At 42.5% G+C, this 105,572-nt stretch overlaps 2 protein-coding genes and 1 long non-coding RNA gene across 3 annotated transcripts; all 3 read left to right on the top strand.

The window, feature by feature from the left end:
• The first annotated feature begins 17,656 nt into the window (after positions 1-17,656).
• On the top strand, positions 17,657-21,874 carry prdm12b (PR domain containing 12b). Its single transcript, XM_084176504.1, has 5 exons — positions 17,657-18,253; positions 19,575-19,765; positions 19,957-20,112; positions 20,527-20,641; positions 20,806-21,874. Exons 1-5 carry the CDS (start codon positions 18,037-18,039, stop codon positions 21,237-21,239), a joined length of 1,113 nt encoding a protein of 370 aa, XP_084032630.1. The 5' UTR covers positions 17,657-18,036; the 3' UTR covers positions 21,240-21,874.
• A 1,867-nt stretch (positions 21,875-23,741) lies between these two features.
• c5 (complement component 5) lies at positions 23,742-80,569 on the top strand. Its single transcript, XM_084177071.1, has 40 exons — positions 23,742-23,846; positions 24,092-24,287; positions 24,706-24,862; positions 24,993-25,063; positions 35,439-35,533; positions 35,650-35,732; positions 35,871-35,961; positions 36,120-36,222; positions 36,510-36,642; positions 36,871-36,986; positions 46,209-46,412; positions 46,735-46,938; positions 47,215-47,424; positions 47,592-47,741; positions 48,121-48,250; positions 48,446-48,511; positions 48,634-48,837; positions 55,249-55,333; positions 55,652-55,734; positions 56,323-56,471; positions 56,819-57,055; positions 57,483-57,543; positions 57,953-58,042; positions 58,431-58,643; positions 58,961-59,039; positions 59,424-59,676; positions 59,831-60,002; positions 60,132-60,337; positions 74,344-74,499; positions 74,847-74,909; positions 75,187-75,280; positions 76,946-76,985; positions 77,138-77,240; positions 78,479-78,553; positions 78,756-78,861; positions 78,943-79,029; positions 79,218-79,307; positions 79,486-79,569; positions 79,676-79,814; positions 79,945-80,569. Exons 1-40 carry the CDS (start codon positions 23,782-23,784, stop codon positions 80,075-80,077), a joined length of 5,076 nt encoding a protein of 1,691 aa, XP_084033197.1. The 5' UTR covers positions 23,742-23,781; the 3' UTR covers positions 80,078-80,569.
• Positions 80,570-94,558: 13,989 nt separating this feature from the next.
• Positions 94,559-99,355, top strand: LOC311141459. Its single transcript, XR_014614223.1, has 2 exons — positions 94,559-95,491; positions 98,233-99,355. It is a non-coding gene; the product is annotated as an uncharacterized lncRNA (long non-coding RNA).
• The last annotated feature ends 6,217 nt before the right edge of the window (positions 99,356-105,572 follow it).

Here is a 105,572-nt window from a genome sequence, read left to right as displayed (position 1 = left end):
TATATACATATGAGATGAGTAATGCAAAATATGTAAACATTATTAAAGTGACGTGTTCCATTATTAAAGTGGCCAGTGATTTCAAATCTATGTATATAGGGAAGCAGCCTCTAAGGTGCTAGTGATAGCTATTTAACAGTCTTATGGCCTTGGGATAGAAGCTGTTTTTCAGTCTCTCTGTCCCAGCTTTGATGCACCTGTACTGACCTCGCCTTCTGGATGATAGCGGGGTGAACAGGCAGTGGCTCGGGCGGTTGTTGTCCTTCTTTTTGTCCTTCCTGTGACATTGGGTGCTGTAGGTGTCCTGGAGGCCAGGTAGTTTTCCCCTGGTGATGCAATGGGCAGACAGCACCACCCTCTGGAAGCCCTGCGGTTGCGGGCGGTGCAGTTGCCGTACCAGGCAGTGCTACAGCCCGACAGGATGCTCTCAATTGTGCATCTGTAAAAGCTTATGAGGGTTTTAGGTGCCAAGCCAAATTTCTTCAGCCTCCTGAGGTTGAAGAGGCGCTGTTGCGCCCTCTTCACCACACTGTCTGTGTGGGTGGACCATTTCAGTTTGTTAGTGATGTGTACGCCGAGGAACTTGAAGCTTTCCACCTTCTCCACTGCGGTCCCGTCGATGTGGATAGGTGGGTGCTCCCTCTGCTGTTTCCTGAAGATCAGCTCCTTTGTTTTGTTGACGTTGAGATAGAGGTTATTTTCCTGGCACCATACTCCAGAGCCCTCACCACATCCCTGTAGGCTGTCTCGTCATTGTTGGTAATCAGGCCTACTACTGTTGTGTCGTTTGCAAACTTGATGATTGAGTTGGAGGCGTGCATGGCCACGCAGTCATGGGTGAACAGGGAGTAGAGGGGGCTGAGCACACACCCTTGTGGGGCCCCTGTGTTGAGGATCAGCGAAGTGGAGTTGTTGTTTCCTACCTTCACCACCTGGGGGTGGCCCATCAGGAAGTCCAGGACCTAGTTACACAGGGCGGGATTCAGATCCAGGGCCTGAGCTTAATGATGAGCTTGGAGGGTCCTATGGTGAGCTATAGTCAATGAACAGCATTCTTACATAGGTATTCCTCTTGTCCAGATGGGATAGGGCAGTGTGCAGTGCGATGGCGATTGCATCGTCTGTGGCTCTATTGGGGCGGTAAGCAAATTGAAGTGGGTCAAGTGTGTCAGGTAAGGTAGAGGTGATATGATCCTTGACTAGTCTCTCAAAGCACTTCATGATGACAGAAGTTAGTGCTACGGGGCGATAGGCATTTAGTTCAGTTACCTTTGCTTTCTTGGGTACAGGAACAATGGTGGACATCTTGAAGTATGTGGGGACATCAGACTGGGATAAGGAGAGATTGAATATGTCTGTAAACAGCCAGCTGGTCTGTGCATGCTTTGAGGACGCGGCTAGGGATGCCGTCTGGGCCGGCAGCCTTGTGAGGGTTAACACGCTTAAATGTCTTACTCACGTCGGCCACGGAGAAGGAGAGCCCACAATCCTTGGTAGCTGGCCGCTACCAAGTACAGTACTAGTCAAAGATTTGGACACACCTACTCATTCAAGGTTTTTCATTATTTTTACTATTATCTACATTGTAGAATAATAGTGAAGACATCAAAACTATGAAATAACACATGGAATCATGTAGTAACCAAAAAAGTGTTAAACAAATCAAAATATTGTTGAGATTTTAGATTCTTCAAAGTAGCCACCGTTTGCCTTGATGACAGCTTTGCACACTCTTGGATGGAGAGTGTCGCTGCACAGCTTTTTTCAGGTCTATTCAGAGATGTTAGATCGGGTTCAAGTCTGGGCTCTGGCTAGTTCACTCAAGGACATTCAGAGACTTGTCCCGAAGCCACTCCTGCGTTGTCTTGGCTGTGTGCTTATGGTTGTTGTCCTGTTGGAAGGTGAACCTTCGCCCCAGTCTGAGGTCCTGAGCGCTCTGGAGCAGCTTTTCATCAATAAACTCTCTGTACTTTGCTCCTTTCATCTTTGCCTCAATCCTGACTAGTCTCCCAGTCCCTGCCGATGAAAAACATCCCTACATCATGATGCTGCCACCACCATGCTTCATCGTAGGGAATGTGCCAATTTTCCTCCAGACGTGACGCTTGGCATTCAGGCCAAAGAGTTCAATCTAGGTTTCATCAAACCAGAGAATCTTGTTTCTCATGCTCTGAGAGCCTTCTGGCAAACTCCAAGCGGGCTGTCATGTCCCTTTTACTGAGGAGTGGCTTCCGTCTACCATAAAGGCCTGATTGGTGGAGTGCTGCAGAGATGGTTGTCCTGGATGGTACTCCCATCTCCAGAGAGGAACTCTGGAGCTCTGTCAGAGTGACCATCGGATTCTTGGACACCTCCCTGACCAAGGCCCTTCTCCCCCGATTGCTCAGTTTGCCCGGGCGACCAGCTCTAGGAAGAGTCTTGGTGGATCCAAACTTCTTCCATTTAAGAATGGAGACCAATGTTCTTGGGGACCTTCAATGCTGCAGACATTTTTTAGTACCCTTCCCCAGATCTGTGCCTCGACACAATCCTGTCTCGGAGCTCTACAGACAATTTGTTCGACCTCATGGCTTGGTTTTTGCTCTGACATGCACTGTCAACTGTGGGACCTTATATAGACAGGTGTGTGCCTTTCCATATCATGTCCAATCAATTGGATTTGCCACAGGTGGACTCCAATCGAGTTGTAGAAACATCTCAAGGATGATCAATGGAAACAGGATGCACCTGAGCTCAATTTCGAGTCTCATAGCAAAGGGTCTGAATACTTATGTAAATAAGGTATTTCTGTTTTTTATTTTTAAAACATTTGTGACAGACCGGCTCGATTCGCCCCTATATAGCAAAGTTAGAAATTGTGTTTTTTACATTGGATAAAAGTAGAGACTCAGAGCTAGTTCACACCCTCTTAAAGATTTCAAGACTAAAGGCTGGTTTATACTACGGGTGGGTTTGTAAATTCAATCTGGAGTGCCAGAGTGCGCTCTGGGCGTTTGTGAACTCAGAGCGTTGTCAGATTGTCCGTTCTTAAATTCAGAGCGCACACTGGACTCTCTGGCCGAGGAGTAGGGTTGATCCGAGCGTTCTGACCTAACAACAGCAGTTAAGCACCCAAGCTAACTGTCTAACGTTGGCTAGCTTTCTAGCTACTTCCAGACACAAATGAGAGAACAGCTCACTCTGACCATTTTACTCACCCTAGCAGAGCTGGTTAGACTGTTTCTATGTTATCCAGAGCGTTGGTGACTAACTGTGCTGCTGGCAACAATTTAATTACGCTTTTTTGCCAAAGTTTACTGACACCGGCCATATTCAACGGGTGTTGAGCGTTTGTAAATTCGTCAGTTATTCTTCGCTCTGGCACAGAGACAAGAGTGCTCTGAAATCAGAGTAGATAACCAGACCAAATTTACCAGCTATGTCTATTGACAGTTGTCACAGTGACATCATGAACATTCTATTGAAATGGTTACTTGCATAGTGGAGTCTTTTGTTTAGACATGTAGCTAGCTAAACAATGAACCATAATCCCAACTCATAACGTTACTACCCTGCATGAATCTGCAGGTAGCTAACCAACCAGGTTCAATGTTAGCTAGCTAGCTAACATTAGGCTTTAACTAGCAATGCAAATGACTCTGAGATACGAATAATATTACTACATAGATCATACACGTAACGTTAGCTAGACAGCCAGCCAGCTAACAGTATGCTTTAACTTGAATTGAAAACGACTTTCTGACTAAATTAGAGACGTGTGAAATCTTAAAATATAGCTAGCTAGACTATCTTACCCGTATACATGGATGGACGCTACTCCCTCTCTGTCACGGATGCCATGGTTACCCTTAGTTTGAAGATGTAATCCGGAGACAGGTGTTTTATACAATAGCCTTCTGTGTGTTCTCTTTTCGACTCCCTCTGCATATTTGCAACAAACGGCAGAACATTTCTCCATCTCCTTAGCAATCATACTCTAATTCCACTGGGCAAACTTGGTCCTCCAGAAAGTGGAGAGCAACACTTTTGCAGTTCTACTATGTGATATCTTTCAAAAAAGCTGCGTTAGAAAGGATTACCTACACATATTGACCAGCTCATGACAGAAGCGTGCTACATGGCAGACCAATCCGAACTCATCTCTCGGCATGTACAGCCCACACATTATCTCAGCCAATCATGGCTAGCGGGAAGGTTCCTGTCTTTTTCTGTGGCTAAACCAACAAGGCTCGTAATTTAACAATTTCCTTAATGTATACAGATGGCATACAAGTTTGTTATTAAGGCACATGCAAGTTCACATGTTCCAGAAGGCATTTTGATACAACAACAACAAAGTTTACGTTCAAATGGCTCTCTTGTGAAGTAGTGACGCGCGACATACGCCTAGTGTCCTGAAACGAGTCACATTGCAAAAATGTCTAAAAACCTGTTTTTATGGAGTGTTGTGTGTAGATTGATGAGGAAAACAATTTATTTACTCAATTTTAGAATAAGGCTGTAACATAACAAAATATGGAAAAGGGGAAGGGGTGTGAATACTTTCCTAATGCACTGTATATTCCATAGAAGGATTTTGGAACCTCTTACCCTGGCAATTTGAGTGTTAAACTCATAGGTACACTAGCAATGGCTGCCAGTTCAGACTTGAATGGGAACTGCTATCAATGGATTATATTTCTATGGTTAGTTGCGGCTGTCTGTTTGCCTTTTGCACATTTTTAAATACAATCACGGGAAAAACGTACAGTTTGGAAAGCAAATGCCTACCGCAGAATAGAGAAGGCTATAAATAAAACTGCCCCGGCTCCTATAATTTCTTGATCCGGCCCTGTGTACTGGCAGTAGGTAACCCAGCGGGCTAAGGTGTTGGACCCAGGGCCGGTGATATCGGCGGGCCTTAAGGGGCCTGGCCTGCCCTACTGTACCTCCTTGCCCTTCCAAATAAAATATTGAAATATTTATCATTTATTTGACCGAGATGCACACCGACAGAAAGACGTATCGGTCTCAGTTAAAGCATCCGTGCGAGCGAAACAGCGCCCCGCTGTCTCAATATGTGTAGACCATGTATCTGATGCTGTCTGGACCAAAAGAGAATGGCATGTCATACTATTTCTGGCCAGACAGCATCAGATACATGGGCTACATATAGAGGGGCGCTATTTCGCTCGCTCTGATGCTTTCTCCGGTGATATAGTTTCAGCCGCGAGGAAGATGTGAAGCGAGAAGGCTCACTCTCGCCAATATCTGTCCAGAATAAACTCAGTGCGTTTCTATGGGAATAATATGCAGATCTAAGCTTGTCGCCTCCCTTCCTGCCTTTGGGACAAAGACTCGCATTGTTTGCGCGGAGACATGAGCATCTCGTCATTATATACAGATCAGTGGCAGTCGTTGATGTTTAACATCTACGGGATCGGTGTCTCGTATACGGGACGGTTGAGCTAACATGCGCTAATGTGATTAGCATGACTGTTGTAAGTAACAGCAAACATTCCAGGACATAGACATGTCTTATATGGGCAGAAAGCTTAAAGTCTTGTTAATCTAACTGCACTGTCCAATTTACAGTAGCTATTACAGTGAACAAATACCATGCTATTCTTTGAGGAGAGTGCACAATGGCAACAAAAAACTTATCACGGCAACTGGTTTGATACATTCACCTCTGAAGGTAAATAATGTACTTACATTCAGTAATCTTGCTCTGATTTGTCATCCTAAGGGTCCCAGAGATAAAATGTAGCATAGTTTTGTTTGATAAAATTCATTTTTATATTCAAATGTAGGAACTGGGTTCTACAGTTTGAACCCCTGCTGTCTCTGGCTCCAGACATAGCCCGCCCGGCCATCTAGACATGTGAAAGTTAGTGTATAAGCTAATGATCCATCATGTATGACTTTCCTGGGAATGTGTAAACTTACATTTTGTATTACCATATCATTTTTGTATATTCTCTATAGTTATGTTCTTGAAAATTTATCAATTGACCGATTCGGCACATTTGGGCAGACAAAATAGTCCAGTATTGCAATGCTTCACTGGATCAATCTGAAACTTTGCACACACACCGCTGCCGTCTAGTGGACAAAATCTAAATTGTGCCTAAACTGCAATATTATATTGTGGCCTTTCTCTTGCATTTCAAAGATGATGGAACAAAAAAATAAATAGAAACCGCTTGTTTTTTTGTTTGTATTATCTTTTACCAGATCTAATGTGTTATATTCTCCTACATTAATTTCACATTTCCACAAACTTCAAAGTGTTCCCTTTCAAATGGCGTCAAGAATATACATATCCTTGCTTCAGGTCCTGAGCTACAGGCAGTTAGATTTGGGTATGTCATTTTAGGCGAAAATTGAAAAAAAAGTGTCCAATCCGGTCTACGGCACTGCATCGCAGTGCTTGAGGCGTCACTACAGACCCGGGTTCGATCCCAGGCTGTGTCACAACCGGCCGTGACCGGGAGACCACACCGTGACTGGGTTAGGGGAGGGTTTGGCCGGCCGGGATGTCCTTGTCCCATCGCGCTCTAGCGACTCTTTGTGGCAGGCCGGGGCGCCTGCAAGCTGATTACGGTCGCCAGTTGTACAGTGTTTCCTCCGACACATTGGTGTGGCTGGCTTCCGGGTTAAGCGAGCAGTGTGTGAAGAAGCAGTGCGGCTTGGCAGGGTCATGTTTCGGAAGACGCATGGCTCTCGACCTTTGCCTCTCCCGAGTCCGTACAGGAGTTGTAGCGATGGGACAAGACTGTAACTACCAATTGGATATCACGAAATTGGGGAGAAAAAGGGGTAAAAGTAAAAAATAAATAAAAAATAAAGATGAGGGAGGACGATAATTATTTTCATGAGCATGCCGTGATTTCAATTACAGCATATTGGATGACTGTCATTCATATTCTATTCACCCGGCTCAATGTAAAATCGATAGGTTTAGGCTACTACATGATACTCAAATTTTCCCTATACCCATCATGAGTTTGCTACAACCTAGCCTTTTGAATGAAAGTTTACAACGTAGGTGCACCGGTCGAGAGAAGAATGTGAGTAATCAAGGTCACAGACAGTGACACATTCAATACCGCCTTGCACACTCTTGCCTGCATCTAGCTGATCGAAGGTATAGTCATTAGTCCAGCAGTTGCAAACGAGAGTTTCTATTGGACAAATTCAGGTACGTTTATACCTGTTTTCTTCCGTTTATAAAGCGTTTTTCAACAGAATCGGCGGAATGAATACACCCCTGGTCACACGCAAACACAGTTCCCTTTCATAGCAGCCACATACAAAGAGCATGATATTTTCCTCATTGTATAATTCATTCTCACATCGAAATGGTCTCCTTCTTGCACCTTTTCACTTCGCTTATGGACTTCGGTGCACAACACATCAGCTGTCTGTGACCAGGCAAAAAAACATTTACAAGCCAAACCTTTATATCATAACTGCTAGCCGCTACATACAGCCTACATTTTTGTCACCATATTAGCTAATGTCATAGTCAACTTACAGTGCATTCGGAAAGTATTCAGACCCCTTCCCTTTTTCCAAATGTTGTTACGTCATCAATCTACACACAATACCCCATAATGACAGAGCGAAAACAGGTTTTTAGAAATATTTACAATGTATTAATAATAACAAACAGATACCTTATTTGCATAAGTATTCAGACCCTTTGCTGTCAGACTCGAAATTGAGCTCAGACCTGCACCAGACTGGGAAGACTGAATCTGCAATAGGTAAGCGGCTTGGTTTGAAGAAATCAACTGTGGGAGCAATTATTAGGAAATGGAAGACATACAAGACCACTGATAATCTCCCTCGATCTGGGGCTCCACGCAAGATCTCACCCCGTGGGGTCAAAATGATCACAAGAACGGTGAGCATAAATCCCAGAATCACACGGGGGACCTAGTGAATGACCTGCAGAGAGCTGGGACCAAAGTAACAAAGCCTACCATCAGTAACACACTACGCCGCCAGGGACTCAAATCCTGCAGTGCCAGACGTGTCCCCCTGCTTAAGCCAGTACATGTCCAGGCCCGTCTGAAGTTTGCTAGAATGCAATTGGATGATCCAGAAGAGGATTGGGAGAATGTCATATGGTCAGATGAAACCAAAATAGAACTTTTTGGTAAAAACTCAACTCGTCGTGTTTGGAGGACAAAGTTGCATCCAAAGAACACCATACCTACTGTGAAGCATGGGGGTGGAAACAGCATGCTTTGGGGCTGTTTTTCTGCAAAGGGACCAGGACGACTGATCCGTGTAAAGGAAAGAATGAATGGGGCCATGTATCGTGAGATTTTGAGTGAAACCCTCCTTCCATCAGCAAGGGCATTGAAGATGAAACGTGGCTGGGTCTTTCAGCATGACAATGATCCCAAACACACCGCCCGGAAAACGAAGGAGTGGCTTTGTAAGAAGCATTTCAAGGTCCTGGAGTGGCCTAGCCAGTCTCCAGATCTCAACCCCATAGAAAATCTTTGGAGGGAGTTGAAAGTCCGTGTTGCCCAGCGACAGCCCCAAAACATCACTGCTCTAGAGGAGATCTGCATGGAGGAATGGGCCAAAATACCAGCAACAGTGTGTGAAAACCTTGTGAAGACTTACAGAAAACGTTTGACCTGTGTCATTGCCAACAAAGGGTATATAACAAAGTATTGAGAAACTTTTGTTATTGACCAAATACTTATTTTCCACCATAATTTGCGAATAAATGCATTAAAAATCCTACAATGTGATTTTCTGGATTTTTTTTTCTCATTTTGTCTGTCATAGTTGACGTGTACCTATGATGAAAATTACAGGCCCCTCTCATCTTTTTAAGTGGGAGAACTTGCACAATTGGTGGCTGACTAAATACTTTTTTTCCCCACTGTAACTTAAAATGTTGCATTAAGAAGAAGGGGAGGGGTGTTAGGCGAAGATATGGTGCGTCTCTCTCCAGAATGCATGCATATGTATGAAAGTGCCCATTTGGCAATGTCTGTTTTCTGATTGTATTAACTCACCACCTACACCACTAATAAGCTGAGCTTCTCAATCATTTTTTCTTCCCCTCACACAAGTCAACAAAGTCTGTTTTTTTAACATCCGTTACTATTGATAGTTTCTCAGTATTTTAAAAAATGTTCCTACACTCACGGCCTCGATATTCACCATGCCTCGGTATGAAAGAGCAAAATATAATGATCTGATGATCCCATATATCCAGTGGAAACATCATTTACAAAATAACAGCTGTCCCGAGCTCACTGGCGCATAGGCTAGTTGATACAATGTTCCAAGTTCACTAGGTACGTCTTCTGGATGATACAATGTTGCACTTTACTAGCAATAGCTCAAGCTAAGACAGATAGAAAGGGAGGCAGAGAGGGTGAGTAGAGAGATTAATATGATTGAAATAACCTGAATTTTCATCAGGATATGTTGTACTGTTTATATTTGTCGGCTTTAGGCCTATGTATTTTACTTAGTTGACGATGGAAGTTATAGGCCTACTGCTGCATTGGCCTATAGGCTATCTCTGAGTTCTATGCTCTCATTTCTTTAGCCGCCAATGGATCACAGTGTGTCAATGTGTCCATATGGCAGAGGCTGGTGCTCTCCCCATAGTTGAATTTTTGATTTTTATAATTTTACTTCTGATTTTTATGATGAACCACGTGACAATGATTTTGAATAAAAGAAAACGTTACTATTGAAATTAAACTGTTCAATGAAAACGTGCATATAAAAATAATCATAACTGGCATGCAGCTCGGTAGAAGTAGTAGGAGAACTTGTAAGCTTCCCCAAACTTGAAACTCATGAGCTGCCTATGTATGGTCTCTTAACTATTCCACGCATTAAAAATACATGTGAACGCGCAAGCCCATGCACACATAGGAGGTCCCGTGAAAAAAACGTGTCCGCCTATGGAAATCAAAGGCCCGTCCAATTTATTCGTTCTGGCCCTGGTTGGAAATGTGGCCGGTCCGGGCGCTGGAAAAAAACGGGTGGAATTGATCTGACAACTGGAGGGCTGCAGGGTTCACATCCTCAAATCATTCCCCTACCGTTGGGTCCTTGAGCATGGCCCTTAAACCCCACAACATGCTCTCCATACAGGGGCGCTGCACTGCAGGTTGAACCTGTGCTCATCTCAACTGGTTGAGAACGGAGCAGAAGACCCATTTTTGTTATTCGCTGTAACTCGTGGACAAAGTTGTATTGTAAAGAAGTCAGCCAGAGTTAACATGAGCCATCATTCAAACAAAGATATGCCTCCCTGGCAGGGACGGCTTGTTCAATAGGGCGATATGGGCGACGCACTGCCAAACGGGAAAAGGAAGGGATTTTTTTTCTAATCAATTATATCACGGCAACAGCAGTTATCAGTGTTCACGTCTGATCTGCCAGCCACTAAATGTCAAATCAGGCTAAAGTCGTGCTTCAAATGGCCCCGCCCGTTTTTTGGGCGATTTCAGTCAGGTTGAAAATCGCCCAGAAGTCTCTCATAGCCTGTCATGTAAAATCTATTTTTTTCACATTTCAAAGCTTTCAATACATTCTCTATGGGTGTCTGTGGGCTTGCACTTACGCGCTTTCGTCATACGTGACGTAACGTTGAACGTAACTAAGACAATGGCGGCTAGCAGCGTCTCTATTGCGACCTGCAGTGTGGCGTTATTTTATGTTTTTAATTTGTAGACTTAGTTTACAAACATTCTGCAAACATTCTGCTTTGGACTGATCTTCGGTTTTGGACTGATCTTGTTGATCGTGTACATACCCGCTACGAACGGACTAAATAATGAAAACGCTGCTGGCAGCTGAATCCCAATACAGCTGGGAGACTTGGCTGGATGACAGAGTCCCGGACAGAGAAGTGGAGCCGGCCACCTTCACCCTGGTCAGAGCGGACCGCGATCCTGGTAAGAGAGCGACTCTGTACCCCGACATTGAACTGCTTTCTGTGTCATTGAACCTTACTATTGTTGATAAAACAAGTTTACTGGAGAACGGAGACCAAGTAGAGACTTTTGGACAAGGTGGATAATTGTATAATATAAGGCAGTTTATTCAGAGGTAAAGATATCTGGAATCGCGTGCACGGACCCGTTCGTCAAACTCGTAGGGAGTTTATCAGAAGAGCCCCTAAACATTGTGTGCTGACATTTTATACAATAAAATGAAGTAGGTTGAATCTAGTAGTTCTGATCTTCTGATTGGTCCTGATGAGTTGGGCGAGGTCACCTCCAGGCTAGTGTCACTGTTGCATTGGCTCTGAGTCGGGTTCTCTGTCTTCAGATGTTCAGCCTAAGAGAAGAGGATTTGTGTGTGTGTGTGTGTGTGTGTGTTTGTTATCAGTGTGTGTGTGTGTGTGTGTGTGTGTGTGTGTGTGTGTGTGTTTGTTATCAGTGATGATGTGTGTGTGTGTGTGTGTGTTTATCAGTGATGATGTGTGTGTGTGTGTGTGTGTGTGTGTGTGTGTGTGTGTGTGGGTGTGTGTGTGTGTGTCCTCAGGGCAAGAACTCGTGAGTTGGAAGAACTGAGAGACCTATGGCGTGGGTGTTATCCTTAGCCACCTGCTGACAAGGCTGACAAGATAGGACTCTTGTTCATTGTATTGAATACAAAGGCCCAACAGAAAATGGGTCATGCACAAGATTTTAGTCAGACCAAGCTATAACATTATATATTTACTACGACAGTACATTCAAACAAAAGCTAATATAACAAAGGCATCAGAGATTATTTATAATCTGTCACAGAAACTGGAATCCATCTCCCCAGATCAGTCAATAAATGCTTCTGGTATTGACTTATATGCTGCCCCTGTCTTCATGTTGTTGCTGGACATATCTTTTTTAAAATGTGTGTAGGTCACCTAAATCATCAGAAAAATTGCCCCTCCTGAGAATTTTTTCAGGAGCCGCCACTGCTCCCTGGCCACCAGTGCATATTTCCAAACTATGTTTGCATATGACAAATTCTAAAAACTATGCTGATATTCGTTTGTCCATTATTTAATTGTTTATTAAATTATATTCTTAGCTACAAATATTACTATTTTATAGTAGTAGCCATAATTCATAAATGGCACCATGCAGGGTTCTATATGGAACCATTTTTGTTCAGTGAAGAAGAAACTCTAGGGTTCTGATCAAAGAAACCTATAAAAGGGTTCTAATTAGAACTAGGGTGGAAGCAAGCGATAGAACCCTTTTTGGTTCTATACTGAACAAAAATATAACATAAACATGTAAAGTGTTGGTCCAATGTTTCATGAGCTGAAATAAAATATCCCAAACATTTTCCATATGCACAAAACGCCTATTTCTGTCAAATTTGGTGCACAAATTTGTTTACATCCCTGTTAGTGAGCATTTCTCCTTTGCCAAGACAATCCATCCACCTGACAGGTGTGGCATATCAAGAAGCTGATTAAACAGCATGATCAGTACACAGGTGCACCTTGTGCTGGGGGCAATAAAAGGCCACTCAGATGTGCAGTTTTGTCACACAACACAATGCCAGAGATGTCTCAAGTTTTGAGGGACGGCAGGAATGTCCACCAGAGCTGTTGCCAGATAATTTAATGTTAATTTCTCTACCATAAGCCGCCTCCAACTTCATTTTAGAGAATTTGGCAGTATGTCCAACCACAGACCACGTGTCACCACGCCAGCCCAGGACCTCAACATCCAGCTTCTTCACCTGTGGGATTGTCTGAGACCAGCCACCCCAACACCTGATGAAACTGTGGGTTTGCACAACCGAATAAGTTCTGCACAAACCGTCGTTCTCACCAGGGTCTTGACCTGACTGTAGTTCGGAGTCTTAACTGACTTCAGTGGGCAAATTCTGGAGAAGTGTGCTCTTCAAGGATGAATCCCGGTTTCAACTATACCGGGCAGATGGCAGACAGCGTGTATGGAGTCGTGTGTGCAAGCGGTTTGCTGATGTCAACGTTGTGAACAGAGTGCCCCATGGTGGCGGTGGGGTAATTGTATGGGCAGGCAAAGCTACGGACAACAATCACAATTGCATTTTATCGATGGCAATTTGAATGCACAGAGATACCGTAAAGAGATCCTGAGGCCCATGGTCATGCCATTCATCCGCCACAATCACCTCATGTTTCAGCATGATAATGCACGACCCCATGTCGCAAGGATCTGTACACAATTACTGGAAGCTGAAAATGTCCCCGTTTTTCCATGGCCAAAAGTGTATTCCCAGTCGAGTGAAATCCATAGATTAGTGTCTAATGAATTTATTTCAATTGACTGATTTCCTTATATGAACTGTAACTCAGTAAAATCTTTGAAATTGTTGCATGTTGCGTTTTATATTTTTGTTCAGTGGAACCTTTTTTTCTAGAGTGTAGCGCTAATTTAAGAAAGTTTATTTGGTCAGGTTATGATAGTTGTGTGTAACTAAATTTGACCACTTTGCTGTAGCTATACCCTATATGGTATTTTAATACCAGGGATTATTGGCCTTAATTTGATTGATTTCATGTGTTGTTAGTGTGGTTATGTTTCCCTAACATGACCACGTAGCAATGCATAGGCTTTTGTTGATCACGCTTATTTAATAAATATGAGAACAGACATTTACATTTGCTCTGTTTTGTGGTAGCCAAAACGTTTCTACTTCTGTCGTTAATTAATCTACCAATAGTTTCGTAATTTGTGGTGCGCATAATCTGTTGAATGATTGTCAATTGTCAATCATCCAACTAATTAGTGTTGCAAAATAGACTACTGCATATCAAATTACCAATTGTCTGTTTGGTATTTTTAAATTGTATTTTTTATTTCCTAAAGGCTGAAAATTCACTCATTCAAACTCTTAGCAGGCAATTTCAACCCTAATTACGCTATTAAAAACCTACTTCTGATAAATACATCTCGAGCTGTGTGCCTTGCACTCCCGTCTTCAACCTCGTTATTTGTGTTACTCTATAGTGAGATTAAGAAGCTACTAACTCAGCCACCTGTGATCACACATAGGCCTATCCTTGCCTCGTGGAGATGCGCATCGATTTGTTTCATGTTGTAAAATGCTCTTTAGTAAAATGCTCTTTAAACCTTTCCTTGATGCTCTTAATAATTACATTTTAACTCTTCACTAATTTGAGCACATGTGATTGGTCTCTAAACACTATTGTTTCTGTCGTATTCAGGGGTGTGCCACAAAATCTGGGTGTATAATTTAATTGAACAAGGAGCTTATTGTGCACTCATTTCTCGTGTGTAGCAGACACCGTCCTTTATTCAGATGGCAACCTAAAGTGCATTTGATATGATAAACTCCAAAGCGATTAGAACCAGCATGCATTATCCATTCACATTATCACCATAATGAAGCGAAACGCGAGACTGGACAAGATGCTTTCTTTTTGGATTATTAAAACTGTGCATATGTCCTCGCTTGGCTATGGGTTAGTGTTGGATGAATTAGTGTTTAGCATTATTGTATGCATTCGGTAAATGAATACGTATAAATTATTGGTGAAATTGTGTTGGTTGGATTGTGTTGTATATTAGGCGGGTCGTTGGAACACAATTTTAGTGTGCCATTTGGGTACATTCCCATAACCACTTATGTGATGTTGCAACCTTTGACGAAACGGCTTTTAATGCTTTCTGTTTGCTTTAGAGCCCTCCTCTATTCCGTTCATTCTTTTCAAATTCTCGCCTTCAGCTGGTTTGTGGGGCAAAATCTGAAGAAACCTAAATGTTTGTCTCCTATTATTTCTCTCTCCAATAATCAGCCGTGTGCCAAAAGTGTCCCTCTTGTTTTTACGCGTGCCAGTCACCTGCTGTCTCCCTTAGTCCTCTTCATTCTCTACCCCGTTTAAAGAAGGTTGCCTTTCTCTTACCAATTCTTTTGACTTTCAGCAGTCTGTTTCCCTAAATAGATTCAGATTGGGTACATATTGAGTTCCCATTGTCTCTCAAGGGCTGTACTAAGCTAATTAAATTTTATCCTACCAAATAAAAAAGCATCTCCCGGCCTCGCTCCTATTAAATTCGCCCATGGCTTTCCAGCCAAACTCCCCCATTTTTACCCCCTGAAAAAAATCCACTGTTCATCGAGTCAAATCAATTGAAAAACATTTGCAAATCTCCATTATTCGTGGATTTTTGTCTTTCTCTTTTCACAAAAGCCACAGAAGCAGCTTGCTGCTTTGTGCAACTGAGCCGCTCAGGGAAGCTATGAATTCTAAATAAATTACGCATTGGGGTACCTCTCTTTATCTTTCTTTGTAGCCTGCAGCTTTTTTTTATTTTCACCTTATTGTTTGCAATAAACTTTTACGCAATACTAGTAAGAAATCGTTTTAAATAAGTTTCTGCCTGAGTTTAGTTGCCGCTAAATATGGACTAATTCGCTGCTGTTTGATATGCGTGCTATCACTTATTCTATAGCATATCCAGGTTATTTTCTATTCACAATCAAATACATTTTTTATTAATAGTTTTATATAGCATAATGTTTTTTGTTTCAGTAGGTTACAACTCGCTCGTGATACTGCCGCTCGCGTAATCTGTGTCCATGGGAGTTTTACAAAAACACTTGTTGAAATTCAAGCGTACAAATTAGCAATATCAACTGGAAATGGGCTGTTGTTGCCTAAGGGAATTTGATAAATCATTATTAATTACTCCAATGGACTCTGATAACGTTTTGCATATGATTTATGTGCGTCTTAATCTCTCTCGGTGTGTGTGTGTGTGGCTGGCTATAGTTCTCCAAAACATGCCAAACTCGACACTCCATAACATGTTTAGGTTAGTTTCCTACTGTAGGCTAACTCAAATTCGCCAAGACAGTGTCATTTAAAAAATAATGTATGAAAATGATTTGCCAACATATTTTTCCCTATATCTATTAATGGATTTCATGAATTTATCTTAACTGCATATCCTTTTACTTCACATCGATGATATTTTAGACCAATAATAATTGTATGAGCTAGGCTACTGTTTACTGGATATATCAAATGTAATTCTTACTGCCTATTCATAAGGTATATTTCTATATTTCTGCAATAGCATAGACATTGTCCATCCCTCCCGGCGCATTTCTTGTTCAACTGTCTAAAATCAAATGTCTTCGAGTGCAATAAATGTTAAACTGCAATAAATATAAATGAATCTCAATGTGTGCAAATCCTATTCAAAAGCGGAGAAAAAAAATCCCGAGAAGAAAAATCGAGGAGGGGGGGGTGCCCCCTAAAAAGCAGGTGTTGAGCAGTAATCTCTTTTCGTGCCCTGTCACTCACCTTCATTTTCCCTTGTCACTTTGTCGCATGCAGCCTTCTCACTTCGAGCGCCTTTCTTCATTTTCATCACATTTTCTTCTCGTCTTGCACTTGTAAGACCCCAACCATGTCCAGATTTCCCAACCTTCCCCTTGTAGTAATCCAAATAAAAGATGAGTGCATCGATGTCAAATTGCTCTCAAAACACCATGAAAGATTGATTTGCAGCACTTTCCTTTCAGCTGACATTATTGCGAAGAGAGCAGAATAGGGAACCCGCGAGCTTGGATGGAATAAAGATGTTCTCTCTGCTGGAAAAGGGGGAAAACTACCCATTTACTGCCAGTCCATCAACCCAGAAAAACTGGAAAATAAAGAGCCCTGTCTATTAAAAGAGAGGCCGGTACACATCTAAACACTGTCACAATTCTTAAGGCTTTATATTAACATTCATAAATATTTAAGGAAGGGATGCGATAGCTGAATCGCCCATCGCATAAATTGCCACTGCATTTTTTTGCCTCTCAAATTCAGTAATGTTATTAATTGGCTGTATGGCAGGTCTGTGAAGGGAACGGTTGTGTTAAGCCTATGTCTATTGGTGTAGACTTTGTAAAGTTCTACTTCCATGAGTGTAAAAATTACTGCAATATTCCCATTTTCTCTGTGATGCATAAACCTATTGGCTATAGGCCTACATCACTTTACATAATCTCTAAATCATGTAGGCCTATAGCCTAGCCTACTCATTTAGCAATTAAACCATTTGTGACCCAATTGGAGTCGCTGTAAATTATGTGGTTTGATTTGCACTTTAATCCTACATTTAGATGATGTATAGATTATTTAACTTCTTAAATTTTCCGTTTATATTTGAAAGAAACACAGGCTAATTAGCGTAATTACATAATGTCGCATGTACGTTATGAATGGTATGTGATTGTGCGTCTGCGATGCAGGTTACATTTTCTATAGGCTATCAATTCGGCTATTAAAGGCTAATAACGACGTGCCATGCTGAGAAGGTATTTCGTGTTGTATAACCTACTATGTAATGATTCTGAACAAAGTTATGGCCCTTTACAAAAAGTAAATGTTGCATAAGTGTAATTGGTCATATTCACAGCCAATGAGGCAAAACGTTTAATATCTCAACTCTGAATTATTCCAGCTATTAGCTTGTTTTTCATGCTAAACTAAGTTTGTCTTTATTTTGCTGCCTTGTTGGGCTTTTCCCCTGCCCGGAGCATTTTGGGGCACGCTACTGCTGCTGCTGCAGCGCAAGACGCCGGAGAACTGAGCTTGTTATTCCTCGGGCAAGGTGGTTGTATTTCGCACCAGTAGACACCCCGGTTAACAGCCCCCCTCCCCTAACACACATCTCCCTCCCTCCCCTGCCCCCCTGAGGATTGGCCACTCAATAAAGAGCTTGGCTTTTTCTGGTAGAACAAGGCTCCAGAACATAAGGGAGGGTCATTAATAACTAATTAGAGGGGTCACACCAGCAGCATATAAAGACTACCCGGACTTTGAAAAGGCGAAACATTTTTAAACTTCAGCCAGCAAAGGAGGACGTGTATTTGGCAAATAGCCTAGTCTGAAATTCTTGTGCATCTAAGTATTCGTTTATTTTTATTTGTGTGTGTGTTCCCTTTATTCTCAATATATTTAAAAAGGCAGGTGGACATCTGAACTTGCGCACAGACTAGCCTACTTAAATTTCGGCATTTGTTAGATAAACCTCACAGATTTGTGGCACCATGGGTTCCGTGTTGCCCGCTGAAGCATTGGTGCTGAAGTCTGGATTTAAACAACAGAGTTTGTCTCTATCTGAAATTATCACCTCCGACATCCTGCATAGTTTTCTCTATGGTAGATGGAGGAACGTGCTTGGGGAACACCTTTTGGAGGAGAAGATAAACGTCAGTCCCAAAACAGCTTTCACCGCAGAGGTCCTTGCGCAATCATTCTCAGGGGGTGAGTCAATTGGATGTTGATGTTTTCATTTCGAATTATGCAGGCCTTTATTATTTGTATCCTTTCAACTGTTTCCATGTCTTTATCCATGTATAGCCTGTTTATATATTAGTATTAAGTAAAACAAAGTTACGTATATTTTATACATATTATTGAGTTTCATTATTTTGAATTTAATAGGTCACTAAAGTGTGTTGATAATTTTGAACTTAATTCAAGTGTTGAAATGCCGTCTGTCTAGAAGCCGCACATAGCCTAACTGTGAACAATAAGTGATCAAATTCACATAGCCTATAGGCTTACAGAATTTTCCAGAAAACCCTTTCTAAAGTTTTGTTCTGGTCCCCATGCACTTTTTCATTTAATTTAATTTATTTCCATCCCATTAAGCGTATTAACCGTTTCACGACATGATCCCACGTAGCCTATTTAGAGGCTCGTTTAGGATCGCGTGTAACTAACTGATAGTGACTTAAATAGGGGTATTCAATTCATTTGGTTAACGTTGTGCTTGACCTAAGAAAGTTTCCACACAGACCACGGACTATAGAGGGAAAGAAAACCCCTTTCTTTTAAATGTCCCGGGTTTTATCTTGCATTCATCAATCTCAGAAAAGCCCCTCTCCCCGGCTTTGGCAGCTATTGCACACCAGGCACTTTTCTCTTTCAGTCGCCTTTATTAAAGATTGGTGTTCCTCCGTTAATATGCCGTGAAGGCTAATTCTATTGCTATTCACACCATGTCAGCCTTCTAAATCGCCTTTCCATTTTTTTTCTCAGAAATTCCAGGCCTTTTTAAACAAGTCCTCATTTCATTGGCCCTAAATGTATTGCTACAAAGTTTTTATAGGGATCATCAATGTGAAATTATATATTTCTTTCTACTTGCATTTAGCATTTAATTAGTGTAGAGGCCCATCACATCCAAAGCATAACAAATTGCTGCATTCAGGTTGGAAAAGGAGCATTTAACCCTTTTCTGCTTAGGCTGAAATTACATTTAACTGGTTTTCACACCCCTATATGATTAGGCAACCAATGAACAATGCTTGTATAAAATTGAGTTCATAAAAAGACATGAAGACATTCTGTAATATTTGTAACAATACTAACAACATTTGTTGTCAACTGGGCAAATTGATGGCTCATGATATTCAATAACCCTTTTGTGAAAGCACTGATTTCTGCTGCGAAGTGCAATTTCATGGGAAAGCATTGAGACCAGCGATGGCAATTGCAGCCTAGACAACAGAAATGTTACATGAAATTGCTACAATATAGGTATAGGTTACCATGCTAAATGTCCCTCTCTGTTCCCCAGAGGTTCACAAGCTCTCCAGTCTGGTGTTGCCAAGTGAAGTGATAATAGCCCAGAGCTCCATCCCTGGCGAGGGCCTAGGAATCTTCTCCAAGACCTGGATCAAAGCTGGGACAGAGATGGGGCCTTTTACTGGCCGAGTCATCTCACCTGAGCACGTGGATCTCTTCAAGAACAACAACCTCATGTGGGAGGTAAGCAAAGGTGGAGTGTGCATGCATGTAGCAGAAAAGACACTGGTAGGTCATGTACAGGCTTACACCCCAATGCTAGTCATGTAACAATTGTTTGTCACATACAACCACATACACATGAAAATGATATATAGGATAGGATCAGTTTATCGCTTATATTGACACTCCATTGTTTTTGTGTGTTCCCTTAGGTGTTCAATGAGGATGGTACTGTGCGTTACTTCATTGATGCTAGTCAGGAGGATCACCGCAGCTGGATGACCTATATCAAATGTGCCCGCAACGAGCAGGAGCAGAACCTGGAGGTGGTTCAGATTGGCAGCAGTATCTTCTACAAAGCTATGGAGGTGAGATTGACCCACATAACTAGAATGAGTAGAACGGGGATCCTCATTCAAGTCAATGATCCCATTCTATGAGATTCAATTTCTATGGTTAGACCCCTAGAACAGTGTTATTTCATTACATTGTTGTTATTATCACGACTATTCACATTATTATTTCTATATGCACTACATTCTACCTCTACATGATATTCTACTAATAATAATACAAACTCTATACTAATACTAAATTCACAAGAAGTTGTCTTACAGACCCAAGTGAGCTGGGCATTTTGTGTGTTTGTGTGTTCTTAGTAAATTAGTCAGTGAGTAAATCAATCAATCAGGCAGTCATTGGTTATGATGTATTGTTGTGTCGTTTCTGCTGTTCTCTTTATTCCATAAAAGTCATGTATTTTGTATGTCAATCCTCCGCAGACCATTCCCCCCGACCAGGAGCTGCTAGTGTGGTACGGAAACTCCCATAACACATTCCTGGGGATTCCCGGAGTTCCAGGAATGGAGGATGACCAGCAGAAAAAGAGCAAAACCGGTGAGTCTTTAGTCGGAAATGACTTGGGCCAAGCGATGCAGATGGGCTTTTCACTATCGCTTTCTGAAATAGGCTGCCAAAGTTTAGATGTATTTATTTCATGTACAAAATTGAGAGTGTTTGTCGAGATGAGTCTGACTCTGTTCTCTCTCTCTCTCTCCTAGATGAGTTTCATATTTGCGACGGCTCCACCTCCTCGTCCTCTGCCCTGCCCACCACCGCTAGCCGGATGCGCTGCGTCATCTGCCACCGGGGCTTCAACTCACGCAGCAACCTGCGTTCCCACATGCGCATCCACACCCTGGACAAGCCCTTCGTGTGTCGCTTTTGCAATCGGCGCTTCAGCCAGTCGTCCACCCTGCGCAACCACGTGCGCCTGCACACTGGCGAGCGGCCATACAAGTGCCACGTGTGCCAGAGTGCCTACTCTCAGTTGGCAGGACTGCGGGCGCACCAGAAGAGCGCCAGACACCGGCCCGGTGGTGCAGGGGGAGTGGTGGTAGGCCTCCACCAGGCACACTCCCCCCCACCCCCCCAGATGACAACAGTGCCCCACCCAGCCTCTCTGGTGCACCACATCTCCACCATGGTGCTGTGAGGGAAAGCCTTGTACATTCACTGTACATTCATTCCAATAGGCACATCCCCTAGACAGTGATGATCGTACTGCAAAATGTGATGCTTTTCTACAAGTCTGCACTTCCTTGCACATATTTGATGTAAATGAACTGGCTGTGGTGGTGTCAATGTTAGAGCTACCGGCAAATTGACTTTCTGATCACTTATATAATAGTTTGGCCCTCACAATGTCTCTGGTGCAATGCACTATGTAGGAGGAAGGTGATCTAGGTACTGGCATTCTGTTAACTTATTGTCAAATATGCAACTAGACCTGATGTTTTCACTGTGACCGTTCTTGTGAGATGAAGTTTTTTTTATATATATATTTGGGTCCATAATATACAGTACTGTATGTAGTGTATTGATTGGTCATGCCAGGTACCGTCATACTGATAACATATAGAAATCCATTGATTTTATATATATAATTTTTTTCTTTTTTAACCTTTATTTAACTAGGCAAGTCAGTTAAGAACAAATTCTTATTTACAATGACGGCCTACACCGGCCAAACCCGGACGACACTGGGCCAATTGTGCGCCGCCCTATGGGACTCCCAATCACGGCTGGTTGTGATACAGCCTGGAATCGAACCAGGGGGTCTGTAGTGATGCCTCATGCAGTGCCTTAGACCACTGCGCCACTCGGGAGCCCATATATATATATATATATATATATATATATATCTGTATAGGTCAAGTTCTGAATGGTTTAACATTTTGAAATAATTGGAAGTTATTTTTCTCTCTTACCAGTGCATGGGGCAATATTTGTCTACTCAGTGACCACAAGTCTTGGGATATTCTTGTAAATCTTCAGAGGTACTGTATCTGGGAGGCAAATGTAGTTCACTTTGTTTGCATGCCTTTTTTGTGTGTGTGTGTGTGTGTGTGTGTGAAAACAATGCTATTTGTTTGTTTCTACCTGTATGAGGTAGCCCAGGCTGACAGTCTAATTTATTTGTACAAACAAGATCTGGGTTTGGGAGGACATTCACGCGTTCTTAACACTGATTCATTAATAGTCTATTGTAACAAGAATTGTATATTTTGCAACCATAATGGATGAAGGATCATTTGAACTGGTCACTTAACATGATTTTCCAGACTCTCCCAGTAACCGTTAGCTTTGTTGTGTCCCAGTCAGGGAATAGAATGATTCATGACATGTAAATACACTATATAAGATGTAAATATAATCCTAAAATGTACTCTATTTCCAGAATTATTGAACAGTCACTTTATCTCTACATGTACAGTATGTATAACGTAAATGACAAAACGGGGTGCAGTGTATTGCGTATACTATGTTTGCATATATAAATTACTTTGTATTTTCACCTAGTACTCCAAATAAATCATTATGTAACCTTCCTTGTCTTTTGTTAATTGTCCCATGATTATAACTGTTTATATCACACAGAGAATCTCTCCATATAGAATTGAACTGTACCATCTACTCTATGTCTAAATTCAGTTTGCCTTAGTGAGTTATTCCATTGATAAGCCAAATTGTCTTCAGTAAACGTTGTTTCCAGTAATAACCTTATCGACATGCATCACAGAGCCAACAGCATCCCTCTTGTGAAATAATGCTGTGCAAACAGCGCTTAAGCAAACTCACCTTTGTGACTAGAAATGGTTGGAAATTCTGAGCTTGGATGACCACACTTTTCCGAAATTGGGGATTGTAGCATGTAATATAATGTAGTCGATCATGAGACTGATCCCAGTGTTAACGAATCCCCCACACAAACAAACACACTCTCCTACCTGCACTCCTAAACCAAACCAAGGTCAACTTAATTTCTCCCTCTTTTGGCTCAGATGTACACTACCATTCAAAAGTTTGGGGTCACTTAGAAATGTCCTTGTTTTCGTAAGAAAAGCAATTTTCTTGTCCATTAAAATAACATCAAGTTGATCAGAAATACAGTGTAGACATTCTTAATGTTATAAATGGCTATTGTAGCTAGAAACGGCTGATCTTTAAGGGAATATCTACATAGGCGTACAGAGGCCCATTATCAGCAACCATCAGTCCTGTGTTCCAATGGCACGTTGTGTTTGCTAATCCAAGTTTATAATTTTAAAAGGCTAATTGATCATTAGAAAACGATTTTGCAATTATGTTAGCACAGCTGAAAACTGTTGTGCTGATTAAAGATGCAATAAAACTGGCCTTGAGACTAGTTGAGTATCTGGAGCATCAGCAATTGTGGGTTCGATTACAGGGTCAAAATGGCCAGAAACAAATAACTTTCTTCTGAAACTCGTCAGTCTATTCTTGTTCTGAGAAATAAAGGCTATTCCATGCGAGAAATGGGAGTGGAAGGCCCCGGTGCACAACTGAGCAAGAGGACAAATATATTAGAACTTTTGAACGGTAATGTTTGTATATTAGGAGACATGAGTTGATGATTAACTAAAAACAAGCAGACTGCATAACTCCTTAGTGGGCTGGATAAAAACATCTGCGTTTGGGTTTGCAGAGTCAGTCAGTCTCATCGGCAGTGGAAGATGAAACTCTTACTGTTTCTTTGTGTTTTTTATCTCTGTTGTTTGGCAGGTGCTCAGGAAAAGACGTAAGTGGCTGCATTTATGACAATCCTGGCAATTGTCAACAATGTTACGTTTTGACTTGTTTGGATTAGTAAGTATAGTAAGTAGCTTTGTCTGAGCCAGAATGGCCCATAGGGCAGGAGCCTATCTCCTGTTTCTGTAGCATGAGGCAGCTTGATGTACAAGTACATCCCCTGAACAGGACACTAGTGTATCACAGTGACTTGTTTGGATTGCATATTTTCTATAACCCTGTTTTTCTCCTAAGGTACCTGATCACTGCTCCCAAACTCCTCCGACTGGATGCATCTGAGAAAGTGGTGATTCAGCTGTTTGGCTACACCCAAGAAGCCAATGCCCATGTGTACTTGAAAAGCTCTATGGACGCAGGCCATATTAAATATGCTGATCAGTTTGTGACCCTCAACTCCCGGAATGGCTTCCAGGAGGCTGTCACATTGAGGGTCAGACAAAGCTCCAACCAGTGAAACAGGCAGTCATGTTTCCTTCTGAAGGACAGGGCCGTACTCCCAAAGTGTCTCAGAGTAGGAGTGCTGATCTAGGATCAGTTTAGCCATCTAATAAAAAAATAAGACTGGAGGGACCTGGTCCTGGATCACCACTCCTCTGAGACATTTTATGAATACAGGCCCAGGTGTCTATGTCTGTGTAAAACAGGAAATAAGTAGTAATACAAAAGACCATGGAGATTTGAAATGTTTATGTTATGTAGGTTATGAAATGTATGTGGTTAGGATTGAGCATTTTGCATGAGTTTTCTGTCTCATATCTTTCTTTGCGCATACCAGGTTTGTATGTATTTTTATTTGAGATATTTGTTCTTAGTAAGGATTTTTTAATCAATATACTAACTCTCCACAGATTTTCCCTAGTAAGTTCCCTACGGATGCCACTCATGCATACCTTGAAGTTATACTGCCAGAACAGTTTGCGCAGCACGTGAAGATACCAGTCTCTCGTAAAAATGGCTTCCTCTTCATCCAGACTGACAAACCCATTTATACCCCAGAACAATCAGGTGAGGATGATAACAGCATTGTGTGTGTGCGTGCGTACGCATGTGTGTTTGAGTGTATCAGTTGCTAGGTGTATTCCATTGTGAGAAGTGGATACACACACCCCTTCTAATGCTAAGCATGATCCAACAGTGAAAGTGCGAGTATTCTCTCTCAATGAAGATCTGCAGCCAGCCCTTCGACCTGTGACTCTAACTTTCAGGGTGAGTGTATCACAAATGGACCTTCCACTGGGCACACCACATCATTTCAACGTAGATAATTGGGGAATGTTTTGTTGAGAGACGTTGATCAATGAGATTATAACCTATATTTACCCATATAAAAAGACAGCCAAAAGTTAGTTTTCACTATTATTTCAACCATCTAAAAGCACAACCAAATTCCAATGGAAAAACAATGTTTGATGTTTGGTTTAGTTGTCACCCAAATGTCTATCACTGCGCTTTCAACCATTTTAAAAGCGCAGTAAAGTTCAAATGGGAATACAATGTCAGATATTTAGTTTATTTACACAACAGATTGTGTTATCACTGTGCTTTATCTAATAGCCGAACCAAATTACCTGGATTGCAGTTGAGATCACATTAAAAGTATATGGTGTAATTGATCAATGTCGTTCGACAATCTGCACAGATTATTACAGCAATTGTGAAGATCTCCACGGAACTGCGACAACCTATGCCTGCTATCTTGAACATGCATGCTTTAAATCAGTGGTTCTCAACTGGTTTTGCCTCGGGACCCAAATTGAACCAGGTTGTCTCAATCCCGACACAATATTCGCATCGCGAAAAAGAATACAATACAATCTGGAAAACTATTTTTAATGCTATATTGATAGTGAATGTTGCATTTATATGACCAGAGGACAACATTTCCACCTCTTTCATTGTCAATAATTACATTTTGCCCATATTCTTGATGAAGAATGTTAATAAACTCACTAGCTTGAGACCACAAAATCAACCCAAATAGTGCTGCTAATAGCTCTATATTGAAAATACTGTGATTGAAGAAAAACATTTTGGAGATTAAATTATTTCAAAATGTAAGTGCATTATCATTTCTACACACTCTCTACCTGGATTAAGTCATCTAAATTCAGACTGGAGTATTTTTCATTTAAAAAATGTTTTTTCTTTTTTATTATTATTTTTACTCAGACACGCGTGACCCACTCAAAACCTCCTGCGACCCAAATATGGGCCGCGACCCACCAGTTCAGAATCGCTACATTATATTATTACATAAGAAGAAATGTATAGTTACAGTAATCTCAAAATGTGGCCATGGATGTGTTACTCATTATAAGGTTTGTAAGATAGCCTAAAGTTAAGGCTATTTACTGTAATACAAAAGTGATATTGAATTGTTGTCCATGCAACCAAACATCAACATTTGAAGGAGATGCATCTTCTGCTTGGATAGTGCCATCTGTGCCACTGATTTAGTCTGGCTTTAATTACAGTTTGTCTACAAATAAAATGTTGCTATACCATGGCATTGTTGAATACTGTCACGCCCTGGCCTTGAGAGAGGCCGGTCGTCTTTAGTTGGTTTGGTCAGGGCGTGAGAATCTATGCTGGAGATTCTATGTTTGTGTTCTAGGTATTGTGTTTCTATGTTTGGCCGGGTGTGATTCCCAATCAGAGACAGCTGTCGCTCGTTGTCTCTGATTGGGGATCATACTTTAGTAGCCTGTTTGCCTACCTTAGTTGTGGGATCTTGTTCCGTGTGTAGGCTTGTATTTGTATCGCCTGAGGACTTCACATTACCTTGTTTTGTATGTTTATTCTATAAAGTAAACATGTTCGCATACCACGCTGCACCTTGGTCTGACCCGTCTCTCAACGATCGTGACAAATACTAAGTTTTGATTGGCTTGTAGGGCATTCTAGAGGTTGCATTATTTCCCTATTTTTTTTTATTTAAAATTTAAAAAAAATATTTAACCTTTATTTAACCAGGTAAGCCAGTTGAGAACAAGTTCTCATTTCAACTGCGACCTGGCCAAGATAAAGCAAAGCAGTGCGATAAAAACATCAACACAGAGTTACATATGCGGTAAAACAAAACAAAGTCAAAAATACAACAGAAAATATATATACAGTGTGTGCAAATGTAGCAAGTTATGGAGGTAAGGCAATAAATAGGCCATAGTGCAAAATAATTACAATTAGTATTAACACTGGAATGATAGATGTGCAAGAGATGATGTGCAAATAGAGATACTGGGGTGCAAATTAGCAAAATAAATAAGAATATGGGGATGAGGTAGTTGGGTGGGCTAATTACAGATGGGCTGTCTACAGGTGCAGTGATCGGTAAACTGCACTGACAACTGATGCTTAAAGTTAGTGAGGGAGATAAGTGTCTTCAGCTTCAGAGATTTTTGCAGTTCGTTCCAATCATTGCCAGCAGAGAACTGGAAGGGATGGCGGCCAAAGGAGGTGTTGGCTTTGGGGATGACCAGTGAGACATACCTGCTGGAACGCATACTACGGGTGGGTGTTGCTATGGTGACCAATGATCTAAGATAAGGCGGGGATTTGTCTAGAAGTGATTTATAGATGACCTGGAGCCAGTGGGTTTGGCGATGAATATGTAGTGAAGATGCTGGAGGAAACAGGTACAAAAGTATCTATATCCACAGTAAAACGAGTTCTATATCGACATAACCTGAAAGGCCGCTCAGCAAGCAAGAAGTCACTGCTCCAAAACCGCCACTGAAAAGCCAGACTACAGTTTGCATATACAGTGGGGAGAACAAGTATTTGATACACTGCCGATTTTGCAGGTTTTCCTACTTACAAAGCATGTAGAGGTCTATAATTTTTATCATAGGTACACTAGACGGAATCTAAAACAAAAATCCAGAAAATCACATTGTATGATTTTTAAGTAATTAATTTGCATTTTATTGCATGACATAAGTATTTGATCACCTACCAATCAGTAAGAATTCCGGCTCTCGCAGACCTGTTAGTTTTTCTTTAAGAAGCACTCCTGTTCTCCACTCATTAACTGTATTAACTGCACCTGTTTGAACTCGTTACCTGTATAAAAGACACCTGTCCACACACTCAATCAAACAGACTCCAACCTCTCCACAATGGCCAAGACCAGAGAGCTGTGTAAGGACATCAGGGATAAAATTGTAGACCTGCACAAGGCTGGGATGGGCTACAGGACAATAGGCAAGCAGCTTGGTGAGAAGCCAACAACTGTTGGCGCAATTATTAGAAAATGGAAGAAGTTCAAGATGACGGTCAATCACCCTCGGTCTGGGGCTCCATGCAAGATCTCACCTCGTGGGGCATCAATGATCATGAGGAAGGTGAGGGATCAGCCCAGAACTACACGGCAGGACCTGGTCAATGACCTGAAGAGAGCTGGGACCACAGTCTCAAAGAAAACCATTAGTAACACACTACGCCGTCATGGATTAAAATCCTGCAGCGCACGCAAGGTCCCCCTGCTCAAACCAGCGCATGTCCAGGCCCGTCTGAAGTTTGCCAATGACCATCTGGATGATCCAGAGGAGGAATGGGAGAAGGTCATGTGGTCTGATGAGACAAAAATAGAGCTTTTTGGTCTAAACTCCACTCGCCGTGTTTGGAGGAAGAAGAAGGATGAGTACAACCCCAAGAACACCATCCCAACCGTGAAGCATGGAGGTGGAAACATCATTCTTTGGGGATGCTTTTCTGCAAAGGGGACAGGACGACTGCACTGTATTGAGGGGAGGATGGATGGGGCCATGTATCGCGAGATCTTGGCCAACAACCTCCTTCCCTCAGTAAGAGCATTGAAGATGGCTCGTGGCTGGGTCTTCCAGCATGACAACGACCCGAAACACACAGCCAGGGGAACTAAGGAGTGGCTCCGTAAGAAGCATCTCAAGGTCCTGGAGTGGCCTAGCCAGTCTCCAGACCTGAACCCAATAGAAAATCTTTGGAGGGAGCTGAAAGTCCCGAAACCTGAAGGATCTGGAGAAGGTCTGTATGGAGGAGTGGGCCAAAATCTATGCTGCAGTGTGTGCAAACCTGGTCAAGACCTACAGGAAACGTATGATCTCTGTAATTGCAAACAAAGGTTTCTGTATCAAATATTAAGTTCTGCTTTTCTGATGTATAAAATACTTATGTCATGCAATAAAATGCAAATTAATTACTTAAAAATCATACAATGTGATTTTCTGGATTTTTGTTTTAGATTCCGTCTCTCACAGTGTAAATGTAACTATGATAAAAATTACAGACCTCTACATGCTTTGTAAGAAGGAAAACCTGCAAAATCGTCAGTGTATCAAATACTTGTTCTCCCCACTGTATATATCTATACAGTTGAAGTCGGAAGTTTACATACAACTTAGCCAAGTACATTTAAACTCAGTTTTTCACAATTCCTGACATTTAATCCTAGTAATCGTAGTAAAAATAGAACTGTTTGGCCATAATGACCATCGTTATGTTTGGAGGAAAAAGGGGAAAGCTTGCAAGCCGAAGAACACCTTCCCAACCGTGAAGCACGGGGGTGGCAGCATTATGCTGTGGGGGTGCTTTGCTGCAGGAGGGACTGGTGCACTTCACAAAATAGATGGCATCATGAGGAAGGAAAAGTATGTGTATAATGTGTATATAAGCTACATCTCAAGACATCAGTCAGGGAGTTAAAGCTTGGTCGCAAATGGGTCTTCCAAATGGACAATGTCCCCAAGCATACTTCCAAAGTTGTGGCAAAATGGCTTAAGGACAACAAAGTCGAGGTATTGGAGTGGCCATCACAAAGCCCTGACCTCAATCCTATAGAACATGTGTGGGCAGAACTGAAAAAGCATGTGTGAGCAAGGAGGCCTACAAACCTGACTCAGTTACACCAGCTTTGTCAGGAGGAATGGGCAAAAATTCACCCAACTTATTGTGGGAAGCTTGTGGAAGGCTACCCAAAACGTTTGACAATTTAAAGGCAATGCTACCAAATACTAATTGAGTGTATGTAAACTTCTGACCCACTGGGAATGTGATGAAAGAAATAAAAGCTGAAATAAATCATTTTCACTAGTATTATTCTGACATTTCACATTCTTAAAATATAGTGGTGATCCTAACTGACTTAAGACAGGGAAGTTTTACTATGATTAAATGTCAGGAATTGTGAAAAACTGAGTTTAAATGTATTTGGCTAAGGTGTATGTAAACATCCGACTTCAACTGAACGTATTATGGACACAGTATGCTTTAGATTAGTTATCTTGTTGTTATTAGTTGTTATTAGTCCCATCCTTCAACTTCATTCAACAGAACCCATCTATCTCTTAACACCATCCATATTGGATTTCTATTTACCATATATCTTTCAACTGTACCGTGATGTTTTACAAAAGTTCTGAACCTTTCTATTCTCATTGTTTCTACAGATTGTAAAATGAAAATGAACATTTTTGCTAAAAGTAATATTATATTATTGATCGATTGACTATGACTTTTCAGATCACCCAGTAGTGCTCCAGGTAAATATTGCAATCCTTTAGCCATTCCTGGACCTGTGTCCAAAAACAAGCTACAAATGGACAGTACCAAAACAAATGATCTAATGATTCTGTCTCTTCGCAGCAAAATCTGCAGAGCTGGGAAGATTGTATCCCCCATATAAATAACATTCTATTGGTAGCAAGAATTGTATATAATTTAAATTGAAAAAATCTGAGTTTTGAATCCGGCGTCGTTTTGCGTATCAGTTCATAAACACTATGGAATCGGTACGTCAAAAATCTCTTCCCAACTATTTTGCAATCTATATGGGACGTCTGTCAATCCTTTGGTCCTTAAATGAAACTGGTATACTTATTTATTTATCACAATTTTCTTTAACCAATTATGTTCTTTAATGCAAGACCGACAGACAAGTTACTTACTTTTTCCCCCTTCCACTTTCCTCTTCCATTTTTGCGGTAATGCTGCAATTATTTGGTTGTAATTTTGGGTAGAGCAGACATTTCCATATGTTTTTGTTAGCTGCATGTGCGACATAACTCCACCAATCCTACCTATGATATCATTTACGAAGATTATACCTTTTTTTAACCATTTTGTCAAAAAATAATATTTTTTTATCAATTCTTATATTTGAGTTTAACCACAATATTTGTTGCATTATTTGTTCTGTCATTTCTGGAGGATTAAATTGAAATTGCAACCAACTTTCTGTGGCTTGTTTTAGAAATAGTGATATTTGGGAGTTTATTTCCTTTTCAAATAACTGAAAGTGAGAGGTTGTAATCTGAATAAAGGGGAAAAGGCCGTTCTTGAACACTGGGTGAGACAATCTTACTAATTTGCTAGAGAACCAGTTCGGATTTAAGTATAACTTTTGTATGACCGAAGCTTTTAGTAATAGGTCTAATGCTTTATTATTTAATAATTTCTGTCCTACGAAATCATATTCATTATATAAATAGGCCCGTTTAATTTTGTGTGGCTTGCCGTTTCAAATAAAGTGGAATCTTTTTTTCTCATATAATTAAAAAAACTGTTTGCTAGGCGTAGGCAAGACCATAAGCAAATAGGTAAACTGGGATAATGCTAAAGAGTTAATCAGGGTGATTTTTCCACAAATTGACAGGTATTTACCTTTCCATGGTAGCAAGATCTTATCTATTTTTGCTAACTTTCTATAAAAATGTATTGGAGTGAGATCATTTATTTCATTTGGGATATGTATTCCGAGTATATCCACATCACCATCAGACCATTTTATTGGTAAACTAAATGGTAATGTAAAAATTGTATTTTTTTATGATCCAATACGTAATATAGTACATTTATCATAATATGGTTGTAATCCAGAGAGGTTAGAAAATGTATCTAGATCCTCTGAGGCTGTGGAGGGATTCAAGTTGTGGATTTAAAAGAAAACATGAATCATCAGCGTACAATGACACCTTTTGTTTTTAAGCCCTGGATTTCTAATCCCTTGATATTATTGTTGGATCTGATTTTAATAGCTAACATCTCGATGGCCATAATAAATAGATATGCCGATAGTGGACAACCTTGTTTCACTCCCCTTGACAGTTTAAAACTTTCGGAGAAATAGCCTTGGACCATGTTAGTTTGTTGGTGATGTGGACACCAAGGAACTTGACGCTCTCAACCTGCTCCACTACAGCCCCGTCAATGAGAATGGGGGCGTGCTCGGTCCTCTTCTTTTTCCTGTAGTCCACAATCATCCTCTTTGTCTTGATCACGTTGAGGGAGAGGTTGTTGTCCTGGCACCACACGGCCAGGTCTCTGACCTCCTCCCTATAGGCTGTCTCATCATTGTCGGTGATCAGGCCTACCATTGTTGTGTCATCGGCAAACATAATGATGGTGTTGGAGTCGTGCTTGGCCATGCAGTCATGAGTGAACAGGGAGTACAGGAGGGGACTGAGCACGCACCTCTGAGGTGCCCCCGTGTTGAGGATCAGCGTGGCGGATGTGTTGTTACCTACCCTTACCACCTGGGGGCGGCCCGTCAGAAAGTCCAGGATCCAGTTGCAGAGGGAGGTGTTTAGTCCCAGGGTCCTTAGCTTAGTGATGAGCTTTGAGGGCACTATGGTGTTGAACGCTGAGCTGTATTCAATGTATAGCATTCTCAAGTACAGTGGGGGAAAAAAGTATTTAGTCAGCCACCAATTGTGCAAGTTCTCCCACTTAAAAAGATGAGAGAGGCCTGTAATTTTCATCATAGGGACACGTCAACTATGACAGACAAATTGAGAAAAAAAAAATCCAGAAAATCACATTGTAGGATTTTTAATGAAATTATTTGCAAATTATGGTGGAAAATAAGTATTTGGTCCCCTACAAACAAGCAAGATTTCTGGCTCTCACAGACCTGTAACTTCTTCTTTAAGAGGCTCCTCTATCCTCCACTCGTTACCTGTATTAATGGCACCTGTTTGAACTTGTTGTCAGTATAAAAGACACCTGTCCACAACCTCAAACAGTCACACTCCAAACTCCACTATGGCCAAGACCAAAGAGCTGTCAAAGGACACCAGAAACAAAATTGTAGACCTGCACCAGGCTGGGAAGACTGAATCTGCAATAGGTAAGCAGCTTGGTTTGAAGAAATCAACTGTGGGAGCAATTATTAGGAAATGGAAGACATACAAGACCACTGATAATCTCCCTCGATCTGGGGCTCCACGCAAGATCTCACCCCGTGGGGTCAAAATGATCACAAGAACGGTGAGCAAAAATCCCAGAACCACACGGGGGGACCTAGTGAATGACCTGCAGAGAGCTGGGACCAAAGTAACAAAGCCTACCATCAGTAACACAATACGCCGCCAGGGTCTCAAATCCTGCAGTGCCAGACGTGTCCCCCTGCTTAAGCCAGTACATGTCCAGGCCCGTCTGAAGTTTGCTAGAGTGCATTTGGATGATCCATAAGAGGATTGGGAGAATGTCATATGGTCAGATGAAACCAAAATAGAACTTTTTGGTAAAAACTCAACTCGTCGTGTTTGGAGGACAAAGAATGCTGAGTTGCATCCAAAGAACACCATACCTACTGTGAAGCATGGGGGTGGAAACATCATGCTTTGGGGCTGTTTTTCTACAAAGGGACCAGGACGACTGATCCGTGTAAAGGAAAGAATGAATGGGGCCATGTATCGTGAGATTTTGAGTGAAAACATCCTTCCATCAGCAAGGGCATTGAAGATGAAACGTGGCTGGGTCTTTCAGCATGACAATGATCCCAAACACACCGCCCGGGCAACGAAGGAGTGGCTTCGTAAGAAGCATTTCAAGGTCCTGGAGTGGCCTAGCCAGTCTCCAGATCTCAACCCCATAGAAAATCTTTGGAGGGAGTTGAAAGTCCGTGTTGCCCAGCGACAGCCCCAAAATATCACTGCTCTAGAGGAGATCTGCATGGAGGAATGGGCCAAAATACCAGCAACAGTGTGTGAAAACCTTGTGAAGACTTACAGAAAACGTTTGACCTGTGTCATTGCCAACAAAGGGTATATAACAAAGTATTGAGAAACTTTTGTTATTGACCAAATACTTATTTTCCACCATAATTTGCAAATAAATTCATTAAAAATCCTACAATGTGATTTTCTGGAATTGTTTTTCTCATTTTGTCTGTCATAGTTGACGTGTACCTATGATGAAAATTACAGGCCTCTCTCATCTTTTTAAGTGGGAGAACTTGCACAATTGGTGGCTGACTAAATACTTTTTTCCCCACTGTAAGTGTTCCTTTTGTCCAGGTGTGAAAGGGCAGTGTAGAGCGCAATAGAGATTGCGTCATCTGTGGATCTGTTGGGGCGGTATGCAAATTGGAGTGGGTCTAGGGTTTCTGGGATAATGATGTTGATGTGAGCCATGACCAGCCTTTCAAAGCACTTCATGGCTACAGACGTGAGTGCTACGGGTCGGTAGTCATTTAGGCAGGTTACCTTAGTGTTCTTGGGCACAGGAACTATGGTGGTCTGCTTGAAACAGACCACCATTGTCTATGTTGAAATTTGGTTACCATGATGACATAATCCTGTGGTTGACATTTCACCCTGAAAACAACCGTTTACCTTGATGACCTTTTTCAAATCCAATGTATTGTCCACGTAGATTCTACGTCCCAATAAGTTGACAAAATAAGTTGAAACGCCGTTGATTCAACCAGCTTGTGCCCAATGAGCAGTGTGTTGATTAGCCTCAAACCACATCACGTTACTGTCTTTACATCACCTGTCACGGCCAGTAAAATGGCCAATCTGGGATTTCAAATAACAACAAAGGAGACTCCCCATTGTTTTTGATAAACAACTGAGGGATGGGACTTGAGAAATGTAACCACTCCTAAATTCATAGACAGAGCTATGACTGCAAGGCCATCCATGAGATCAAATATGATAGTTTAGCTATGTTTTGAAGCTACACAGTGTTTGTTTACAATTACATCATTTACAAACAATGGAGTAAAACAGGCTTATATTTTGGGTTCTGAAGGAGTAATACAGTTGAACCAAGCTCATGAGGCATTTATAACTTATATTCTTCAAGAATCAAGTCCAGAAATGGATGGACCAACCCAGATTGCTCCTTTAAATGCATGTTTACAACATTTAATCCTGAGTTGATGGGACTGATATTATAATTTTTTATGCATCATGTTAAAATCATCAATAAAGTGACTTAATCAATTTTAGATACTTTCAGATGATTTGGACATGATGCACGAAAAATGCTAATATCAGTCCAACGACTTGAATGGGATTTATGCTACAAATGCTAAAACGTTAGCATTCGGAAACATTGCCAGGGAAACTAAACTAAAGCATGGATTGCTGTCATACCTTGTCCGTAGACTGCTTACAGGCTAAGGAAATCAACATGGAATTTTGTCATTTGGGTGAACTGTCCCTTTACGAAGCACCTTCAATACCAGTGATCCAGTTAAGCAAAGTTATTTCTGGGTCCTGGGCGACAGTACTTCTAGGTCTCAGGAAGGCAGTAGCGATGCACTTAGCCATACACTACATTGATATGGGACTTTCTTTTGTCTGGCAATGTATAGGACCCAGAGTTACAGAAGGTGGACATTGTGGACCTGACAGATGTCAACGGAATCCCATCAATGCAAAATCCTTTCAAAATCCCTCTAAAACCAAAGTAAGTGGTATCTACAACACAACATTTGACATCACACTGTTAGTCATGATTCAGGATGATAATATCGGTTGTATGTATCATTAATGACAGTACATACTGTGCGGTCCATGTCATAGGTTAGGTATCTGGAGAATTGAAGCTTCTTACCAAGATGAGTTCACCACAATAAACAAAGCTGAATTTGAAGTCAAAGAATACGGTAACTCAACAAGAAACATCGATTGTGATTGATGATTGAATTATACTTTTGGGGGGGGTCACCTCCCACCAAGTCACATTGATTTAGACACTTTTGAGTCTTAACTGTTGAGTCTAACTATGCTTTCTTTATTATTAGTATTACCCAGCCTTTCCATCCACATGCAGCCACAGGCTAGCTACATCAGTTTCGGTACTTTTGAAGCTTTTAAGATCAAGATATCTGCCAGGTGGGTAAAAATAACAGTCTGTCTGATCATTTTAACCTACACTGTTGCATTAATTCTTGATTAAGTTAAGTCCTGTCTTATCCCTTGTCAGTAGTCAGGGCGGTTCTACATTATCTTGGATGATATTGAGTTTCTTTGTTATTTGTGCTGTGTATCAGGTATATTCACGGTGCTCCAGTTGCAAATGCAGAGGTATTCCTACGGTTTGGATACATTGGGACAAAAACTGTCATCCTACACAAATCAGTGAGAAGAGAGCAAGTAAGAATGAGTTATGAGTAACAAGTTATGTTTGTGTGGTTGGGTGTGTGTGTCAGTGCACTATACATGGATTTATTCTAATTTATGAGTGAGAGAAAGAAGATAGTGGGTTCGAGTCCCGCTGGGGCCACCCACACAAAAAATGTATGCACATATGACTGTAAGTCGCTGTGGATAAAAACGTCAGCTAAATATATATTATTATATTATTACATGATATTATTGTTTTCCATTGGTCTTCAAGGGCCACTGGGGTTTGTAAGCAACATTGTGATCAAACATTTCAGATGAGTGAAAGTGGCGAAGTGGAGGTGAACATAAACATGAAGAAAGCTCTATCACTTGATGATGGACCCAAAGAACTAGAGGAGATGGTGGGAAAGTTCCTGTATGTAGCTGTGATGGTACAAGAGCCAACTGGTGAGAGACGCACAGTGTAGGCCCGCCTTGTTGCACACAAACCTACAATATTGACAATAATAAGTCATCTATATGATGCATCTAAGATTTGTTCACTTTGATCTAGGGTTTGATTGATCATTCAAAGTAGATCATTGCATTATTGGGAAATGATTGCATCATTTAGTTTAGCAGGAACATATTATCACTCTATTTTTGATCAGACACGGTTCTTTTCAATCTCTCTAGGTGGTATCTCCCAGGAAGCTGAGATGGCCAATGTGAAGTTCTTAAAGTCCCCGTACAGCCTGAGTCTTGTCGCTACTCCTCCTTTCATCAAACCAGGACTACCATACACTATCAGGGTAGGGCACCTCTATAGCCTTGTTCACATTGACAGTTTGCAGTGACTCAAATCCCATTTTGTTGCATATCTGACTAGAATCTGTTCTTTTTCTTGTAGTCTGAATAGCCAAAAACACATGGAATCAGATATTTCAAGCCTAATTTCAAACCACCTTCATAGGTGGTTTGAAATCAGATACAAATCTGATTCCTGGCCATGCGACATGTGTCTGAATGGTCAAATCAGATTTATTTGCCCTCAAGTGATTTTTAGACTGTTATTTGGCATATCTTGATGCTTGCTAGCTACTCTTTGACAGTTCCCAACTCCTATGGTCATTGTTCCGCCAAACATGACAGATCTGGGACCAAGCTACCTTTTATGCACGAATTGAAATACATTAAAATAGCAAATTAAGTAGACACTGAATATATCCTTACTGTAAGATCATTTACATCTACTGTACAGAAGTTAATATAATTAGAAACAAAGGTGCTAAGTAGAACCATATAGGGTTCTTCGGTTTGTCCTCACAGGGGAACCCTTTTTGGTGATAGGTCAAACTTTTTGCAGATGGTTCTACCTAATGTAGAACATTCTATGTAGGGTTCTTCATAGAACCCCCTTTAAATGGTTCAACCTAGAACCCTGTATGAAGGGTTCTGCCTAAAACCCTCTACGATGGTTCTACCAAGAACCCTTTTATCCTCTAACGGTTCTTCCTAGAACCCTCTATGAACGGTTCTACCGAGAAACCTTTTATCTTTGAAAGGTTCTTCCTAGAACCCTCTATGAATGGTTCCACCAGCCTTATTAGTATTTAAAATTCAAGTCTTTATGATAATACCTTACATATCATAAGGCCTTTCTTTGAGTGCCTAGTTATAACCTAACACAGTGGTTTTAGGAAACTCCTGGTTTACAGGCCACATTAGGCCAGCAAGTCATATTATGCTGACTTCCAAAGTGATGTGTAATTCCTATTGGAATCCAGCCAGAGTGAGGATATCCAACAATTGGAACTATTAATCACCTGCAACCTGCGTTAAAGATATTCTCCGGTACTTTTTTATACTTTTAAGGCAGTAGTTCTGAAAGTAGCGTCCACGAGACAAAAGTGGTCCCCGAAAATTGCATACTACGTCACAAATGTACAGAAATGTGCACCACGTCAATGCTCTCTCTCGCTCTACTGTGTGTGCATCTTGCTAGCTGTCACTCAAATGTCGAGGAGCTGAAGCTCATTGGCTGAAACTCAAATTGCTAGGGGCTGGCCCAAGTGGGGGTAAATGTAAGGAAAATGGCGCCACACAGCTTCCAGAAAACAGACACTTTCAATTTAGGGATTTCCTGGCTAATGAAGGTAAAACAGTCATTCTGCTCATAGATTATGCATGTATGAACTACACATTGACACATCCAGCCCAAAGCAGGAGGTTTAAAAAATACGTATTAGTCGCCAAAGTACCGGAGCATGTCTTCAAGAATGACTGCAAGGATAGAGAAGATTGATTAGTTAGTACCTAAATCATTTAAACTTGAACAACCATCTCAGTAACGGGTGCAATAAGTCCAACTACAAACAGATTGGATTAGTTTAGAAAAATGTACGTTATTTATCTTTGTGTAGCATAACATTAATCAACCAACCAATGTACATGCAAAAACACACATTTTGAAACAAACAATTCTAAAAATCAATGTGCAATAGAGCATGCTGGGAAACATAATAATGATGGCTGTGATTTTGAGTGTTTTACTATACCACTCATACTCCCTTCTATTCCCTTACTCTCTGCTCAGTAAAATCATAGAAAATACTCATTTAAAAGACAGAAATCATGGCAAAGATACCAACTATGCAAGTACTGTATATGCACAATTATTAAGGGAAGACCAGATAAATTCAAAAATATTCCCATATACAGTAGGTAAAGTTTAAAACATTATCACACCAATCTTTTTAAATGTATCAGATTACTCAAACTCCTGATGTTAAAGTTTAACACTGAGGTAACACTAATGCTCAGGTATTATTTAAAAGAAAGAAAAATAATTATAATAAAAAAGCTTATTCAGATTCAGAAGGGTTCTACAGTGCCTTCAGAAAGTATTCACACCCCTTTGTGTTGTTGTGTTACAGCCTGAACTAAAAATGTATTAAATTGAGATGTTTTTGACACTGCCCTACACATACCCCATAATGTAAAAGTGGAACTATATAAAGAAAAGAAAAATGAAAAGCTGAAATGTCTTGAGTCAATAAGTATTCAACCCCTTTGTTATTGCAAGCCTAACTAAGTTTAGATGTAAACATGTGCTTAACAAGTCACATAGTAAGTTGAATGGACTCACTCTGTGTGCAATAATAGTGTTTAACCAGATATTTGAATGACTACCTCATCTCTGTACCCCACACATACAATTATCTGTAAGGTCCCTCAGTCAAACAGTGAATTTCAAACACAGATTCAACCACAAAGACCAGGGAGGTTTTCCATTGTCTCGCAAAGAAGGGCACCTATTGGTCGATGGGTACAAATTTAAAAAAGCAGATATTGAATATCCCTTTGAGCATGGTGAAGTTATTAATTACACTTTGGATGGTGTATCAATACACACAGTCACTACAAAGATACAGGCGTCCTTCCTAACTCAGTTGCCGGAGAGGAAGGAAACTGCTCAGGGATTTCACCATGGCCAATGGTGACTTTAAAACAGTTACAGAGTTTAATGGCTGTGATAGGAGAAAACTAAGGATAGATCAACAACATTGTAGTTACTCCATAATACTAACCTAATTGACAGAGTGAAAAGAAGGAAGCCTGTACAGAATACAAATATTCCAAAACATGCATCCTGTTTGCAACAAGGCACTAAAGTAATACTGCAAAAACTGTGGCAAAGCAATTCACTTTCTGTCTTGAATACAAAGTGTTATGTTTGGGGCAAATCCAATACAACACATTACTGAGCACCACTCTCCATATTTTCAAGCATAGTGAATGTTCCCGAGTGGCTGAGTTACAATTTTGACTTAAATCTGCTTGAAAATCTATGGCAAGACTTTAAAATGGTTGTCTAGCAATAATCAACAACCAAGCTTTGCACACCTGGATTGTACAATATTTCCCCATTATAATGGGAAAATATTGTACAGTCCAGGTGTGCAAAGCTCTTAGAGATTTACCCAGAAAGACTAACAGCTGTAATCGCTGCCAAAGGTGATTCTAACATGTATTGACTCAGGGGTGTGAATCTTGTGTAAATGAGATATTTCTGCATTTCATTTTCAATACATTTGCTAAAATTATGGTGTATAATGGGTGAGATTATTTTTTTTCCCAATCAATTTTGGATTCAGGCTGTATCACAATAAAATGTGGAACAAGTCAAGGAGTTGAATACTTTCTGAAGGCACTGTATCTACAGTGAGGGAAAAAAGTATTTGATCCCCTGCTGATTTTGTACGTTTGCCTACTGACAAAGACATGATCAGTCTATAATTTTAATGGTAGGTTTATTTGAACAGTGAGAGATAGAATAACAACAAAAATATCCAGAAAAACGCATGTCAAAAATGTTATGAATTGATTTGCATTTTAATGAGGGAAATAAGTATTTGACCCCTCTGCAAAACATTACTTAGTACTTGGTGGCAAAACCCTTGTTGGCAATCACAGAGGTCAGACGTTTCTTGTAGTTGGCCACCAGGTTTGCACACATCTCAGGAGGGATTTTGTCCCACTCCTCTTTGCAGATCTTCTCCAAGTCATTAAGGTTTTGAGGCTGACGTTTGGCAACTCGAACCTTCAGCTCCCTTCACAGATTTTCTATGGGATTAAGGTCTGGAGACTGGCTAGGCCACTCCAGGACCTTAATGTGCTTCTTCTTGAGCCACTCCTTTGTTGCCTTGGCCGTGTGTTTTGGATCATTGTCATGCTGGAATACCCATCCACGACCCATTTTCAATGCTCTGGCTGAGGGAAGGAGGTTCTCACCCAAGATTTGACGGTACATGGCCCCGTCCATCGTCCCTTTGATGCGGTGAAGTTGTCCTGTCCCCTTAGCAGAAAAACACCCCCAAAGCATAATGTTTCCACCTCCATGTTTGACGGTGGGGATGGTGTTCTTGGGGTCATAGGCAGCATTCCTCCTCCTCCAAACCCGGCGAGTTGAGTTGATGCTAAAGAGCTCGATTTTGGTCTCATCTGACCACAACACTTTCACCCAGTTCTCCTCTGAATCATTCAGATGTTCATTGGCAAACTTCAGACGGGCATGTACAGTGGGGAGAATAAGTATTTGATACACTGCCGATTTTGCAGGATTTCCTACTTACAAAGCATGTAGAGGTCTGTAATTTTTAGAAAAGCAGAACTTAATATTTGGTACAGAAACCTTTGTTTGCAATTACAGAGATCATATGTTTCCTGTAGGTCTTGACCAGGTTTGCACACACTGCAGCAGGGATTTTGGCCCACTCCTCCATACAGACCTTCTCCAGATCCTTCAGGTTTCGGGGCTGTCGCTGGGCAATATGGACTTTCAGCTCCCTCCAAAGATTTTCTATTGGGTTGAGGTCTGGAGACTGGCTAGGCCACTCCAGGACCTTGAGATGCTTCTTACGGAGCAACTCCTTCGTTGCCCGGGCGGTGTGTTTGGGATCATTGTCATGCTGAAAGACCCAGCCATGTTTCATCTTCAATGCCCTTGCTGATGGAAGGAGGTTTTCACTCAAAATCTCACGATACATGGCCCCATTCATTCTTTCCTTTACACGGATCAGTCGTCCTGGTCCCTTTGTAGAAAAACAGCCCCAAAGCATGATGTTTCCACCCCCATGCTTCACAGTAGGTATGGTGTTCTTTGGATGCAACTCAGCATTCTTTGTCCTCCAAACACGACGAGTTGAGTTTTTACCAAAAAGTTCTATTTTGGTTTCATCTGACCATATAACATTCTCCCAATCCTCTTCTGGATCATCCAAATGCACTCTAGCAAACTTCAGACGGGCCTGGACGTGTACTGGCTTAAGCAGGGGGACACGTCTGGCACTGCAGGATTTGAGTCCCTGGCGGCGTAGTGTGTTACTGATGGTAGGCTTTGTTACTTTGGTCCCAGCTCTCTGCAGGTCATTCACTAGGTCCCCCCGTGTGGTTCTGGGATTTTTGCTCACCGTTCTTGTGATCATTTTCACCCCACGGGGTGAGATCTTGCGTGGAGCCCCAGATCGAGGGAGATTATCAGTGGTCTTGTATGTCTTCCATTTCCTAATAATTGCTCCCACAGTTGATTTCTTCAAACCAAGCTGCTTACCTATTGCAGATTCAGTCTTCCCAGCCTGGTGCAGGTCTACAATTTTGTTTCTGGTGTCCTTTGATAACTCTTTGGTCTTGGCCATAGTGGAGTTTGGAGTGTGACTGTTTGAGGTTGTGGACAGGTGTCTTTTATACTGATAACAAGTTCAAACAGGTGCCATTAATACAGGTAACGAGTGGAGGACAGAGGAGCCTCTTAAAGAAGAAGTTACAGGTCTGTGAGAGCCAGAAATCTTGCTTGTTTGTAGGTGACCAAATACTTATTTTCCACCATAATTTGCAAATAAATTCATAAAAAATCTTACAATGTGATTTTCTGGAGAAAAAAATTCTCAATTTGTCTGTCATAGTTGACGTGTACCTATTATGAAAATTACAGGCCTCTCTCATCTTTTTAAGTGGGAGAACTTGCACAATTGGTGGCTGACTAAATACTTTTTTCCCCCACTGTAACATACTAATAAAAAGACCAAATCAACTAAATCAAGTACAAGAGGCATGCAGATAAAAGAAAATGCGATTTAAAAAATATATAATTTTCATTTCATTTATATCGCCTATATTGTAGGGTTCTTCCTGATGGCTACAATACACAAAGAAAGAACATTGAGTTACAAAAGTTTAAGAATGTACTTAAAAGTACTAACACATTTAATAATATCAAAACTTACTGTGAAGAATGGTCTTCAGAAACAAGTCCCTGAAACAGGCCTTATCACCGGCCACAGTCCAGGTAGTGGCGATGGCAAGGTAGCATCTGCCACACTGGCGACTTCAGGTCCTTGGCACCCAATACAGCCAGAAACCTAAGCTACAAAATGCAAGAGAAGTATTATAAATTACACAGTATGTTCACATATTTCCTCCCTCACCCCCTATATTTTACATACATTTATTGTGACAGTCTGTAAAGACAGATGGCAGATATTTCCAATACGTATTTACATTTAAGTTGGTAACAGTTAGCTATGTTCTTACCTTGATGTCTGCGGCCCAAACCTGGCAACGTTGACCCATTGTAGTGTCTGACTCCTGGCCCTGTTTGTAACAATAATGTCACATTTAAAATTAAGTAAATACTGTGCAAGAAAGAACAGAGAGGCTAAGTGAATGTAACGTTTACATACCTGTGGCATCACTACAGTCACTACAGACCCAGGTTCGAGCCCGGGCTGTATCACAACCAGCCGTGATCGGGAGACCCACAGGGTGGCGCACAATTGGCCCAGCGTCGTCTGGGTTAGGGGAGGGTTTGGCCGGGGTAGGCCGTCATTGTAAATAAGAATTTGTTCTTAACTGACTTGCCTAGTTAAATAAAGGTTAAATAAATAAAAAGACCTCCATGGCTATCACATCCACATGGTGCTGTGGTGAATACAGTGCATTCGGAAAGTATTCTAAAATGGATTAAATAAATGTTTTCCCTCATCAATCTACACACAATACCCCATAATAACAAAGCGAAAAAAAATTTTTTTTTTGTGCCAATGTATAAAAAAGAAAATAGATACCTTATTAAGTATTCAGACCCTTTGCTATGAGACTCGAAATTGAGCTCAGGTGCATCCTATTTCCACTGATCTTCCTTGAGATGTTTCTACAACTTGATTGGAGTCCACCTGTGGTCAATTCAATTGATTGGACATGATTTGGAAAGGCACACAGCTGTCTATATTAGGTCCCACAGTTGACAGTGCATGTCAGAGCAAAAACCAAGCCATGAGGTCGAAGGAATTGTCCGTAGAGCTCAGAGACAGGATTGTGTCGAGGCACAGATCTGAGGAAGGGTACCAAATAATGTCTGCAGCATTGACGTTCCCCAAGAACACAGTGCCTCCATCATTTTTAAATGGAAGAAGTTTGGAACCACCAAGACACTTCCTAGAGCTGGCCATCCGGCCTAACTGAGTAATCGGGGGAGAAGGGCCTTGGTCAGGGAGGTGAACAAGAACCCGATGGTCACTCTGACAGAGCTTCAGAGTTCCTCTGTGGAGATGGGAGAATCTTCCAGAAGGACAACCATCTCTGCAGCACTTCACCAATCAGGAATTTATGGTAGAGTGGCCAGACGGAAGCCACTCCTCAGTAAAAAGCACATGACAGCCCGCTTGGAATTTGCCAAAAGGCACCTAAAGGACTCTCAGACTATGAGAAACAAGATTATCTGGTCTGATGAAACCAAGATTGAACTTTTTGGCCTGAATGCCAAGCATCATGTCTGGAGGAAACTTGGCACCATCCCTACGGTGAAGCATGGTGGTGGCAGCATCATGCTGTGGGGATGTTTTTCAGAGGCAGGGACTGGGAGACTAGTCAGGATCGAGGGAAAGATGAACGGAGCAAAGTACAGAGAGATCCTTGATGAAAACCTGTTCCAGTGCGGGGCGAAGGTTCACCTTCCAACAGGACAACGACCCTAAGCACACAGCCAAGACAACGCAGGAGTGGCTTCGGGACAAGTCTCTGAATGTCCTTGAGTGGCCCAGCCAGAGCCCAGACTTGAACCCGATCTAACATCTCTGGAGAGACCTGAAAATAGCTGTGCAGCGGTGCTCCCCATCCAACCTGAAAGAGCTTGAGAGGATCTGCAGAGAAGAATGGGAGAAACTCCCCAAATACAAGTGTGCCAAGCTTCATACCCAAGAAGACTCAAGGCTGTAATCGCTGCCAAAGGTGCTTCAACCAAGTACTGAGTAAAGGGTCTGAATACTTATGTAAATGTGACATTTCCGTTTTTGTATTTTTTATACATTTGCAAAAATGGCATCGAGAAAAATTTACTCTCAAACTAAAAATGTTGCTTAGGGCCCCCAACAGGCTAGGGCTGGCTCTGACTACATGTGTGTATGACTGTTGCCCCACAAGATGAGTTCGGATTCAAAGACAGGTTTGTAACAAAGATAACTTCCTGTTGAAGGTTTTTAAACTTCTTCTGTGGGGTTTAAGAGGTGCCGCCACCTACTGTTCGTAGTGATAAACACTTTTCTTCAAGTGGGTGAGACGGTTTAGGGAGTGGCATTATTGCTAGAAAGGAACCATTGGTATTGCCTCGAAAATATAGTATATTAAAGCAATGGCAGTAATGTAGGCTATTTTGGGGCATAATCAATATATCATTAATCTACTTAAACTAAATTATTAGGTGTATCACATTTTTTGTCATGATTGATGATTTTAAATGCATTATGTCCACATCTGGTTGTAATGGTGTTTTTTGGCAAATAAATCTAATCCAATTAAAATCACAATAAATATAAGGTATTTATAGAAACAACAAAAACAGCTTGCAGTCTCTGGCTGGCTGTGGTTAGCTGGAAAGTGGCAGGCCAAATTTGAGATTAGAGAAATTCCTTGCTATTGTCTTTCAAGTTTTCTCATGGCTAGATGGCTTGCCTAGGGCTTATAGCTGTCCTCTGAGTGCAGGCTAAACGGCATAGATGCAAAAGCGGCCTGCTAAGGGCTTATAGCGGCCCAACGAGTGAGGGCTACACGCCAGAGATGCAAATCACATCTTGAACTGCAAACTCCGGTCGCCCCCACTGGTGGAAGGAATTTATAGCCTTGGGCGCCGAGTGACGTCAAAGTCCATTGCTTCAGAACGACAAACATCCGGAACGTTCAAAAATACTTTGCAAACTGTTGGTTTAAAATTCATATTGTTTATTTTTTGGGGATCAAATGTTAATAAATAGAATGAAAAATAATATTATGGTGCCTGCAGAAGGGTTTCCTTCTTCACCATCCCTTGTTTCATATACACCCTTTAAAGGTTCATGGTAGAACCCTTCGCCTTACAAAGCAGCCTTGTCTTCCAAAAAGGCTTCTTCAGATGAAAACGGTTCATGGTAGAAACCTATCCCACTGCAAATAACCCTTTTGGAACCCTTTTTTCTAAGTGTGTATGGGGGTTCTGCCACCAGGTGTCAGTCAAGGACCATTTGGGGGAGCCTGTGCCACGGGTACCAGTGAGGTTGGTGAATTCCTTCACCAAAAACAAACTTGGTGTAGACCAGAAACCTCCGTGTCCTGTACTGACAGCGGATAACAGTTATAGAACCAATTACGATGGGATTGTTCTTTTCATTTGCAACCTTCCTTCAGAAGCTGAGAGTGCAAGATTTATCGTAAGTACCAGTGTGGCTTGAGTATCATTAAATGTATGTTTAAGTAAAGGCAGCTTGGCATACATCTATTTTTATATATATATATTTCTGGAGGTATTTTGACACTGTTTAGACAGGGAGTTGGGAGAAACAGATTGAAGGGTTGGAGCCGGGATTGAATCCCAGTCTCCAGTAGGGGAGGGAGTTTAAATGTGTCTAATCCAGTCACGTTATCGTTAGACCACAGGCTCTGCACATGCCACACATCTATTGATTGCTCTCTTTTCTATTGGTGTTGTGAGGCTTGTGATAGAATGCATGTAATGCTGTAATATTGTTTTAGTTCAAGACTGCTGATGAGCGGTTACCCTCCGGTAGTCAAGCTGAATATACATTTGAAGCCAAGGCATACTTTTCCCCCAACGAACGCTACTTGTACATTGATTTGCCGTCCGATTACTCCGGCCTTCAAGTTGGACAACATGTCAACCTTCAAATCTACTTCCATGCTCGCAGCTACCTCCAAATTGAGACTTTCAGCTACCAGGTAAGTGATAGTTTTCTAGTCATACAGTGCCTATAATAAGTATTCATCCCTCTTTGGCTTTTTCACATTTTGTTTTGTTACCAAGTGGGATTTAAATTGGTTTCATTGGGATTTGTTTTCACTGATTTACACAAAATACTCAATTTGGTCAAAGTAAAAAGAAAATGATTTGCGTAAAAAAAAAAGTTATATAACAAAACAAAAAAATAACTCAAAATGTTCTGTAATTCTAAAATGTTACCTCTTCCTGACCTACCTATCTGACTTCTATGCCAGATCATCTCGAGGGGGAAGATAGTGAAGTTTGCTTCTGAGAAGCATATCAAAGATACAAGTTCCCAAGCCATTAGTTTCACAGTGACCTCAGACATGGTGCCATCGATACGCCTGCTGGTCTACTACATACTATATGGGGAGAAGACGCCTGAGCTGGTTGCCGACTCAGTGTGGATAGACGTCAAGGACAAATGTGTCAATGGACTTAAGGTACGGTAGCTCCGCCTCCACCACAACCCATTCAAAACTCTTGATTCCTGTTCGTATTGTCACATGTAACTGTGAATAAGCTGAGAATCCACAGAATATTTGTATTTTCCCAATGAGCATACCCCATCTTTATTCATCAGAACATTTTCTGTTTGTTTATCTCTTAGACAGAGCTCTCATTTCGTAAGAAGAATTACAAGCCTAAGGATGAACTGGTATTAGAAGTGAAAACTGGGCAGGATTCCCTGGTGGCCTTATCTGCTATTGACACTGCTGTCTACTCACTTAGAGCCCCACTCCAGGACCCAGTGACAAGAGTAAGACCATTCAAGACTCAGAAAACACACAGCAGGCATGCTTAACTTGTTAGATAAGAAAACATTATTGTCCATTACATAAAAATAAAAAAAATGACATATGTGTTTGGCACTCTGAGTTAAAAGATGCATACAGCATTACATACAGTGTACAGGTTAGTCCAGCAAACTCTTGTTGAGCATGGTTAGTGCTGAGGGGATGAATGGCGTTTTCTATGGTGAATGGAACCTTAGTAATGGGGGATTTATTGATAAATATGAATATCCTGCCGACTACGCCAAATGTAACACTGAAGAACTGAACTGGGCACATTTCATAGAAAGCACAAAGCCGGCCCGTACAAGGTGAGGTGACAATCATTGTCATTTTCTTCTCTAGGTGCTCCGCCATATCGAGCAAAGTGACCAAGGTTGTGGAGGAGGAGGTGGCAAAGATAACGCTGATGTCTTCCGTCTCACAGGACTCACTTTTATGACCAATGCAAATGCTCAGGCTTCCCAATCTGAAGGTAATCTACAGTATCTGTCAAAGTCTGCGTCATAAATGGCACCCTAGTCCCTTTGGTCTAAAGTAGTGCACTATAAAGGGAATAGGGTGCCATTTCAGACGCAGCTAAAGTCGAGGAGGACTGGAGAACATGGAAGTGCCATTGAGAATAAGCCTCCTTACACACACTTGTATCCATGTATGTGCCCTCCATCAGATGACACATGCACTGCTTCTGTGAGACCAAAGCGCGCCCTCTCTTATGACCAACAGAAAGAGAAAGGCAAGTAAATAGTGAGCTAACTCCCCATCACAACAAATGTTGTTTTTATTCTAAATGTTAAGCAGAAAAACCTGTACTTTGTTTAGATAAATAAGGGCCCTAACTGTGTGTCTGTCCCACAGCCAAACAATATGGCAGGAATTTTAACTGCTGCTGGCAGGGATTGCGTCAAATCCCAACCCTGGATACCTGTGCTCACCGTGCCAATAGACTTCAGGTTCAACAATCCAGTGATGCGAAGAAGTGCCGTGCGGTGTTCACTGAGTGCTGTGATTACAGCCTAAAGCTTCTCCAAACCAGTAATGATCATGTCTTGGCACGTGTTGGTGAGTGCATATTTTGGATGGCAATCACAGCCCCTATGATTAAGTTGACACAAAACGTATTCTTGTTAATGTGATATTCCCTGCATCCCAATAATCTATCCTTTCTCCCAAAGTGTGCGTTTGTTTACTTCCTTTCATGGATTGGTATAAGAAATATGATACAAATGCTTTTAAATATGTGCGAAGGTGGCACAAGTGCACACTTTATGAGAAAGTATAGATTATTGACACACACTGGTTGAATCAATGTTGTTTCAACGTAATTTGTCAACGTATTGTGACAAGGAATCAACATTGAAAATATATTGGATTTGAAAAAAGTAATCAACCAGAACTGTTTTAATCTCATTTCAACCAGCGTTGTAAACATAGAAATTAGGGTAAAACTTAAACTTTAATACATTGACTTAACGTGACTAACAGGTTGTTACATCAACCTAATTTCAACATAATCATCAGAACTATGTATACGTTGAAATTGTGTTGAAAATTTCACATAGAATTATTTATTTTTTAAATCATCCTATACTCAATATATTGGGTGGTTGAAATTATGTTGAATTTCATATTTGATTATGTGACCCACCACCTGGATTCGGTCCTATTTAGCTAAATTTGAAATGGTGTATTTTTCATTGGATAAAAGTAGAGAATCCGAGCTATAAAATGGTATATCATACACTGCAGTTTGTCACACTCTGGTTCTAGGACTTTTTGTGTTTAGTCAGGGTGTGTAGATTTCCGTGTGTTGTGTACTGTGGGTAGTGTCTAGGTGTTCGCGTTCTATGTTTGGTCAGTGACTCCCAATCGGAGGTAACGAGTGTCAGCTGTCGGCTCGTTATCTCTGATTGGGAGCCATATTTAAATGTCTGTGTTCACCTTGTGGTTGTGGGTTTTTGTTCATTGTTCAGTAGTTGTCACTGAGGACTTCACGGATCGTGTTTTGTTTTGTCGTGTGTTTCAAAATTAAAATCATCATGTTCACTCCCAACGCTGCGCTTTGGTCATACTTCATTGGCGATCGTGACAGAAAAACCCACCACAACGAGACCAAGCAGCAGTTGGATAACGAGTGGTGGAGCCAGAAGAGCGAAGGTTGGGAGAGGACTATGGAGGCCTGGTCCACCGAGAGGAGAGACCCCCAGAAAAATTTTTTGGGGGGGCTCACGACGTCGGGGCAGAAGGTGTACGGCCCGGAGGAGTGCAAGAGGTTGGCAGATATGGCCGCCAGTTTAAGGGGGCCACTGGTTACGAAGGGGATGGAAAGTGTGGAGGCACGGCGAGAGGGACTGGGGGGTGTTTCCAGTCCGGTCCGGCCCGTTCCTGATCCCCGTGTAGGGCCAGGGGTGTGTGTCCCCAGTGCGGTTCTGTCTGTCCCTGCTCAACGCACCAAGCCTACGGGGTGCGTCGCCAGCCCAGCTCGGCCTGTTCCTGCGCCCCGCACCAAGTCTGTGGTGCGTTTCGCCAGCCCAGCCCGGCCTGTCCCTGCTCAACGCACCGAGCCTACGGGGTGCGTCGTCAGCCCTGTCCAGCCAGAGCCGTCCGCCAGACAGGATCAGCCAGAGCCTTCCGCCAGACAGGATCAGCCAGAGCCTTCCGCCAGCCATGAGCAGCCAGATCCTTCCGCCAGCCATGAGCAGCCAGATCCGTCAGCCAGCCATGAGCAGCCAGATCCATCAGCCATCCATGAGCAGCCAGATCCGTCAGCCAGCCATGAGCAGCCAGATCCGTCAGCCAGCCATGAGCCGTCCAGCCAGGATCCGCCAGAGCCGTCCAGCCAGGATCCGCCAGAGCCGTCCAGCCAGGATCCGCCAGAGCCGTCCAGCCGGGATCCGCCAGAGCCGTCCAGCCGGGATCCGCCAGAGCCTTCCAGCCGGGATCCGCCAGAGCCTTCCAGCCAGGATCCGCCAGAGCCGTCCAGCCGGGATCCGCCAGAGCCGTCCAGCCGGGATCCGCCAGAGCCGTCCAGCCGGGATCCGCCAGAGCCGTCCAGCCGGGATCCGCCAGAGCCGTCCAGCCGGGATCCGCCAGAGCCGTCCAGCCAGGATTCACGCGCCAGGCCAGGGGCGCGTGTCGTCAGTCCGGTTCCGGCCGGCGGGGCTGGGCAGGACCGGGGGTACTTTGGGGGGTTGGAGAGGAAGTGGGGAGGAAGCCCGGAGCCGGAGCCGCCGCCGAGGAGGAATGCCCACCCAGCCCTCCCCTGTTTGCTTGTAGTTAGGCGCGGTCGCAGTCCGCGCCTTTGGGGGGGGGGTACTGTCACACTCTGGTTCTAGGACTTTTTGTGTTTAGTCAGGGTGTGTAGATTTCCGTGTGTTGTGTACTGTGGGTAGTGTCTAGGTGTTCGCGTTCTATGTTTGGTCAGTGACTCCCAATCGGAGGTAACGAGTGTCAGCTGTCGGCTCGTTATCTCTGATTGGGAGCCATATTTAAATGTCTGTGTTCACCTTGTGGTTGTGGGTTTTTGTTCATTGTTCAGTAGTTGTCACTGAGGACTTCACGGATCGTGTTTTGTTTTGTCGTGTGTTTCAAAATTAAAATCATCATGTTCACTCCCAACGCTGCGCTTTGGTCATACTTCATTGGCGATCGTGACACAGTTGAGGAACAATGAGAGAGTACAGTGAAGGAAAAAAGTATTTGATCCCCTGCTGATTTTGTACGTTTGCCCACTTACAAAGAAATTATCAGTCTATAATTTTAATGGTAGGTTTATTTGAACAGTGAGAGACAGAATAACAACAACAAAATCCAGAAAAACGCATGTCAAAAATGTTATAAATTGATTTGCATTTTAATGAGGGAAATAAGTATTTGACCCCCTCTCAATCAGAAAGATTTCTGGCTCCCAGGTGTCTTTTATACAGGTAACGAGCTGAGATTAGGAGCCCACTCTTAAAGGGAGTGCTCCTAATCTCAGCTTGTTACCTGTATAAAAGACACCTGTCCACAGAAGCAATCAATCAATCAGATTCCAAACTCTCCACCATGGCCAAGACCAAAGAGCTCTCCAAGGATGTCAGGGACAAGATTGGAATGGGCTACAAGACCATCGCCAAGCAGCTTGGTGAGAAGGTGACAACAGTTGGTGCGATTATTCGCAAATGGAAGAAACACAAAATAACTGTCAATCTCCCTGGGGCTCCATGCAAGATCTCACCTCGTGGAGTTGCAATGATCATGAGAACGGTGAGGAATCAGCCCAGAACTACACGGGAGGATCTTGTCAATGATCTCAAGGAGGCTGGGACCATAGTCACCAAGAAAACAATTGGTAACACACTACGCCGTGAAGGAATGAAATCCTGCAGCGCCCGCAAGGTCCCCCTGCTCAAGAAAGCACATATACAGGCCCGTCTGAAGTTTGCCAATGAACATCTGAATGATTCAGAGGAGAACTGGGTGAAAGTGTTGTGGTCAGATGAGACCAAAATCGAGCTCTTTGACATCAACTCAACTCGCCGTGTTTGGAGGAGGAGGAATGCTGCCTATGACCCCAAGAACACCATCCCCACCATCAAACATGGAGGTGGAAACATTATGCTTTGGGGGTGTTTTTCTGCTAAGGGGACAGGACAACTTCACCACATCAAAAGGACGATGGACGGCGCCATGTACCGTCAAATCTTGGGTGAGAACCTCCTTCCCTCAGCCAGGGCATTGAAAATGGGTCGTGGATGGGTATTCCAGCATGACAATGACCCAAAACACACGGCCAAGGCAACAAAGGAGTGGCTCAAGAAGAAGCACATTAAGGTCCTGGAGTGGCCTAGCCAGTCTCCAGACCTTAATCCCATAGAAAATCTGTGGAGGGAGCTGAAGGTTCGAGTTGCCAAACGTCAGCCTCGAAACCTTAATGACTTGGAGAAGATCTGCAAAGAGGAGTGGGACAAAATCCCTCCTGAGATGTGTGCAAACCTGGTGGCCAACTACAAGAAACATCTGACCTCTGTGATTGCCAACAAGGGTTTTGCCACCAAGTACTAAGTCATGTTTTGCAGAGGGGTCAAATACTTATTTCCCTCATTAAAATGCAAATCAATTTATAATATTTTTGACATGCGTTTTTTCTGGATTTTTTTGTTGTTATTCTGTCTCTCACTGTTCAAATAAACCTACCATTAAAATTATAGACTGATCATTTCTTTGTCAGTGGGCAAACGTACAAAATCAGCAGGGGATCAAATACTTTTTTCCCTCACTGTAATTCTGCTTTGAAAGTTGATAAACTTTCAACCCCACTTTTGAGAAAATGGCCCGTGAATATTTTGGTACACCTACTGGAGAGTTCATCTTTGTCTATACCCATTCAGCATCGTTCACACCCTCTTAAGCCTTAGCACCACCCATCTCTTTAAGGATTCACAGTGTGGTAAACAACCAAAGATTGCAAGACTAAAAGTGGTGAAAGTAGTAGCAAAAAGTAGTAGTAAAAATAAACGTTATCTAGTCCTTGACCTATATCCTAATCTGACTTTGGTGCAGGTCATGTTGTTCTTCACATTACCGTCTCTAGTAGACACACACTTTATCAAATAAAATCTATGTTTATTTGTCACATGCACAGGATTCAGAAGGTGTAAATGGTACAGTTAAATGGTTACTTGCATAGTAGAGTATTTTGTTTAGTAATTTAGCTAGCTAGCTAAACAATGAACCATAATCCCAACTCTAATGCCGCGTTCAAAACAACTGGGAACTCCGATAAAAAACAAACTCCGACTGGGAAAAATCGCTTTCAACGGTCATCCAACTTGGAATTCCAACTCGGGAACTCTGACCTCTTTCTAGAGCTCCTACACAGATCATACACGTAACGTTAGCTAGCGAGGCAGCCAGCTAACGTTTGCTAGCTAGCTAACAGTACGCTTTAACTTGCAATGAAAACAACTTTCTGACAATATTAGAAACTTATAATATTTGAAAATGTAGCTAGACACTTACCCGTATACATGGATGAACGTTTCTCCCTCTGTCATGGATGCCATGGTTGCCCTTAGTTTGAAGATGTAATCCGGAGACAGGTGTTTTATACAACAGCCTTCTTTCTGTGTTCTTTTTTTGGACTCTCCACATTTGGCAATCATCTCTCTGCATCCACCGGGCATTCCACTGATTTCAAAACCCAGTCAACTTCTTCCGTGACAATGACACCGTTTCTTCCCCACCATTGTCATCAGAAGACTCTACAATGTCTGGTTCAATGAAAATGTTTTTACATAAATCAGGGATTTCCTCATTGTCTGATTCATTTTCAGTCAGAAAGAGTCAGCATGGCACGATCATCCTCCAGAAAGTAGTCCATCAGAACATTTTCCCACTGAGCTTTGTCGATAGCGCTATTAACTTCAGGGAAGCAATGTTGAGAGCAGTAGCAAAACTTTTTCAGTTCTTTATGATATATTTTTTTTAAAGCTGCGTTAGACAGGATTATCCACACATACTTAGCAGCTCATGTTATAGCCAAAAGCATGCTCCAAACTCATCTCTCGGCATGTCCAGCCCATCCATTATCTCAGCCAATCATGGATAGCAGGAAGGTTCCTGTATTTTTCCCTGGCTAAACCAACTAGGCTCGTTATTTAACAATTGTATTCGTATTTACAGATGGCATACAAGTTTGTTATTAAGGCATATGAAAGTTAATATGTTTCAGAAGGCAATTCTGCCCAAAACTGTATTTTGATTATTAATTTTTTTACGTTCAAATGCCTCTCCTGTGAAGTAGTGACGTGCGACATACACCTAGTTTCTTGAAACTGGTCACACATTTGATTTGCCCTTTCAATGTTGATAGTAAAATGTTTTTTTTAAATCCATGTCATTGTTTCAACGTCAACCTTGAAATATAATGTGAAGCCACAGTCCAACGATTCCTGCCTGGACATTGACTCCTACTGGTATATGAGAGGTAATGCACTTCAGTGAGAACTATGTACTCTGCTTAACTTTGGAAACAAGCAGTGTTCGATTCAGCTGAGCTATCATGTCAACACATTTAGACATTGATCAGCTTCCACACTAATTTGCGTACACTACATAAATAACATTGAATAGTTGAAAGTAACTCCTCAAACTTTTCTTACACAAGCTGTATGTGAAAGTTAATTCGGAGTGATTCCATATCACAATACATTGACAAATTACGTTGAAACAACGTTGATTCAACCAGTGTGTGCCCAGTGGGTAGTCCCTGTTCTGGTCCTGTGCATTTTGTTGTGGTCCTATTCTGGTTCACAATGGTCCTGGAGGGCAGGGAGCTCCATTGTATCATCAGCAAACTTAATGATGGTGTTGGAGTTGCAGGTGAACAGGGAGTACAGGAGGGGACTAAGCAGGCATCCCTGAGGGGCCCCCGTGTTGAGGGTCAGCGTAGTTGTGTTTTAACTTACAATCCCTGCTTTTTCTATGCAGAGATGGCTATTCTCTTTGACCTGATGCCCACTCAGATACGCAGCTACTTCCCAGAGAGCTGGCTATGGGAAGTACAACCAGTCAGGTGAGAAAAACAAAGGTTCTTGGCATAGCATAGAATCAAAATGAATTTAATTAACTTAAAAATATAAACACACTGTAAATGCAATATATCTTCTTACCCGGAAGAGATGTAATATATGGAACATTAAGGTTGACAATTCATGCAAAGTAAGTTACTTGAGAGACAATACTGAAAGACAGATTTAACATGTGTATTCTCTATGTTCATTGAATGTACTGTTATCTAACCATGTCTAAAAGGGGAGTGTGCTAGCCCAGTGGCCCTTGTGTCTTGGTTGACCTGAGGCCAAGTAAGTGTGTTACTGTTGTAATCAACCAGGTCAGGGCAGATGACCTTGAAAAGAAATCTCCCAGACTCTCTGACCACTTGGGAGATTAAAGCTGTTGGCGTGTTCAAGGAGGGTAAGTTGGTGAACAAACACTGACGCCTAGCACCACCCACAGGAGAAATGTGGTACATTTACCACAGTCATTCAACACACCAAGCCACTATACATAGAAATCTTGTTTATTTTTTCATCCATATAACAGCAACTATCTTTGCTGGAGTCCTTAGCCACTGTTCTACACAATCAGTTGTACCCCTTTCACACATCGTGCCAACCCGAACCGTACCATGCAGGCTCTGGTATTTTGTCTACACATTGTCCTTTCCAGCACAGTACCAGAAACGATGGTAGTTGTCATAGCCGAGGGAAGTAGGGGTGCTGTGGGTGATGCAGCCCCTGATAGATCACTATATCTATATATATATATATATATATATATATATATATATATATATATATATATATATATATATATATATATATATATATAATTGTGCTCTAGGCCTTCATCACTCCTGTAGCACTCCTGTATGAGCTACATGGCCCCCCGCTGCCATTGTAGTTGTGTAGACAGGCCAGCAAAGCTTGGCTCAAAACAGTAATGTGAATCAACCCTTGGTCACCACAGTTTTGTTGTTAATGTTTTTCTCATTCTTCCCAGGGCGCTCAGGGATCTGCGTGGCGGACCCCATCAAGGTCCCAGTTACTCAGGCAGTGAGTGTAGATGTGCCCCTGCCCTATTCCATGGTGCGTGGAGAGCAGATCGAGCTGCGAGGCTCCGTCTATAACCAGGCAGAAGAAAATATTAAGGTGAGGCCAGTAAAAGAGGTTCTATTGAAATGCATTGGAAATTTAAAAAATTAAACCTGTCATTATTTATGTCATTAGGATTGAAAACGTTTATCATATAATGCATATTTTGAGGAATTTATGATGTGCTTGAAGTGGAATGAAATAAGTGCCAGTACTTATTTTGGGTGCCGGTACTCATCATATTTTTTGTTAAGCCAATATTCTATAAGAGGTGACGGTACTCAAGCAGTCAAAAATGGAGTTGCTGGTATTCAGTACTGGTGCATACCTGCCCATTTTAAGCACTGATTTACTTACATCTTACTGCTTCCATTCTTCTTTCTGTCTGTATCATCCATGGCTAGTATTGTGTAACTCTGACCGCTGGGCCAGGAGTGTGCCTGTTCCAAGGGAAACCAACGAAAGATGACGGCATAAAGACTACCAGCTGTGACAAGACCACTCTGTTGGAAAGCGGCTCAGTTGGTCTTGTCACCTTCACTCTCATGGCCTTAGAAGTGGGGAGTCACACTCTCACATTCACCTTGCGCACTGACAAGTCGACGCTCAACGACCAAATTGTCAAGACGATCCGTGTAGTGGTAAGCTCATAGACAACTAGTTCAACTGCTGCTACTTCAGCACTTAACTCTACTAGAACGAGCGTCATCCCCACCATTATACAGTTGCGAACCCTCTGGTATTATTGAGGATATGACAAAACAAAAGGGGTGATGATGAGGCAAAATGGAAATGACACAAAATGCATCATCATCACACTTTTAGATTTTTACTAAGTGCTCTATCTTGAAAACTGATGACATGCAAACATTTGTTGGACTGCATCGACAATAGAGGACCAATTTTTAAAAAATAACGTTTTTTTTTTTTTCAGTAAACTATCTCTTTAACATCTTTGCAACTACTTAATGAATATTGTGATTACATACACAATATTTTCAGTATATTATGTGCAGTATATGACAGTCTGATGTTTTAAGAGCTGTGTATTATCTGTCTTTTCACCAGCCTGAAGGCATCAGGACCGAGGACCTCAGTGCAGGAACACTGGACCCACAAGGTCTTTATGGTATGGGCTCAATGCTATTTCACATTAGTGCTGGGACACAACATCGGCAGTATGTGTATTGGTTGGACTCCCTGAGTTGTGCATCGTTTTGGTGTGTGGTGAAGAAAAATAACCCTACCACAATATATATAAAAACTTTTCCTGTCAACAAAGGCATATGTATAATCTCTAATAATCTCCATTATTATGAGCCGTCCTCCCCTCACCAGCCTCCTGTGGATCATCTCTCCTAAACAATAAATATGCCCTCTGTAATGCTGGGCTGTCTTTTCTGGGAAAAACAAAACAAATGGATGAACAAAGCATTCCATTGGATGCACATGCTCCACACATAGACATTAGAGTTGTTGATCATTGTTGATATCATTTCTCCTAACTGCTGATGTATGTTCTGTGTTGTGTGTATCAGGCCCCGCCAGCAGGAATGTAGAATTCAGTAATAACATTCCTTCACAACTGGTGCCTAAGACCTCTGTGGAACGTCTCCTTATTATTAATGGTATTCTATTCTATTTGATTCTATTCTAGTGTAATGATATGGTATGCTACAGAGGTTGCCCTGTGATATCTATTTGTTTTCTCAAACGTGGTAGAACTTCACCAGCAGAAATGATACAAATGTGTATAATTTCTGAAACTGTACAATATCAAATGATTGATCATGACTTTTAGTTCATATCAATAAGTTGTGCCGTATGATTTGTGAATTGCACCACAGTTGCTCTTTATTTGGCCTAAATGAATTGTAGAAATCGTAATCTCTTAGCCTAATCTTACCTCATTATCATAATCTTTGTTATTGTATCTAATTGTTGTCACTCCTTCATTTTCCTCCCTCTCCATCTTGCATTTAAATGAGCCTGTATCCTCCTCACCATGTCTTTTAGGTGAGATTTTGGGAGAGGTGCTGGCTATCTTGAACAACCCCGATGGCCTGCGCCAGCTTGTCAAACTACCCAGAGGCTCCGCTGAGGGCGAGATCATGAGAGTCCTCCCCATCTACTTTGTCTACCACTACCTGGAGACCGCGGGCCGTTGGGACATCATGGGCCCCGAGAAACACAACAGTCCCCTGGAACTTAAGGGGAAGATCAGAGAGGGTGTGAGATTCAATCTGATTGTGTACTCTTATTTTTACTATTATTTTTTTTTTTACACTTATTGTTTCTCTAAAATACAAATGTGAACACAACATTACATTACCTATTACATTACCTATCCTGTTCTACAGGAACATGTTGTTTTGAATCCCTTGTTGCTTCTATGTTGCTCCTTTGTTTGCCAAGTCCTCCTTGCAAAAAAGTTTCCTAACTTCAACATTTGGTTAAACAAAGGTTCAATAGAATTGTAATATTTTTGTTTCTTGATCTTTGAATTGGTGTTGCTCAATTGTGTTTTTTTGTTCTGTATCGTTAAGGCATCACAAGCATCATGTCTTTTAAGAGGCCTCGTGAATTTAGTTACAGCATGTGGAAGGACAAAGAGCCTAGTACATGGTGAGTCTGCTGCTTGGTATAGGGTTGTACAGACAGATTCTGGTCCAATACTGTGTGCTGTAGCCAACTCCTCTATCATTGTCATGCCACCCATACTGTATACATGTGCTGACTGGCAGCAAGAAGCACAACAGAAAGATGACAAAACATTATCTTTGCCTACATTTACACAGGCAGCCCAATTCTTAAATGTGTTCCACTAATTGGACTGGCTGCCTGTGTAAATGTAGGCAAAGATTATGTTTTGTCATCTTTCTGTTGTGCTTCTTGCTGCCAGTCAGCACATGTATACAGTATGGGTCAGCAGCCAGGCTAGAGGAAACTCAGGGCGCTGTGTCATGCACCTTACCTTGTTGTCTTGTTGTGTGACCGACTCTCCTGTAGGTTAACAGCTCTTGTGGTGAAGACTTTGGGACAGATGGACAAATACGTCAAAGTAGACAGTCACATGTTGTCTAACTCCATCTCCTGGCTGATCGACAAGGCTCAAAATGAGGATGGTTCCTTCCGTGAATTCACCACCTGTCCCAGAGTACAGGGTGCAGGTGTAGATGCCGTGGATCAATCAGTCTTCTTGACATCCTTCGTCATGATTGGAATCAAGACCGCCATAGAGGTGGAAAACTGTGGCTTGCTGGTGAGGCTATAGCAAGTGTGGAAGTAGGCTATCAAATATAGGCTCTAATCTATTTGTAAGTCGCTCTGGATAAGAGCGTCTGCTAAATGACGTAAATGTAAATGTAATATTTTCAGTATCATGTGGTAACCTAGACCTGTGTGATTATCCTCAGGAGTTTAGTGAGGCTCTGAAACGTGCTGCAGTCTACATCTCTGATCATGCTCCCCGGGTGAAAAGCCTGTATGCAAGAGCTGTGGCTGCTTATGCTCTCACACTGGACGACAGGAACAGCATGCAATCCGTGTTCCTGTATGATAGCCTTGAGAAGCAAGCCAGGGAAGGAGGTACGAAGTGATATGGAATCTGAGGCGAAAGTTACTGGATACAATCTAGAATTCAATGTAGAACATACTGTAGCTCCGAATTATCAGTATAATCTTGTGACGTCTGTACTCTTGTGTCTCCTTGTGAAGAAGAACCAGTGAAATATCGCTACTGGCGTGAGAAAGACGCCAGTGTGAACCCGCTAAAGCCTGACAAGGCATCGGCCCAGACCGTGGAGACCACCTCCTACGTCCTACTCACAGCCTTGATCAAAGGCAAACACAGCTACGCCCAGCCCATCATCAACTGGCTGACCCAGGACCAGCGCTACGGAGGGGGCTTTCACTCAACTCAGGTTCCATAGCAATACTAACACAGACCTGGTATCAGATAGTATTTAATTTACTTTCAAATACTTTGACCGTTGGATTGAGCCTGCCTGTACGAAGTGTAAGATGGGCAGGGTTTGAATGTTAGGGACTATTCCATTGGTTACATTGCGCTAGACCGGCTCAATCAAGCGCAGTTAAAGTATTTGAAAGAAAACTATTTGAACCCAGGTCTCACAATACATAATATGACATGTACATTATAGCCTGCTGCCAAGGGTTCCAGCCCTAAATGACAAATGAAAACATACCTGTGTTGAATCCTATGACCTAGCTACAGTGAGCTCCAAAAGTATTGGGACAGTGACAATTGTTTTGTTGTTTTGGCTCTGTACTCCAGCACTTTGGATTTGAAATGATACAATGACTATGAGGTTAAAGTGCAGACTGTCAGCTTTAAGTTGTGGGTATTTTCATCCATATCGGGTGAACCGTTTAGAAATTACAGCACTTTCTGTACATAGTCCCCCCATTTTAGGGGACCAAAAGTGTTGAGACTCATTAACTTATATGTTTATTAAAGTAGTCCAAAGTTTAGTATTTGGTCCCATATTCCTAGCACGCAATGATTACATCAAGCTTGTGAGTGTTCAAACTTGTTGGATGCATTTGCTGTTTGTTTTGTTTGTGTTTCAGATTATTATGTTCCCAATAGAAATTAATTGTAAATAATGTATTGTCATTTTGGAGCCACCTTTTTACATTTTTCATTTGAGTCATTTAGCAGACGCTCTTATCCAGAGCGACTTACAGTTAGTGAGTGCATACATTATTTTTTTATTTTTCATACTGGCCCCCCGTGGGAATCGAACCCACAACCCTGGCGTTGCAAACGCCATGCTCTACCAACTGAGCTACATCCCTGCCGGCCATTCCCTCCCCTACCCTGGATGACGCTGGGCCAATTGTGCGCCACCCCATGTGTCTCCCGGTTGCGGCCGGCTACGACAGAGCCTTATTGTAAATAAGAACAGAATATGTTTCTAAACACTTCTACATGTGTGGTCCTCTGTAGCTCAATTGGTAGAGCATGGCGCGTGTAACGCCAGGGTAGTGGGTTTGATCCCCGGGACTACCCATACCTAATAATGTATGCACACATGACTGTAAGTCGCTTTGGATAAAAGCGTCTGCTAAATGGCTTATTATTATTATTACATGAATGTGGATGCTATCTTGATTATGGATAATCCTGACTGAATCGTGAATAATGATGAGTGAAAAAGTTAGAGGCATAAATATCATATCCCGCCCAAAAATGCTAACCTCCCATTTTACTGTAATGGTGAGAGGTTAGCATGTCTTGGGGGTATGATATTTGTGCATCTGTAACTTTCTCACGTATCATTATTCACAATTCATTCAGGATTATCCATAAACATCGTAGCATCCACATTCATGTAGAAGTGTTTAGAAACATATTCTATTCTTATTTACAATAAAAGTGGCTCCAAAATGACACAATACATTATTTACCATTAATTTCTATTGGGAACATAATAATCTGAAACACAACCAAAACAAACAGCAAATGCATCCAACAAGTTTGTAGAGTCAGAAGCTTGATGTAATCATTGCGTGCTAGGAATATGGGACCAAATACTAAACTTTTTACTACATTATTAAACATATAAGTTAATTAGTCCCAATACTTTAGTCAAATCCAAAGTGCTGGAGTACAGAGCCAAAAATAATAATAATGTGTCACTGTCCCAATACTTAGAGCTCACCATATATATAATATTTATGGGATAATCAACGAGGGGCAATGCATTCTATGGAAAATAATGCATGAAGTGGAAGGTGTGTGCCACTTACCTTCCACCGAGTTGCATTATTTTCCAGAGAATGCATAGAGCCCCAAGTTGATTATCCCGCTTATCCTAAGGCTATTATTTGCTGATAGAAATGTGTTCAACATCCACTGAAGTACAGTGGGGGAAAAATGTATTTAGTCAGCTACCAATTGTGAAAGTTCTCCCACTTAAAAAGATGAGAGAGGCCTGTAATTTTCATCATAGGTACACGTCAACTATGACAGACAAAATGTACGTCCAGAAAATCACATTGTAGGATTTTTAATGAATTTATTTGCAAATTATGGTGGAAAATAAGTATTTGGTCAATAACAAAAGTTTCTCAATACTTTGTTATATACCTTTTGTTGGCAATGACACAGGTCAAACGTTTTCTGTAAGTCTTCACAAGGTTTTCACACACTGTTGCTGGTATTTTGGCCCATTCCTCCATGCAGATCTCCTCTAGAGCAGTTTTGTTTTGGGGCTGTCGCTGGGCAACACGGACTTTCAACTCCCTCCAAAGATTTTCTATGGGGTTGAGATCTGGAGACTGGCTAGGCCACTCCAGGACCTTGAAATGCTTCTTACGAAGCCACTCCTTCCGAAGCCACTCCTTCGTTGCCCGGGCGGTGTGTTTGGGATCATTGTCATGCTGAAAGACCCAGCCACGTTTCATCTTCAATGCCCTTGCTGATGGAAGGAGGTTTTCACTCAAAATCTCACGATACATGGCCCCATTCATTCTTTCCTTTACACGGAGCAGTCGTCCTGGTCCCTTTGCAGAAAAACAGCCCCAAAGCATGATGTTTCCACCCCCATGCTTCACAGTAGGTATGGTGTTCTTTGGATGCAACTCAGCATTCTTTGTCCTCCAAACACGACGAGTTGAGTTTTTACCAAAAAGTTCTATTTTGGTTTCATCTGACCATATGACATTCTCCCAATCCTCTTCTGGATCATCCAAATAAACTCTAGCAAACTTCAGACGGGCCTGGACATGTACTGGCTTAAGCAGGGGGACACGTCTCGCACTGCAGGATTTGAGTCCCTGGCAGTGTAGTGTGTTACTGATGGTAGGCTTTGTTACTTTGGTCCCAGCTCTTTGCAGGTCATTCACTAGGTCCCCCCGTGTGGTTCTGGGATTTTTGCTCACCTTTCTTGTGATCATTTTGACCCCACGGGGTGAGATCTTGCGTGGAGCCCCAGATCGAGGGAGATTATCAGTGGTCTTGTATGTCTTCCATTTCCTAATAATTGCTCCCACAGTTGATTTCTTCAAACCAAGCTGCTTACCTATTGCAGATTCAGTCTTCCCAGCCTGGTGCAGGTCTACAATTTTGTTTCTGGTGTCCTTTGACAGCTCTTTGGTCTTGGCCATAGTGGAGTTTGGAGTGTGACTATTTGAGGTTGTGGACATGTGTCTTTTATACTGATAACAAGTTCAAACAGGTGCCATTAATACAGGTAACGAGTGGAGGACAGAGGAGCCTCTTAAAGAAGTTACAGGTCTGTGAGAGCCAGAAATCTTGCTTGTTTGTAGGTGACCAAATACTTATTTTCCACCATAATTTGCAAATAAATTCATTAAAAATCCTACAATGTGATTTTCTGGAGAAAAAAAATCTCAATTTGTCTGTCATAGTTGACGTGTATCTATGATAAAAATTACAGGCCTCTCTCATCTTTTTAAGTGGGAGAACTTGCACAATTGGTGGCTGACTAAATACTTTTTTCCCCCACTGTATGTGTTAAAATATAGCTGTGGTGTAAGTCGGATAATCAACTCATGGCTCTATGCGTTCTCTGGAAAATAATGCAACTCTGTGGAAGGCTAGTGTCAATCTGCTAACTCGTCGAGGCTAGTGGTGCACGACTACAGGATTTTTGCAGGCGACTCCGGCTCCTGTGGTTGGAGTCGACTCTTGCTCGACTCCCAAAACAAGCTGAAACGGATGTGCACACACATACAAACTGCCTCATTATTGCAGTCCTACTAGGAAGACTGCATTTGCGCTCTAGAGCAGGGTTTCCCAAACTCAGTCCTGGGGCCCCCCTGGCTGCATGTTTTGATGTTTGCCCTAGCACTACACAGCTGATTCAAATAATCAAAGCAAGATGGTATTTCTGCTGTGCGCAGCCTTGACAGATCTCATGGGAAGATGCCGTGCACTCTACGCTGATAAGCCTATTCTTTGCCATGTTATAGGCCTATTCAGACGGGTATTACTAGAGACGTTGGTTATGTAATTATTATCCAAGCATGAGCGTTATTCCAGAGGAATAGCGCACATGTTATGTAATTATTCTTTCAAATTTAATTTACTCTTATGACAGAAGCCTGGAGGTTTTATTCTAGGCATGAAGATATTTCAAAGTCATATCTAAAAAATAAAAGGCTACATTGATAACTCGTGCTTGGCTGCCAAATGTATAGGCGTCCCCATAATATTTAAAGTGAACTTGCGGGGATGCCCTGCTTTGCATTCTATTGCCTAGGACAGGGCTCTACAACCCTGTTTGTGGAGAGCTACCATCCTGTAGGTTTTCACTCCAACCCTAATCTAGCGCATCTGATTCAATAATTAGCTGGTTGATCAACTGAATCAGGTTATTTACAACTGGGGTTGGAGCGAAGACCTACATGAAGGTAGCTCTCCAGGAACAGGGTTGGAGAGCCCTGACCTAGGACATCAACAGCCAGCCAGGGTTTCATTAAATAAGTTATAGGCACAATACCTTTTATTGCATTTGGCGATGTTCAACTTCAAATCACTGGCACTATAAGGAAAAGCTATACTCATTGATAGCCTAATATATACTTTCAGTGAATTTATGAGGCATTGCGAGATACAGATTACCAAGATATAGCCTATGCGCATGGTTCCGACTGTCTGCCTGCCCCGATTCTCTCTTTCCCTGCCTGACTCGCCTGCTCTTTCTCTTCGCTATGAAAAACATTAGCGTATGTCTGGTCTTCGGTCTGTTGCGTGTAGAATAGCTCAGCCTACTCATTGATAGCCCCTACTTTAGTGAACTTGCATGAGACATTGCAAGCCAAGAAATTGAGAGATACAGCATTGCGAAAGCCTATACTGTCGTGTATTGATGTGACATACTGATATATGACGTCAGTAAAGGAATGTGGGGCTTGTTACACGGACAGTGATTGTCAGGATGTCAGTGTAATGCGGTAGGACGAAGTCAGGCGCAGGACACAGAGCTAATCGAAAACGTACTTTACTCGTAGGTAACGTCAAATAACATAACCTCCATGCAGGGAGGAAACACACCGGCTCACCAGACGACAACCAAACATGAACAAACACGCACAACATACAGTGGAAGCCAAAGGGTTAAATAGGGCAGTGATCAATGATAATGGGAAACAGGTGTGAACAATCAAGACAAGACAAGTAGAACACCGAAACATAGATCGGTAGCAGCTAGTACTCCGGTGACGACGAACGCCGAAGCCTGCCCCCCCACCCCCCTTGACAGCCAGGAGGACGCGGCGCAGGGCGAGTCGGACGACGACGGTGGAAATCCCTCAACATGGAGGGATCGAGGATGTCCCTTCTAGGGACCCAGCACCGTTCCTCCGGACCGTACCCCTCCCACTCCACGAGATACTGCAGGCCCCCCACCCGACGCCTCGAATCCAGGATGGAACAGACCGAGTACGCCGGTGCCCCCTCGATGTCCAGTGGGGGCGGAGGAACCTCCCGTACCTCAGACTCCTGGAGTGGACCAGCTACCACCGGCCTGAGGAGAGACACGTGGAACGAGGGGTTAATACTGTAATTCAGAGGAAGCTGTAACCTATAACAAACCTCCTCAGGACTTTAAATGGCCCCACAAACCGCCGACCCAGCTTCCGGCAGGGTAGGCGAAGGGGCAGGTTTCGGGTCGAGAGTCAGACCCGGTCCCCCGGTGCATACACCGGGGCCTCACTGCGGTGGCGGTCGGCGCTCGCCTTTTGTCGCCTGATGGCCCGCTGCAGGCCTACATGGGCAGCGTTCCAGGTCTCTTCCGAGCGCCGAAACCACTCATCCACCGCAGGAGCCTCGATCTGGCTCTGATGCCAAGGTGCCAGGATGACATGTGAGCCCAATAGATTAATCGATTGCGAACCTCGAGCGGCACGTACATACGACCCTCTGGACACTGGGGGGGAGTGGGCTCGGTACGTAACGCCTGCTCGATGTCCGCATCAACCTCCCACACCACCGGTGCCACCAGACACGACGCCGGAAGTATGGGAGTGGGCTCAATGGACCTCTCCTCTGTGTCATACAGTCGGGACAGGGCGTCTGCCTTATCGTTCTGGGAACCTGGTCTGTAAGTAAGCGTAAACACAAAACGAGTAAAGAACATGGCCCACCTTGCCTGGTGAGGGTTCAATCTCCTCGCCGCCCGGATGTACTCCAGATTGCGATGGTCAGTCAAAATGAGAAAAGGGTGTTTAGCCCCTTCAAGCCAATGCCTCCACACTTTCAGGGCCTGGACCACAGCTAACAGCTCCCGGTCCCCCACATCATAGTTGCGCTCCGCCGGACTGAGCTTCTTAGAAAAGAAAGCACAGGGGCGGAGCTTTGGTGGCGTAACCGAGCGCTGAGACAGTACAGCTCCTATCCCAGCCTCGGACGTGTCCACCTCAACCTGGAATGCTAAGGAGGTATCTGAATGAGCCAGTACTGGAGCCGAGGTAAACAGGTCCTTCAGATGACCAAAAGCCCTGTCCGCTCAGCTGACCACTGCAGTCGCACCGGTCCCCCCTTCAGCAAGGAAGTAATGGGAGCCGCTACCTGACCAAAGCCCCGGATAAACCTCCGGTAGTAGTTGGCAAAACCCAAAAATTGCTGCACCTCCTTCAACGTGGTTGGAGTAGGCCAATTACGCACGGCCGAAATGCGGTCAATCTCCATCTCCACCCCTGACGCAGACAGGCGGTGCCCTAGGAAGGAGATGGACTCTTGGAAGAACAGACATTTCTCTGCCTTTACATACAGGTCATGCTCCAACAGTTGACCAAGCACTTTACGCACCAGGGACACACCGTGTAGCGGAGTATATGAGAATGTCATCAATATACACCACTACACCCTGTCCGTGCAGGTCCCTGAAAATCTCACTAACAAATGATTGGAAGACTGATGGAGCATTCATCAACCCGTATGGCATGATGAGGTACTCATAATGCCCAGAGGTGGTACTGAATGCTGTCTTCCACTCATCTCCCTCCCGGATACGCACCAGGTTGTACGCGCTCCTGAGATCCAATTTTGTGAAGAAGCGCGCCCCGTGCAATGACTCCGTCATACTAGCAATGAGCGGTAGTGGATAACTGTACTTGATAGTAATCTGATTGAGACCCCGGTAGTCAATGCACAGGCGTAAACCACCATCCTTCTTCACAAAAAAGAAACTTGAGGAGACAGGTGAAGTGGATGGCCGAATGAATCCCTGCCCCAGAGATTCAGAGACATATGTTTCCATAGCCGCCGTCTCTTCCTGTGACAGGGGATACACGTGACTCTTGGGAAGTGAAATGGCATATTATAAGTGCAGCGCCTACCTGGGACAGATCGGAATATTCGGGGGGAATGTGCATGGTGGAGACCTGGTTTGGACTTTCCACCGTAGTTGCCCCTATGGAAACACCTACACACCTCCCCGAGCACTGACTTGACCATCCCTTGAGAGCCCTCTGTTGCCATGAAATAGTGGGGTCATGAGAGGTTAACCAGGGAAGCCCCAACACCACTGGAAACACAGGAGAATCAATCAGATAGAGACTAATTTTCTCCTCATGACCCCCCTGCGTTTTCATCCAGATTGTAGCTGTGACCTCCCTAATTAGGCCTGACCCTAAAGGGCGACTATCTAAGATGTGTACAGGGAAGGGCACATCTACAGGAACAATAGGAATCCCTAAACTACGAGAAAACTGACGATCAATAAAGTTCCCAGCTGCGCCTGAATCTACGAGCGCCTTATGCTGGGAATGAGGGGAAAACTCTGGAAATACAATATCTATACACATATGCGCAACAGGGAGCTCTGGGTGAGTCGGGTGCCTACTCACCTGAGACGGTCCACCAGTGCTCCGCCTCGACTCCTGAAGGACCCTCCCCAGCACCGACCAGCAGTGTGTCCTCCGCGGCCACAGTTGGTGCAGGAGATGTCCCTCCTTCCGGTCTCCCTAAGTGCAGCACCTCCGAGCTCCATAGGGGTAGGGTCGGAGGTGCTGGGGGATGGAATGGATGGTTCCTGATCCGGACGTCCGCGGGTTGCCAACAGGTTATCCAGCCTGATTAACATGTCCTCCAGTTGGTCCAGGTTAAGGGTGGCGTCCCTGCAGACCAGTTCCCGACGAACATCCTCCCGGAGGCTGCATCTGTAGTGATCGATCAGGGCCCTCTCATTCCATCGTGCGCTGGCAGCCAGAGTCCTGAAGTCCAGGGCAAAGTCCTGTGTGCTCCTCTTCCCCTGTCTGAGGTGGAATAGACGTTCCCGCACCGCTCTCCCCTCCGGTGGATGATCGAATACCGCACAAAAGCGGCGGGTGAAATCCTCATAGCGTACTGACGCTGCGTCTATTCCACCCCACTCGGTGTTGGCCCACTCGAGCGCTCTTCCCGACACACAGGAGATGAGGGCGGACACGCTCTCGTATCCCAAGAGAGACGGGTGGATGGTAGCCAGGTAGAGCTCTACCTGGAGCAGAAAACCCTGGCACCCGGCAGCTGTACCATCGTACGCCCTCGGGAGCGAGAGCCGAATCCCACTGGATCCAGGTGACGAAGGGGTGGACAGCAGTGTGGGTGGTTGTGTAGTTGGAGGAGGTGTAGGACCACCACCTCTCTCCCATCGTTCAATAGTGTTCAACACGCGCTCCATTGCGGTACCGAGAGTCTGGATCATGGTCGCCTGCTGTTGGACACGTTCCTCCATTGATCCGGACAAAATGAATGTACATTGCTGACTCCATATTATGGTGCGTGTTTCTGTCAGGATGTCAGTGTAATGCGGTAGGACGAAGTCAGGCGCAGGACACAGAGCTAATCGAAAACTTACTTTACTCGTAGGTAACGTCAAATAACATAACCTCCACGCAGGGAGGAAACACACCCGCTCACCAGATGACAACCAAACATGAACAAACACGCACAACATACAGTGGAAGCCAGAGGGTTAAATAGGGCAGTGATCAATGATAATGGGAAACAGGTGTGAACAATCAAGACAAGACAAGTAGAACACTCAAACATAGATCGGTAGCAGCTAGTACTCCGGTGACGACGAACGCCGAAGCCTGCCCGAGCAAGGAGGAGGAGCAGCCTCGGCTGAATCCGTGACAGTGATGGAGTAAAGACATGTTGAAGTTTACCTATGAGTCTGGATGATTTAACTCAGTATAATATCTTAACTTAGCACTAGTTGTAAGTATAAGATTGAACATATACATCTTTTGATTACGGATGCACGGTTCTGACTGACTGCCTGGTGGCCGACATGCCAGGCTATGCCCCTCCCCTCTCTCTCCCTCCCTCGCTAGGTGCTTCTTTCTTTGCTGTAAAAGTTGCGAGAGTTTGCGTTCTCGGAAGTAGCCTACGGCAACTAGCTAGTTTCCTCCATTGCAAAAATACTGACTCTTAGGACTGAAGCTTACACACAGAAATCACCACTAGTCATCAAATAAAATAAAATTTTATTTGTCACATACATGTGTTTAGCAGATGTTATTGCGGGTGTAGCGAAATGCTTGTGCTTCTAGCTCCGACAGTGCAGTAATATCTAACAAGTAATATCTAACAATTTCACAACATATACCCAATACACACAAATCTAGTAAGGAATGGAATTTAAGAAAATATACATATATGGACAAGCAATGACAGAGTGGCATGGACTAAGATACAGTAGAATATTATAGAATAGAATACAGTATATACATACAGTGAGGGAAAAAAATATTTGATCCCCTGCTGATTTTGTACATTTGCCCACTGACAAAGAAATGATCAGTCTATAATTTTAATGGTAGGTTTATTTGAACACTGAGAGACAGAATAACAACAAAAAAATCCAGAAAGACGCATGTCAAAAATTTTATAAATTGATTTGCATTTTAATGAGGGAAATAAGTATTTGACCCCTCTGCAAAACATGACATAGTACTTGGTGGCAAAACCCTTGTTGGCAATCACAGAGGTCAGATGTTTCTTGTAGTTGGCCACCAGGTTTGCACACATCTCAGGAGGGATTTTGTCCCACTCCTCTTTGCAGATCTTCTCCAAGTCATTAAGGTTTCGAGCCTGACGTTTGGCAACTCGAACCTTCAGCTCCCTCCACAGATGTTCTATGGGTTTAAGGTCTGGAGACTGGCTAGGACACTCCAGGACCTTAATGTGCTTCTTCTTGAGCCACTCCTTTGTTGCCTTGGCCGTGTGTTTTGGGTCATTGTCATGCTGGAATACCCATCCACGACCCATTTTCAATGCCCTGGCTGAGGGAAGGAGGTTCTCACCCAAGATTTCACGGTACATGGCCCCGTCCATCGTCCCTTTGATGCGGTGAAGTTGTCCTATCCCCTTAGCAGAAAAAAACCCCCAAAGCATAATGTTTCCACCTCCATGTTTGACGGTGGGGATGGTGTTCTTGGGGTCATAGGCAGCATTCCTCCTCCTCCAAACACTGCAAGTTGAGTTGATGCCAAAGAGCTCGATTTTGGTCTCAACTGACCACAACACTTTCACCCAGTTCTCCTCTGAATCATTCAGATGTTCATTGGCAAACTTCAGACGGGCATGTATATGTGCTTTCTTGAGCAGGGGGACCTTGCGGGCGCTGCAGGATTTCAGTCCTTCACGGCGTAGTGTGTTACCAATTGTTTTCTTGGTGACTATGGTCCCAGCTGCCTTAAGATCATTGACAAGATCCTCCCGTGTAGTTCTGGGCTGATTCCTCACCGTTCTCATGATCATTGCAACTCCACGAGGTGAGATCTTGCATGGAGCCCCAGGCCGAGGGAGATTGACAGTTCTTTTGTGTTTCTTCCATTTGCGAATAATCGCACCAACTGTTGTCACCTTCTCACCAAGCTGCTTGGCGATGGTCTTGTAGCCCATTCCAGCCTTGTGTAGGTCTACAATCTTGTCCCTGACATCCTTGGAGAGCTCTTTGGTCTTGGCCATGGTGGAGAGTTTGGAATCTGATTGATTGATTGCTTCTGTGGACAGGTGTCTTTTATATAGGTAACAAACTGAGATTAGGAGCACTCCCTTTAAGAGTGTGCTCCTAATCTCAGCTCGTTACCTGTACAAAAGACACCTGGGTGTCACGATCGTCGGGAACAGAGGAGGACCAAGGCGCAGCGTTGAAGACGAACATACTCTTTATTTAGTGATTACACGATCAAAACAACAAAACGATAACGTGACAGTCCACGGTCTAACACAAACCAACTAGAACAAGCTCCCACAACTACTGTGGGAAAACAGCCTGTTTAAATGTGGTTCCCAATCAGAGACAACCAGCCACAGCTGACACTCGTTGCCTCTGATTGAGAACCACACTGGCCAACATAGAAATGAAACAACTAGAACTACAACACAGAAATCTAGACACCCTGGCTCAACATAACAGTGTCCCCAGAGCCAGGGCGTGACAGTACCCCCCCCTAAAGGCGCGGACTCCGACCGCGCCAACCAAATACCACAGGGGAGGGACCGGGTGGGCACTCCGCCTAGGCGGCGGATCCGGCTCCGGGCCTGATCCCCGCTCCCTCTCCAACCCCCCAAAGTACCCCTGGTCCGGTCTGGCCCCGCTGGCCGGAGCTGGACTACACACTGGTGGAGCGGATTGCTCTAGCTCCGGCGTGAAGCATCTGACCGGTGCCGGACCAGGCACCGGTGGAACAGGCACGGGACGTGCCGGACTGACGACGCACACCACTGGCTTGGTGTGGGGAACAGGCACGGGCCGTGCCGGACTGACGACGCACACCACTGGCTTGGTGTGAGGAGCAGGAGCGGGCCGGACCGGGCTGGCGACGCGCACCATTGGCTTGGTGCGGGGAGCAGGAACGGGCCGGACCGGGCTGGCGACGCGCACCATTGGCCTGGTGCGGGGAGCAGGAACAGGCCGGGCCGGGCTGGCGACGCGCACCATAGGCTTGGTGCGGGGAGCAGGAACAGGACGGGCCGAGCTGGCGACGCGCACCATTGGCTTGGTGCGGGGAGCAGGAACAGGACGGGCCGGGCTGGCGACGCGCACCATTGGCTTGGTGCGGGGTGCAGGAGCAGGCCGGGCCGGGCTGGCGACGCGCACCATAGGCTTGGTGCGGGGAGCAGGAGCGGGCCGGACCGGGCTGGAGACTCGCACCATTGGCCTGGTGCGGGGAGCAGGAACAGGCCGGACTGTACTGGGGACACACACCACTGGCCCTACGCAGGGATCTGGAACGGGCCGGACCGGACTGGTAACACACCCCAGTACCTCTCGCCGTGCCTCTACACCTTCCTTCCCCTCTTCGACCAGTGGCCCCCGTAACCTGGCGGCCTCCTCTGCCAACCCGCTGGGCCGCTCTGTCGCGGTCTCCTGCTGCCCCGTCGTCCACGGCGTTAGCCCCCCCCTAAAATTTTTATGGGCTTCACTCCTACCCGTGGACCAGGTCTCCATACTTCTCGCCAGCCTTTCGCACTTCTGCTTCCACGTCAAGCCCCTCTCTTCCTCACCCGGCTTGACCCAGTCGAGGAGGCGCTGGATATCCGCTAGGGATTTCCCTGGCGATGGCTCCTGGACCCGCTGCTTGGTCCAGTTCTGGTGGGATCTTCTGTCACGATCGTCGGGAACAGAGGAGGACCAAGGCGCAGCGTTGAAGACGAACATACTCTTTATTTAGTGATTACACGATCAAAACAACAAAACGATAACGTGACAGTCCAAGGTCTAACACAAACCAACTAGAACAAGATCCCACAACTACTGTGGGAAAACAGCCTGTTTAAATGTGGTTCCCAATCAGAGACAACCAGCCACAGCTGACACTCGTTGCCTCTGATTGAGAACCACACTGGCAAACATAGAAATGAAACAACTAGAACTACAACACAGAAATCTACACACCCTGGCTCAACATAAGTGTCCCCAGAGCCAGGGCGTGACACTGGGAGCCAGAAATCTTTCTGATTGAGAGGGGGTCAAATACTTATTTCCCTCATTAAAATGCAAATCAATTTATAAAATTTTTGACATGCGTTTTTCTGGATTTTTTTGTTGTTATTCTGTTTCTCACTGTTCAAATAAACCTACCATTAAAATTATAGACTGATAATTTCTTTGTCAGTGGGCAAACGTACAAAATCAGCAGGGGATCAAATACTTTTTTCCCTCACTGTATGAGATGAGTAGTGCAAGATATGTAAACAGTTTTAAAGTGACTAGTATTCCATATCTTAAAGTGGCCAGTGATTTCAAGTCTATGTATATAGGGCAGCAGCCTCTAATGTGCTAGTGATGGCAATTTAACAGTCTGATGGCCTTGAGATAGAAGCTGTTTTTCATTCTCTCGGTCCCAGCTTTGATGCACCTGTACTGACCTCACCTTCTGGATGATAGCGGGGTGAACAGGCAGTGGCTCGGGTGGTTGATGTCCTTCATGATCTTTTTGGCCTTCCTGTGACATCGGGTGCTGTAGGTGTCTTGGAGGGCGGATAGTTTGCCCCCGGACCGCAACACCCTCTGGAGAGCCCTGCAGTTGCGGGCGGTGCAGTTGCCGTACCAGGCGGTTATACAGCCCGACAGGATGCTCTCAATTGTGCATCTGTAAAAGTTTGTGAGGGTTTTAGGTGCCAAGCCAAATTTCTTCAGCCTCCTGAGGTTGAAGAGGCTCTGTTGCGCCTTCTTCACCACACTGTCATTCAATAATTTCCATAACGTATAGCCCCTCTTGATTATCCCTTACATAATATATGCCATTTAGCAGATGCTTTTATCCAAAGCGACTTACAGTCATGCATATATTTTACGTATGTCCCGGGAATCGAACCAACTATCCTGGCGTTGCAAGCGCCATGCTCTACCATCTGAGCTACAGAAGACCACCTACAGAGTGCCACCTACACTCCACCATCTTTATCATCACCCTACTGTGTGTCATCTCTACTCAGGACACTATTCTCACCCTGGAGGCTCTGACCGAGTACAGCAAATTGGTCAAACATGCCAAGCTGGATCTGTTGATCGAGGCGTCCTACATAAAGACGAAGGAACGACTGGGGATAATCGCGCTCACCCAGAAGAAACCTGTGGGCAAACCAATAGAGGTAAGGGCTTACCTCCACCCTCACAGGCTGTGTGACCCTAAATGTACACACTGTCTGTAAAATGACCACTTCTGCTCAACAAGACCATCTTTTCATTGGGTTTTCCTGTGACAATGATATTTGCAGTATAACCTGATCACGATCTCAATCATTTATGTACTGACGTAGTTTATCCAGCCTCTACCCCTAGGGCACATTTCATACTGATCTTTGCTAAATGAACCCTGAAGTTGCAGTACAGACTATATTTTATATCTCTCGTGTGCTGTGTTTGTGTGTTTCCTCTCTATTTTCTGTCTCCCATCTAATTCATGATTATTTGGTCCTACTGTGTCTCATTTTAACAGGTGTTTGAGGATAAAGCTGTCAAAGTGTCCACAGGCTTTGGTTCAGGATATTCCCATGTCCAGGTAAGTTCCATCCATCCTCTGTTGCGTTAAGCAACTTCTGTTTAGAAGGAAATTGAGTATCTCTTAAAGTATTCTTTCGTGCTCACATTAAAGAGGCAATCTGTAATTGATACATAAAAAAAAAAAAAAACTTTTAAGTAATGATATACATATACCTAATAATTCTTAAAGAATGTATTTTATGCCTCATGAGCTTAGTTCAACTGTCATACCCCATTGTTGTTTCACCTCCAGATAGCCCCTTTAAACAGTATGCTCAATTCTTATCTGACAACAGATGAAAACCGTTTATTATAAAACAACACAGAACCACAAAAACTGCAAATTTGACATTTCCATTCAACTGCTTCGTCCTGACAAAAAGTCAAAAGGTATGACAGTGTATCAATGTCTGTTAACTTACTACAACCATTTCTCTCACAATAAACATGGAACCAAATATACAGTACCAGTCAAAAGTTTGGACACACCTACTCATTCAAGGGTTTTTTCTTTATTTTTACTATTTCCTACATTGTAGAATAATAGTGAAGGCATCAAAACTATGAAATAACACATATGGAATCATGTAGTAACTACAAAAGTGTTAAACAAATATTGTATATTTGAGATTCTTCAAAGTAGCCACCCTTTGCCTTGATGACAGCTTTGCACGCTCTTGGCATTCTCTCAACCAGCTTCATGAGGAATGCTTTTCCAACAGTCTTTAAGGAGTTCCCACATATGCTGAGACCTTGTTGGCTGCTTTTCCTTCACTCTGCGGAACAACTCATCCCAAATAATCTCAATTGGGTTGAGGTCGGGTGATTGTGGAGGCCAGGTCATCTGATGCAGCACTCCATCACTCTCCTTCTTGGTCAAATAGCCCTTACACAGCCTGGAGGTGCGTTTTGGGTCATTGTCCTGTTGAAAAACAAATTATAGTCCCACTAAGCGCAAACCAGATGGGATGGCGTATTGCTGCAGAATGTTGTGGTAGCCATGCTGGTTAAGTGTGCCTTGAAATCTAAATAAATCACTGACAGTGTCACCATCAAAGCACCCTCACACCCTCACACCTCCTCCTCCATGCTTCACGGTGGGAACCACACATGCGGAGATCATCCATTCACCTATTCTCACAAAGACACAACGGTTGGAACCACAAGTCATCAGACCAAAGGACAGATTTCCACAAGTCTAATGTCCATTGCTCGTGTTTCTTGGCCCAAGCAAGTCTCTTCTTATTATTGGTGTCCTTTAGTAGTGGTTTCTTTGCAGCAATTCGACCATGGAGGCCTGATTCACGCAGTCCCCTCTGAACAGTTGATGTTGAGATGTGTCTGTAACTTGAACTCTGTGAAGCATTTATTTGGGCTGCAATCTGAGGTGCAGTTAACTCTAATGAACTTATCCTCTGCAGCAAAGATAACTCTGGGTCTTCCTTTCCTGTGGCGGCCCTCATGAGAACCAGTTTTATCATAGTGCTTGATGGTTTTTGCAACTGCAGTTGAAGAAACTTTCAAAGTTCTTGAAATGTTCCGTATTGACTGACCTTCATGTCTTAAAGTAATGATGGACTGTTGTTTCTCTTCGCTTATTTGAGCTGTTCTTGCCATAATATGGACTTGGTCTTTTACCAAATAGGGCTATCTTCTGTATACCACCCCTACCTTGTCACAACACAACTGATTGGCTCAAATGCATTAAGAAGGAAAGAAATTCCACAAATTAACTTTTAACAAGGCACACCTGTTAATTGAAATGCATTCCAGGTGACTACCTCATGAAGCTGGTTGAGAGAATGCGAAGAGTGTGCAAAGCTGTCATCAAGGCAAAGAGTGGCTACTTTGAAGAATATCAAATATCAAATATATCTTGATTTGTTTAAAATGTTTTTGGTTACTACATGATTCCATATATGTTATTTCATAGTTTTGATGTCTTCACTATTATTCTACAATGTAAAAAATAGTAAAAATAAAGAAAAACCCTGGAATGAGTAGGTGTGTCCAAACTTTTGACTGGTACTGTAGCTTTAATTTCTACTTCACCAGATACTATGCTGCATTCCTCTCGAATTGTTGCATGTGCAAAGTGAGTAAAATATTTTGTTTTTCGTTTATTAATGTCATTAAAATACAAAGAAATCCTAATGCTATCTCGACCACTGTAAAGATAATGTGTATTTCTGTATAGTAAAATATACTTTATAGAACAGTGCATATATTGTCTCATATGTTTTAAAGATACAAACCCCCTCCAAATGAGGTGTTCGCTGAGTCTAGCCACACAGTCATGGAAATCCAACTACCCACTGGGGTGCAACCCTTCCAAGAAGATCTGAATATGGTAATTACATTTCTCCAAAATCTACACTGAAGAAGTGTTGGTCCTATGTTTCATGAGCTGAAATAAAAAATCCCAGAAATGTTCCATATGCACAAAAAACGTATTTCTCTAATATTTTGTGCACAAATTTGTTTACATCCTTGTTAGTGAGCATTTTTCCTTTGCCAAGATAATCCATCCACCTGACAGGTGTGGTATATCAAGAAGGTGTTTAAACAGCATAATCATTACACAGTTGCACCTTGTGCTATGGACAATAAAAGGCCACTCTAAAATGTGCAGTTTTGTCATACAACACAATGCCACAGACGTCTGAAGTTTTGAGGGAGCGTGCAATTGGCATGCTGACTGCAGGATTGTCCACCAGAGCTGTTGCCAGAGAATTAAATGTTAATTTCTCTACCAAAAGCCAATGTCGTTTTAGAGAATTTGGCAGTACGTCCAACCAGCCAAGGACCTCCACATCCGGCTTCTTCACCTGCGGGATCATCTGACACCAGCCAGCTGATGAAACTGTGGGTTTGCACAACCGAATAATTTCTGCACAGATTGTCAGAAAACGTCTCAGGGAAGCTCATCTGCATGCTCGTCGTCCTCACCAGGGTCTTGACCTGACTGCAGTTTGGTGTCGTAACCGCTTACCTTCAATGGCACACTGGAGAAGTGTGCTCTTCACGAATGAATCCCGGTTTCAACTGTACCGGGCAGATGGCAGACAGCATGTATGGTAGCTGGAAGCTGAAAATGTCCCAGTTCTTCCATGGCCTGCATACTCACCAGACATGTCACCCATTCAGCATGTTTGGGATGCTCTGGATCTACGGGTACGACAGCGCGTTCCAGTTCCCGCCAATATCCAGCAACTTTGCACAGACATTAAAGAGGAGTGGGACAACATTCCACAGGCCACAATCAACAGCCTGATCAACTCTATGTGAAGGAGATGTGTCGCGCTGCATGAGGGAAATGGTGGTCACACCAGATACTGACTGGTTTTCTGATCCACGCCCCTACCTTTTTTAAAGATATCTGTGACTAACAGATGCATATCTGTATTCCCAGTCATGTGAAATCCATAGATTAGGGCCTAATGAATTTATTTCAATTGAGTGATTTCCTTATGAACTGTAACTCAGTAAAATCTTTGAAATTGTTGCATGTTGCATTTATATTTTTGTTCAGTTTATTTGTACACTGTTCCACATGAATGACATAGCCTGTGATCAATTCCCTCACAGTTTCGGGATGGACTGGAATCTGTGATATCTGACTACAAGATCACAGAAGACAAGGTTGTGCTTCAGCTGGACTCAGTAAGTACCACTTATCTTCTCTTCTGCTTTTGGAACATTTTGGTTTAAGTGTGGACATTCAAATCAATCATATAATGTAGTCCTATACTGTAGTTCAAATGAGTCCTATTATGTAGCACTATACTGTAGTATAAGTTAGTCCTATTCTGTAGTTCAAATGAGTCAGTTACTGTTAACACTGTCATTGCCTTTCACACTACAGGTCCCCGTGGACGAATTCGTCTGTGTGGGATTCCGTATAAAAGAACTATTTCGAGTTGGCATGGTCAGTGCCTCCTTGTTTAAAGTCTACGAGTACAATGATCCAGGTACAGTACGGCCGAAAACAAAACCCACAGAAACGAATATACCACAGGAAGTTTGACCAATCCTTCTCTATTGCTCAACAGAGAGCCAATGTTTCAAGCTCTACTCCCCGGCTATAGAAACCAAGCTACTGCGGCTTTGTGTAGAGGAACAGTGCCACTGCATGGCAGGTAAGTCATATGGGCTCAGGGGACAGTGGTGGTTGCAAGGAAATTATAAGCATGGAGGATGTATGGAGGGTGGAACATGAGTGGGTTTGGAGAAAGCTGGTTGGTCATTTAATCAAGTTAATGTGAATTATGGGAGAATATTTTGTTTGTTTTTATTTGTGACTGCAATCTGTTGCGGTGATGTTTAGCGGAATGCTGCAACTTCAAATCAGAGATGGATCCCAGCACCACTGCTGAGGAAAGAAAACAAGCTACCTGCAGTGACAATATAAAATATGGTAAGATGATACTTTGTTAGAACTGTTATCACCTCATCAGTAAAAATAGTCTCCAATGCCCAACTGATTTTTTAAAGAAATGTCACATTTGTAGGCAGTCTTTTTGGTATGATGAGCATATTCTATTTGTTTGGTTTAGGAGGCCTTGCATATGATATGTTTGCGTCTTTTCTCACAGCTTTCAAGGTAAAAATCAAATCCATTGTGGAAGAAGGTGATTTTATTACTTATATGGCAAACGTGGAGGATCCCTTCAAAAGGGGTAAGTCTATCTCCTATAATAACTTTTTAAAGTGATGTAAAAAATATATATATATTTACAATTGTATGATACGTTTAACTTTATTCCTGTTTTGTGTAAATGGCAGTGTTGGACAATGTCAATATCAACACAGAGGTGGAATTTGTCAAAAAGGCCAGTTGCAGTTCTGTGGATATGAAGATTGGTGGGCAGTACCTGATCATGGGTGCGGACAGCATGCAAATACGAGTTGGCAGAAGTTATAAGTGAGTGTGTGTGCATATGTCTTTATTTTAGATGACAAAAAAATGTATAAAACTAGGCTACTGACAATATACTGTTGCACTATAACCACGTCTTTTTTGATTCAGGTCTGACCCTAACCTTATGTTTCAGGTATAGATACCCTTTGGATTCCCAGGCTACAGTTGAGATGTGGCCAACTGAATGTAAGGAAAGTCCCGCCTGCACTAAATATGTAAACATTCTGAATGATTATGCAGAACGTTTTCTATTTGAAGGCTGTTAAAGGGGCACTTCACCCTTTTTCAACATCAAATTCATCATCTCCAGCACCATGCCAAAAAAACGGCAGATTTCTATGTTCAGGAGACACTGATGACATCATCTGGTGTGCATCAAGTGTCAACTATGAGCAGGCAAAGGTTACTTTATAACGCTTTAGACACATTTAGCCATTATTTGTTTATAGCAGCTAAATCGAAAAGGAAACAGCAAGACACTAACTCAAGAAGACACAACATAATTTTACGATATGGTGTTTTTAGGATTATTGTGAATACATAAAAGGTGCCATAGGTCTCATTTATTTTGTACAAATTACAAATAAACAGATGATAAGCCTCCTGTAGCTCAGTTGGTAGAGCATGGCGCTTGCAACGCCAGGGTTGTGGGTTCGATTCCCATGGGGGGCCAGTATGAAAAATGTATGCACTCACTAACTGTAAGTCGCTCTGGATAAGAGCATCTGCTAAATGACTAAAATGTAAAATGATATTGATTCTCTGTGTGTGTGTGTCAGTTGTGGTGTGTGGGTAACATCATCAAGGATGCCAGGAAAAAAATACATATTACAACCTATGTGTTGTGATAATTGCGTTGTTTGCTCTATAACCTGTTAGTGCATATGCCATGACACCGAGATATAGGCCTGAGGCCGAGACAATAAGAAGACACAGTAGCTACATGTTGAACTTTATCCTGTCAGGCCAGGAGCACAATATTTGAATTTATGGTTGGATCAGTACGGTTGGCCAGTACGGAGAATTAAGTAAAACCACAAGCCCAAATCCCTATCTCCATCCATGGCTAATTTAGGAAAGGGATGATTTTAGTAAGTTAGCTAGCCACCGGAGGACAACGACACAACGAGATGCAAAAATGCAGGTTTTCTGTCAATGACGTTTGGCTTCTGATGTGATGTGATTGGTGTGAAGCCAAATCCAAACTGGTATCCCTTGACACTTTTTTTTAGTGTGCCAGGACTATTCAAAGCTGAGCTCACTCAGTTTAGCTCAACGCTGATTGGCTATAAAAAAATATACATATTATCAAGGGAGGCCAAATGCTCGATGGCTTCCTGTCACTGGTGTAGAGAGGAGTAGGCAGGAGGCAGTCGCAAGTTTAGAACTACTGAATTTATTTAAGCACCATAGATCAAAGCGGCAAGAAACCCAAACGCTGTTGTGCTCAAAGTATATCTTCATAAACAAAAGGCGAACCCAAAGTGCAAAATATAAAGTACTCAGGAAATAGTAGGAGCGATTCCGCTCAGGAAAACAAGTAACATTTACAATGACCGACAAAGACAAATATATATGAAATAAAACTCCTATATCGACATAACCTGAAAGGCCGCTCAGCAAGGAAGAAGCCACTGCTCCAAAACTGCCATAAAAAAGCCAGACTACGGTTTGCAACAAAGATCGTACTTTTTGGAGAAATGTCCTCTGGTCTGGTGACACAAAAATAGAACTGTTTGGCCATAATGACCATCGTTATGTTTGGAGGAAAAAGGGGGTACTTGCAAGCCGAAGAACACCATCCCAACCGTGAAGCACGGGGGTGGCAGCATCATGATGTGGGGGTGCTTTGCTGCAGGAGTGACTGGTGCATTTCACAAAATAGATGGCATCATGAGGAAGAACAATTATGTGGATATATTGAAGCAACATCTCAAGACATCAGTCAGGAAGTTAAAGCTTGGTCGCAAATGTGTCTTCCAAATGGACAATGACCCCAAGCATACTTCCAAAGTTGTGGCAAAATGGCTTAAGGACAACAAAGTCAAGGTATTGGAGTGGCAATCACAAAGCCCTGACCTCAATCCTATAGAAAATGTGTGGGCAGAACTGAAAAAGCGTGTGCGAGCAAGGAGGCCTACAAACCTGACTCAGTTACACCAGCTCTGTCAGGAGGAATGGGCCAAAATTCACCCAACTTATTGTGGGAAGCTTGTGGAAGGCTACCCGAAACATTTGACCCAAGTTAAACAATTTAAAGGCAATGCTACAAAATAATAATTGAGTGTATGTAAACTTCTAACCCACTGGGAAATAAAAGGAAAGGGATGATAAAGGAAAGGGATGATAAAAGCTCAATTGGTAGAGCATGGCGCTTGTAACGCCAGGGTAGTGGGTTCGATCCCCGGGACCACCCATACGTAAAAATGTATGCGCACATGACTGTAAGTCGCTTTGGATAAAAGCGTCTGCTAAATGGCATATTATTATATTATAAATAAATAATTCTCTCTACTATTATTCTGACATTTCACATTCTTAAAAGAAAGTGGTGATCCTAACTGACCTAAGACAGGGAATTTTTACTAGGATTAAATGTCAGGAATTGTGAAAAACTCCAGATGTGAACCCACACTTTCAATTGATCAATTTTAGGTAATAAGCTTCTAGTTTTAACGTGCAGAAAGCCCAGGCTTTTACGAGAGCCGAAATCAGTGAAACAGATATCAGAGCACAAGTCAGAATTGGGGCTAGCAACAGTAGATTGGCCAGGGTGTACATGCACATTTCCAGACATCATCAGCAGTAATACAATCAGGGCATGGCAGAGGACAGGGAGAGCTCTGCAGTGTTAATTTTTTATGACATTTGAATGTGCATCAGATGGCAACAAGATCATATTGTACAGCAATTTCATCAGGTAACATGAATACAAAGCCCGCGAGAGAGGGTTAGAATAGGATGGGAGGCCAAGAGTCTGTGTAACCAATAGAGAGTCAGAGTCTTGAGTGTGGGAACAAACAGTCTGTCCCACGGTTGGGTAAACAAGCAAGTTCAGAGTCAACAAAGCACGCAGGAGTCATGAGGCAAATAGTATAAAGCACAAGAAACAAAAATAACGACTTGGGGCTAGCCATTGTAAGTTCAAAGAGTCACTCGCCCCAACAAAATAACTTGAGTAGCTCTCTATGGGTCCAGTAGGCTAGAAAAGTACGAGATCAAATAAATAAATAGTAGGCCTATACTAGTTAATTAAAGCGTTTCTGAGTAAGCGCACATAAAAAGCTTCACAAGTTAATTAACCTACCTAAAATTCAGATCAGTCCAAAGCCTGCGGTGTGTGTGTAAGTGCGTGTGTGCTGGAGGCGAGCGAAAGCTCGGGAGAGAGGGGGGAGTGTTGCGGGGGTACCTGTACCAGACAGGGGGAGACAGGCCAGGGCAGACGGTGAACAGATCGCCAGGTGGAATCCAAGCAGCAGTGCAGCAGGCAACGGGAGTAGGTGTCACAACAGCTTGGGAGAAGCTTTATTCGGGAGGAAGATTCCTTGTAGAAAATCCCAGCTAGCTAGCTAACGTAGCTAGCAAGTCTCTGTCCACCCTTTTTTTTCACGTGTAAAAGGAGGTCGTTAGCTAGCTATATCTCTTCAGTTTCGGCGAATGGTCCTTTACAATGTCCAAACAAAGTTGTCCTGTGGCTGTATTTTGGAGATTGCGAGGAGGATATCTTCTGATGTGATCAAAGCAACAATATTGTTTCTTATTGAGGTAATTTATAATTGAAGTGTCCTGGCTGCATATCAGTTCAAACTAGAGATGAATCCAGGGGGTACTGTATTTCTAACACTATTCATACATTATTTTACACAAAGCAATCATCAACATATCTATGTGATGGTTGTAACAGAGGAAAAAAATCTATAAGAGATGAAAAAGCAAGAGAAAATCAACAGAATGCTAATTCACAGTAATGAAAATTATATAATACAAGATGAACAATAATGCAGATAGGACAATAAATAATAGAATAATAGAACAATATAATTTAAACGATTGATTCATTGTATATCTAACAGTTGTGTTTATTGTAAATGCAGCCAAAGTACTCCCACCTCATAAAGTATTTCCACCTCAGTAGTCCAAAATAAATAAATAAAATATATTGTTTGATAGAATCTGATTAGAGTCTGGGACAAACTGACCATATGCATAGGTCATATCATTATTATTTGAACGACACTAACATTTATATATTGAATAGGCCAGTAGGACACTTTATGCTTAAATGTAATACATTTTCAAATTAATTTATTTTATTTAATTGTTTATTTTTTATTTTGTATACTTTATTTATTCAGGTGAGTCCCATTGAGGTATTCATATATTTTTCAAGGCCTCGAATATTCAAGGTATAAGCCGTTTTTGTATGATATCTACTAACCTATGGAATTTTTAAACGATAGTAATAAAATGGACCATCTAGCTATTTGATATTTGGTTTGTATTTTAGGACCACTTTAGGTACAGTGGGGAAAAAAAGTATTTAGTCAGCCACCAATTGTGCAAGTTCTCCCACTTAAAAAGATGAGAGAGGCCTGTAATTTTCATCATAGGTACACGTCAACTATGACAGACAAATTGAGAAAAAAAAATCCAGAAAATCACATTGTAGGATTTTTTATGAATTTATTTGCAAATTATGGTGGAAAATAAGTATTTGGTCACCTACAAACAAGCAAGATTTCTGGCTCTCACAGACCTGTAACTTCTTCTTTAAGAGGCTCCTCTGTCCTCCACTCGTTACCTGTATTAATGGCACCTGTTTGAACTTGTTATCAGTATAAAAGACACCTGTCCACAACCTCAAACAGTCACACTCCAAACTCCACTATGGCCAAGACCAAAGAGCTGTCAAAGGACACCAGAAACAAAATTGTAGACCTGCACCAGGCTGGGAAGACTGAATCTGCAATAGGTAAGCAGCTTGGTTTGAAGAAATCAACTGTGGGAGCAATTATTAGGAAATGGAAGACATACAAGACCACTGATAATCTCCCTCGATCTGGGGCTCCACGCAAGATCTCACCCTGTGGGGTCAAAATGATCACAAGAATGGTGAGCAAAAATCCCAGAACCACACAGGGGGACCTAGTGAATGACCTGCAGAGAGCTGGGACCAAAGTAACAAAGCCTACCATCAGTAACACACTACGCCGCCAGGGACTCAAATCCTGCAGTGCCAGACGTGTCCCCCTGCTTAAGCCAGTACATGTCCAGGCCCGTCTGAAGTTTGCTAGAGTGCATTTGGATGATCCACAAGAGGATTGGGAGAATGTCATATGGTCAGATGAAACCAAAATATAACTTTTTGGTAAAAACTCAACTCGTCGTGTTTGGAGGACAAAGAATGCTGAGTTGCATCCAAAGAACACCATACCTACTGTGAAGCATGGGGGTGGAAACATCATGCTTTGGGGCTGTTTTTCTGCAAAGGGACTAGGACGACTGATCCGTGTAAAGGAAAGAATGAATGGGGCCATGTATCGTGAGATTTTGAGTGGAAACTTCCTTCCATCAGCAAGGGCATTGAAGATGAAACGTGGCTGGGTCTTTCAGTATGACAATGATCCCAAACACACCGCCCGGGCAACGAAGGAGTGGCTTCGTAAGAAGCATTTCAAGGTCCTGGAGTGGCCTAGCCAGTCTCCAGATCTCAACCCCATAGAAAATCTTTGGAGGGAGTTGAAAGTCCGTGTTGCCCAGCGACAGCCCCAAAACATCAATGCTCTAGAGGAGATCTGCATGGAGGAATGGGCCAAAATACCAGCAACAGTGTGTGAAAACCTTGTAAAGACTTACAGAAAACGTTTGACCTGTGTCATTGCCAACAAAGGGTATATAACAAAGTATTGAGAAACTTTTGTTTTTGACCAAATACTTATTTTCCACCATAATTTGCAAATAAATTCATAAAAAATCCTACAATGTGATTTTCTGGATTTTTATTTCTCATTTTGTCTGTCATAGTTGACGTGTACCTATGATGGAAATTACAGGCCTCTCTCATCTTTTTAAGTGGGAGAACTTGCACAATTGGTGGCTGACTAAATACTTTTTTTCCCCACTGTATAAATTTTTTTGTTGAAATTATTTGATGAAACATTGAATTTACTGCTATAAGCCCATAGAAACGCATTGAATAACACACAAATACTTGGCAAAAAAGAACACATGCGTATTCGGGAGAGTCTCAACTTTTTAGAATGTGGTCATAATAGTTTGTATCTCAAAACATTCTGACTTTACAAAAGTTTTTGTGAGAAGAACCGTTTTCGGAATCTCACAAACACTGCTCTAGCTCAGCCCCTGTGTACCACAAAGGCTGACATCGGCGGATTCAGTGGATTGAGATGCAGCCAATGCAAGATCCCGGAAGTCTTTAGCTCAAACACACAGAATGTCATCAATAAAACACCGATTTCCGTGCGTCATTGATGGATGGTAATAGAGTAATATCCATTGTATTTATTCACTTTTATTTAACCAGGGTCTCATTTTCAATGGTGCTTTAAGGACATACAGTAAAATAAAAGATAAAACTACAAGATACAAAAACAAGTACATTACATTAGAACATCACAAACGTCACAGGCATCATAAACAAATTATTAAAGTCAATCAAAACAATTGCACACCTCGGTGAACTAATTCATCAACAGGGTTTTAAACTGCCCTAGTGGCACCAGGGAATCCAGATGTAATGAACGTTGTAAGTTATTCAAAAAATGTGGAGCGTTAAAACTAAAAGCGGATTTACCGTGTTCGGTGGAGACCCGAAGAATCTCAAGAGTTAACCAACCCTGTGAACGGCTTTGGTATCTTATGTTTTTATACTTTAACAACAAAGTTAGGTAAGTTGGAAGCTTGTATAGTAGAGCTTTGTAAACAAAAATGGAGTAATTAAGTGATCTACAGGACTTTAATAAGGACCAGCCAACCTTTTGATACAGGATGCAGTGATTTGTATTAAAACTATCCCCTGTGGTAAAGGGAAGGGCGCTATGGTAGACAGCATCCAAAGGTTTAAGAGTAGTGGCTGCTGCATTCCGATAAATGGTGTCACCATAGTCAAGAACTGGTAGGAAAGTTGACTGTACAATTTGCCTCCTGCTGTTCAGGGAGAGACATGATATATTTCTATAAAATAAGTCTACTTGAAATCTCAGCTTCTTAACTGGCTCATCCATATGTTTTTTAAACGTCAAATTATTATCAATCCAATAACCCAGATATGTATTGGCGGGGGAACGTGCTCGATGGAAGAACCATCCAATCCATAAATGTGTAAGTCATCTGAGATATTTCTACGAGAATTAGAAAACAGTATACATTTAGTTTTTCCCACATTAAGTACCAATTTCTGCAAGGCAACAAAATCATATTGCAGCTCCAACATAGCCTGCATACAGATGAATGTTACATGTTTTTGCAGATGGACCAATATTATTTATATAAATAGAGGACAGGTCCCAAAATCGACCCCTGCAGGACACCTTTAGTAACATGGAGGTAACTTGACTTGACACCATCAGAAAGCACACTGTGTTGTATCTGACAGATAGTTCCCAAACCACTTGCAAGACGCCTGGTCGAGGCCCATTTCAGACAAACTTTGAATGAGTAGGGGATGGTCGACAGTATCAAAGGCCTTGGATAGGTCTATAAATATGGCCACACAATGATTCCTATGATCTAAGCAAGTTAATATATAATTTAAGTGTAGCTGCTGAAACAGTGCTATGTCCAGGTCTATAACCAGACTGGTACACATTAAGAATATAATTAGACATTTTAAAAGTTCTTAGCTGAGAGTTTGCCAGTGATTCTAATATTTTTGCAAGGCAAGCTAGTTTAGCAATTGGGTGGTAGTTATCTAGGTCAGAAGGATCCCCACCTTCGTAAAGGGGGAGGACATGCACCGCCTTCCAGATCTTAGGGATAGCACCAGAAGCAATTGTTTAATAAAAAATGTGGGTCAAAAGGTTCTACAATGAGGGGGGAAGAACGCTGCAGTAGAAAGGGATCAAGCAAATCAGCTCCTGTGGGTTTGTTTACATACATATTTGGCAAGAAATTGTATTTTTTTTAAAAAGGAGGGGAAAAAAAGAAAAGAAAAGAAAAGAGTGAGTGCCTGGAAGTGCATCATTCTCTGCTATTTGTTTAGAGGTCAATAAAGGACTCCTTCTAGTGGAACATGAGGTATTTTCAGAAACCATTCTTTCAAATATATGGCCAGCTGAAGCAAAATGGTTATTAAAAGCACCACAAATGTAATTTATGTCTGTTATGGGACCAGAGGCTGTCATAACCTGCTGGGGCAATGAGGGTGTGGAGTAAAAAAAAAATGTGGGACAACTTTCCAGAATTTTGCTGGATTTCCGCCACTCTCAGATACACAATTCAAGAAGTATGTTGACTTTGCTTTTCTAACCAGAGTAAGACATCCATTTCTCAAATGTCTGAAGGACTGCCAGTCAGAGGTTGAATCAGTCAATCTAGCCTTAGCACAAGCTAAGTTTCTTTCATGAAATCTTTCAGACAATTCATGCGTGAACCATGGGTTAGATCTGTCTTTTACCCTTAATCTTTTATATGGGGCATGCTTATCTGCAACAGAGTTAAACAGAGAGGTAAAACATTTGAGATCCAAATCAGAGATAGAGGAAAAACCCTCCCAATCATACAACCCCAGATCATACAGGAAATGTTGCTAATTGAAAGTTCAGAAATGTATCTTTGTAATAATGCGTGGATACATTTTCGGTAGTGTAGTATCTCTAATACAGGCAATTAGCAAAGATTCCATTGGCTGTATACTTATGAGGTGCGTTTGTCAGAATGATATGATAAGATTTTTCAGGGTGTTTTATGTTGGGGCAGGTTGGTTTAGTTATCAGTTGAGTTACATTTAGCTCAGTACAAATATATTTCAGTCTATCTGATACTGTCATCTACCAATCCAGGTTAAGATCATCCAATATTAATAATTCTGATTTAGCATAGTTAGACAGCAAGTCAGACAATTTGCTGAGAGCAATTGGGAGGGCTGAGGGAGGGCGATAAACTCCCACTAAAGTTAGTTGGGCATTATTACCAAGGCTCACATTTAGGACAAGACATTCAAATTGCTTGGGGACAGACGTGGTAATACATACAGCAACATTCAAGTTGTTCTTTATGCATATGACAACACCCCACCTCTGTCAGCTCTGTCAGATCTATAAACATTATATCCATTCAGAGACACATCAGAGTCTGGCACAGACTTTTTTAACCAAGTCTCAGTAATTATCAAAATGTCTGCGTTAGTTTGAGAAGCCAGAATTACAATAAGATCCATTTTCGAAATCAAACTTCTGACATTTACATGAATCAGTCTAAGGCCACAGCTGCAGGATTTCAGATCAGACGGAGTCTCTAACACAAACATGCTATGTTCAGCAGGCAGTGGCAAACCGTGACTATATGACCTAGGACTTCAGTGGGACCAAAAATCTTCCAATACGATGTATCAAACTCAAAAATGAAGAAAATAAGAAAACATAGCATCACTTAATGCGCCCAACATTATATCTTCTGTAGTCAGACCATTCTAGTTACAGTGAAGGAGGAGCAATGCTTTTTGATGATATTATGAATGAATCAAACAGGCCTGGCCGCACTTCGGGCTGCCGCACACACAGAGACAGAACCGGCATAGACACAACATGTGACAGACAGCATAAAGTAGTGCGAGAAGCAAAGCAATAAACACACAGTTTACACAACCTATGGTAGCCTAACACCACTATCACACTATCACCAATAGCAACAACAACAGTGTCACATCAAAAGTGACAGGCTCGTTGTGCTGAAAGGACAGTAACCGTAAAAGCCAATTTATGCTTGATCCGAAAATGGAGGCTCAGTATGGAGGGTGTGATGCAATTGCAGATCCTCCGGAGGCATGCAGAGGCCAAATTTTGTAACAATGCAGAGGGCTCCGTATAGCTCCGCATTGACATGATTGGTTGATGGTAGATGGAGGCGGTACATCCTGTATTAACACAAACTCACTTCCTTCAGAACAAACATGGAGAAATTTGACGAAAGGCTATCAGAAGAAGTTCGCAAATATAAACATCTTTATGATACTGTCGTATCGGGTGAATGGTGGCAATTATTGCTGATAAACAAAGGAGTCCGCTCATACTGAACTTTGATCATAAGGTTTATTCAGATCACAAGCTTTCAGCATAAGTTACAGGTGACATGCCCACCCGGAGAGCGACGCCTCAGAATGGCCGCTCTGCCTTCTTCTTCGTTTAGCCCCTACTTATAAACAATGCAAAAATATGCTCCCTCTTCTGGCCAATCACCAGTCTCCCCTGTCTACAACACACTTCCTGTCTGTTGTATGTGGCGTTACACTAAAACATTCCCTCTTGATACTAAAATTAACGTCCTCTCTGGTTCCACTTAAAACATTTAACAAAGGCATAATCCTAATACACGACATTTCCCCCCTTCAAGACGAACTAAAAGTCTCGAAAACAAACAGAATAGGATTATGACAAGTGACAATTTATCTTATTGAGTATCTTTAACATTAAACCAAAAAACATTCTTCTCTAGAGTGTATATACCTTTCTATGAAATATGAATAACTGTTTATGAAGTGTGAATACATTACTATGAAATATGAACAAATCTTTATGGAGTGTAAGTGCGAAAAACTGTCCGGCAACCTTCGTTCCAAATCCATCCATCAATCAAGACAGTAAAATTCTCTCACGGTCCCTCTGCCCCAGGCAACCACCTCGGTACTCCCGATAAACTCATAAACAATGTAAATGCATTTGAAACTATGATGCAATTAAATACACATGTAAGCCCCTGCAAACAAAATCCTATCCAAAAAATATCCACTCTAAGGCTGGTCAACCCATTGGACCCTACAGTGGACCTCTCCCTGCCTAGACTCCCTGTCCCTAAGCATCACCGAAATAAACAAAAACATCTAAGATTCCCACATGTATCCAATAACATCAAACATCATTCTACAAAAATTAATATGTAAGAGTATGACACAATTATGTATTACACATGCAAATATGTCTATATTTCATTGCAGACATTGGAATGTAGTCCACTACACTTCATCTCCCCGTAGTCTCCTCTTCCAATGGACTGTTGATGATGGAATCGGCCACACCCTCCTTGTTTCATCTCCTCCAGTCATATTGTCCCTTCATATTGTCCTTGTTTGAGTATTTCAATCTCCACATGTCCCCCAAATGCTTCTGGAAGAAAAGGAAAGACCAAACAGTATCTTTTGCAAAACAACACCTTCAAATTAAACATCAATATCAACTAAGAATATAAAAATGATATATAAATGATGCATAAATCACATTAATGATAGAATAATGAACTAGGATAATTATTCATTCATACACTTCCCCCCTTTGATTCATAAAATCATACCAAAATCACCCTAATATTGAAAAAAAAATTGAAAAATGATCAAAACATCAAAAATGATATTTATCCATTCAGTTCCACTTGTCCATCTTCATCCAGATCAGGAACAGTCAACACCGGCATCTGAGTGTTGTCTCCAGGCATCACTCTCCAACCTATCTCAATATCATAGCTTTCTCAAAGGTCAGTAACAAATTACAAACATCACACACAGTGCTATCAAAGCTGCAACTAAAATCTGAACCATCACTGCCCCTACTGGGCCTAACTGATCTTGCAACCAAGTCTTCGCTGACCTCCGCTCCTTCAGATCTACCAAATGCATCCCTTATATTCTTCAATGCATATATAACCCTAGTGATAATATCTGAACTATCTGGACTCAAAGTATAACTAACATTATCAATAGGATCTTTCCAAATGTTACACCATACCATGGAAAAAGTCCCCCCTTCTCCCTTAGATTTATCCTTCAATGATAGACTTGAAGACTATGACATGTCTCCATGTCTCTTTTCATCCTATTTCCAACCCTATATTTATCTGTGTCCGGTGGTACCCCTCTTTTAATGGTAGAAACCTCATATGGAGGCTTCAACGTTGACATGTAACAACCTCCTATCCATCCATAGGGTAAGAATATATACGCTTTATCACCACAAACCCTCAAAATATCTCAAAAATTTCCCATAGTCACATTGTCAGGCAAAAGTTAATATTTTAACCATCAAAGTCCTGCTCTTCTTACTAACTGGTACATAAAAAGTAACATATTTCTCATTACTACCCTTAAGGTCATGCATACCCAAAGTTATCATATAACATCACAATCTGATATTCCCATAAATATACCCCTTACCTCATATGTTTTATTAGAACCAAACAACTTTTAGCCCTCAATGGTTTCACCTCCAATGCTCCAGGGTTCGCTGTTACCTGAGTTTCCTTCCCATCTAACAAATGCACACAAGTTAATTCACTTAACCCAATACCACCTAACCCTAGGCTTAAACAAATGTTTTGACAACGACATTATTTTATCTGTTACTGACTGTTGCTGATACCACAGTCATGACAACGCATAAGACTGACACACACTTGATAGAGGTCGAGCGACCGTCTCTAAAATGTTTTACTGGAATTCTCAACAGACATGGACCCTCAAGATTCCTCACTGATCTTACAGAATGAGCTGCTGGAACCTGCCCATCTATCTCTAATTTTCACAACAGAAGAATCAAACCACTCCCTTTAGTTTCTCTCTTCCCTAACGAGCGGTACTGCAGATACCTCTCCTTGTCTGTCATTAAAATCAAAGACCTCATCCTGTACCTCCATGATTTCACTATTTCAGATGAATCTATATTGACTCTACTACTATCTGCTCTCCTATTTTAACCCTATTCGTACTATCATTGACAGCACTCTCCATCCATAACATAAACCCCTGAGTCCTTCTTGCTACCCCCTTTAATTTCAGAAAAGTTGTTGTCGGTGTCATACTTCCTACATTTGCTATTGCCATCGTATCATTAATCCCTTCCAAAGTTACCATTAAAGTAGTTGATGTAGTTGATGTATTAACACTCTTCACTACCGATATCCTATGTGCATTATCTACTGTTGGAGTGACTACTGTAACATATTCTTCCTGACCTCCTTTGGTGACTGTGGAAACTTCCACAGACTTCAAATCTTCCATTATAAGCGTCACTTTACGAATTACATAGCCTTTTAACCAATAATTCTTAACCGGAACAAATTTTAATGCTTGCACTAGATAAGTACACACATATTCTCCCTGATCTTTCTCTGTAACATTACGCCAAATAAGTGAACAGTCACTCATAACCCTCTTCCACTTCATATCGTTGTACAAACTATACCTCCTTTGACTAGGTGCAGCAGGTTCTACATCTGGTCCTGATAACAATACTTCTTCTCCATAATTATCTCTCCATGTGGGAGGAACGTCCCCATCCTAACCCTAATAAGTATTTTTCCTCTAAAATTGGTGCTGGAGCCATTGGCTCCCTTATAATCAAATGCGATATATTTATGGCTTTAATAACTATCAATGTTGAAAGAGTTAAATTGCTTCTCACTGTTGTTTTAATAGACTGAAGTGTTAATGTCCCTAGTTACTTCATCCATTTTCCCCAAAGCTTTGAACTCTTTGCTTGTACTTCCATCTATCACCACTAGTGTCAAATGACGTAAATGTAACTTACATTCACTCTCTCTTCCTACTCTAAACCCTGACTTTCAAACTTTTGATTATAAAAAATACACCTATAATTACCTTGATCTCCCTGCTGGGAACTGTAACTATAGATACTCAATCACCCTCAATCTTCTCTTATCATTCAGCAACACATACTTTCTCAATGCATCTGCTCCTAACAGATCTAAATTCTACCATATCTATCTTCCCACTAAACTCTAAAATGTCCTTCACCACTGCTCTCTCTCTCTTACTACTAACTTTGAAACTTAGCTTACTGTCTTAGAGTTCCTTCAACCTAGTTCTCCTAACTTATTTTAATCTAATCTTTTCTCCTAACCTTTAAAAACCTTTTCCACTGATTTATTCACAAAATCCCTTTACCACCAATTTTTAGAATATGTGATTGGGAATGTCCCCACCTGCTTCTGACTTCTTTACACACAGACTTGGCAAATGACTAAACACCTTTTAGCCTAGCCTGAAATCTCTTGGTGTAAGAATGTAACCCAGAATAACAGTCACCCCTTTTAACTTTATTTTTCAGACAGATTGTCTAATAGATTATCATCCTTCCTATGATATTATCTTTTTAAGCAAATATGATTCCCAAAAACCCTACTTTTTAAAATCTTCTACCAGACAGCCGTTTAGTGTACATCCTATTGTACAGTTCAATTTACACCATGCATCTCTTCCCAACACTGCAATAGGTATATGCTCTAATATTAGTATGTCTATTTTGATTTCTCTTTGAGTTCTGTAGCAGAGCTTACATTTACATTTGAGTCATTTAGCAGACGCTCTTATCCAGAGCGACTTACAGTTAGTGATTACATATTTTTTTTATACTGGCCCCCCGTGGGAATCGAACCCACAACCCTGGCGTTGCAAACGCCATGCTCTATCAACTGAGCTACATCCCTGCCGGCCATTCCCTCCCCTACCCTAGACGACGCTGGGCCAATTGTGCGCCGCCCATGAGTCTCCCGGTCGCGGCCGGCTGCGACAGAGCCTGGATTCGAACCAGGATCTCTAGTGGCACAGTTAGCACTGCGATGCAGTGCCTTAGACCACTGCGCCACTCAGGAGAGCTCAATTGGTTCCTTAAGAGTAGCTGTTTTACTACCTCAAATCCCTATCCTAATTAGTTAATTTTACATAGTGAGATGTTTAACCTCTTTAGGCTGAACACAGATAAGTTTTTCCACTATTCTCTATCACTTCTCATAGTCCTCTGTTTTTACTTCAATTGTTAGATATTTTCTCTTCTTCTCTAATCGGTGCTACCAGCTGACACCCCCCTTCGTATCTTCTAGGCACTCTAGAATCTTTAGGGTTCACCTGGAGAACAGGTGATCTTGACTGGCCCCTGTATCTTCCTTAAAAATGTTCTCTGTTGTTTCCTCCTGACTTGTTGCACTCACAGGTAAAGTAACCAATCTGTCCACAATTATAACAGTCTTCTGAAAGTTGCTGGAAGTGTAGCTGAAATCTTCCTCCTCCTTCTATTTCTTCTGTGCCAGTCCTTGTAGGATAAACTCCTTTTGAATACACAGCACCTTCAGTCTCCTCTTTCTCGCTGTCTTCATCTGAACTCGAATCTCTTGTATCCTTCTTCCTACAACTTCCATCAGAGATCAAATCTCTAGTATCCTTCTTTCCTCTCTTGCCAACTTCCTTCTGATCACAGAGTCATATCCACCCATGATCTCTTCTCAATCACTCTGATCTTCATCATCTTCTTCCTTAACCTCACTCTTCTCTTTCAGACATCTCATTTTCTTCCTTCTGGAGTTTTGGATTCATCTTCATTGTCGTTTCTGCTTGTCCTCTATCTATTATTCATCTTCATCTCTGATGCAATAATCACCCTGCTGGATGATCACTGGAAGCTGAGGATAAACATCCCTAAGCTCTACTTCCTTCTCATAAGGTGGGTGTCTTTTTGCTGAATCCGTATGTGAGAAAGGTGTACTAACTTCTGCCATTAGTTTTTCCTGTCACCTTCTCTATACCGTTGTTTATCTTATCGCTGGAATCTTTTATCAGTTTTTGTTTGAGAATGAAGGGCAATTTTTGTTTCATTTGCCGGATAACCTAACAATACTTTAGTTAAAGGATTACTATTTTTCCCATATCAACCAGTGTAATCACTTTCATAGCCTTGCTGTCCTTTCTCCCCATTGTAACAACCCTTTTATATTCCTTTATCGTGAATTATTTTATTTTTAGACTATATAGCCTATGGCTTCCCCCCTTTAATTATTAATATAAATCAATTAAAAATCATGAATAATTAAAACAAATTTTTATTCCTATATCCTATGTCACCAATTTATCAATTAGTGGTGGCTATCTTACCACAACCCATCAAATGCAAGTAGTCAACTTCAGACTACAATACCCATAAACAAAGCCTGTAACCCCTTGCTCTATAACCCCTTGCTCTATAAGCACCTAATTATCTTAAATTTACAGAATAATGTCAGTCCTTGATTCCCAACACAACTCCAATCAACCCCCGTGATGCACATAGCCTCCAAAATGAAATTTTTAATGAATCAGTTTGCCAAGCCTATGTGAAATTGTCATAACATCAAAGAAGATTTTGTAACCAGACCAGTCTCAAACCCTTTTTGACTTGATCCTCTGCCGCGTCACGTGACGCTACGTCAGCACCCCTCTCCTTCTCTCTCTCTCTCTCCTGTCGTCTCGTCCTATCGCCTCTCATATGACAAAAACAGAGACACAGAAAAATATTTTAGTAGTTACTGCAATCACTGAGTTATCTCAACCATATTCAACATTCCTTCGTTCACCCATTATTCACTCTAAGACTAAACTCAGAACTAAATAGATCGCTCAAAAACATTTTTATTTTATTTTAATCCGTCATTTAATTTAATTCATTATACTCCGTCAACATATATTTAATGTATAAATTCACTACATCTCAACAAATAGTTTCATGTTCAAACACCAGCCGCTTTAAACTATAAGATTTGCATTAAAATCTCTCCTCTTTGTTCCCTCGTCTGTGTCTATTTCTGCAGCACGCAGCCCCCCAGAAATATGACACGTTACCCACAATCCCGTTTTGTAGTTTTAGTAAACAACGTTTTGTAGTTTTTTAGTACCGGAACCCAACGTCTCATAATCTCGTGCCATAAACTACAACTCCCACGTTTTGTAGTGTAGTGTCATAAAATTAAATGCATGCGCAAATGCATTCAATGATACGATTCCCAGACAATAGAACGATAGCATTACGCTACAGCTTCACTATTTTATACCTTATACTCACACAATTACACATAACAGAGCTCACATTTGCGTAGAACTTTGAATTCTACACACACATACATATTTTAAGAGGCTTATCCTATCGCAATAGGACCTCTAAGGACACGTTAGCATGTAGCACGCAACACAATTAGCATTTAGCCTTAGCATTTAGCATTAGCCGCTATGTATATTGTGGCATGAACCACACTCCCATTTAGCATTAACATTAGCCTTAGCCTTTAGCTAACTGTGGCCTACCACGCCCTAAGTAACCTTGCATTGTGCCTAAATCATTGTCCATATATCCCCTGCTAACTTTATGCTGCCGTAAGTTCTGGATAATCATATGAGCGGTTACCCCAAACGAATACTCCGTCGACTATAAGATGAGCATAACATACAATATCATCGTCCACCTTATGGTTCCCAGAACCAACCTGACCCCACACTAGCGCGTTGCAAGGATTTTATGGCCCACTCCTAAAGAGTCGCCTCGTTTCGAGGTCTTTAACAGATTCACAATGCTCTAATTGCATACGTATTCCTGACTTTATTCTGCCAATATCTGCCTTAATCTCTACCATCGATTGCTCTAAAATTCCAAGCCTACTCTCCCCCCTTTTGCCCTGTCTACCAGTGCAACAATTGATAATGATTAGCCAGACCCCCAGTTATCAGCCATAACGCCACACGAGGCATGGTCGTATGGTACATTTCTCCAGTGTACACAAGCAGTATCCAATCTAACAAGCTCCAAAGCGGTAAGAAAAACTCACCCTTGTCTGGCCATGGCTTCAAAGCGAGTTAGCTTGAGTTAGCTTGGCGGCTACAAATGAGCAAAGGAGAGATGCAGACCAGCCCCACGTTGGGCGCCATTTGTCGTATCGGGTGAATGGTGGCAATTATTGCTGATAAACAAAGGAGTCCGCTCATACTGAACTTTGATCATAAGGTTTATTCAGATCACAAGCTTTCAGCATAAGTTACAGGTGACATGCCCACCCGGAGAGCGACGCCTCAGAATGGCCGCTCTGCCTTCTTCTTCATTTAGCCCCTACTTATAAACAATGCAAAAAGATGCTCCCTCTTCTGGCCAATCACCAGTCTCCCCTGTCTACAACACACTTCCTGTCTGTTGTATGTGGCGTTACACTAAAACATTCCCTCTTGATACTAAAATTAACGTCCTCTCTGGTTCCACTTAAAACATTTAACAAAGGCATAATCCTAATACACGACAATACCTTGTGTAGGGATTTCAAAGACACGAAAATGAGTTTCTACTCCTGGAAAGAGATCAGGGAGGTAATGGGGATGGAAGGGGACGCTTGCTACAAGAAGTGGAGGCAGTTGCGTGACAAGTTTGTAAAGATTTTCTTTTTAATTAAGGGTTGAAGTGGAGATGCAGGTGGGAAAACGGTGCCGCCTTCTTACTTCATGGCTGAGCTCCTATGTCAAGCACCAGGGAACCGACTCCAACATATCAGAACAGGTAAGGTATTTTTGTTAAGTTAGCCGCTCGTAGTTAGCTGGCTAGCTATAGAGATTAGCCCTGAATCACTACAAGTGGTGCGTTTTAAGTGGTGCAGACCAACAACCCTCAATAGAGCCCTGAACAGTTTTGTGCCAACCTCTAACACTTTTAAATGAGCACTGATTGAACATGGTAGTTTGTAATTGTCATGTAAACTTTATCTGTAATTGTAATGTATTGTATATATTGAGCTGTTATGTATTTATTGTGTATTACTGTCCTACCGATTGCCAAACCTGAAGTTCCCCCTGGGAAAAAGATCTATCGCTCTCTCTCTACGCTACTCATACCCCGCTTGAGCTAGAGAGATTACATAGATAGTGCTGGATAGATTGAAGCGAGTTAAAGAGATGGTGATTTATAATACGTTTAATAAATTCATATGGTAGATGGGTGTTATGCTATCATTATACGTTGTATTACTGATCAGTAAACATTACCGTTATGAAAAAACTACACCGGCTGGCTGTTATACACGTTGGAACTTTTTATGAACTGATGTAATTCCAGATGTCAGTATTTGCTATACATAAGCTCCTCTTTGATATGGAGCTGGCTATATATGAGTAGCAAGCGTCTGAGGATCAGCAGGGTACTGAAGAGTAGCTATCGTTCACTATGTCTCAAACACAACCACACACACTTAAAATAACTTTTTTTCTTTTAAAAAGGTTCTGTGACACTTTAGATTGTTGAGATATGTTGTAAAGGGTTTGTATAGCATCTTTAATTTGTTTCACTTAACTGTTAATTAGTGAATGAATGACTTCTCTGTTGATAACTGATTCATTAAATTATAAAGTGATACTTAAATGTCTATAAACTAAGTATAAATGCTGTACCAACCATTAATAATATATAACAAATGTATGTTTGCACTTTGTTCTGTTGAGTTGGCCAAGTCTGCAGCACTACCTCATATATTTACACTTGTAGAATTACCAAATTGGAGAAATAAAAGTTTGTTTTGCAAACATTTCTCAAGTCTTTGTCATGTCATTTTTCATGTCACTTCAAATGTATGTTGACAAAATCAACAGTCATTCAACAGGTTACATATCAATGATTTATTACTGTATTACTTCTCTTCTGACAACAGTCTGCTGCCAAGGCACACTTTCCTGAGGTGACATAAAGAATGTCTTCAGTTCGTTCCTGGTCCCCAGTGCAGCCCGTGATGCCCTGGTATTGCAGAGTTGCCTGGATCCTGAAGGTTGACATCACCCATCACCTACCTTCTCCGCTCTCCTGGCTGTTGTTGTTCACCAGATGCAGTGGTGAAATCTGTGAAGTTGGGAGGAATGTACCTGGCAGCTGGGGTGTTGGCAGCGTCGGTTTATGACAGGTAGTTATGAAGGGCGATGCATGCCTTCACAACCTCCACCACCTTGTCGGGATGGAACTCAATTGGCAGGCCAAGGATTCTTCACCTGGCAGTCAAGATGCCAAAAGAGTTGTCAATGATACAGTGGGGGAAAAAAGTATTTAGTCAGCCACCAATTGTGCAAGTTCTCCCACTTAAAAAGATGAGAGGCCTGTAATTTTCATCATAGGTACACGTCAACTATATTTGGTCAATAACAAAAGTTTCTCAATACTTTGTTATATACCCTTTGTTGGCAATGACACAGGTCAAACGTTTTCTGTAAGTCTTCACAAGGTTTTCACACACTGTTGCTGGTATTTTGGCCCATTCCTCCATGCAGATCTCCTCTAGAGCAGTGATGTTTTGGGGCTGTCGCTGGGCAACACGGACTTTCAACTCCCTCCAAAGATTTTCTATGGGGTTGAGATCTGGAGACTGGCTAGGCCACTCCAGGACCTTGAAATGCTTCTTACGAAGCCACTCCTTCGTTGCCCGGGCGGTGTGTTTGGGATCATTGTCATGCTGAAAGACCCAGCCACGTTTCATCTTCAATGCCCTTGCTGATGGAAGGAAGTTTCCACTCAAAATCTCACGATACATGGCCCCATTCATTCTTTCCTTTACACGGATCAGTCGTCCTGGTCCCTTTGCAGAAAAACAGCCCCAAAGCATGATGTTTCCACCCCCATGCTTCACAGTAGGTATGTTGTTCTTTGGATGCAACTCAGCATTCTTTGTCCTCCAAACACGACGAGTTGAGTTTTTACCAAAAAGTTATATTTTGGTTTCATCTGACCATATGACATTCTCCCAATCCTCTTCTGGATCATCCAAATGCACTCTAGCAAACTTCAGACGGGCCTGGACATGTACTGGCTTAAGCAGGGGGACACGTCTGGCACTGCAGGATTTGAGTCCCTGGCGGCGTAGTGTGTTACTGATGGTAGGCTTTGTTACTTTGGTCCCAGCTCTCTGCAGGTCATTCACTAGGTCTGGGTTCTGGGATTTTTGCTCACCGTTCTTGTGATCATTTTGACCCCACGGGGTGAGATCTTGCGTGGAGCCCCAGATCGAGGGAGATTATCAGTGGTCTTGTATGTCTTCCATTTCCTAATAATTGCTCCCACAGTTGATTTCTTCAAACCAAGCTGCTTACCTATTGCAGATTCAGTCTTCCCAGTCTGGTGCAGGTCTACAATTTTGTTTCTGGTGTCCTTTGACAGCTCTTTGGTCTTGGCCATAGTGGAGTTTGGAGTGTGACTGTTTGAGGTTGTGGACAGGTGTCTTTTATACTGATAACAAGTTCAAACAGGTGCCATTAATACAGGTAACGAGTGGAGGACAGAGGAGCCTCTTAAAGAAGAAGTTACAGGTCTGTGAGAGCCAGAAATCTTGCTTGTTTGTAGGTGACCAAATACTTATTTTCCACCATAATTTGCAAATAAATTCATAAAAAATCCTACAATGTGATATTCTGGATTTTTTTTCTCATTTTGTCTGTCATAGTTGACGTGTACCTATGATGAAAATTACAGGCCTCTCTCATCTTTTTAAGTGGGAGAACTTGCACAATTGGTGGCTGACTAAATACTTTTTTCCCCCACTGTAAAAGCATTCACACAATATCAAGTGTTTTTTGTGTGCGCTACAATAAACAACAGCTTGGCTACAATTGTCAGAACGTTGTTGAGTGTTGTGATGCAGAAATTAAGTAGGCCTATTTGGGAGGGAAAAGTCTAAACGAGATACTTGGGACATACCAACTGACGTCAACCCACTGAAGTTGACATTTAAAAGGTTAAGGTTAAGGTAGGGTAGGGGTTTAGGGTAGGGACATCTGAAGGAACCTGGATAGCACTACTTTTTCCTGTAGAATGATTGTAGCTACAATCTGAAGTCCTTGTTGCCCATGGCTACTGAAGCATACGTAATGTAAACAAGGAACAGCGGTACATCCAACACATAGCAAGTACCTTGTGCCTGAACGTCTCACTGGTAAACTCTTTAAAGTGTATATGTACAGTTGCAAACCGTAGTCTGGCTTTTTTATGGCGGTTTTGGAGCAGTGGCTTCTTCCTTGCTGAGCGGCCTTTCAGGTTATGTCGAAATAGGACTCGTTTTACTGTGGATATAGATACTTTTGTACCTGTTTCCTCCAGCATCTTCACAAGGTCCTTTGCTGTTGTTCTGGGATTGATTTGCACTTTTCGCACCAAAGTACGTTCATCTCTAGGAGACAGAACGCGTCTCCTTCCTGAGCTGTATGACGGCTGCATGGTCCCATGGTGTTTATACTTGCGTACTATTGTTTGTACAGATGAACGTGGTACCTTCAGGCGTTTGGAAATTGCTCCCAAGGATTAACCAGACTTGTGGAGGTCTACAATTATTTTCTGAGGTCTTGCTGATTTCTTTTGATTTTCCCATGATGTCAAGCAAAGAGGCACTGAGTTTGAAGGTAGGCCTTGAAATACATCCACAGGTACACCTCCAATTGACTCAAATTATGTCTGTTTAAAGGCACAGTCAACTTAGTGTATGTAAACTTCTGACCCACTGGAATTGTGAAACAGTGAATTATAAGTGAAATAATCTGTCTGTAAACAATTGTTGGAAAAATTACTTGTGTCATGCACGAAGTAGATGTCCTAACCGACTTGCCAAAACTATAGTTTGTTAACAAGAAATGTGTGGAGTGGTTGAAAAACTAGTTTTAATGACTCCAACCTAAGTGTATGTAAACTTCCGACTTCAACTGTATATACTATACATACCTGGGTAGGGGCACATACGATTAACATGGAGGGGGAAAGCGGCATCTCCAACAAACACATGCAGGACAGTGGTTGTAGTGCCAGGCAGGTCTTGAGGTGGTGGCAACTCGAGCTTCCCCTCAAGGAGACGAGATCCAAAGGTGCTCTCCTGTAACACTCCTCTGTCGCTTTGCCAAACATATGGTGAAACAATAGTGGCCATCACATACTCCAAGAAGCGCTATGAAGTGTGTGCCCTTGTAATTGAAATAGTCACTACCCACTGAAGGAGGTGTCTTGACTTGGACGTGCTTCCCATCAATACAACCAAGGCAATTTGGAAAGTTCCACACCCTCCAGAATTAATTTGCAATGTCTTTTCTCTGGTCACCTTTTGGGAAAGCAGATGAACTCACTTCTCAGGGCTCTCCAAAGGGCTTTGGAAACCTCAGAGAGAATCACCAACACCGTGGAGGAACCTAGCTTGTAGCTTGCAGCCAAACTATTCTGAGAACCCCCAGAAGCGAGGATCTGAAGGGTCACCGCCAAACGCTCAGACACATCCACCGGGGTACGGTGGGTATTCCCATGTTTGATGTACGGGGCAAGGCGATGGATGAAATCGCCGAACCGGTTAGGAGACATCCTGAAGTACCGAATGTGCATCTCCTCATCGATGCCACGCATTTGCTGCGCAAGTAAAATGAACTCCCCCTCTAGCTGTCGGGATTCATTAAGAGGTCGCACTGACCATCTTCTCCTGCATTCTCTGCGGTTCCTCCTTCTTCTCTACAACATAAGACACAGCAAATCTTCCTCCTCTTCATCGATAAGTGTATTTTCATCTAATGTTGCCATTTTGTAATGTTGTGTTGTTTGTATTGTATCTCCCCTATCCTCTTCTTCTACAGATATTTGGAAATGTTCCGCTGAATTGTACATTGATCGTCTATAATGCCACCTACTGTATTGAATGCGTATGCCACTCTCCGCTCTGCTCTGCTCTACTCCCCGAAGCGCAAGAAGTATGAATGCTCTGACTTCTGCGGAGGCCGCATCACAGTAAATGCTGTACGGCCACTGCAGACGTCAGATTGATCATGCAGAGCCTTTAATACCCGCACTCCATAGCGCTGAAGGAGAGCCAGTTTTGGTCATACACATAGACAGGGTTGATAGACAGGCGACTACAGTCACACACAGCATCAAATAATGTTAATGAATAAGCAGCCCATTCACTCCAGTAGGCCCCATGAAATCATAACAATGCAAAAGCACAACCATTTCAATTCCAAAATGAAATTAACAAACCAGGTATTACTTCCCATTGCAAATATGTTTTATCACGTTCATCACACTTACCGATGATCTAAAGTTTAAATGCAACAATGATTCACAGTAATTATTTTCAAAGAGATAGCGAGCTGCAACAAAAAACAGTGCCTCTCACCAGATGATGATCATTTGTAAACAAAGTTTGAAAGAAGTTTGAAAGTTAATCTTGAAAAGGGTGATGCTAACAAATTAGCAACAACATCCACCTTGAAGTTGATAACAGCTGCTGCAGCCGCCGTCGCCATTGTCACACTACAACAACAGAAGCTAGCTAACATTGTCACACTACTGCAACACAAGCTAGTTAATGTTACTAGCGTTAGCATGGGAAAACTACTGCTTGCACCACTGATTATTTTCTCTTGCGCTCTCAGTAGTGACGTGTCTAGGCCTTCTCACTTCACTTTATTTGTTTTCACTGCAAATTTAAGACCATGCTTAGCCATTGTTCTCTCTCTTTTACGTCTTGTCTTAACAAGAGATGGTCACTGTTGTTTTATACTGTTATCCTTGATTTATTTGGCGTGGGCTATGGCCAAACAGTAGCCTGTGTTGAGTTTTGTTAACAAACCAGGAATTCGTAAACTCCATCCTCAATCTGGACATTTGTTCATTTATGATCTAGCCAGGTCATTACATTGGTGTCAGAAGTAAAACCTTAGATAAAGGTTAGCCAGCTAGCTAGCTGACTACCGTGGCTAGCAAACGTTACGTGGAGAACAGGGGTTGAAAATGCTTCGAGGGAATCCAAAAGTGAAGGAGGAGGCAGGGGACGATTATGGCCAAGGAGGTGCGTGTGCATGGACGTCAGAGGATCTGGCCGAGGAGATCGCCAGGGCATCGGAGCACAGAGGCCACTTGAGGGTGACCGCTAGAAGGATGGCGGCTGAAGTGGGCATTGGTGGTTCTGCGACTGTGCTTCACGCGGATTCTTGGGGGCGGACTGAAGGGGTGACGTCGACGCTGCATGACGAGGAGGCTGAAGCTCAGGATGTAAACAAACATGGTGGTGCCCAGTCCCCGATTGCATCCATATCTGTTAAGACGGATTGGGAAGCTTTTCATGCTCAGGTTGAACTGTTAGCTCATTCTGGGGGGTGGTCAAATAAAGATAGGGCACTGCAGCTGGCTTTGTGCCTCACGGATGATGATCTGTCCTGTTTGATATGGATTAGCCCCGAGGCCAGACGTGATTATGGGGCTTTAGTTGGAGCACAGAGGAGGCGCTTTGGACAGTGTGTACAGCCCGGGCTGCAGCGCTCCAAACTGAGTAATAGACGCAGACAGCCTGGAGAGCCACTACGGGTGCTAGCTAATGACATTGAGAGCCTCTCTCAGCGGGCATATGCTCACATGCCCCCCTCCGTGCAGCCAGTTCATACAAGCGCTCTCTCCTACGGCGCTACGCATTCAGACCCAGCTGGCTCATCCTGAGTCATTGCCTTGGAGATGGCTTTGGAGAGGGAGCTTGTGTGGGCTGGAGCTTCAGCTGGGGCTTTGGTGGGGGTGCATGGAGACACACCCACTGTGCGGGCTGTGGTACAGAGCAGCCCAGAGCCGGAAAAGCCTGCATGGGTGGCTGAAATGACTGAACTAATTTGTGCTGTGTCGCTACAGGTGGTACGCAACACACGCCCTGGTCCCATGGTCTGCTGGGGGTGTGGCCAGCCAAGCCATTTGCGCCAGGATTACCTCATGTCCCTCAGAGCTAAGTGAAACGGCCCTGGTCCCATGGTCTGCT

The sequence above is a fragment of the Coregonus lavaretus genome (assembly GCF_964263955.1).
Source record: "Coregonus lavaretus genome assembly, chromosome: 14".
Taxonomy (NCBI): Eukaryota; Metazoa; Chordata; class Actinopteri; order Salmoniformes; family Salmonidae; genus Coregonus; species Coregonus lavaretus.
Note: the sequence above shows the minus strand (reverse complement) of the source record. Positions and strands in the feature narration are given on the sequence as shown.

Excerpts from the sequence above, each read along its gene's own strand:
- prdm12b (XM_084176504.1), top strand. The coding sequence starts at position 18,037 with ATGGGTTCCGTGTTGCCCGCTGAAGCATTGGTGCTGAAGTCTGGATTT. Across the intron at positions 19,766-19,956 it reads ACAACAACCTCATGTGGGAG|GTGTTCAATGAGGATGGTAC; the intron begins GTAAGCAAAGGT and ends GTGTTCCCTTAG. Across the intron at positions 20,642-20,805 it reads GCAGAAAAAGAGCAAAACCG|ATGAGTTTCATATTTGCGAC; the intron begins GTGAGTCTTTAG and ends TCTCTCTCCTAG.
- c5 (XM_084177071.1), top strand. The coding sequence starts at position 23,782 with ATGAAACTCTTACTGTTTCTTTGTGTTTTTTATCTCTGTTGTTTGGCA. Across the intron at positions 23,847-24,091 it reads GCAGGTGCTCAGGAAAAGAC|GTACCTGATCACTGCTCCCA; the intron begins GTAAGTGGCTGC and ends TTTTCTCCTAAG. Across the intron at positions 59,040-59,423 it reads GACAAAGAGCCTAGTACATG|GTTAACAGCTCTTGTGGTGA; the intron begins GTGAGTCTGCTG and ends ACTCTCCTGTAG.